Source organism: Microtus pennsylvanicus, chromosome 6, assembly GCF_037038515.1.
Source record: "Microtus pennsylvanicus isolate mMicPen1 chromosome 6, mMicPen1.hap1, whole genome shotgun sequence".
In the NCBI taxonomy this organism is placed as follows: domain Eukaryota; kingdom Metazoa; phylum Chordata; class Mammalia; order Rodentia; family Cricetidae; genus Microtus; species Microtus pennsylvanicus.
In genome coordinates this window covers 2,446,246-2,582,182 of record NC_134584.1, presented here as the reverse complement: position 1 = coordinate 2,582,182, position 135,937 = coordinate 2,446,246, and the positions used below count along the sequence as shown (strand labels likewise).

At 54.2% G+C, this 135,937-nt stretch overlaps 9 protein-coding genes and 1 long non-coding RNA gene across 27 annotated transcripts; 6 read left to right on the top strand and 4 right to left on the bottom strand.

Annotated features, from left to right (window-relative positions):
• Nucleotides 1–7,644: 7,644 nt before the first annotated feature.
• On the bottom strand, nt 7,645–28,730 carry Shc2 (SHC adaptor protein 2). Its single transcript, XM_075975626.1, has 13 exons — nt 28,252–28,730; nt 20,901–20,971; nt 19,347–19,407; nt 19,100–19,219; nt 16,556–16,609; nt 16,415–16,466; nt 16,205–16,331; nt 15,739–15,904; nt 15,568–15,631; nt 13,601–13,765; nt 11,576–11,886; nt 9,088–9,221; nt 7,645–8,234 (listed from the first exon to the last, which is right to left on the bottom strand). Exons 1-12 carry the CDS (start codon nt 28,654–28,656, stop codon nt 9,093–9,095), a joined length of 1,725 nt encoding a protein of 574 aa, XP_075831741.1. The 5' UTR covers nt 28,657–28,730; the 3' UTR covers nt 7,645–8,234; nt 9,088–9,092.
• A 1,767-nt stretch (nt 28,731–30,497) lies between these two features.
• Cimap1d (CIMAP1 family member D) lies at nt 30,498–36,162 on the bottom strand. Of its 4 annotated transcripts, none has more exons than XM_075975630.1 (4): nt 36,142–36,162; nt 34,924–35,031; nt 32,304–32,417; nt 30,498–31,337 (listed from the first exon to the last, which is right to left on the bottom strand). In XM_075975630.1, exons 3-4 carry the CDS (start codon nt 32,326–32,328, stop codon nt 30,853–30,855), a joined length of 510 nt encoding a protein of 169 aa, XP_075831745.1. In that variant the 5' UTR covers nt 32,329–32,417; nt 34,924–35,031; nt 36,142–36,162; the 3' UTR covers nt 30,498–30,852. The 4 variants fall into 4 exon arrangements, with proteins under 4 accessions (XP_075831745.1, XP_075831742.1, XP_075831744.1 ...); XM_075975627.1 differs by lacking the exon at nt 36,142–36,162 and adding an exon at nt 35,861–36,134; XM_075975629.1 differs by lacking the exon at nt 36,142–36,162 and adding an exon at nt 35,743–35,802.
• Nucleotides 36,163–55,406: 19,244 nt separating this feature from the next.
• Nucleotides 55,407–59,163, top strand: Madcam1 (mucosal vascular addressin cell adhesion molecule 1). Of its 4 annotated transcripts, none has more exons than XM_075977776.1 (5): nt 55,407–55,545; nt 55,796–56,062; nt 56,298–56,624; nt 57,386–57,774; nt 58,884–59,163. In XM_075977776.1, exons 1-5 carry the CDS (start codon nt 55,485–55,487, stop codon nt 59,049–59,051), a joined length of 1,212 nt encoding a protein of 403 aa, XP_075833891.1. In that variant the 5' UTR covers nt 55,407–55,484; the 3' UTR covers nt 59,052–59,163. The 4 variants fall into 4 exon arrangements, with proteins under 4 accessions (XP_075833891.1, XP_075833892.1, XP_075833890.1 ...); XM_075977777.1 differs by having other exon boundaries at nt 57,386–57,607; nt 58,884–59,156; XM_075977775.1 differs by having other exon boundaries at nt 57,386–57,817; nt 58,884–59,156.
• Nucleotides 59,164–60,747: 1,584 nt separating this feature from the next.
• Tpgs1 (tubulin polyglutamylase complex subunit 1) lies at nt 60,748–66,030 on the top strand. Its single transcript, XM_075975624.1, has 2 exons — nt 60,748–61,110; nt 65,314–66,030. Exons 1-2 carry the CDS (start codon nt 60,773–60,775, stop codon nt 65,849–65,851), a joined length of 876 nt encoding a protein of 291 aa, XP_075831739.1. The 5' UTR covers nt 60,748–60,772; the 3' UTR covers nt 65,852–66,030.
• A 4,395-nt stretch (nt 66,031–70,425) lies between these two features.
• Nucleotides 70,426–76,720, top strand: Cdc34 (cell division cycle 34, ubiquitin conjugating enzyme). Of its 3 annotated transcripts, none has more exons than XM_075975622.1 (5): nt 70,426–70,817; nt 73,405–73,491; nt 73,678–73,775; nt 73,902–74,036; nt 75,481–76,456. In XM_075975622.1, exons 1-5 carry the CDS (start codon nt 70,641–70,643, stop codon nt 75,599–75,601), a joined length of 618 nt encoding a protein of 205 aa, XP_075831737.1. In that variant the 5' UTR covers nt 70,426–70,640; the 3' UTR covers nt 75,602–76,456. The 3 variants fall into 3 exon arrangements, with proteins under 3 accessions (XP_075831737.1, XP_075831738.1, XP_075831736.1); XM_075975623.1 differs by lacking the exon at nt 75,481–76,456 and adding an exon at nt 76,474–76,720 and having other exon boundaries at nt 70,431–70,817; XM_075975621.1 differs by lacking the exon at nt 75,481–76,456 and adding an exon at nt 76,470–76,720 and having other exon boundaries at nt 70,438–70,817.
• A 297-nt stretch (nt 76,721–77,017) lies between these two features.
• LOC142851686 (uncharacterized) lies at nt 77,018–88,646 on the bottom strand. Of its 2 annotated transcripts, none has more exons than XR_012910859.1 (3): nt 88,562–88,646; nt 82,589–87,969; nt 77,018–77,513 (listed from the first exon to the last, which is right to left on the bottom strand). It is a non-coding gene; the product is annotated as an uncharacterized LOC142851686 (long non-coding RNA). The 2 variants fall into 2 exon arrangements; XR_012910860.1 differs by having other exon boundaries at nt 77,018–77,510.
• Gzmm (granzyme M) lies at nt 77,858–83,934 on the top strand. Of its 5 annotated transcripts, none has more exons than XM_075975620.1 (5): nt 77,858–78,483; nt 81,944–82,103; nt 82,860–82,998; nt 83,076–83,342; nt 83,437–83,688. In XM_075975620.1, exons 1-5 carry the CDS (start codon nt 78,429–78,431, stop codon nt 83,476–83,478), a joined length of 663 nt encoding a protein of 220 aa, XP_075831735.1. In that variant the 5' UTR covers nt 77,858–78,428; the 3' UTR covers nt 83,479–83,688. The 5 variants fall into 5 exon arrangements, with proteins under 5 accessions (XP_075831735.1, XP_075831731.1, XP_075831730.1 ...); XM_075975616.1 differs by lacking the exon at nt 83,437–83,688 and adding an exon at nt 83,702–83,934 and having other exon boundaries at nt 77,875–78,483; nt 81,947–82,103; XM_075975615.1 differs by lacking the exon at nt 83,437–83,688 and adding an exon at nt 83,702–83,934 and having other exon boundaries at nt 77,877–78,483.
• A 3,966-nt stretch (nt 88,647–92,612) lies between the features above and the next one.
• Nucleotides 92,613–99,070, top strand: Bsg (basigin (Ok blood group)). Its single transcript, XM_075975614.1, has 6 exons — nt 92,613–92,858; nt 97,367–97,523; nt 97,635–97,717; nt 97,800–97,939; nt 98,047–98,348; nt 98,569–99,070. Exons 1-6 carry the CDS (start codon nt 92,792–92,794, stop codon nt 98,630–98,632), a joined length of 813 nt encoding a protein of 270 aa, XP_075831729.1. The 5' UTR covers nt 92,613–92,791; the 3' UTR covers nt 98,633–99,070.
• A 5,711-nt stretch (nt 99,071–104,781) lies between these two features.
• Nucleotides 104,782–123,539, top strand: Hcn2 (hyperpolarization activated cyclic nucleotide gated potassium and sodium channel 2). The gene is made up of 8 exons (XM_075975605.1): nt 104,782–105,389; nt 113,250–113,673; nt 114,916–115,077; nt 117,138–117,356; nt 118,664–118,810; nt 121,090–121,330; nt 121,618–121,782; nt 122,286–123,539. Exons 1-8 carry the CDS (start codon nt 104,839–104,841, stop codon nt 122,966–122,968), a joined length of 2,592 nt encoding a protein of 863 aa, XP_075831720.1. The 5' UTR covers nt 104,782–104,838; the 3' UTR covers nt 122,969–123,539.
• Nucleotides 123,540–123,590: 51 nt separating this feature from the next.
• On the bottom strand, nt 123,591–134,075 carry Polrmt (RNA polymerase mitochondrial). 5 transcript variants are annotated; one of them, XM_075975600.1, is made up of 21 exons: nt 133,949–134,075; nt 133,292–133,390; nt 131,226–131,761; nt 129,680–129,810; nt 129,402–129,588; nt 128,320–128,469; nt 128,075–128,239; nt 127,824–127,994; nt 127,455–127,679; nt 126,426–127,214; nt 125,970–126,092; nt 125,625–125,771; nt 125,335–125,514; nt 125,072–125,158; nt 124,868–124,981; nt 124,735–124,787; nt 124,553–124,651; nt 124,118–124,190; nt 123,948–124,039; nt 123,800–123,870; nt 123,591–123,705 (listed from the first exon to the last, which is right to left on the bottom strand). In XM_075975600.1, the coding sequence occupies exons 1-21, from the start codon at nt 134,034–134,036 to the stop codon at nt 123,656–123,658; spliced, it is 3,630 nt and encodes a 1,209-aa protein (XP_075831715.1). In that variant the 5' UTR covers nt 134,037–134,075; the 3' UTR covers nt 123,591–123,655. The 5 variants fall into 5 exon arrangements, with proteins under 5 accessions (XP_075831715.1, XP_075831716.1, XP_075831717.1 ...); XM_075975601.1 differs by having other exon boundaries at nt 124,874–124,981; XM_075975602.1 differs by having other exon boundaries at nt 125,625–125,747.
• Between the last annotated feature and the right edge of the window lie 1,862 nt (nt 134,076–135,937).

The window sequence follows — 135,937 nt, the reverse complement described above, 5'->3', positions numbered from 1 at the left end:
GGGGCTCCTGGTTAAAATAAGGTGGAGCCTGAAGAAGGGGCGGGGCTGGCAGGAGAGGCAGGACTTTGTTGGTCGGGGCCTTGGGGGGGGGGGGCGGTAGTATTGGATCAGTTTGCCTGGCACAAGGAGGGGACGCTGAGAGGGTTAGGGGAACCCACTCGTACAGCCAGGGGCGGATCCAGCTGTGTGGGACGGGTCTTGGGCTCTGGGCTGAACCTCCTGATACCGCCTGTAGTCCTGAGCAGGACCCCACAGCACTGATCTGGGCCTCTGGTTCTAGACTGAGTGGAATACAGACTGGATGGGGAGCTGAGGGGCGGGGTTTGTGGCACCGAGCCCAGCTGAGGCAAGCTGTACCACTTCCGGTCTGGGCACGGGGGGGGGGGGGCTCACCTCTGAGGAGCGTAGTAGTTATGATTGGAGTTGGGAACTGAGTCCCAATCTGCTTCTAAATGACTTTCTCCATCTTGGGTTCTCATGGCCTCTCAGCAGGTGAATGGCAGTGTGGGTGTGTGGCTCTCCATGACACAACCGTAACAAGCCGATCGTGGTGGCGCACACCTTTAATCCCAGCACTCAGAAAGCAGCCGCAGGCGGATCTGTGAGTGAGGCCAGCCTGGTCTACAGAGTGAGTTACAGGGCTATACAGAGAAACCCTGTCTCAAACCAACAAAACAAAAACAAAAATAACAAAAACCTGTGGCAGGAAATCTACAGGGGAATGGAAGAAACTGCCATTGGCCATGGCAGATAAAGAGGCCTGGCAAGGTAAAGCCAGGGCTCAAACTACGCTCACCTACTGGGTCACAGTGCCTAGGAGCCAGGCTGCCTTGGTCTGCTCAGCTGGAGCTTGGATCTTGTGGCCATACGCACTTGCTGCCCTGTGTCTCTAAACTCCCTGTCCCTCTGCCACCCCAGTGATTCCACAGGCCACATTTGTCCACAGCTGAGAGTCCTGGAGAGTCTAAGAGATGTTGGCTGGAATTTTTTCTCAAGTTCTGCAGGTGATCAAGCATCTTAGCGAAGGGCACTGACAACCCTCGCAGCAAAGGACTCCAGCGGCTGTCCTCTGCACCCTGTATGTTTGGAAGCTTAGAAATGGAAGCCATGGGGAAAGTTATCTGGAAGTGGGTCTCCACCCCTACCCTATTGGCCTCCGTGAACCCCACCCTGCCGGGAGGGAGCCCAACCCTTCCAGCTGGCAGATGGCGACCAGGAGCCTCTTGGTCAACAAAGCCGTCTGCCTCTTTCTGAGCAGAACTACTGGCCAAGGCAGATGTGGCCAACCCCCTCCTATCTAGGACTCAGGCTCAGTTCATGCTGGAGAGAGCTCCTAGAGCAGGTGGTATTGATCCAGCTTCTTCCTACAGTCCTGAGTAGTGCCACCTCCTGCTGGGCACAATCTTAGCCCCCAGGGTCAGTGGGAGGGGTCTTTCTCAGAGGTCTGTGTGCTATTTTGCTCCTGTCTGGGGCTAAAGAGATGGCTCAGTGCTTAAAAAGAACATTCTCTCATCGAGGATCCAGGTTCCGTTCCTAGTACCCATGACTCACAGACATACACATGGGCAAAGCGCTCATGCACATAAAACACGGTGCAGTGCTATAGACAACACACACACATAAGACAGTGCAGTGCTATAGACAACACACATAAGACAGTGCAGTGCTACAGACAACACACACACATAAGACAGTGCAGTGCTATAGACAGCACACACACATAAGACAGTGCAGTGCTATAGACAACACACACACATAAGACAGTGCAGTGCTATAGACAACACACACACATAAGACAGTGCAGTGCTATAGACAACACACACACATAAGACAGTGCAGTGCTATAGACAACACACACACATAAGACAGTGCAGTGCTATAGACAACACACACACATAAGACAGTGCAGTGCTATAGACAACACACACACATAAGACAGTGCAGTGCTATAGACAACACACACACATAAGACAGTGCAGTGCTATAGACAACACACACACATAAGACAGTGCAGTGCTATAGACAGCACACACACATAAGACAGTGCAGTGCTATAGACAACACACACACATAAGACAGTGCAGTGCTATAGACAACACACACACATAAGACAGTGCAGTGCTATAGACAACACACACACATAAGACAGTGCAGTGCTATAGACAACACACACACATAAGACAGTGCAGTGCTATAGACAACACACACACATAAGACAGTGCAGTGCTATAGACAACACACACATAAGACAATGCAGTGCTATAGACAACACACACACATAAGACAGTGCAGTGCTATAGACAACACACACACATAAGACAGTGCAGTGCTATAGACAACACACACACATAAGACAGTGCAGTGCTATAGACAACACACACACATAAGACGGTGCAGTGCTATAGACAACACACACACATAAGACAGTGCAGTGCTATAGACAACACACATAAGACAGTGCAGTGCTATAGACAACACACACACATAAGACAGTGCAGTGCTATAGACAACACACACACATAGGACAGTGCAGTGCTATAGACAACACACACACATAAGACAGTGCAGTGCTATAGACAACACACACATAAGACAGTGCAGTGCTATAGACAACACACACACATAAGACAGTGCAGTGCTATAGACAACACACACACATAGGACAGTGCAGTGCTATAGACAACACACACACATAGGACAGTGCAGTGCTATAGACAACACACATAAGACAGTGCAGTGCTATAGACAACACACACACATAAGACAGTGCAGTGCTATAGACAACACACACACATAGGACAGTGCAGTGCTATAGACAACACACACACATAGGACAGTGCAGTGCTATAGACAACACACACACATAGGACAGTGCAGTGCTATAGACAACACACACACATAAGACAGTGCAGTGCTATAGACAACACACATAAGACAGTGCAGTGCTATAGACAACACACACACGTAAGACAGTGCAGTGCTATAGACAACACACACACATAGGACAGTGCAGTGCTATAGACAACACACACACATAGGACAGTGCAGTGCTATAGACAACACACACACATAAGACAGTGCAGTGCTATAGACAACACACACACATAAGACAGTGCAGTGCTATAGACAACACACACACATAAGACAGTGCAGTGCTATAGACAACACACACACATAAGACAGTGCAGTGCTATAGACAACACACACACATAAGACAGTGCAGTGCTATAGACAACACACACACATAAGACAGTGCAGTGCTATAGACAACACACATAAGACAGTGCAGTGCTATAGACAACACACACACATAAGACAATGCAGTGCTATAGACAACACACACACATAAGACAGTGCAGTGCTATAGACAACACACACACATAAGACAATGCAGTGCTATAGACAACACACACACATAGGACAGTGCAGTGCTATAGACAACACACACACATAAGACAGTGCAGTGCTATAGACAACACACACACATAAGACAGTGCAGTGCTATAGACAACACACACACATAAGACAATGCAGTGCTATAGACAACACACACACATAGGACAGTGCAGTGCTATAGACAGCACACACACATAAGACAGTGCAGTGCTATAGACAACACACACACATAAGACAGTGCAGTGCTATAGACAACACACACACATAAGACAGTGCAGTGCTATAGACAACACACACACATAGGACAGTGCAGTGCTATAGACAGCACACACACATAAGACAGTGCAGTGCTATAGACAACACACACACATAAGACAGTGCAGTGCTATAGACAACACACACACATAAGACAGTGCAGTGCTATAGACAGCACACACACATAAGACAGTGCAGTGCTATAGACAACACACACACATAAGACAGTGCAGTGCTATAGACAACACACACACATAAGACAGTGCAGTGCTATAGACAACACACACACATAGGACAGTGCAGTGCTATAGACAACACACACACATAAGACAGTGCAGTGCTATAGACAACACACACACATAAGACAGTGCAGTGCTATAGACAACACACACACATAAGACAGTGCAGTGCTATAGACAACACACACACATAGGACAGTGCAGTGCTATAGACAGCACACACACATAAGACAGTGCAGTGCTATAGACAACACACACACATAAGACAGTGCAGTGCTATAGACAACACACACACATAAGACAATGCAGTGCTATAGACAACACACACACATAAGACAGTGCAGTGCTATAGACAACACACACACATAAGACAGTGCAGTGCTATAGACAACACACACACATAAGACAGTGCAGTGCTATAGACAACACACACACATAAGACAATGCAGTGCTATAGACAACACACACACATAAGACAATGCAGTGCTATAGACAACACACATAAGACAATGCAGTGCTATAGACAACACACACACATAGGACAGTGCAGTGCTATAGACAACACACACACATAAGACAATGCAGTGCTATAGACAACACACATAAGACAGTGCAGTGCTATAGACAACACACACACATAAGACAGTGCAGTGCTATAGACAACACACACACATAAGACAGTGCAGTGCTATAGACAACACACACACATAAGACAGTGCAGTGCTATAGACAACACACACACATAAGACAATGCAGTGCTATAGACAACACACATAAGACAGTGCAGTGCTATAGACAACACACACACATAAGACAGTGCAGTGCTATAGACAACGAAGGTGTGGGGCTCAAGACCTGATGCCAATCTTTGTACCCACACAGCTCCAGGTCGCAGGGGCCTGACGGCTCCTAACCTACAGCCTGTTCACTTAGACATGAGCAGTGCGTGGCAGGCCCACAGGAAGCTGGGCCTCCTGTCTCAGAGTAAGGGACCTATGGGCACGCCAGAGGAAGAAACCCCCAGAATTCTCAGAACTGTGGCACACTCATCTGAGGTCCCTCAGGGCAAGCATTTGCTGAGTAGTTGGTGTGAAGGGTAGGATGTGGGTGGAATTCCTCAGAGCTAAGCACCTGAGCTTCCTGGAGAACTGAGCCTGAGTCCTAAACAGGAGGGTTGGCCACAGCTGCCTTCACCCACGGCTCAGCTCGGTGACAGGAAGATAATGGAGCCTGGCGGCTCGGCCATCGTTGTCACCCCTCACTGATGGAGGAAGGTCATTGGTTAATTATAATAAAGAAACTGCTTGGCTGGCCCTCATAGGTTAAAACATAGGTGGGAGGAGTAAACAGAACAGAATGCTGGGAGGAAGAGGAAGTGAGCTCGGACGGACAGCTCTGCTCTCTGGAGCAGAGACGCGATGCCCCGCTCCTGGGCAGACACGCGATGAAGCTCCGACCCAGGATGGACGTAGGCTAGAATCTTCCCGGTAAGACTGGTGCTCACAGATTATTAGAGATGGGTTGATCGGGATATCAGAATTAGCCAGTAAGGGCTAGAGCTAAAGGGCCAAGCAGTGTTTAAAAGAATACAGTGTCTGTGTAATTATTTCAGGTAAAGCTAGCTATGTGGGCTGCCAGGTGCCGGGGACGCAGCCCCGCCGCTCCTATCACTACACCTCACCACGCGTGGGTCTCTGGTGGGTCACTAGCATCCACCTCCTAGCCTGCACCATGAGACCTGAGGTCCCTGTACACGTCCTGAGACACGGGACTTGGGGGGGGGGCTGGACCTTGTAAAAACAGTGTATGAACGGATTCACCAATGACTGAATAAAGCTAGTTGAGACCTCTTTGACCCAGGTTCCAGAATCCAATCCTCAGACATTCCTGTCCCTGCCAGAGTGGCTCTTCTCACTGGAAATCAAGTTTAGGACCTCATGCCTCCTCAGTCCTGTGTCCTCCACCCTGGGCACTATTCTGTTCCCTGGGCATGCCAGCTCCACACACACAGGCCCTCTCTACATGTTCTCGCTCTGCCCAGAACTCTATGCCCTCCACGTTGGGATCTGCAGTGGTCTGCAACTAAGCCATTCAGATTTCCTGGACTCTAAAACAGTCCTTTCCCTAGGTATTATCTTTAAAGTACACTTAGTGAGACTTGCTGATCAATGTCTGAGATAGTTTTTCATCCCTGCTGAAGACTGTGGTGGGAAGAATGGATGAGCTGGTATGTGGGTAGATGAGTAAGTGGATAAAAGGGTTGGTGGGTGTGGGCAGGGCTGAAGGTTGGATGGGTAATGACATGGATGGATGGATGGATGGATGGATGGATGGATGGATGGATGGGTGGATGGGTGGGTGGGTGGATGGGTAGATGGATGGATGTGTGGGTGGGTGGGTGGATGGATGGGTGGGTGGGTGGATGGGTGGATGGATGGATGGATGGGTGGGTGGGTGGGTGGATGGATGGGTGGGTGGATGGATGGATGGATAGATGGGTGGGTGGGTGGGTGGATGGATGGGTGGGTGGGTGGGTGGATGGATGGGTGGGTGGATGGATGGATGGATAGATGGGTGGGTGGATGGATGGATGGATGGATGGGTGGGTGGGTGGGTGGATGGGTGGATGGATGGATGGATGGATGGGTGGGTGGGTGGGTGGATGGATGGGTGGGTGGATGGATGGATAGATGGGTGGGTGGGTGGATGGATGGGTGGATGGGTGGGTGGGTGGGTGGGTGGATGGGTGGGTGGATGGATAGATGGGTGGGTGGGTGGATGGATGGATGGATGGGTGGGTGGGTGGATGGATGGATGGATGGGTGGGTGGGTGGATGGATGGATGGGTGGGTGGATGGATAGATGGGTGGGTGGGTGGATGGATGGATGGATGGATGGATGGGTGGGTGGGTGGGTGGATGGGTGGATGGATGGGTGGGTGGATGGATGGGTGGGTGGGTGGATGGATGGGTGGGTGAGTGGATGGATGGATGGGTGGGTGGGTGGATGGGTGGATGGGTGGGTGGATGGATGGATGGGTGGGTGGGTGGATGGATGGATGGATGGGTGGATGGGCGGGTGGGTGGATGGGTGGATGGGTGGGTGGGTGGATGGATGGGTGGGTGGGTGGATGGATGGATGGGCGGATGGGTGGGTGGGTGGATGGGTGGGTGGGTGGATGGATAGATGGGTGGGTGGATGGATGGATGAGTGGATAGATCGATGGTGGTTGGATGGGTGGATAGATGGGTTGGTAGACGGACAAACTGATGGTTGGATAGGGAGGTAGGTGGTTGGATGAATGGATGGGCTGATGAGTGGTGGGTAGATATGTGGCTAGATGGGCATATGAATGGGTGGGTGGAAAGACGAGCGTGTGAATGGGTGTTAGGAGATGGGTGGGTGGGTGGGGATGGGACCTCTATTGTGTCTCGTGTTTGGGGCAGGTGGAGGTTTTTACTCCCACGCCCTCCCCAGCATGTACTCCAGAACACCACAGAGAAGCCCAATCCTTGCCTGTGTCCAGGGTCTGTTCCTTCAGGGGGGCCCTAGCAGGTAAGCCACAGTGACTCCAAGAAGGGGCTAAGAAACATTGAGAAAGAAGCTGGCTTTATCTTGGAATAAAAGCAGAGGCCTGTTGAGAGTTGGGGAATGGGGTGGGGTAGGGTGCTCCCGCCCCAGGACTCCGCACAGCTTCCTGCTCGGCCTCAGTTTCCCCCCGGGAGCCCTGGCAGGTGCACACAGACGCGGCGGCACATGTTCAACACTGTTTAATTACAGCTGAAGGTCCGGGGAGGTGACAGTTGGAAGAGCTGACTGGATACCACACCTCAGTGAGGCTCCTCGGCCTCTAACTCACCTGGATGCCCTACCATTCCAGGCGAGCCCCAAGGCTGCTCCCCCACCAGGGGTTTGAGACTCAAAAGCACCTTGATCCCCCCCAAAGGCAACAATGCATCCAGGTCCTCAGAGCCAGTCAGGGCACACACAGAGGTATGCATGTCACTCATAGACACAGCCTGATAACTCTGCCCCACTAGGGACCAAAGGCACAGGGCCTGCCATTGGGGTGTCTGTTAAAGGCGACTCGGTCAGTCTTTGGTTTATACAACCCCACCCACGTTCAGAGTGGGGGCTCAGGCAGGACCAGGGGTTTGAACCCTAACTATCTCATTGGCCCAGCCAGCCGAGCGCAGCTGGGGAAAGGCGGCTTCCTGAGGCTCATGCGGAAGAAGAAATGACAGCCATTCTGTTTCTGGTGGTTTCAGGGTCCGAGAAAAGGGCTGTGCCCTCAAAGCCACTGCAAGGGCCTCTGGGGGTAGAAGCTGTGTTGAGAACCATCACCTGTGGACAGAAAGAAGTGATGGCAGGGTGTCCATGACAACAGCCACTGCTGTGTTCGCTGAACAGAAAAGGCCTCAGTAGCCATGGGCACCCAGCTACCTGGGCCTTGGGGTTCCCCAAGCTGATGCTGTGTACCCCAGGGCAGTATCTTAAACTCTCTGTGTAGACAGAGCTGCCAGCATCACCGCCTGTCTCAGAACTGCGCTGAGAGAATGACAGCTCTGACTGTTGGCACCTCAGTTCACTGCTTTGAGGCTGGAACAGAACCTGTCTGGGTGACATCACGGGCCCCAGCATGGTAGATAGCCGAGAGGCCCACAGGGCCTCATCCTCCATCTCACAGAGCAGTTCTGCCTGCAGCCCTGACCCCCACGCAGGAGGCCTGAGGGGGACAGGAAGGAGACATTGCCATGGGGATGAAGAACAGCTTGATCTGACCAGCTGCTTCAGGGAAAATTCCACAGTGCCCCTCTTCTTCCCGCCACCCAGCCCCACATCCAGCTGCTACCTCCTGCCCTCCCCTACCACAGCCACCTCCCTCCTCCTGTTCTGCACAGAGATCCTGAGGGCATCACATCTTTCCCTCCTTCCCAGTCAGCCCTCCATCCCCTTTACACCAAAATCCAAAGCTAAACCAAACCCACCCTTCACCAGACAGGAAACCTGGGTAAGCAGCACACAGTAGGGCCACCTTGAAGGATGGGCAACTGCTTCTAGGGGCTGGGCTTGCTTTGGAATGATAAGATGTTCCACAGTGAGTTGCGGCAATGGCTGCACAACCCAGCGAGTGTACCAAAGCCATCGGTGGTGAACGGAACATTGAAGACAGCAGCTGTAGCTGGCTACTACACACCTGGCTCACGGCTCCCGGGAGACCACTCCCCGCAGGTGCAACTCACTCTCGGCAGCCACAATGGGCAACCCGTTCTTCAGGTGGTAGTCTATGAGGTGGCTGATGCTCTCAAACAGCACGTCCTTCGTCCGCACCTGTGGGCAGAAACCTCAGCATCCATCCCTGATGGCATCCCATAGGCCACGCTCCCACCAGCTTACCTGCTGGGTAAGCACTTGTGGAGCATAGGGCTCCACCTGAGAACCAGCCCCAAGACTCCAGAACCACAGGCCCAGTGTGATAAGGCACACCCATGAGCCTAGCGCTCAGAGAGACTGAGGCAGGAGGATTTTGAGTTTGAGGACAGCCTCGTAGACTCTGTCTCAAAACTAACAATAAAAAGTTGAAAAGCTGAGGAGTTTGGTCAGTAACGTGCCTGCTGCACAGCATGGAGACCTGAATCTGGAGCCCCAAGTCTGTATGAAAGCTGTGTGCACCTGCACCTGTGTGCACCTGCTACCCCAGTGCTAAAAGAAGATCCAGCCCAAGGTGGGCCCCTTGGAGCCCGCTCACCAGCCAACCTAAATCTCTGAGCTCCAGCTTCAGTGAGAGACCGTGCCTCAAGATAAAGGGGAAAACTTTATGCCCTTAATCCAGCATTCAAGAGGGCAAAGGCTAGCCTGGTCTACAAGCTCCAGGACAACCACTGCTGCACAGTGAGACCCTGCCTCAAGAAAGAGAGGAAGCCCCAAGAGGGAGATGCGTGCGCATGCACACAAGTAAGGAAGAAGAAGAGACAGAGCCGATGTGTCTGCAAGCCAAAGACGGCAGAGATTACCAACCACCCCCAGGCTCCGGCTAAGGGCTGGCACAGAGATCTCCTCAGGACAAGTCCCGCCCTTTTCTAGGCTGTATCATTGGTGGTCACGTGCTTCAGAACCCCAAGAAACCAAGACACCCCAAAATCACACAAGGGTCCAGCTAGACTAGCAGTTCTCGGGGTGCAACGACCCTTTCACAGGGGTCAGATGTCAGATGTCCCGCCTATCACAACACTGGACAATTGACAGTTATGAAGTCGCAATGAAACAGTTGTATGGCTGGGGTCACACAGCATGAGGAAGGTTGGGAATTACTAATCTAGACAGGAAAATCACTATGGCTTCCGTGGCTGAGAAGGCTCCAAGCCCAATCTTTCCTCAGCAGGATCCTAGAAAAGGCCTCTAAGTCCCCACGAAGTTAGAAGGACTCCCCAGCCTGGAGGGCTTCAGAAATGGCCGTTTATGGGTTCTCACGGCACCAGCAATATCCTTGCCGGAGGAACAGAGAGGAAGAAACCCAAGGTCAGTCATGCTGCCGTTCAAGAGGCAGCCTGTGGTTTAGAAAAATAAATAAATAGACGGACTGGAGAGGTGGCTCCGCATTTGAGAGCACCGGCTGCTCCAGCAGAGGACTGGGATTTGAGTCACAGCAGCCAAGTGGGCACTCATAACATTAATAACTCCAGTCCTCTGGGATACTCTTCTGGCCTTGGAGGATACTGCACACACACATACTGCACACCACACATGCACACACACACCACACACACACACACACCACCACCACCACCGAACACACCACATATACACACACACCACCACCACCACCAAACACACCACATATACACACACACCACATACACACATAACAGCACATACACACACACACTACACACATATAACACCACATACACACACCACATACACACACATAACACCACACACACCATATACACAGACACGCAGGCAAAACACCCATAGACATAAAATAATAACAAATATGAAAAAAAAAGAAAAAGGAACAAGAGCCAGGTGTGGTGGCACACACCTTAATCCCAGCACTCCGGGGCAGAGCTCTGAGTTCCAAAGTAGGCTGAAGTCTACAGAGGGAGCATCAGTCAGACTAAGCAGGAGCCAGAGCAGCTGATTCCAGCAAGGCTGACTTGGTAAACACGGCAGTGAGAAACCGTAACTGCCATCCTGCATGTGGAACAGCCACCCGGGCTGGGAGCTCGGAGAGGCTGGGGGTCAGAGGTGATTCTGTGAACCCCAAAGTGCTTTTCAAAGTAGAAACCCCTTTGTTGGGACAAGGTTCTCACTCTGAAGTTCCAGGCTGGCCTGAAACTTACAGCAATCCTCCTGCCTCTGCCCCCAGTGCTGGGATGTCAGGCATAAGTCACACATCTGGATTCAACATTCTTTTTGATCAATCCCAGCACTCAGAAGGCAAAGGCACGTGAATCTCTGTAAATTTGAGGCCAACCTGGTCTACAGAATGAGTTCCAGGTCAGCCAGGGCTACACAGAAAATCAGTCTCAGAAGAAAAAAAAATTAACTGAAAATGTTTTGTAGATCTCTAGAAGCTGATGCCAATGAGCTTCGCCACAGTAAGGGATCCATTATCTAAAGAACGGCACCAACCCTGAAGTCGGCCCCTGCCCTCCCTCCTGCCCCAAGTGCCAGCTTACCACACCCTCGGGGTCCACCAGCAGCAGATGTTTGGGCTGCCCTGCGTTCATGCCTGTGAGGACATACTGCCCCGGGTTGGTGATGCTGTCTCTCACAAGGAAGTCCCCATCGGCACGAAGCAGCTTCTCCGCAGCCCGACGGCTCATGCGTCCATGGTACCAGGGCTCCTGCCTCAATTGCTCCTCTGTGGGTGCAATAGGGGCCCTGCGGGTAGGGGGACTGGGCCACTGGTCCTCCAAAGGGAACGGGGCTGCAGTGATGCCTGTTGTGACTGTGCACTCATGCAACTTCAGGGCATCCTCAAAGGGTCCTGCGGGTCATTTTTTTCTATTGCTGGGACAGAACCCAAGCTCTCGGGCTTGCAAGGTAGGTGCAATCCAGGGTCACAACCCCAGCCCCTCCTCACTGGGGAATTCTAGGCGGGGTTCCACTCCCTGACCACGCCCCAGCTCCTCATTGGGGATTCTAGGCGGGGCTCCACCCTAACCACGCCCTCAGCCCCTCACTGGGGATTTTGGGCGGGGCTCCACCCTAACCACGTCCCCAGCCCCTCCCTGGGGATTCTAGGCAAGGACTTTACCCCTCAGTCAAATCCCCAGTCCTTGTTTTACTTCTTGACAGTCTCACCAAGTTGTCAAGGCTAGCCTCAAATTCTGTCTTTCCGTCTCATTCTCTTACTTAGCTGGAATGACAGGTGCTCAATTATAAGGCCAAACCTAGAACTTGACCCAACCTGGTGCTAGGTGCAGCCTCTACAACCCATCTGGGGTTTGTCAGCAAGGCTTACTGGTTCCACTCACTGCCAAAGCTGTTTTCATAAGAAGCTGAGGCACACAGCACTCCCTTCACTCCAGCCCTCTACCCCCATGGACGTCTCTCATTGCTGACCACATTATGGGTATGCCAATGATTGGTAACAGCAAGTGGCCACACATCCCTACTTCTATGGAGCTGTCACTGCTGAGCCAAGTGACCTCTCCCAGTCTCAGGACCCTCCCGAAAAAAGGGGGCAACAAAAGGTGACACAGATTGGCACCCACATGCCTGATACAGGAGCTTCAGTAGGCCCCACTGACCAACCTACCAAGGGCTAACTGGGAGCCCACCTTCCCATGGAAGTCAGGTAAGCGGCTATCACCTCTGCGGGGAGCTCACCCCAACCTGTTTTCCTGCTGAGGGGAGCCAAGAGACATGCTCTGAAACCAGTACCATGCACACAGCAGGCATCATGTGGGACCTCACGCCACAGTCACAACCGAGATGTCTTGGGAAATGGCTAAGTAAGTCCTTGCAGTGCCAACCAGAGGACCAAAGTTCGATTCCCAGCACCCATGTAAAAAGCTGGGAACAACAGTGTGTCCTGGTAACTCCAACACAGAGGAAATGGGGCCAGGAGGATCCCGGGGGCTCACTGGGCATCCAGTTTAGCCTAGTTAGTAAATCCCAGGCACTAGAGAACAAGGCGGTTAGTCAGCACTGAGCAATGCTAGCCAAGGTTGTCTTCTGGCATCTAAATGCTCACAGACACAAAGAAAAGATGGCAGTAATGAGAGATCACCTGCAAGGATCTGGGGGAGGCTCTGAGAGAGTCAGAACCCCATAGTGCCCAGGGAACATCAGAATATGGAGTGCTACAAACCCTTCTGGGAGGAAAGATTAGCAGGGCCATCAGGCTGAGTCATCTTCCTGGGGTTTCCGAGGAGAGAGCTGGACCAGCTCTCCCACCCCCACGTGAGACCCTGAGTTGAGACTGAGACAGAGAGAGAGATCTCCTAGCCAAGTAGGTGGAAACTGACAGTCCCCGCTGACAGGAGGTCGGGGCTCTCCCCTCAGACTATGAGTCTGTGGGCAGAGGCTGGGCTGCCCACAGAAGGGGCTTCAGCCTCACCCAGCAGACTAGCTTAGGCGTGGCATAGAAGTCTGTCCCTAGCTGACTGAGGCTCATAGTCTGGGACCTCTACCCTCTGGATTCCCAAGGACCGCCCCCATGCAATCCCAGATCAGATGGGAAACAGGCCACGCACGCATGTCAAACAGGTCCTTCTTGGGGCTGTCCTCAGGCAGCAAAGGGGCCTCGAACATGTCCTCGGACTCCATAGCGTCCAGGCCCTGGGTGTTGACGTACAGGTGCTCCTCGTAGTCATGTGGCCCTCGAGCATCTGCCTGCATGTAGCCATCCCCAGGTGGGGCTGGAAAGGAGGGAGAGTGGCAGATGAGAGAAAACCCTGAGGACTTAGAGAGGGAGGCAGGAGCGGGCAGGGGTGCCACCTGTGTCACCCCACAGAGGCTAAACGGAGGCTCCTCACACGAGTAAAGAGCCACACAGTGTTCCAGCTGGGGACAAAGGCTGGCCATACGCGCAAGATTGAGGCAGCGCCCAGTTATGCCACAGCCAGAGAACGGCTCTCTGGCCGAAGGGATGGTGGGGAGGGACTCCAAGCTCCAAAGAGCTAGATGTTCACACTGACCCTGTTTAGACAGTAATGACCGTGGCTCTCCTGATCCTGCCACTACGTGACCTGCCACATGGTGCAGCTGTTACCACTCGCTGCTCCTATTCTAAGGCTGGCAAATCCTTCCTCCTCTTTTGTGTGGAGGTTGAAGGTCAGTGTTGGCGTCTTTTCACCCACCACCCATCTTCTTGTTTGAGACAAGGTCTCTAAACTAAAATGGTGGAAGGCCAATGAGCCCCTGGGATCCTCTAGTCTCTGTCCCCAGTGTTGGGACTCCAGACAGCGACCACCTCGCTCAGCTTTTACCTGGGAGATAAGGATTAAATCTGAATTTTTGTGCTGTCTTTTGTCTTATCTTCTTTGTATTTACCTGTAAGATGGATCTCAGTCTCCTGAAGGCTGTTCAACTTGCCTGCACCCACGCAGGGGTAGCAGGACACCCTATCAGCCTCACCCCTCAGGGTCCCTGGGGGTCGTGCCAACCTCATGAACAGCCTGACATTCATTTCTCCCATCTGAGCTCAGCTGAGCAAATTTCTCAGAGTCCAAGGGTGGTTCCAGGCACTTCTCAGAACCCCGCGTAGGAAGTGGGATGGTGTCAGCTGTGGCCAAGCCCTCCTCGAGGAGTGTGAACTCTGCCTGCATCAGCATGAGACAAGCTCTGCCCTCCAAGAACCCAGATACGGCTGTCACTTAGGCTCTAACACAGGAAGAGTAAGAACTTAATCATGAAATCAGAAGCTGGCAGGATGTATGTTCAAGGCCAGCTGAGGTGCAGAACGAGACCCTGTCTCACATGGTTCTCTTTTGTCTTCGTTTCTGTCTCAAGGAAAAGCCTCGTTTTCGTGAGCAGGAGCTCAGGGTCATCCTCAGCTATAGAGTAAATTCAAGGCCAGCCTGGGCTACGTGAGATCCTGCCTCCAAAAATCATCATCATGATAATATGGCAGAGAGTGAGAGGGGCTGGCGAGACCTGGGAGTTGTCTGAACACTACTGACGGCTCAGGTGGGTGCTGAGGGAGAGCGAGCCAAAGCCACAGCCCAGGTGGGAAGATTAACAAGACACCAGAGAGAAGTCACACTGCCTTGTACAGTTGTGAAAACGATCAAGAGGTCTGTGGTGTGCAGGGGTGGAAAGACCCCACAAGGATAAACACTTGGACAAGAGCCCAGTGTATCACCTATGAGTGAGCCCCCACTGGAGACACAGGAAGCACTTGAGTGTACACAGATGATTCTGGAAACCTCCATAGTCATAGCCACCCATCATACGATACGATGATGTCATATGCCTGCCTTGTCAGGGTACAGGCAGCAGACACAGGCTCACAGGAGAGTAGCGCCCCTGAAGCTCAGAAGTGTACGAAGCTGAGTGTACCCCCAAATGTGTGTGCCTCATTGTGTGAGGCAATAAAGATGGCAGATGGGGTAGATCAGGGAGCACACAACTGGGGGCACATTTACACAATAACAGACAGGTTTGTTGGGGATGGGACATTTCAGGGGACACCAGACACAGTAAGGTTAGCACCACCTACCTGTTCCGGAAGGACCCATGTCCCATGGCAAGCCCCGGGCATCTCTCCGTGCAGGTGACATTCCCTGCAAGAGAAGCATGGTGACCCTGGCATGTGCCAGGCCCTCTTCGCGCTCACCCACCCCAAGGATAGCTCCGGGCCCCTCTGCCCCATAGGGGAGTGGAGACTCACCTGTCCAAGGCCTCCAAGTGTCGCCAGGGCACACGGCTGTGTGACAGCCAGTCTGGAGTCCACCAGCCCACCCAGGGGTGGTTCCTTCCCTGGAATGCTGTTATAGTAATTGTGGTCCATGGCCTCGTCATCGTCACCCCAGGCCGACTCCTCCAGCCCTGTCAGCCTGGGGACCCAGAGCAAGGCTAGGACACTTGGTCCTCCCTTCCCAACCCCCACTGCCACCTAACACCCACACCTTCCCCACGTAGCACTGGTGAGACGGGAGGACTGCCACATGAGCCAGCAGCTGTCGTACTACAGCCTGTGCGGGAACACAGATGTACAACGTCCCCACCCCCATCTGCTATCGGATGAGGCTCCTCCCTCACGAGGACAAGGAGGCTGGTGCTGAAGATGGAGCAGCCACACAAGGGACTCCAGGCAAAGAGAAGGCAAAGGCAGCCAGCCCCTGGGCTCTTTTTACCTTTCGGGGGGCACTATGGCCTTGGGGGGACTGTGCAGGTATTGCTTGAAGCGCAGCTCGAAGGCTTGGCCTACAGTGCTGATGATGCTCTGAGCTAGACCCTCACAGCACTCCAAGATGTGGCAGGCTGTGGAGGTCACTTGTCAGTGCACCTGTGACCCCAGCACATCCCTGCCCCCGGCCCAGGCTCCCAAGCTCCGCTCAGCTCACCTCTCTGATTGATGGGGTCCTTGGCCACATAGGCCACGTAATCAGTCATGTCCTGGAGAGACAGTGGGAGAGATTGGCAGGTTCAGCTCCCTGGAGGTAGGGTCCAGGAAAGGACACAGAGGTCCGCCTGTCCCTTCTTACCGTGTCTCCACCCGAAGCGAAGGAAATGGATTGCATATGATGGTTGGCAATGATCTGTGAGGACAGGAAAGCAGACATGGGCACACAGCCAGCTGGCAGGGGACAGGGGACATGGGATGGATGGAGGGATGTCCCTCTGACTGATGTCTACCATTGCTGAGGCCAAAGAGTCCCACCTGGACACCAGCCCCCATGAGGACTAGAGCAGGGCCTAAAGAGGGTACAGGAAGACCAGGCCTTGGAGACACACGATTGTGTGCCCCCCTGAGTGTAGAAATGGCAGCACCCTCACACACACACACGCACACACGCACACACACGCACACATGCCCCAAGCAGCCCATCCCAGGCTCTGGTCTCTGAAGATGAACCAGTTACATGTTCATTCCCGTTCATTTACACAACCCCACCCCATCTGTTCCCTGTCATTCGGGTTCCTAAAGTTGTATAGAGATTTGCTTTCCTCAGAATTAAAGCACTCCCTCCTGGAGGGAGGAGGGAGAGAGGAAGGAGTGGGGAGGAAGGAGGAAGGGAGGAGTGGGGAAGAGAGAGGAGTGGAGATGAGGGAGGGAGGAAGGGGAAGAGGAAGGAGGAGTGAAGAAGGGGGAGGAGTAGGGAGAAGAGAGGCTCCTAAGACTCGAAAGCCAAAACTGGGGTCTCAGTAGCCACATCTTCCCCAGGAACCAGGGCTCAGGATGAGATGGAACACGCCATGTCCCTCCCACCAGCTGACTGAGGCTTCTGCTCCAGGCTCTGGTCCCCTGCCCGCTGCCTTCATCGCTCCATCCCTAGGCCTGTGTCAGGAGTGGTCTCCCTTCTCCACCATATCAGCAGCATCTGTGGGAGCCTCCGTGCTGCGGGCTCCCAGTCTTTGTGTGGGACAGAGAAGCCCCCACTCACTATAACCAGTGGACTCTGGAGCTGGGGAACCTCGGAAGACACCACACCCACCACGCTCCCAACTGGGCCCTAGCCCACAGGCATGTCTCTTTGGTACCACCTGCGTCTGATGGAAGGCCAGCCTTGTCCCGTATCTGATGTGAGACACCCTCCTGCATGCAGCATGTGCCCGCACCAGCACCAGCCAGGAGGGGTAGAGATGGAAGGAATGCTCACTGAGGGACTACAGCGGGAACCAGTGTTGATAAGACTCAACCTGTGCCTGGCTAGCAGATAAAATTCCAGCTCAAGACTTCCTTGAATCTCAGCTCTACCAGGGCAAAATGAGAATTTGTGCCCACAGCTAAGAGGGCTGGGTCTGCCACAGACCTGATGACCTGGTTAGGGTTAGAGTTAAGGTTAGGGGTTGGGGTAGCTTGCAATTGGGGCTAGTGTTAGAAGTACGGTTGAAACCAATCATGGTGACCCATGCCTTTATCCCAACACAGGCAAGTGGATCTCTGAGTTTGAGGCCAGGCAAGGCTATATGGTGAGATTTTGCCTCAAAACAAAGAAATGGGGTTGGGGTAGAGGTTGAAGCTAGAGTTAAGGTAATCAGAATTAAGAGTTGGGCTTGGGGTTCAGATGGTTACAGTTGGGGTCAAGGTCTTCCCACAGCCTGTCTGTTCACCACCATGAGTCCCTCGGCAGGGCCTGCCCATTCTGCCTCTCAGAGTCTCCTAATTTCAGCACCCCCCCCATGAGATCTAACTATGGCCCCTCTTGCCAGGACAACTGCTCAGCTGGCCCTACACTCCCCCCTCAGTTCCTGACAGAGTCTGCAATGCCATTGTCACCACTCTCAGGACAGACCTCAGACTCCTCCCCCAGGTTCATGCTGCCTATACCATAGGAGAAGCCTCTCCTCAGGGGCCAGCCTAGAATCCCTCTCCTCCCACATCCCTCCGGGCACTCCAGCCCAGGCACCCTTCTAGACACCTGTGGACATAGCTGCCCTGCACCAAGGGTCCTGGCTACTGGGGACTTCGTGCACACAGCAACCCCCACTTCCTGACTCCACCTCAGTGGACAGCAGATATTTCTGGACATCTTAAAGGTCTTGCAGATTATAGGAGAGGCCTGCTGGGTAGGTGTGGTTGAGGGCTTTGAAGTTGGGTGGAGGGTTTGTGGATGGGTGAAGCAGAGGGCAAGGCCCAGGGGTTGGTTCACCAGTGGTGGGGCAAGGGGCACTGTGGACTGGGTTGAAAGTGGGCGTGGCACCGTGGGAGTGGTGGGCAGGCAGGATGCACTCAGGGGCAGGGCTAAGGGTGGAGATTTGGACAGAGCTAGATGCGGGACTTAATTATAGGACTGAACTGAAAGGTGGTGGTGCACACCTTTGATCCCAGCACTCGGGAGGCAGAGGCAGGCAGAATTCTTGAGCTCAAGACCAGCCTGGTCTACAAAGGGAGTTTCAGGACAGCCAGGGCTACACAGAGAAACCTGTCTGAAAGTATAGGACTGAGAAGAAGGGTGCTGGGCTGTGGGGTGAAGGATGTGGAGGTGTTGTTAGGGGGGCAGATATCAGGACATGGACGGGGTAGAGATGGCAGGGTTGTAGGCTGGGCAAAGGCGGGGTTGTGGGCAGAGGGCAGTGGCTCCCACCTGGCGGGTAGCAGGAACAGACAGGTTGAGGCCATCCACAGAGATGTTGATGGAGATGCTCATGCCAGCGAAACGCAGGTTGCTCTTCCCCAGGATGGAAGCCAGCGCCTTGTTTGGGGCCTGGGAGGAGGGTACAGTGAGCCACCTGAGTCGGATGCCTGGGACCAGAGGGGCTCTGGGTGGCCACAGTGTTCCTTCAGTCTCCCAAGACACACACCAGCTCTGCGGGGCCACAGGCCACACCCACCTTCTTCTTCCAGGAGCCACGAACACCAGGCACGGCCTCATGGAGCCGGTTGATGGCTTCCCTGTAGGATGAGACCAAACTTAGAAACAGCAGGGATGAGGGCCAGGAGAGCAGCCAAGGAAAGCCAGGCGAGATGATCCCTTTGCTCAGGAGGCAGAGCCAGGAAGACAATGAGTTCAAGGCCCGCCTGAGAGGTGTTGCAAGTTAGAGGCTAGGCTGGCCTTCATGAGAATGGGTGGTACAAAAGACCAGGGGCAGAAATAGGACGCCAGGCTGATGGGAAGTGAAGGGTCCTAGGTACCCGGTCTCCAGAATGGGTGAAGGCACACACAGCATGGTCCACCCACCCACGGAGAGAAGTGAGGGTAGGACATACACCACAGCGTTGAAGGGATCAGTGAGACAGGTGGTCTATCCCCTAGGGGTAAGCCTCAGCGAATGCCTCTAGAGGACTATCTCGATTGTGTGGAGGTGGGGAGAATGTCCACTGTGGGTGGCACCATCCGCTAGCCAGGGGATCCTGGACCGCGTACAAGTGGACAAAGCAAGGTGCACATAAACATGAGTTTATTAATTCATCTCTCTCTGTTCCTTATATGAGTATGATCCCTCAAGAAGATTTAGCTTTTTATTTATTGTCTTATTACATATTTATTATGATGAGCAGACGATGCACTGGAGGGCCTGAGTAGACCCTGTCTCCCCGCTGCACTGGAGGGGCTGAGTAGACCCTGTCTCCCCGCTGCACTGGAGGGGCTGAGTAGACCCTGTCTCCCCGCTGCACTGGAGGGCCTGAGTAGACCCTGTCTCCCTGCTGCACTGGAGAGGCTGAGTAGACCCTGTCTCCCTTGAACGAGCTGAATAGACCCTGTTCTTGTCAGGACTTTGTCACAGTGACACCAAGGGAGACAGAGACATGAGGCCACAGTGGGCTCCATGCTCAGAAATGCCCAGAGACAGGAAGGGGATTTGTAGGTGCTGGGTGGGTTAGAGGATGGGATAAATGCTCAGGAGAACAGGGCTTCTTCTTAGGGTGTTGGAATGTTCTGGAACTGGCTATAAAACACTATGCAGAGATATTTTAAAGCAATGAACTGCAGTTGACAGGGCAGGTTGCTGGGGCAATAAATCCTATCTATTGTTCTTGTTTGTTTCTTGAGACAGTCCCACTCTATAGCCAAGGCTAGGCCGGTGATGGCCAACCTCCTGACTCTGTCTTCCGACTGCTGGAACTCCAGGTGTGAGCTCCCACACCTAGCTTTGTGTCTTGGTGTTTAAGTTCACAGCAAATGGAATAAGCAAAGGCCTTCCTGTCACCCTCCTGAAGTCACACCCCAGGGTACGGCAGGCTGAGGGAAAATGGAAGCAGGGGAGTGTCCATGACAGCCATGCACAACAACCAGGGATGGAGCTGAGACACAAAGCTGAAGCAGGGCTGGTGCTGGGCCCAGTCTACCTGCTGTCAGGGGTGCCCAGCGGGTCACCCCCAACCCACCATGCCACCCTCGAGAGGCCAACTGTGACCCGAGCCCCCAGCCCACTCCAAGGCCTCACCTCGTCACCTGCGTTCGGGTGTTGAAATCCAGAGAGCGCATGGACCGGAGCACCTCAATACAGCCCATGTACTGGGGAGAGAGAGTGGTCAGTCAGCAGGTGAGCCAGCCCAGGAACTGGATCGCTGCGGAGAACTTAATTTTCTCTCCAGCTTCCCAGAGCTCTCCTCCCTCCCTGACATCTACAGCCACCGTCCCAGGACTCTGTGCCTGATGTCCTGGATCCACCCTCCCTCACCTACCATTGAGTCCCACCCAGCTCTGAACCCAATCTCAGGCGGGATGGTGGCACATGCGTTTATGGAGTCCAATTACCACCCACAGACAAGATCCAGACAGGAACCATCTGGTGGGCACAGATGCGAACATCAGCCAACCACCGTTCACAGTTGGTAGAGCCCTCACCCAGCATGAATTAGGCCCTGGGCGCTGGCCCAAGCACCCCATGAACGCGGTGTGGTGGTGCACACCCGACCACAATGCACGAGGCAGTGGTCAGGAGTTAAAAGCCATCTTCAGCTAGATAGGGAGTTCGTTCTTTGTTTTGTTTTTCAAGACAGGGTTTCTCTGCATGGCCCTGGCTGTCACAGAACTAAACTCTGTAGACCAGGCTGGCCTCAAACTCAGAGATCCGCCTATCCCTGCCTCCTAAGTGTTGGGATTAAAGACATGCACCACCACAGCCCAGCTACACAGGAAGCCTGAGGCCAACTTGGGATATAAAGACCAGTTCTCAAAAGAAGAAACTTTGTAGGCCTCTATTTGACAAACGTCTCTGTGGAAAGGGACACCTTCCGTGCATCCACCACCTGGCTTCCCCTCTGGAAGTGACCAGAAGTGACTGCCACTCCCTTCCAATCCCATCTTGGCAGCACAGCCCCATCCACAGGCTGTGTGTGTGGGTTTGTGCATGTAACGTTTCAGGGTACCAGATGCTCTGGAGCTGAAGCTGGGGCTCCTGGGAGCCACCCAGCTGTGGGAACTAGGAAGAAGGGCTCTTAACTCAACCAGGCAGGTCCCCAGCCTGTCGTGATTTAGGCTTCGTTAGTTAATTCTGGAGTCGTGCTTGGTGCAGAGGCTAGCCCCGAACCTCTGGGTCTGAGATGTTCTGCAGCTTCCCCAGCCCCCAAGTGCTGGACCGATGTCCATGCACCACCACACCCACCCAACTTATTTTGTAATTTTGCTGTTTGAGGGGCAGGGGCTCTTGTAGCCCAGGCTAGCCTCAAATTCACTATATAAAGTATGACCTTATACCTCCAGCCTCCACCTTCCAATTGCTGGGATTGCAGCCACGTGCCATCATAACCAGCCTCTCGATTAAAATAAAATAAAATAAAATAAAATAAAATAAAATAGATCAATGTATACACGCTTTCACCTCATGACTCCAATTCTAGAATTTTACCCCACAGCCCATCAGCACTGTGCCATGTGGCAGATTTCCCATGGGTGGGAAGAGACAGCTGAGGCACCCACCATCCCATCCCTCCCATTCGTAACTACTGCCTCAGTTTCTTCTACGGGGTCCCAGCCCTGAAGGTACTCCCAGCAGAGGGAGAAGACTGTCCCGCAGACATAGGGGGCAGGGTGATCCGTGCTGGCTGAATTCACTCTCAGCAAATAAACAGCTTTGCCAGGCCAAAAGTGGGTTAGAGACCAAGTGGAAGAGACAAGAGGATGAAGGCCGGGAAGCCAAGGCCACAGGACCCTGCTGTGATGATGTTACAGGGTTCATGCACTCTGAGGTGAAGAGGTACAGGGGAGCTACAAACAGGAATGAGCTGAGGACCTCACCTATGAGATGAATGGATGGTCAGAAGGGGGATGAGAGGGAAGATGGGTGGAGTGGATGGGTGGATGGATGGATGGATGGGTGGGTGGGTGGGTGGATGGATGGATGGATGGGTGGGTGGGTGGGTGGATGGATGGATGGGTGGGTGGGTGGGTGGATGGATGGATGGATGGGTGGATAGATGGATGGGTGGGTGGGTGGATGGGTGGGTGGATGGATGGATGGATGGTCGGTGGGTGGATGGGTAGGTGGGTGGGTGGATGGATGGGTGGATGGTGGGTGGATGGGTGGGTGGATGGGTAGATGGATGGATCTATAGGTAAATGTTGTGAGGTACGCTCTTGTACACTCTAAAAATTTGTCACTTGTTTTGGTTTAATAAAATGCTGATTGGCCAGTAGTCAGGCAGGAAGTATAGGCAGGGAAACCAGACTAGGAAAATTCTGGGAAAGAAAGAGATGCATTCATTATTCAGAAGCAGAGAAAGCAAGATGAGAAAGGGTACCAAGCCACATGGCTAAACATAGAAAAGAATTATGGGTGAATCTAAGTCAAAGAGCTAGTTAGTAACAAGCCTGAGCAATAGGTCAAACAGTTTATAATCAATATAAGCCTCTGTGTTTAACTGGGACTCAATGGTCGTGGGACTGAATGGGACAAAAACTTCCATCTACAGGTAGGTGGGGGGGGCAGAGGAGTGGGAGGTTAGATAAGTCATGAATGGATGACTGTTGGGTGGGTAAGTGGGTGGGTGAGCAGATGGCCGATGGTGAGTTTGTCAGTTCCTGGATAGAGAAGAGTAACAGATAAACAGACAATGTGGACTCCCTATCAGGCGTATCTCACTACGAGTGTATCAGAGAGCATCACCCAGGCCCCCTGCTTTGGAAGGACCCAGTTGCTCCCACATCCCTCATTCCTAACCCATCTCTGCCAGTGTCACTGCCCCAGGGGGGCCAGGGGTGCTGATGGCTCATAAGTAAAGTACTTGCCACACAAGCATGAGGACCTGAGTTCACAACCCCAGCACCCACATAAAAAATGGGGCATCAGGATACACACTGATAATTCCACTGTATACACTGATACACTGATAACCCCACTGTATACACTGTATACACTGACACACTGATAACCCCACTGTATACACTGACACACTGATAACCCCACTGTATACACTGACACACTGATAACCCCACTGTATACACTGACACACTGATAACCCCACTGTATACACTGTATACACTAATAACCCCACCGTATACAGTGACGCACTGATAACCCCACTATACACTGATACACTGATAACCCCACTGTATACACTGTATACACTGATACACTGATAACCCCACTGTATACACTGTATACACTGACACACTGATAACCCCACTGTATACACTGACACACTGATAACCCCACTGTATACACTGTATACACTAATAACCCCACCGTATACACTGACGCACTGATAACCCCACTGTATACACTGTATACACTGATAACCCCACTGTATACACTGTATACACTGACGCACTGATAACCCCACTGTATACACTGACGCACTGATAACCCCACTGTATACACTGTATACACTGACACACTGATAACTACACTGTAGGAGACAGAGAGAGATGCAGAATTTCTGGGACTTGCTTGCTGGCCAACCTCGTCCAATTGGTGAGCTATGGGCCAGTGAGAGTACATACGCATATGTGCATAACACACACACACACACACACACGTGCACAAACACACTAAGGGGAGGAGGGCTGTGCTACACAGGATGGAGTAAGCAACCATCAGCCGCCATGCCTCAGGACACAAATGTACAAGGGTCCCAGTTAGTGTGGTTCTGAAGTCATGTGGCCCTGTTCTGGTGGGTCAGTCGGGAAAAGCACCACAAACGTGGCCCACAGACACCAGGAGAGGAGCTAGCCAAGGACAGTCAAGACCCTGAGGATGAATAGGTCCCCAGAAACAGACTGACGATTCCCACAAGGATAGTGCTTACAATACTTCTATCCACGTTCTAGAGGCCAAAGACCAGGACTCAGGGCTGCTAGGGCCTACTTGGGGCCAAGCTGCCTACAGTGGGCCCTTCCTGCCTCTCCCAGGCTTCTGCGTGACCACGGTCCTCTGAAGCCTTTGATTGGCAGATACAGTGCTCACTCTGCCTGACCTGTCACAGCCTCCTTCCCCATGTCTTCCCGTGGTTTTCTGAGGACAGCAGTGACCAGATGTAGGACCTGGCCTTCCTAGTCCAAGCCCATCCCCACTGCATCTCCCATCTGCAGAGATGCTGTACCCCAAAACAGCTGCATTCTGGGGTACCTGGTGGGCATGAATCTGGAGGGGCACCTTTACCCAGCTGCTCACAACCTGGGTGCATGACGAAGCTGCTGGGCTATCCAATGCAAGCTGTTCACCCAGAGTCTCTCTCTTCTGACAGGTTTGAGCCGCTGAACCAGGCTGGCAGTGGCCAGGACACTGGCATCTCCACTCCTGGGAAAGACTCAAATGGCTTTCTGCTTCACTGGGTTCTGCAGCTCAGAAAACATCACAGTGTGGTGACACTGGTCCCCAGATGAATCTAGATAGCCAGGGTTTGAACTGAACTCATCTGCAGGTCCCTTCAGTCATAGGTTATAGTCACAGGGTCCCAATGTGGGGAGGGGGGGCGCACGCCTTTCTGTCCTGTCCATTTCTAACATGGACACCATTCTGCATAACCCGCAGTCACCTAGATCCACATCACTGTCAGCTCACCCCACACCTTCCAGGTCCCCCTTCAATCCCTGTACCCCTCTGTGCCCCATGACACTGTTCTGACAATACCCTGAAATGATCCTTTGGAAACCCCAGGCTCCATCTTACCAAGGTCTTCCACTGCAATCGGAGACTGCTCTTTTGTTCCAGCCACCCACACCCAAACAATCACACAAAAACATATTACAACACTCTCTGACCTATTAGCTCAGGCTTCTTATTTACTAACTCTTACATCTTAAATTAACCCATTTCTGTTCATCTGTGTATCGCCACAAGACTGTGGCTTACAGGGTAAAGTTCTGTCCTGCCGTCTCCTCTGACTCCATCTCCTCTCTCTTCCAGCCTGGCTCTATTCTGCTAAGCCACTGGCCGAAACAGCTTTATTTATCAACCAATAAAGGCAACACACACACACATCATTCCATTGTTCCTAGAAAATTCCAGATCTGCCCCCTGCACAGAGCCTTTGCGCTGGCTGTCTCCTGTGTTGTTTTCTGCCGGAGGTTTCCACAAGTTCAAGTCTCAGCACTTGAGACATGTGTTCCAAAGCACTGCGACCAGAGAAGCTACAACTCCCATGGACATCACACAGTTTTACCACCCCTGCCCCATCAGGACCTTCAGTCTTCCCATGGGCAGTCTTTTTGTGTATTTATTATCTACTTCTCCTATGCAATCAAAGACCTGGCAGATGGAGATCAGAGATTTCCCTTGTCCTTTGCAATGTCACTACTCCATAAGGGCTGATCTAAATACCACACTGCTTTCACCCCAACATTTGGAGCCCCAACAATGACAGTATGTGAACTCTCAACATGTATCCACCAGACAGGACAGGCTGGAGGAACTGGGTGAGAGGCAGCTGAAGGCAGCATTGATGGGACGCTTTCTCACATTGACACCAGAATAGTTGAACATCAAACCATGTGGACACAGGAGAGAGGAGACTGCGGGGAGGGACCCAGTGCCACAGCCGGCAGCAGGCACACACCCAGAGGACTCGGTGTCAAGGCCAAAGGGCAGGAGGGTTATCACTTAGTACGGCTGGAGAGGGACAGAACACAAGGGGAGGGCATTAGCATTCCATTCTGAAGGCTGGTCTGTGCAGACGGCATCTGGGGGTCCAGGAATCTCCACTGGCCCTTAGGTTGAGACTTAGCTCTTGTTCTAGCCTCAAACTCCTCTCTAAGCTGTTCAGTTGTCTTATAACAGGGTCTCGAACAGCCTAGGCTAGCCTCAAACTCACCATCCAGGCAAGGATAACCTTGAATTCCTGCTCCCATTGCCCCCACTTTCCAAGTACTAGAATGACAGGTGTGAGCCACTTTGTGTCTTGGCTTGACTTTGTGTCTCAGTCAGTGCCTGAGGACCCACCCTGCTCCGGGGAAACCGCCCCAGGATCCACAACACCTACAACAAACATACTTCCTTCTTTGAGTCTTTCCTTTCTGTGTGCTTAAGCATTTTGAGACAGAACTGGAACTCACTACGTAGACCAGGCTGGCCTTGGACTCACAGCTTCCCCAGTGCAGGGATTAAAGGTATACACCACCATGCCCACCTTCTTTTTCTTTGGCTGTGTAGGCTGGCCTACAACCATCAGCAATCCTCCTGCTGCAGCTTCCTGAATGCTGGGATTACAGGTGTGCCCCACCAGTCACAGCTGAAGTCACCTCTAAAACAGGTCCTAGTTGCAGATCCCCAAGGCATAAATATTGGAGGACTCAACCCAGTTCACACAGAAGGAAGTGACACTGTGGACCACGGTGGGGAAAACAGGACACCCGCTCAGCATCCTGGTCCAGGACAGCCAACAAACGGCATTCTGGGATCATTTGTCATCTCATAAACTGTGGTGGGCATGACACCGGACTAGGGTGCCTATAGTGAGCGTCACACACCAGCTTACTTTCAAGTGGTTGATAAAACTGCACACACAGGAGTTGAGGCTTAGAGTGAAGATAAAAATGTCCGTGGTGACAGGTGGGCACGTGGGAGACCATCCCCCACACCGCATCCCTTGCAAAGGTCACAATAAAAACCTGGTGGAGGGGCGACCTCGCCTGGCATAAAGAAGACTCTGAGTTCCATCCCCAGCACCATACAGATGGGGCGTGGGGGTGCGTGACTGTCACCACAACATTTGCCAAGTAGAAGCAAGGGGCTACATAGTGACTTCCGGGTCAGCCCGAGCTACAAGAGACCCTGTTTCAAAAACAAAACAAAGACTAAAGCTCCGGGAGTGGTGACACACATGCAACATCCCAATATTAAGGAAGCTGATGAGGCCGGCTGGTAGCTGGCAGTCGGAGCTCGAAATCCCCTCCTCAAATCCCTATTTCCTCCCACCCCTGCCAAAATAAAAGGAATAAACAGCCAGGTCCATTAGCTTCATTAGTAGAACCCCGAGCACCGAGCTTAGGTTCCACGCTCCATCCAAAGTCTTTGCATGTCCCCACTACATCGCTGCAAAGTCGCTTTCCCTGAGACTCTGAGAGCGAGAGGGTACTGCTCTCACCTAAGGACTCTCTCACCCAACAGCAAAGGGGGGATAGCCTGCGCATGCGTGTGTTTCCTCCCCACCTGCGCCCTCTCCCCGCCCCTCCCCACGTGATGCCGTGGGAACCCGGACCCCAGAGCCTGCGGGTGGGGGCGGCCAAGAAGCGCGCGCCGGAGACGGGGTTCCATGGTAGTGGGGAAGAGCTCACTTGGCTCTCTTTGAGATAGAAGACCAAACTGGAGGGGTCCCCGAACCCGACGTGCCGGGAAGGAGGCTGGGCGCACTCACCCGCACGATGTAAGAGACCCCGGGCCCCAGGACCCTGGCGTCGGGGTGCAGCCAGCCGTGAGCCGGCTTGTGGATGAAGCCGCCCTTGCGCGCCCACTCATCGGCGACGTCTGGGGTCCCCCGTGTGCACCGCGTTCCCGAACCGCGGCAGCGGCCGAGCGCGGGCAGCGGGCAGGGCGCGGCGCAGCGCGGTTCGCAGGCGCCCAGCACGGCGGTCAGCGTGGGGACCCCTGGCTCAGGCTGCGCCTCGGGCGCTCCCGCCGCGCGCGCCGCCGCCGCCGGACCGCGACCCAGGAAGCCGCCGGGTGCCGCGAACTTCCACTGCGGCATGCGCGGCAACAGCGCGCAGAAGGTGGTGGGCGCCTCGGGCTCGGGGGCCGCGCGGCCACCCGGACCCTGCGTCATGGCCGCGGCCGCCGAGGAGCCCCGGCTGAGCCTGGCACGGAGCCGCGCGCTCCTCCCCGCCTGGTGATGTCACCGCTTCGCGCAGCGCGCAGCCGCGGGGGGCTGCGCTCCTAGGACCCCAGCCCTTCGCTGGCGGCACCCATTCGACCTGCCTGCCGGGGCTCCCGGAGGGGCTGTCCAGTCACGCTCTGGCCGGTGGGGAAACTGAGACTAGTGTCTGCAGATGGGAGGTGGGGCGCGATCCTCCAACCTCGAAGTGCCCCTTCGCCCCCGCTCCAGCACCACTCTACCCTTCGTCTGAAAGGAGAAACTGAGGCCTGGGGTCGCGGGTGCAGGGCGTCATCCATCCTCCAACCCCGAGGTGCCCGTCACCACCGTTCCAACAACATTATGCTTTTCTTCTAAGTTGGGAAACTGAGGCCTGGCTTTGTAGAGGCATCCTCCTCCCTTCCCTAAGTGACCCCTAAGCCACTGTTCCAGCCGGACCGTGCTTTCTTTCCTGAGTAGGGAAACTGAAGCCAGAGCAGTGGGAAAACTAAGGGCTAGGGTAGGGAGAAGGTAGCAGAGGCAGGATGTGAGGGTCTCAGCCGCCGACACTTCCAGCCATATCCTGACTACTTCAAAATAGGGCCTGGGCCAGAGCAGAGGCTGGGGTCCAGAACGCGAGAACCTCCAACTCAGAGGTGTCCCCTTTCCCTGCTTTGCTATTTAGTGGATAAATTGAAGCCTGGGGCGGAGACAAGGTTTAAAGGGAAACTGACGGCTGGAAGAGAATCAAGTGCCCCCGACAGCGCAGCCGCAGGCGGGGCTACGGCTGGAAGGGTCTGAGAGTAAACACAGGCCGCCTCTGCGTACTCCTGGCCTGTTGCCACGGCTGTAAGCCAAGGACTCCCGTTGGTTCTTGGGGTTATTAGAACCCGAATATCAGAACTCTCAGGCCCGCCACCAGTCTCACCCCAGGCTCAAGGGACCTCTGAGATGCCTCCCTCAGACCCCAAGAGGATTCCTTCTGTGAGGGAAAGGGGTTGGCATCACCACCCTACCTCTGTCTCCCCCACCCCACCCACACACCCAGAACAGTCCTGCCGGGAAACAAAGGGAAGAGGGCTGGGCGGGGCAGGGTGTGGAGGAGGGGCAAGGCCAGCCAGATCGATGAGGAGAGAAACTAGATCACTGCGTGAGCTTGCGAAGGGGGCTGGCGTGCGCACGCTCGCGCCCGCCCAGACGCTTAGCAACATCAACAAAGACACACCACTGAGCCCTTGGTGCTCTCGGCTGGAGGAAGACTGGCTGGGCTGAGGTCTGCGAAAGGAGGCTGTGGGATCTGGCTGTGTCGAGTGTAGATCTCGGCATTCCGGGTCTGGGTGCCATCTATCCTGTGTCCTCTCCATTGTAAAGAGGGTTGGTTCTACTCTTTAACCTGCTGTACGACAGTAAATCATACTGCAATAGTTTAAACTCCTACACACCCTTCAAAGCCCAGCTTCACAGAACCCCTCCCCAAGAACCTAGTAGGTCCCACAATCCAAATCCAGGCTCTAACTCTGGCCTCCTGGTGCCAAGGTCTCCCATTTGCCCCATCTGGACCGGAAGAGGTTTGTAGAGTTGTGGATCTGGAGGGCAATGTTTGTGTTCGTTTGTGGTCAAAAGTAAACCAAAGTGCAAGCCGGGTGGAGCATGCCTTTAATCCCAGCACTCGGGAAGCAGAGACAGACTGAGTTTGAGCCCAGTCTAGTCCAGAAGAGCTAGGTCCAGGACAGGCTCCAAAGCTACAGAGAAGCCCTGTCTCAAATAAATAAATAAATAAACAAACAAACAAACCAATGTGCACAATGCTGACAACCGTTGGAGGAACAATTTATTGGCAAGCAACTCTAGAGGGTGGGATAGGTAGGGCAGAGATATCAGAGTCACCTCCAGGAGAATTCTCCTGCCTCATCTGCAGAAACCCAAGTGGCCTAGATGCTGAATTCTAGGACACACAGCCCCTTGTTCTGCCAAGGGAAGGGATACTTCTCCCTGGCCTGGCTTGACCTAGGAAAAGAAACTGGGCCCCTGGAAGAAGACTCACCCTGACCCCGGATTGGGCCTTGGGTCACTGGCCCCAGGGACAGAAAGATCAAGTGGCCCCTAAGGACCTCAGCCTGCCAGAAGGGTGGCATCTCCTCTGCCCAGGGAAACTGTACCCAGCAGCCATCAGCATCTGGTGTCCCCTGCCACTGTGGATACCTGCTTTGAGTGACGGATTCCCATGGAGTATGCTGGGGCCCGGGCCCGGTTCACGGTGACCTGCTCTGGGTTGTGAGTACCAGGACCAGGTGTCTCCTCCAGGGGCCGAGGGGCTCGGGGTCTCCCCAGTATGCTGAAGGCCGGCCTACGCTGTCGGTAGGTGTTGGGGTCAGGAGTCTCATACTGCCCAGGGCCTGGAATCTCTGAGGGATCCTGAGCAGGGCGTGCTGGGGGCCTGCGGCCCACAACTGTGAAGCTGGGGCTACTAGGTTTAATAAAGATCTGCGATCCCCAGAGGGATGGCATGCTGTACGCATTGGGGGCAGGAAAAGAGGCGTCTGGGAGCTTCTGTCGGAGGCGGGAGCCCAGAGTGAAAGCTGGGGGGTTCCGCTGGCGAACCGGGGGAGCCTTCTCTGGGCTGTAGGCCCCAGGGCCTGGTGTCACCTCCAGACCTGGGGAGTGAAGGAGCATTCGCACAAGATGGAGGCCTCACCGGACCTGCATCAGACATCACGAAGACCCAGGGTCTAGCCCAAGCAAATTCTTCACACATGCATTCTGTGCCTGATACTCCTGGTCAGAGCCAGCAGAGGCTCCAACTTCCACCCCAGAGCCCAGACATCTGCCTCCTGCTTCCCACGCCCACCAGCTGGTACCTTCGACCCCTCCAAGGCCCCATGATCACCCGGATTGTCCTCCTTGAAGATCTGGGCATCCTGAGATGGAGCTCTAGGTGGTCTGAGTCTACCAGGAAGTTCACTAAAGATGTCTCAGCATTAGTGTGACTAAAGAGCTGGGGCGGGGCCGTGAGTGAAGGCTGAGCAGAGCAATGGAGCACAGGGAGATGGATGAGTGGGTAGGCAGGAAGATGGGATGGGCAGAAGAGTGGGTGGGTGGATGGATGGGTGGAGGGGTGGATGGGTGGGTGGGTGGGTGGGTGGATGCATGGATGGATGCATGGATGGATGCATGGATGTAGAATGGATAGATGGGTGGGTATATGAATTGCTGGGTAGATAGATGGTGAATGGGTAGATAGGTGGATGTGTGGATGGATGGATGGGTGGATAGGTGGGTGGGTAGGTGGGTGGGTGGGTGGATGGGTGTGTTGGTGCAGGGTGGTTGGATGGATGCATAGGTGGGTATATGAATGACTGGGTAGATGCATGGATGGACTGATAACATGCAGAGAATAAAATCAAGTGTTTGAGCATTCCTCTGGGACCATGAAGGGGCTTTAAAAAAAGGGTCCCTAGGCAGCAGGGTCACTATGTGTTGTCACCCCAGCTCAAGGCTGCAGGACTGGAGTAGTTAGCCTTCCTGAAACTCAGATTGTATCACTGCGAACACTGAAGTGCAGGCAGAGGACAGCCTCCCAGATGTAAAAGGTCACTTCCCACCACACACTTTGTACTCACCTCGAATCTTGCCCCGGCCCTGCATGGAGTAGGCAGGGGGACAGCTACGGCCAAAGCGAGTAACTCTGGGGTCCAAGAAATACACGGGTCCTGGGCTGGAACCCTGAAGAGGTGCTGAGGAAAGGCCCCGAAAGCGTAAAGGTGCCGTGAGCTCAGGGCTCCCCACACCTGGCCCAGAGCAGCCCAAGAGCCGACCTGGGAAGGACTGACTCTCCTGAAAGGGGTCTAACAGAGGGACTGTGTGGGGCATGCCAATCCCAGCAGGGCCTTGGCTCACGCCGAGTCACCTGGAGTCACCCTTGAGATGGCTCGGCTTGCCTGACCCACATTTTCACATCAGTGTAGAAGGAAGAGATCACAAAGGCTACAGTTGGTTAGCATTTTCACAGTTGTATATGTGGGAATGGAACCTAGGCCGTCATAAATGGTAGTCTTGAACTTCCCACTCAGCCACACCATTGGATTCTAGGCCGGGCTCCACCCTGGCCACGCCCCCAGTCCCTCACTGGGGGATTCTAGGCCAGGCTCCACCCTGACCACGCCCCCAGTCCCTCACTGGGGATTCTAGGTGTGGCTTCACCCTGGCCACGCCCCCAACCCCTCACTGGGGGAATTCTAGGCGGGGCTCCACCCTGACCACGCCCCCAGCTCCTCACTGGGAGATTCTAGGCAGGGGCTCCATCCTTTTTCCCTTAAACTCTTTTTTTTAAAAATATTTATTTATTATGTATACAATATTCTGTTTGCGTGTATGTCTCCAGGCCAGAAGAGGGCACCAGACCTCATTACAGATGGTTGTGAGCCACCATGTGGTTGCTGGGAATTGAACTCAGAACCTTTGGAAGAGCAGGCGATGCTCTTAACCACTGAGCCATCTCTCCAGCCCCCTCCCTTAAACTCTTGATCCTCCTGCCTCAGTTTTTGAGTTGTCAAAAACGACAGTTCTGTAGCATCATGCTTGGCCTGGTCACTGGTTGCTGGACTTTAGACACTCCATGCCGGGCCCGCAGGTGAGGGCTAAGCTTCACCAAGTCTTTCTCAAAGCCTCAGTGAGTCCCAGGATGTGCGTAGGTACCACGCAGGTGTGGGCTTCTGTGCACGCCCACACCGGCAGTGTTTGCACACACACAGTCTCCCTACTAACCCTATGGTGGTCACTAATGTTAAGGAATGGGCTCAGAAACAACCTACGCCTGTGCGCCTAACAGCTCTTCCCTAGCTCAGAGCTAATCTAAATGACTCCCAGGATAGGAGGAATGGGGTTGCAGCCACCGATATGTGCTGGGCCACACACAGGAAGATGCCTGTCCCTCGTCACCTCAGCCAGCCTGTGGCAAGCAGAACTGTTGGTGCTCAGCCCCTGCTCAGCACGGGCAAACCTGCTTTCCATCTCCTATCCAGTTTGTGTAATGAGAGAACCCAACTCGCCGGCCAGGACACGTCCCTCCCGACCTGCAGGCTGCAGCGGGTGGGCTCTTCTCCTGGGTCCCCCTTCACCAAGCTTTCTCTTTTTTCGGGGGGGGGGGTGTCCTAGAACTCGCTCTGTAGACTAGGTGGCCTCAGGCTCACAGAGATACGCCTGCGTGTGCCACCACACCCAATTAAGAGTTCATTTTTCAGGGCTGGAGAGATGGCTCAGAGGTTAAGAGCACTGACTGCTCTTCCAGAGGTCCTGAGTTCAATTCCCAGCAACCACATGGTGGTGCACAGCCATTTATAATGGGATCTGGTGCCCTCTTCTGGCCCGCAGGCAGACATGGAAGGAATATTGTATACATAATAAATAAATTTAAAAAAAAAGAGTTCATTTTTCAGTTAAACGCTGTGTACTTGTCGGGGAAGATTTGTGCTCTGTGGGTGCAGGGCCCACAGAGGCTGGCAGACAGCATTGGATTCGGCTGGAGATGGAGTTACAGGAAGTTGTGAGCCACCGTCACCGTCTCCAGCCCCATCCCAGCACAACCGCACTGCCCACGCAGGACCCTCGCCTGTCCCAGCTGGAGAGAGGCTCACTGGATCCTCCGTCCTTCTGTCTTGTGGTCTCTAAGTATTCACAGCAGCTCCCAACCCAGGTGGCCCCTGTCCAGCCCCCTGGGGCCTCAGAGCAGCTGCAGGACCAAGGGCTGGGTCTAAGGGCTGGTACATTCAGTCAACATCACTGAGAACTCCAAGCTTGCCGTGGGGTTTAGATGCCACACGCTACAGAATGTCAGAGACAGGGAAGCTCCATGCCTGGTAACTGCATCTATGCCAGCCACTAACAACCAACCTACACTTGGGTCAGAAAATCTACTCGCAACACACAGAGTGCTTTTTGGACACCAAGCAGAACTGTGGCTTTTTTTTTAACCAAGCCTGAGGTCTTAGGCGTGGTAGGCTAGGACTCTACCCACTGAACCACACCCTGAACCCTGGCCACCCAATCCTTGCTGACCCATCAAAACCTTGGTGTCTTGCCAGATATGATGATATACATCTGTGATCCCAGAATTCAGGTGATAGAGGCAACAACCTACCCGACATGGCACAGCCACTGGGAGGGAGACCAGACCTGCCTACCCGGCCTTGCTCACCCTGAGGTCTCCTTCAGCAGAACTTTGGGGCCCTCAGCTGGCCTTACCTTCACTGGGCCGCTGAGCAAGTGAGTAGGCGGGACTGGCTGTCTTGGTGCAGTCGTGGTTGACGTAACCAACGGTGGACGGGAGAATGTACAAGCCAGGTCCGGAGCCTGAGACCCAAAGACCAGATCAGAGCTGGTGTCTGCAACCCTGAGAGGCTGGGCAAAGCATCCCACCCTGGTCCCCCAGTCACCTCCATGGCAGAGTAAGGAAAGGGGTCCTGGAGGACTGGATGACACCCACATTGTGAGCTGGTCATGAGTCACAGGACTGTGGAGATTCAGGAAACAGGCTGGGAGCAAAGACCCTCACTGGTGGGGAAACTGAGGCTAGGAACAGGACAGTTGTGTTACAGGGGGTTACAAAGCTGAAAGGTCACAGGTGAGGAAACAGACGCTAAGGGCAAAGATACTTCTCATGAGCAGGAAAACAGGCCAACAGGCCAAAGCAAAGAGATTCACAAGAGAGAAAACCGAGGCCAGGATATAGAGACCACTACGACTAGGAAAACTGAGGCTGGGGACATAGAAATCATTGAGGGAGGGAAACTGAGCTCAAGACAAAGAGATCATTCTGGAGGGGAAGGTGAAGCCAGCACAGAGAAACACCACCTCAGAGGGGGGGAGATGGAACCTGGTGTAGATCTGACCCCACTGTCCACCCTAAGATGGGAAACTGAGGCACAGGCTACAGCCTGAATCCTCCACAAATGCCCCCCCCCCCACTGAACCCAGCCTCAGCCCCTTCACACACTCTGCAGTTCCCACAGGGACCCTCCCTCTGACTCCTTCCCTCCAGTCCTGCCCTACTGTGCTCCCAACCTGTGTCCCTGCTGGGCAAGCGTGCAGGACCAGCAGATCCCACAGGGGACGTATGGACATACAGTCCTGCCTTAGATGCTGCCTCTGCTGAGCCCTCTCCCACAAGGCCAGCACAAACCATTCTCCAGGGTGACCATTCCACAGGACTTCCTCAGCCCGGTCTCTGGAATGTGGCCCTCAGCCACCCGCCGGGCCAGGGGTACTGTGGCCAACCTGGCCGCTGGGTCGCAGCTGAGGGTCCCCATGGTGAGCAGGGCCTGGTGTGGGCTCCTGTGCCCTGCTGTTCTGGAGCCACAAACCAGGCACTGTCCCCGATCCTCACAGCTCAGCCAGTGTGTTGGCAGAGGCCTGGCCTCACCACACCCTCCCACCACCACACAGACAGCCCCTTGTCCCTACGCAAGGATCTTGGGGCCTGGCCCGAGCCAGGCTGGTCGCCGGACGCTGGCCTGGAAGAGGAGCTGAGATCAAGTGTCAGCCAGGTGGCTGGATGGCCCAGGAAAGACTCCAGTGTCAGCCGAACAGGTCCCCAAGGAGCTGACTGAGCTGGGCCACCAGGCCAGAGCAGGCCCCAGGGAGCCGGAACTGCAAACAGGACACCCCCAGCCACATGGATAAAGAGTGCAGCGCCCCATTTCCACAGAGCCCAGGGTTGTGTACAGCACATCCCCAACTCGGCCAAGTGCTCATCAGCAGGCATGCACCGAGTACCTGGTATTGTATACCTGACTCCTTTTAGGGTGGCGTGAACAAAACAGGAATAAACTGGTAAAGGGCAGGTATGTTCTTACCGTGGGGAGAGAAGCTAGGCAATAAATGAAGTGGATTGTTCTGGTGTGGAGTGCGCTGAGAAGGAAGGCGTCAGGAGGAGAGGTCCCGAGGCAGGGCTGAGGACAGCGGTCTAGGGCGGTGCTGTGTTCTCACCCTTGCTTAGGGCTGCTATAGCAGCTTCAGGTAGGGAGTTCTGGGAACACTGGCCTAATGAACGAGGACACACTTTTGCCCGAACGTTTGTCTCTAAGCTGCTGGGCATTTTTTTAAATGTAGTGACTTGGAGTTTTGGTGGAGACAAGGACTCACAACGTAGCCCAGGCTGACCTTGAACTCCTCTGCTTCCCTGCTGCTAGGATCACAGTCAAGAGGTCAAGAGCACCATCTGTGGTCTCAGATGGAGGAAACAGAGGAGGATGTGCCTATATTATTTCTATATTTCTCTCCGTTTCACCACCATCCAGCACACCTATATTTCTGTGTATATAGATGGGCTACAGAGGGGATACGAATTATGGCCGGTGGTGGTGCACACCTTTCATCTCAGCACTCAGGAGGCAGAAGCAGGCAGATCTCTGAGTTAGAGGCCAGCCTGGTCTACAGAGTGAGTTCTGGGACAGCCAGGACTACACAGAGAAAGCCTGTCTCAAAAACAAATAGTTACGTGGCTGTACAGAGTTCATGAAGTTTAAGGAGCTGAGACAGAGTCGATACTGGATCATAACAAAGCAGACCAAGCACGGGAGGGGGCTGCTGGGATCAGGGCTAGAAGGTGAGCTGCCATGTTCTGTTACAAGGTAAAGGGCCAAACTGATCAGGGAATAGCAGGTTTGCATCCTGACCCAGATGGACAAACAGGTGGCTGGCAGGCAATCCAACAGACGGTGTCAACCAGGGGACAAAACTGGATATGCACCCAGGAAAAGTTAGGGAGTCCTTGACATACACACACATCAGTAGCAGACAATGGATGAATTGGTGTGGGGCCACCAGTGTCTTTCACTTCACGGGATCCAGGTGTGGGGCCACCAGTGTCTTTCACTTCACGGGATCCAGGTGTGGGGTCACCTGTGTCCTTCATGGGATCCAGGTGTGGGAGCACCAGTGTCCTTCACGGGATCCAGGTGTGGGGCCACCTGTGTCCTTCACTTCACAGGATTCAGGTGAAGGATTTGGCACCTTCCCTTGCTTGGATGAGTCTGATAAATCGTTGGTCCTGGTTTACCTGATGTTTCTTTAATATGTCCGTGTGTCCTCCACAACCTTGATTAACCTCCATGAACACAGAGCAGTCCTGTCTGACCACCAGGAATACATGATGTGTCGACCTTGTGTTAGCCACACAGGCTACAGTTATGGGTCCACCCGGGGAGGGCTGTAGTCATTCTTCTCCTCAGGACAAAGCCAGAGGCTGCTTGTAAAATGAATGATGGTGGAGTTGCCTAGAGCAATGTACAGTGGGGGGAGGACATGACTGTTTTATCCAATATGGAGTAACTTAGGGTAGGCACAGCCTGCTGGACAGAACCTCATTCTGCCTCTCTACAACCAGAGCTGCCCAGTCAGAAAGACAAGATCCTTCCCCTGGCATTGGCCATAGACCCAGAGCCAAGCAGAGACAGGACCAGGCAGAGAATTCTCTGATCCCCACCTGAGGCTATTTCCTGGGCCCAGCCTGCCAGAAAGCCCCGGAATGCAAGAATCTAGGGCTCAACCTGCTTGTCTGTTTCTCCATAGGGACCAGGGAAAGAAGTTTAGGTAGGAAAGTCTTGGAAGCAGAGGAATGGAGGGAGAAAGGGGACAGAGAGACAGGGTGGAGAAGGAAGCAGAGAGACAGGGGCACAGGCATGAAAGGCCTGGTCTGGGCAGGATGGAATCTTCGCCTGGCACATGGCAGGGGAAGGCTTGAGGGCTGGTGGATTCTGGAGCCCACAGCACAGGGAACTCATGGGTACCCTCTGGTGGATTGCTGGTGAATAGGCCCTAGCATGTCTGTAGGTCTGCGGAGATTAATACAAGGAAAGAAAGATGGGGACATGAGGAAAAGACAAGTAAAAGCGTTAGAAGGGATGGGAAAGTGGAGGATGGTAGAGGAGGGTGGAGGAAGGTAGGGTGGTGGAGGGTGGTGGGGGATGATGGGGGATGATGGGGGATGATGGGGGATGGTGGGGGATGATGGGGATGATGGGGGATGATGGAGGGTGGTGGAGGGTGGTGGGAGTTGATGGGGGATGATGGGGATGATGGGGATGATGGGGGATGATGGAGGGTGGTGGAGGGTGGTGGGGGATGATGGGGGATGATGGGGATGATGGGGGATGATGGAGGGTGGTGGAGGGTGGTGGGGGATGATGGGGGATGATGGGGATGATGGGGATGATGGGGGATGATGGAGGGTGGTGGGGGATGGTGGGGGATGGTGGAGGGTGGTGGGGGATGATGGGGGATGATGGGGATGATGGGGGATGGTGGAGGGTGGTGGGGGATGGTAGAGGGTGGTGGAGAGTGGTGGAAGGTGGGGGATTGTGGGGGTGGTGGGGGATGGTGGGGGATGGTGGGGGATGGTGGGGGATGATGGGGGATGATGGGGGATGGTGGAGGGTGGTGGGGGATGGTGGGGGATGGTGGAGGGTGGTGGGGGATGGTGGGGGATGATGGGGGATGGTGGGGGATGATGGGGGATGATGGGGGATGATGGAGGGTGGTGGGGGATGGTGGGGGATGGTGGAGGGTGGTGGGGGATGGTGGGGGATGATGGGGGATGGTGGGGGATGATGGGGGATGATGGGGATGATGGGGGATGGTGGAGGGTGGTGGGGGATGGTAGAGGGTGGTGGAGAGTGGTGGAAGGTGGGGGATGGTGGGGGTGGTGGGGGATGTGGGGGATGGTGGGGGATGGTGGGGGATGGTGGGGGATGGTGGAGGGTGGTGGGGGATGGTGGGGGATGGTGGAGGATGGTGGGGGATGGTGGAGGATGGTGGGGGATGGTGGAGGGTGGTGGAGGGTGGTGGGGGATGATGGGGGATGGTGGGGGATGGTGGAGGATGGTGGGGGATGGTAGAGGGTGGTGGAGAGTGGTGGAAGGTGGGGGATGGTGGGGGATGATGGGGGATGGTGGGGGATGGTAGAGGGTGGTGGAGAGTGGTGGAAGGTGGGGGATGGTGGGGGATGGTGGGGGATGGTGGGGGATGGTGGAGGGTGGTGGGGGATGGTGGGGGATGGTAGAGGGTGGTGGAGAGTGGTGGAAGGTGGGGGGTATGAGGGGGTATGGGGGAGGTTGATGGAGGATGGTAGAGGATGGGGAGGGTGGGGGAAAGTGGGGGAGGGTGGAGGATGGTTGGATATGGTGAACAGTAATGGTTGATTACAGAATATAGTGAAGCATGCTGGGAGGATGGTTGAGTTGGTGGGTGAAGGTGTGAAGGAGTGGGAAGATGGTGACAACTGACCACACTATTTTATTTTATTTTTTATATTTTCAAGACAGGGTTTCTCTGTGTAACTGTCCTTGCTCTCCTGAAACTCACTTTGTAAACCAAGCAGGCCTGGAACTCATGGAGATCCGCCTGCCTCTGCCTCTTGAATGCTGGGATTAAAGGCGTGTGCCACCACCAGGCAGAAATGAGAGGTCTAAAGGAAGACTAACTGGAATGAAGAGTGTGGTACCCTCAGGATGAGACCTCACTCAGCTAACCCTGCAGCCTGTGAAAGGAAAAAGTTATGCAAATGTAATTTAAGGAGGGAGGAGCAGGTTCTAGACCCAACAGACAGGAGAACTTGGCAGCTTCAGCTGTGTGATTCTGGCTTTGTCACAAAGTGTACAGGACAGGTGGAGAGATGGCTCATCAGTTAAAAGCACCAGGTACAGAGGACCTGGATTCAGTCTTAAATGGCAGCTGACAACTGTCTGTAACCCTGTTCCAAGGGATCCAACTCCCTCATGCAGACAAAACATCATTGTACATAAAATCAAAATTTAAAATCCGGGGGGAGGGGCTGGAGAGATGGCTCAGAGGTTAAGAGCACTGGCTACTCTTCCAGAGGTCCTGAGTTCAATTCCCAGCACCCACATGGTGGCTCACGGCCATCTATAATGAGATCTGGTGCCCTCTTCTGGCATGCAGGCATACATAGAAGGAATGTTATATACATAATAAATAAATAAATCTTAAAAAATAAAATAAAACAAATAAAAACCGGGGGGGGGGGGACTGGAGAAATGGCTCAAGCAAAATCAAAGGAATAGAATTTGAGGTTTATCCTGCTCGGTTCTGAGTCTTGCATTGGTCCTACAATTTTTTGTTTGTTTGTGTTTGCTATGTCCCCTTTCTTCCCTTTTGAAATGATAATGTATGTTCTATGCCATTGTATGTTGGAAGTATGTAATTTTACAGAGGTCACAATAAAGACTGACTTGAGTCTCAGAAGATTTATCTCTGAGACAGTGTTGAGGCTAAAAGATTATGGGGACTTTTTTTATTTTATGTACATTGGTGGTCTGCCTGAATCTGTGCCAGTGTGAGGGTATCAGACCCCCCGGAAAGTGTGGGCTGGTCCTGTGGGAGAGTACGCAGTTATCTCTTCAGCCCCCAGTGGTGGGGACCAAGGGTATAATGTCATGGTTTGAGTGAGAATGAACCCCATAAGCTTATATGTTTGAATGCTTGGTCCCCAGCTGGTGGGGCTATTTAGGAAGGATTAGGAGGTGTGGCCATGTTAGAGGAGGTGTGGCCTTAGAGGTTTCAAATGCCCTCACCAGGCCCAGGCTCCCTCTCTTTCTGCCTCTGATTTGTAGGTGAGGTGTAAGCTCTTAGCTACTGCTCCAGAGCCTGCCTGCCTGCCTTGCTGCCGTGTCCCCATCATGGTGGTCATGGGCTCACCCTCTGACGCCGTAACCAAGCCTCCATTAAATGCTTTCTTTTATAAGTTGCCTTGGTCATGGTGTCTCTTCAGAGCAATAGAAAAGCAACCAGCAAGCCTTTAATCCCAGCACTTGGGAGGCAGAGGCAGGCGGATCTCTGTGAGTTCAAGGCCAGCCTGGTCTACAAGAGCTAGTTCCAGGACGGGCTCCAAAGCTACAAAAAAAACCTTGTCTCGAAAAAAACCAAAATCAAAACAGAAAGATAAAAAAAGAAAGGAAGGAAGGGAAGAAAGAAAGAGAAAGAAAGAAAGAAAGAAAGAGGAAAAGAAAAGCGACCAAGACAAGAAGAAAAGGGTTTATTTCCGATTATGTGTCCTGATCACGGTCCTTCATTAAGAGACATCCCTGGAGACAGGAACTGAAGCAGAGGCCATGAAGCAGGGCTCTCATATGGGTCGTAGTGCCTTCAGGGTCAAATGCCCCTTTCACGGGAGTTGCATATCAAATATCCTGTATAACAGATATTTACATTGTGATTCATAAAAGTAGCAAAATTACAGTTATGAAGAAGTGGCAAAAATATTTTTATGGTCAGTGGTGACCACAGCATGAGGAATTGTATCAAAGGCTCCCAGCATCGGGAAGGTTGAGAGCCGCCGACATGGAGGAGCGCTGCTTACAGGCCTACTCCCCATGGCTTGCTCGGCGTATAGGAGTGCTGCTTACAGGCCTACTCCCCATGGCTTGCTCAGCGTATAGGAGCGCTGCTTACAGGCCTACTCCCCATGGCTTGCTCAGCCTGCTTTCTCGTGTAACTCTGGACCACCTGCACGGGGATGGTATCACCCACAGTGAGCTAGACCCTCCTGCATTAATCATCAGTCAAGAAAATACCCTACATGTTGGGAGGTGGTGACACACGACAGTTAGGGCTACACAGAGAAGCCCTGTCTCAGAAAGGAAGGAAGGAAGGAAGGAAGGAAGGAAGGAAGGAGGGAGGGAGGGAGGGAGGGAGGGAGGGAGGGAGGGAGGGAGGGAGGAAGAAAGGAAGGAAGGAAGGAAGGAAGGAAGGAAGGAAGGAAGGAAGGAAGGAAGGAAGGAAGGAAGGAAGGAAGGAAGGACAACAACAACTAGCAGGACACAGAGCATCCAAACGGGGACCGAGCAGTGGCAAAGGGACCACATTCTGTGGACAGGAAAGGTCTGGGTTTCCTGTGAGTCACAGTGAGTCCACAGGAGTGCTGACAGGAACAAGGGTACATTGAGAACTTAACAGAACCCTCCCTGAGTGGACCGCAGAGGAGGCTCAGTGGTTAAGAGCATTTACTGCTCTTGTAGATGACCTGGGTTCACTTCTAACACCCATATGGTATCTCACAACCTTCTGCTAACTCTAATTTTAGGGGTATGACGCCATCTTCTGGCGTGTATTGGCACTGCACACAGATGGTGCATGCAGGTACATACACACAGGCACATAAAATCAAAACAAATATTTTGTTTGGTTTGGGTTTTGTTTTTTGTTTTTGTTTTTTGAGACAGGGTTTCTCCGTGTAACAGTCCTGGCTGTCCTAGAACTCACTTTGTAGACCAGGCTGGCCTCTAACTCACAGAGATCCACCTGTCTCTGCCTCCAGGGTGCTGAGATTAAAGGTGTGTGCCATCACTGCCTGGCTAAAAAAAAAAAAAAAAACTTAAAAAATAAATAAATAAGAGTAGGTTGTGGTGACTGACACCTTTAATCCCAACACTGTAGAGGCAGAGGCAGGCAAATCTCTAAACTCCAGGGCAGTCGGGGTTACACAGAGAAGCCCTCTCTTGAAAAAGAAAGGAAGGAGGGAAAGACTCCTGGGGCTTAGGGGACGGCTCAGTGGATAAAGCACACTAAACAATGGTGAGGACATGTACTCAAATCCCCAGAACCTACATAGATCTCTGTGGTGGAGGTCCAGTGTTCTGAGGGCAGGATGGGAAGTGGAGTTGGAGAGCTCCCTGGAAACTCTCAGGGCAGCCACCTTGATATATGAAGGAAAAAATGAGACCCTGTCAAAAAAAAAGCAAGGACTGTCACCAGCCTGTCTTCCAATGCCCAAATTTTGCTGCCACTTGTCCAACCCACCCCCATGATGATGATGGAAGTCATAAAATAATCCCACACCAGTTTATAAATATGAATAATAAAAGGGTTATTTATTTAAGGGAAAACTTACAGATCGCTGTCCTAGATAATAGTCCTCTGCACAAACAGGAACAGAGTCTAGCAGCCGGAAGCTGAGCCAGAAGGTGCACACTTTACAACTGCTTTTAGAGGATCAGAGACCACGCCCAAGTGAGCTGTGGGCTGGTATCTCAAAGACTATTGGCTGAAGGAGTGGAACGTGCTCCCACAGCACCTCCCACTCCACCTCGTACACACGCAACAATGGCGGAGGTTGTCCTTTGACTTAAGTGCATAGACATATGCACCCACACATGAACTTGTACCCAAAGAAGATGTAGGAGATTGAAAAACAAAGCAGACCCCTTCTCATTGTCTGACAGATGTCCTGAGTTCAGGAAGATATAGAAGGACACACCTGCATTGCCAGAGATGGGCTCCAAGGACTCAGCTGGTGCGTGGCTGTTGAGGGGGGGTCGCTTGTTCATCCCGGCTGCCTGACTAGCTTAGACCCAAAATAATCACACAGAAACTATTAAGTAAATCACTACTTGGCCCATTAACTCTAGCTTCTTATTGGCTAACTTATATTCATTTAACCCATTTCTATTAAGCTGTGTATTGCCACGAGGCTATGGCTTACCAAGTAGAGTTCCAGTGTCTGTCTCCAGTGGGCTTCATGGCTTCTCCCTGACTCCACCCTTCTTTCTTCCAGCATTCAGCCTAGCTTTCCCTGCCTGGTCTGTTCTTCCCTGCCATAGACTCAAAACAGTTCTTTATTCACTAACCAATAAAAGCAACACACAGACAGTCGGACCTCCCACACCATTTCCCCTTCTCTGTTTAAACAAAAAGGAAAGCCTTAACATAGTAAAATTACATATAACAAAACAGGCATCAAGCAAGAATTACAGTTACAATATTTATATCTACTTTATCTTTTATCATAACTAAGAAAAACTTTATCTATTCTTCAACTCCATCAAAGACTCCAGAAGGATATAATATTACCTAAGTTAACATGAAGTGCACTGTAAGCAAGTTCCAAAACTCTAGAATTGACAGAGATGTCTCACTGCCTGGACAGTCACTCAAAGTTCTTCTATGGGGGCTGGAGAGATGGCTCAGAGGTTAAGAGCATTGCCGGCTCTTCCAAAGGTCCTGAGTTCAATTCCCAGCAACCACATGGTGGCTCACAACCATCTGTAATGGGGTCTGGTGCCCTCTTCTGGCCTGCAGGCATACACACAGACAGAATATTGTATACATAATAAATAAATATTTTTAAAAAGTTCTTCTATAACATTGGAGCATCCATCTTTTGCCTACTGGCCCATATATCCAGCAAACTTTTCCATGAATCAGGAAATTTCAAAGACAGTTCCATCTATATTAGCAGCAGCAGACTATTTCATCAAGCAGGAACCCCGAAAGATCGTCTCCCCTTTAGGCAAGTTCAGCAGTCATTTCTCTGTGGGTCCTGTATGTCCGGTTCATCAAACAGTCCAGGCAAGAGCAGTTTCTTGCCCAAATGGCTAACCAACTTCATAAAGAGTCTCTTTGATGCCCATCTTTTTTTGTTTTGTTTTGTTTTGTTTTTTGTTGTTTTTTTCGAGACAGGGTTTCTCTGTGGTTTTTGGAGCCTGTCCTGGAACTAGCTCTGTAGACCAGGCTGGTCTCGAACTCACAGAGATCCGCCTGCCTCTGCCTCCCGAGTGCTGGGATTAAAGGCGTGAGCCACCACCACCTGGCAATGCCCATCTTTCTCTTGAAGTAGCTTGGTACTGACTGCCAGCAGAAGATGTGACTCATTGTCATGATAAATCCTAAATTCTTTTTTTTTTATTTATTTATTATGTATACAATGTTCTGTCTGTGTGTATTCCTGAAGACCAGAAGAGGGCACCAGACCTCACTACAGATGGTTGTGAGCCACCATGTGGTTGCTGGGAATTGAACTCAGGACCTTTGGAAGAGCAGGCAATGCTCTTAACCACTGAGCCATCTCTCCAGCCCAAATCCTAAATTCTTAAAACACTTTAAATGCCATATTCTGTAGTTTTGGGTTTTTTTTTTTTTTTGGTTTTTCGAGGCAGGGTTTCTCTGTGGTTTTGGAGCCTGTCCCCTAGTTCTTGTAGACCAGGCTGGTCTCGAACTCACAGAGATCCGCCTGCCTCTGCCTCCCAAGTGCTGGGATTAAAGGCATGCGCCACCACCGCCCAGCTATTCTGTAGTTTTTGAAAGGTTTGAAGAATACCTATCTGAAATACATCTCTGTACATCTAGAAAAATCTAACTTAACATGGCTACGCTTGACTATTATAGATGATTCTCTATTAACCTATATTTCTTAATTATACATTACATTTTAAATGAGCTGAAAAACATAATACTTTAATCAAGAGCAGAAAAATATATATAACAAAGTTGACCTTAAATTTGTATCACTAAACCAAGATCCATACCAACGCAAATCTCTATGGCATATCCCCTTTAAATGTAAACAAACATTTATAGACAATATTTGGAAACATGGGAGTAGTTCTCCTCCAAACTTCTTCCTGCTGTTTATTAGGTAAAGTATTTTTAGGGGTGTTCAAGATAACCTTTCAGGGGGTCTTGGTCCATCAAATCACATTAGTCTGGAAGGAATCCACAGGTTCTCATCCTTTGTGGAAACAAAAGCAGAACCTCTTTTCCAAAGCAACATATCCTTAGATTCATATTTTGAAATCAAGATACCTTTAAGATATTTATGTTGGTTTAGCTTAGCAGCCCATACAATGAAATTCTCTCTGTATTTAGCTCCTTCATAGTCAAAAAATTCAAAGATAACACAATAATATACATAATCCAGACTCTGTGAATTTTTCATTTTTTGTGACTTATTTTTATTTACTCCTTTTAATCTATGACTGTCTGTACTCTGCCTCTTTAAAGACTTTCCTTTTTATAAAAAAAAACCATTCACTTCTTTTTATAACTCTCTGTTATAAAAAGAACTCTGAACTCTTTTTCCTCTCTCTCCCAAGCCTACCGTACATTTATCCAACACTGTGACCCATTTAGAGGTCTTTTATGTCTGAATCTGTCCTATTGTGTGAGGTCAGACTCCGCAGCTCTCCTCTCCAGAGCAGACGCAGGAGAGACGCCATGCCCAGCTCCCAGGCAGACGCACGTGATGAAGCTCCGACCCAGGATGGACTTAGGCTAGAATCTTCCCGGTAAGCGCACCTAGGGGCGCTACACAGATGATTAGAAATGGGCTAAATTAATATGTGAGAATTAGCCTAGAAGAGGCTAGATAGGAAGGGGCCAAAGCAGTGTTTAAAAGAATACAGTGTCTGTGTAATTATTTCGGGGCATAAGCTAGCCGAGCCGGCGGCTGGGGTGTTGGGGGACACAACCCCGCCGCCGCCCCTATTACCACAATTGTGTATCTGTAATTCTTTACTGTCTTGAAGAGCTTTTAAAATGGTAAACAGCTTGTTTGCAGTGGCTCTGGATGCTTGGTCCACCTCTCTCCACTTTCAAAGTGGTGGGGATACCATTAATGTCAGTGAGCTGCGGGCAAGGTCTCAGCTACTTTCCCAAGCGGGCATACAAGCACCTGAGCTCCTCACAAATCCTATTCAAGAGCTCCATAGCTGGGCCAGCAAACAGCAAGAAGCTGTGTTAAACTCTGCATTTTTGTGTCTAGAATTCCTTTCTAAGACCTCTCAGGTTTTATGTTGAATTAGATAGCCACATTGTCACCAATTTGTTGAAGGGAGAGGGCTGCTTGTTGGTTCCTGGCTGCTTAGCCCTGAAATAATCACATAGAAACTGTATTAATTAAATCACTGCTTAGCCCATTAGCTCTAGCTTCTTATTGGCTAACTCTTAGATTCATTTAATCCATTTCTATTAATCTGTGTGCCACCATGAGTCTGTTGCTTACTGGGAAATGTTCCAGCGTCTATCTCTGGTGGGTTACATGGCTTCTTCTCTCAGCTTAGTTTTTCCCACCCAGTTCTGTTCTTTCCTGCTGTCGGCTCAAAGCAGTTCTTTATTCGTTAACCAATAAAAGCAGCACATAGAAGGACCTCCCACACCAGATGACTGTGGGTGCTCAGACAAGACAGAGTCTAGATCCACTCCTATCCCAAGGCAGTGGGCAGGAGATGGAGAATGGTGGCCAGGGTGGTACATGGCCATCACCCAAGCACTGGGGAGACTAAGGCAGGGGATTGTGCAGCCTGACAGGCACTCCCGAGGGGGCTGAGTGTCTTGCGTTCCTGTCGTTTGTGCCCCTGACCTGTGCTGGACTTTCCCAGGTGGCAGCTCACAAACTGCCCTCCCAGACACCTTGATCTGTCCCCTACCTTCCTAGTCCTGCACACCTTGTCCATGTCCCAAAGCCAGGCCCGCTGACTTGGACTCACAGAGCTCTGAAGTTGCCTGTTGGCCTTGTTCCATGGGACTCTTAACAAAGAAAACCTGTCCTGTTCCGGCTGGGCTCCTGTCCTGTCTCTCCCATGCAGGTCAGAACCAATTCCAGCCTCAGGTTCAGATCAGGGGGACATGAGCCTCTCCAGGAACGAAAGACCAGGGGGTCTGCAGAGGGGACCTGGTAGACTCATTTGTCCCCACAAAATCCTTCCCTCTCTAGCAGCCCCTCCTGTTTCCTACTCTTCCAGAGCACCCTGAAACCCAGCCAGCACACTTGTCTGCTGTCTGCCTGGTGCGCCCTCTCCTCCCCTCCTCCAAGCCTTTGTCTGTCCCCATAGGAATGACCTATGACCTTACTGACCCCAATCTACCCCACAGTTCACCCCATGCCCATTCAGCCAAGCTCAAGACACTAACCAAGCACTTGCCACTTCACAGAGCCTGTTTTCCAAGCTAGAAACAAACTGTGGCTTAAGCCTGAGGTACCCCCAAAAGATCCTGAGTTCCAGCATGGGGAGATGAGGGTCACTTAAAGAACAGGGCCTAGGTGGAGGCCCTCTAAGGTCACTGACGTAGTGCCCTCAGAAGGGTTTATGGGACTCCAGTCTCTCCCTCACTCTCTGACCCTGGTTTTGTCTAGTTTTGTTTTTGAGACAGGGTCTTGTGAGGAAGTCCGGGCTAGGCTCAACTTCATGGCAATTCTCCTGCCTCAACCCACTGAGTGCTGGGATGGCAGGTATGTGCTGCTGGTCCCAGCTCTCGCTCTCTCTTTTGTTTCTTGGCTGTAGGTTGAATAGAATGCATCTCTGCACTCACCCTAATTCATCAAACTCCCAAAACTCTGAGTCAAAACAAACCACTTCCCAGGTGTTAAAGTAATAGAAAATAGACTACACAGGACTCAGACTCCTCCTCCCCCTAGAACCAAAGCTCCAGGAAGTGTGACTCATGGATGGAGCCCCGCCTAGAATCCCCAGTGAGGGGCTGGGGTGTAGTCAGGGTAGAGCCCAGCCTAGAATCCCCAGTGAGGGGCTGGGGGCATGGTCAGGTTGAAGCCCACCTATAATCCCCAGTGAGGGGCTGGGGGCATGGTCAGGTTGAAGCCCACCTATAATCCCCAGTGAGGGGCTGGGGGCGTGGTCAGGATGGACCCCACCTAGAATCCCCAGTGAGGGGCTGGGGTGTGGTCAGGGTGGAGCCCCACCTAGAATCACCAGTGAGGAGCTAGGGGCGTGGCCAGGAGTGAAGCCCCTGATTCAAATCGGGTGTGTAATGATGGTAACATGCTTCCCTACCACGTACGATGCCCTCAGCCTATCCCAGCACCATCTGTGAAGTAAGGCACAGAGCATAAGATCCTTGAGCCAGGAGTCTCTGTGGTACTTAGAACAACACTTACTATAGAGCATCGTTCAATAAATCCATCCTGAGTTATCTGACCATGTCTTGTCCTAGCAGCTACTCTCACACTCCAGGACCTCAGGGCTCTGCCAAAGGCTAGTGTATCAAACAGGACCCTGGTGTCCAGTAATATCCTGTCTGATGTATGCAAGGCGTCAGGAAGCTGAGACAGGAGAATTGAGTTTGAGAACAGCCTGAACTACAGAGTGAGTTCCTGCCCAGCCTGGTTATTAAAATTAAATAAATAAAGCATCAGATTTCCCCAGCATCTTCACCCCAGGTAAGGAAGTGAGGCACTTGACTCCATCCTGACAACAAGACCTGCTGCTTAGCAATCTTGTCACTTGCCAGCATAATCTCAGCCCCTAGTAATAGCACGGTTACTTTGGTAACAGAACCCAGACACAAGAAAATTGAACCCATCTCCCTAGAAACAGGACCTGAGACCTATCAACATTCAACCAGCCCCTAGCAACAGGATCTCAAGCTTAGCAGCAGGTCTCCACCTTAGCAACATGATCCCAGCCTAGCAACATGATCCCAGCCTAGCAACATGATCCCAGCCTATCACCATGGTCCCAGCCTAGCAACATGATCCCAGCCTATCACCATGGTCCCAGCCAGCAGTGCCAACTCCTGAGGTGGTAACACACATTCCTGGCACAGGGAGGCGGTGAGCACATCCTTGGCGCTGACCAAAGCCCCTCAAGTGAGATCTGTGACTGACAAACTGAGTGAGACTCGAAGTCCCCTCAGCTCCAAATCCCCCTTGGTTGAGAGTGCTGAAGATTGAGAGCTCAGGTGCCGGCTTCCACAGTTTTGTTGGCCACATACTTGGCCCACAGCATGATGGGAATTGGAGTTCAGTCACAGTGGTGGTAAAGGACTCCAGAGAACCATGGACTTGACTGAGATCACAGGGAAGGGTGGAGCCAACAACGGAGAGATGAATGAAGGGGCTGCTGAGCCCATAGGCGTGTCCTCAGTGAGTAGGGGGCTAGAGACAGCTCCTGTCCCATGGGCAGGATGTAGTGGCCTTGGGTAGGTAGGTAGGTCAAAAGCTGAGGGACCGGCCCAGTGTTTGTGGGTAGGATGTGGAAGTGAGGGGTCAGGAACTGGTAGAGATGCAGCCAGAGTGCGGAGTAGAAGGTTAGGGACAGCATCAGGGCTAAATGCTTCATGGCTCCCAGATCCTGGAAAACCTTCTCATTTCTGTGTCCAACCATCAGCCGGATGAATTCTGAGAGGTCAGTCAGGGCTACTGTTGAGCGTGTCCTCAAGTGAGGGGTCAGCGTGGCATCCCCTGGCATGCAACAATCAATAACAGACCTGAGGTCAAGGCTTCAGGTTGTTCAATCAAATGGAGGGCAGTTCTGGAAGCCAAGCCCTGTCAGGTCCACTTGGGACCCCCTACCCACGCCTGCCTGGGCTCACTCCTGGGCAAAGCCAGCACCCACCATACAATTATCACTGCAACATGGCACTCTGATCCTCTAGCAGGTGTGAGGGCCACCAGAGAGGGCCCCGAGCTCCCAGCCTCTCCACCCAGGTTTGCCCACAGAGGCCACTGGCTGGGCGGCATGTCTTACAGGGAGGTCTTTTGTCTTGGACATCAAGCTGTCTGTCGTGGGGCTTCCCAGCCCAGTACTGCCTGAGACACCCCTTCATGCACTCCCAGAACAGACCCCTGATGAGGGATCGCCAGTGTGGGGTGAAGAGTGGGTCGTTTGGGATCTGTGAAGACACTGCAGAAAGCCCACCCACCCCAAGCCAGCAGGTGTCGCTATCAGCCTGACCAGGTACCTCAGCGGCCCAGATCCACCCCGGCAGGCATCCAGCTTCCCGGGTCTCTGCGATGCCTGGCGTCTGCAGAGCCCCTCCAGAGAAAAGGCAGCATGAAGCCCCTCTGGCTGACAAAGCAAACCTCATCGCTTGTGATTTGTCGGCTCCCCGTCCAGGCCCAGCACAGTGTACACAGGTGATTCCAGGGCAGTAGGTAGCCAGGGCCAGCCCTCCCTCCGCGGTGGTCTGCACAGGACAGTGTATGCTGTGTCTCGGCAGTGCACTAGAATGTGCTCGTTGTTGTTAAAGATTCTTTTTAATTATTTTATTCTTTTTTTATGCTTTCTCTTTAACTTTAATGTGCATTGGTGTTTTGCTTGCATGTATGTCTGCATAAGGGTGTCAAATCCCCTGGAGTTGGAGTTACAGAACCAGGGGCCTCTGGAAGAGTAAAATCAGTGTTCTTAACCTCTGAGCCATCTCTCCAAACAGCAATGTCCCCTGCCCTCCCCCCCTTTTTTTTTTTGAAACAGGGTTTCTCTGTGAAGACTTGGCTGTCCTGGAACTTGCTCTGTAGACCAGGTTGACCTTGAACTCACAGAGATCCACCTACCCAGACCCTTATTTTATTCTTTCATGTGTGAGTATTTCACCGGGATTTAAGTTTGTGTGCCACACTCGTGCAGGGCCATGGAGGCCAGAAGAGGGTGTCAGAGATTGTTGTGAACCACCATGTTGGTGCTGGGAATTGAACCCCAGTCCTCTGGAAGAAGTTAACTACTTAGTCCCTATCTCTCCGGCTCCTATTTTAGGTTTGTTTTCTTTTTCGTTTGTTTGTCTATTTACTTAATTTTTTAATATTTATTTATTAATTTATTATGTATACAATGTTCTGTCTGTGTATATGCCTGCAGGCCAGAAGAGGGTACCAGACCCCATTACAGCTGGTTGTGAGCCACCATGTGGTTGCTGGGAAATGAACTCGGGACCTTTGGAAGAGCAGGCAATGCTCTTAACCTCTAAGCCATCTCTCTAGCCCCTACTTAATATTTATTTAACTTTGTTTTTTTAGTTAGGGCCTCCCTCCCTACATAGTCTGCAGAAACTTACTATTTACACCAGGCTGGCCTCGAACTCAAAGATCCACCTGCCTCTGCCTCCTGAGTGCTGGGATTAAAGGCATGCACCACCACCGCCCTGCCAGCCCTGTGTCTGTGTGTATGGGGTAGGAATGCCTGTGAATGTGAGTGACCTCAGAAGCCAGACTTGGATCTCCCTGGGACTAGATTTACAGAGCTACCTGGCCTGCATGTTTAGGACTCGGGTCCTCTGAAGAGCAGTCAATGCTCTTAACCCCTGAACCATCTCCCCAGCCCCCCACATTGTCCCCTCAAAGTCCAATCTCCAGCTGGCCCCCACCTCCTCAAGCTCCAGAGGGCCAGGGATACCAGCCAGTCTCTTACCACCCTGGTCTCTGGCAGCCATACTCTGAAAAAGCCAGGAATGTTGAGCATGCAAAATTGACAAGGTAGTGGGAGTGAGCAGGAGGACCATTGTTGGAGCAAGACTACCTTCTGGAACTTTCCTGATGCTGTCAGTGAGGGAGCCAGGATGTCAGGTCTCCTGAGAAGGTTGAACCTCTGTGGAGAGGAGGGCTTCCTGTGGCACTAGAAGGACTTCCTCCTCATAGGACAATGGCGGGAAGGGGGGTCGGGCCCTGGACTTGCAGGGAAAGGGTGAGGACAGGAGATGCCTGCCCCAAGTGCCACAGAGCACAACAGAGTCCTGCTGGCCCTTGGCCCTGCTGGGGATGGACAGCCCCCCGGGCCACCAGCACTCCAGGCTCCCGTGCCCTCACTGTCTCTACTGTTTGTCCCTATGTGTCTGGGCGTCTGCCTCTGCACCTATCTCTGTCTCTCTGTCTCTGTTTCTTAGTCTGATCTATGTCTGTCTTTCTCTGTCCTTGGTCATTCTCTGTCTGTCTGGTGTCATGTCATGTCTCTGACCCTGTCATCTGTGTCTTTCTGTCTTCTGTCTCTGTGTGTGTGTGTGATGTCTCAGTCCCTTTCTGTCTCTCTGTCTCTGTCCCCCTCTCTGTCTCTCTCTGTGTATGATGTCTCTGTCCCTTTCTGTCTCTGTCTCTGTCCCCCTCTCTGTCTCTCTCTGTGTATGATGTCTCTGTCCCTTTCTGTCTCTCTGTCTCTGTCCCCCTCTCTGTCTCTCTCTGTGTATGATGTCTCTGTCCCTTTCTGTCTCTCTGTCTCTGTCCCCCCTCTCTGTCTCTCTCTGTGTGTCATGGCTCTCTCCCTCTCTGTCTCTCTGTCTCTCTCTCTCTCTCTGGGCCCTCTGTTTCTCCAAGTCTCACCATTCCTCCTTCCCCTCTGGTCCTCCCAAAGCTTGTCCCCTCTACCCTGTGGCTCCGGCCCCTACCCTCTTCCCCACCAGGAACAGGGATGCTCCACTGCCCTGCAGGTGGGGTCAGAGCTGAGAAGAGGGTCCCCTGAGATCTTCAAGGAAACAGGGACCACGCCTGCAGCCCACTGCACCTCAGCCTGCCAGGCGCCTGCTGACCCCTTCCCACCTGGCCTTGGTATAGCAGGAAGCCAGGTCAGGGTCTGGGAAGCAGCCCATTCACCAGGCCCACTGCCCCCCACCCGGGTTAAGGGCCCAGCTTCCCGGGAAGGGCCCATGTCTTAGAGTCACCTTCCTGCACAGCTTCCGGACACTGGCGCACGCTGGGCAAGGAAGGAGGAGGGGAGGGACCCAGGCAGCCACAGTCCTGAGTCAACACACCTGAGCCTGTGCGTTACTCTGTGTGTGCTTCAGTTTCTCTGTTGTGATACCAGCCTCCACCTGTCATGCACCCTGCCACTGGTGCCTCAGTTTCTACTTCTGAGAAGATCCCGACAGTCTGCACGCTGGGTAGGGGTCAGGGGTTATGGCAGGAGCAAAGTCTCACCCTGTCTAGTTAGGGTCTCTGTCGCTGTGGCAAATACCATGACCAAAAGCAGCCTAGGAAGGAAAGGGTTTCCTTCAGCTCATATTCAGGCACTGCCCACCATGAAGGGAAGCCAAGGCAGGCCCTCACAGGCCGGAGTTGATGCATCGGCCATGGAGGGGTGCCGCCTACTGGACTGCTCCCCATGGCTTGCTCAGTTTGCTTCCTGATAGTATCCAGGACCACCTGCCCACTCATGACTCCACTAACAATCATTAATCAAAAATACACCCCCACAACCCAACTGGAATGTGACGGTCACCTTTAATCCCAGCACTCTGGAAGCAGAGGCAGGAGGATCTCTGTGAGCTTAAGGCCAGCCTGGTCTACAGAGCGAGTTCCAGGACAGCCAGGGCTACACAGAGAAACCCTGTTTCAAAAAACAAAACAAACAAAAAATACCCACAAAGGGTTGCCTACAGACCAATCTGGTGGGACATTTTTTTTTCCAAGTGAAATTCTCTCTTTCCAAATAATGCTACTTATGTCAAGTTACGAAAGCCTTAGGTAAACACATTCCCCATATGTCTGAAGAGTTGGCCTCCACAGGGGCCAAGGAAGGCAGAGGATGGGGGGGGGGTGCCTTGGAGACGGGAGAGTACAGAGCAGAGGTGCAAAGGTCAGGTAGGACACAGGACTCTAGCTTTCTTCCTCTGCCTGCAGCACAGCCCTGGGGGTGTTGATACGCAGAGGGGTGTCCTCAATAAAGGCCTAGGCCAGGAGGGGATGATGGGAGGGACAGTGTGCCAGTCTTGGATGAAGGCGGCAGAGAACTCTCAGAACTCCAACTCCACCTCCAGGCCCCCAAACACATCCAAAGCAAGCCAGGCCCAGACCCCAGGCTCTGTTGGGAAGGACACAGCCTGGGGGTGACTGATGGTAGAATTCGGTCCCAGGAGAAACCCCCCACCCTGCTGCACGTGGCTGCAGGAGACCCCCATCATTCAGAACAGGCTCAGAGCCTCCGCCACCCTCGTGTGGCCACCTGTGGAAATGAAGGCAGAGCTCGAGTCGGCTGGGGCGGAGCAGTCTAGGATTGGCTAATTTCCATGCAATGCACTTGACCCCCCGTGGTGACCCCAGCCTCTAACCTCAGCCTTCCCGTCCATAAAACCGGGGTCTGGAAACTTCCCAGGCCTTCCCTACCCGTCTGTTCTGATTGTGTTCCCGGGTCCCTGCCTCCTGCGGTGTGGGGGTCGGGCTGGGAAAGCCCCCTGGGAAACTCCCACAGAATAGGGAGAAGGGGGGAGGAGAGGCAGGGTCTCAAGACAGCGGGAAGCCGCCAGCGCGCTGCTATTTAAACCGCTTCCCCTGGCGGTCACAAGGCAGAGGGGACAGCATGGAGTCCAGCCTGGCCCTCCTGCTAGCCCTGGCCACGGTGCCCTTCCAGCCTGGCGGTGGTGAGTGGGGACATGGGGAGGGGACTTTGAGAAATGAGTGGGTAGAAGTACAGGGGAAGGAGCTTTAGAGGTGCGAGGAAAGCCCAGGGCTTTGAGAGGTTGGTCTGGGGAAGTGGGGCTCTAGTTGCTCTCTATCCGGAGACCTGGGGCAGAGGGCTAGATTCCTGGGGTCTCAACCCAAGGTCAAGGGTCAGGACTGGAATCTGAGCCCAAGCTGTCCCAACATGGTTTTAACACTGTTTTCCCTCAGGCCAGTCCCTCCATGTGGATCCCCCTGAGCTCGAGGTAGCGGTGGCCAGGGGCACATCCCTCCAGCTCACCTGCAGCCTCTCCTGTGACGAGGACATAGCCCGGGTGCAGTGGCGTGGACTGGACACCGACCTGGGCAATGTGCAGTCCCTCCCTGGCAGCAGCATCCTCTCTGTACACGGCATGCTGACAGACACGGGCACCCGTACGTGTGTGGGCTCCTGTGGGACCCGCACCCTCCAGCACCGCACGATGATCCTTGTGTATGGTGAGGCCCACTCTGACCTTCCGGGTGCCACCTACCCAGGGGTATCAGGACCTTGCACCACACCAATGCCATCAGCCCCGGGTTCCCGCACCGGAGTCCTGCAGGCTGAAGTATCCACCCTTCCTGTCCCGGATACCTAAGGCACATAGTTGCACCATCACCCCAAACCTACCTACGCTGCCTGGCCCAGCCCTGACCTCTAAGCTCAACCCTGGGTCCCACCTGCCATTCACAGCCTTCCCAGACCAGCTGGTGGTGTCCCCAGAGACCCTTGCACCTGGACAGGACCGAGAAGTGGAAGTGACCTGCACGGCCCACAACATCTCAGGCCCAGACAGACTCTCCTTCGCCCTGCTACTGGGAAACCAGACCCTGGAGGGTGTCCGGGCCCAGGAACCAGAGCAAGAAGAGGAGACACAGGAGGCCGAGGGCATGCCGCTGTTCCGAATGACGCAGCGCTGGCTGTTACCCTCCCTGGAGACCCCTCCCCCTCCTGCCCTTTACTGCCAGGTCACCATGCAGCTGTTTAACCTAACGCTGACCCACAAGATGGAGCTTCCAGGTAAGCCCTCTGGGTTCCACCTGTCCCTAGGCTCAGCTGCTCTGGCCCTTGGACCAGGATTGCTTGTCCCCACCAGGAGATTCCCTGGTCCAAGCGCCAGAGCACAGTGTCTGCCCTGTGAGGCAACCAGAGAAAAGACTAATTCAAAAGATGAGGGCCTGCTCTGTGCCAGCTCCAAAATGATATCCGCACCCTTTTCTGTTCCCAAGTGCTTGGCTTTGCCATGCTCAGACTGTCCTGAAAGACTAGGCTGGGGCCAGCGCTCAGTAGGTGCTTTATAAACACTGCTCAGTAGACTCAAGATAGGTTCCAGAACTCAGTAGGTCTTCTACAAATGCTGGCTGACAGGATTCGGCAGAGCTGGCACGCTATAGATGTTTATAAATACTGACCAGGTAGTCTCATAGAAACCTGCACCCAGTAGGTGCTTTATAAACAGTGGCCTAGCTTCAATCCCAGCACTAGGGAGGCAGAAACAGGTGGATCTCTGAGTTCGAGGTCAGCCTGGTCTACAGATCAAGTTCCAGGACAGCCAGGGCTACATGGGGAAACCCTGTCTCAAAAAAACCAAAATAAGTAAACTATGCAGTGGCTTAGCAGACATACACAAGACCCGGTGCCCAGAAAGTTCTTTGTATCATCATCTCCTGGCCCCTGTGTCACTTGAGTGACAGGGGTGGGGAGTGGGGAATGGGGCTCTGTCCCAATCCTGGGCTGCAGATGAAGGGCCCAGGGCTACAGGAAGAACATTCTGTTTACAGTCCTACAGAGCTGGACCTCACCAGAGCCCCCCACTACCACCTCTACCAAGCCCTACTTTGTGACCTCATCTCGCACTACTGAGACCAGCTCCACTGGGCTCCCCAGCACAACCCTGCCGTCTACCCTTCCTCACTCCACACTTAGCCCCAGGACTCTGAACTCCGTTGGAACCTGCCATCCCGAGATCCACCAGGACCAGGAGGCCGGCTGGCAGCTCCTCTGTGAGGCGCGCTGTGGGCCTGGAGTGACCGTGCACTGGACCCTGGCTCCTGGTGACCTGGCAGCCTACCACAAGAGGGAGGCCGGGGCCCAGGCATGGCTAAGCATGCCCCCCCCAGGTCCCATTCCTGAGGGCTGGTTCCAGTGTCGCGTGGACCCAGGGGGGCAGGTAGCCAGTCTGTATGTCTCCGGCCAGGTGGTCCCAAAAGCCTGTGAGTGCTGGGGCCCTGGGAGGGACAGACAAATGGGATTAAAATGCTACTTGAGGCCAGGCAGTGGTGAGGCATGCACGACTTTAATCCCAGCACTCAGCAGTTCTAGGCCAGCCTGTTCTACAAAGCAAGCTCCAGGACAGCCCAGGTTACACAGAGAAACCCTGTCTCAAATAAAAAACAAAACAAACAAAAGAGCCGCCAGTTGGGGTAATTCTGTGCCATGCGTGCCTCAGTTTCCCCCTAAATTCTGTATGCTTTCCTGGCTGTGAGAGCACTTAGACTACAAAGCACCTTGCAGACTAAGTTTTAGAGATGTAGAAATCCCATGAAACAAATGGTAAAGAGAGACATCCAGGGGCTGAGATGTAATGAGATCTAGTGCCAACTTCTGGCCTACGGGGACACATGCAGGCACAACATTGTATACATAATAAATAAATAAATCTTAAAAAGAAAAGGCACCCAGAGAGGAATTTTTGTTTTGTTTTGTTTTTAGGGCTGGAGTGATTGGGAGCACTGGCTGCTCTTCCAAAGTTCAGATCCCAGCACCCACAGGGCTCACGGCCATCTGTAATGAGATCTGGTGCCCTCTTCCGCTGTGCAGACAGAAGGGTGCATACATAATAAATCTTTTTATTTTTTTTAAATATTTATTTATTTATTATGTATACAATATTCTGTGTGTATGCCTGCAGGCCAGAAGAGGGCACCAGACCCCATTACAGATGGTTGTGAGCCACCATGTGGTTGCTGGGAATTGAACTCAGGACCTTTGGAAGAGCAGGCAATGCTCTTAACTGCTGAGCCATCTCTCCAGCCCTAATAAATCTTTTTAAAAACTTTTTTTTAGTGTTGATTTCACATAGCAGAGGCTGGCCTCAAACTTGCTGTGTAGCTGAAGGCAACTCTGATCCTCCTGCCCCCACACGCATCAGTACACCTGTTTTAATGGCTGAATTTTACAACACAGGAATTTAATTACATGGGAAGTCCACTTTTAAACCGTAGGAGCCTGTGCACAACGGCGCCAGGCCTGATCACGGTCTTTTTTCTTCTCTTTCAGCCTCCGTCATCACCCTATGGATTGGCAGCTTCGTGTTGGGACTGCTCGCGCTGGCCTTCCTTGCCTACCGCCTGTGGAAACGCTACCCACCAAGTCCTCACCCGGACACCAGCTCGTGCACCCTCCTATGATGCTCGACTGTGCCAGACTAAGGGGACCGGAGGATGACCAGCTGCTAGGTTTGGAGTAGTCAGGATGACAGAGTGTGCCTTTCCTTGGTGGTCAGCACATCTACAAGCTCCTTCCAGTTTTCTGGTCCAGAACAGAATAAAGGCTCCATGTCTGGCCACTGGTGTGTCCTGTTGTACTGTGAAAATATAGAAGCTTTGCACGTGTCTCAGCCCTACACCCGGGTCCATTGAGACAGGCCCACATCCCAGTCCATCATCTCTGGTAGGCCCAAGCAGGACGTGAGAGAATGCCAGGGTCCCTGGAGACAGGCCCACATCCCAGTCCGTCATCTCTGGTAGGCCCAAGCAGGACGTGAGAGGATGCAAGGCTAGGTAATGCCCGCGCTTCATAAGAGTAACTAAGGAGGTACCCAATGGCCTGAAAAAAGTCCTGGGGGTGGGGGTTAGCCTGGGCAAACACCACGATGGAGTGTGGCTAATGTCGCAGGGTAGGTGTGTGGGCTCACGCAGATTCATGAAATGAAGACCCAGAGACACTTGAGAATGAACTTGGTCCAGGGGTCCCCAGCCTTGGTGGAATGAAGCACCTTCCCTTTGCCCAGGGCATTTTTATTTTTTCCCATATTTACACTTTAATCAGTTGATTTCCATATGCTCAAAACAACCTGAATGAAGCTTCCAAAAATACAATGCCCAGTGCAAATACCTGATTCAGGAGGTACCACAGTTTTTCGGGATGCCCCCTAAGTTTTTGTTTTGTTTTGTTTTTCCAGACAGGGTTTCTCTAACAGTCCTAGCTGTCCTGGAACTAGCTCTCACGGACCAGGCTGGCCTTGAACTCACAGAGATCTGCCTGTCTCTGCCTCCCAAGTGACCCCCTAAGGTTTGCATAAGCTTTGTACCCATGGGAAACTCTCAGACAAGATTCACACGCGGCGACAAAGGGTATTTGTAACACAAAGGATGGATTAGTGCTGGGTGCTGACTCCAGAGCTAGGCCAGGCCAGCAGAATTCTGCAACAATGGGGTTGGGGGGGTGGAGATAACACACCATGCAAGGGTACTAGAAACCCACAGCAGTTCAGTTACAAGAGCAACCCCCTCTGGTGGTCAGAAAGGGGAACTAACAGTCTGGGGTAGGAAAGGGAATCCCGTGAAGTTTGCTAAAAGTGCAGGCCTGGTGGCAGTGGCGCACGCCTTTAATCCCAGCACACGTGAGGCAGAGGCAGGCGGATCTCTGTAGACCGAGGCCAGCCTGGTCTACAAGAGCTAGTTCTTCCAGCACAGCTTCCAAAGCTACAGGGAAACCCTGTCTCGAAAAAAATAAAGTAACAAGGTCTGAATCCCGCTCGCAATTTTAGATTCCCGGTGGAAGAAGCGCATGCATGCTTGGTGGGGTTTCTCTGGTACCCAGGGAGACTGGTTGCTAGGAGACCATACTTATGAAGACTTGCCCACTACCAAGATGGCAAGCAATCGCACTTCAAGCCGGAAACCAAGCCCTTCCTAGGGGACCATATTGAAGTCTGGCAAGCTAGAAGCCAAGAGCTGCAGTCACGGAGTACCAGGAAAGACGTAAACGGAGAATACCAGTTAGGGCACAGGGTAAACGGTAGCCTGTGCCTGTCGCTGCCGAGACTCAGAGAGAACCCCCAACCCGCGCTGCCTCTGCCCTTAACAAAAATGGCCGCCCAAGAAGGGTGCTTTGTCATGCCGTGAATTATGGCAGCGCTTCCGGTCCCACTGCCCTCAGCAAAGATGGCGGCAGTAGAGAAGCGGCGGCCGGCAGTAGCACCAGCGGCCAATTTCGCGGACAGCGGCCGAACGTCGGTGTCTCAGGCGGCGGCCGCAGCCGAGAGCGAAGAGGACTTCCTCCGGCAGCTCGGCGTGACGGAGATGCTGCGCGCGGCCCTACTGAAGGTGCTGGAGACGCGGCCCGAGGAGCCCATCGCCTTCTTGGCGCACTACTTCGAGAACATGGGCCTGCGCTCGCCAACCAACGGCGGCGCCGGGGAGCCCCCGGGTCAGCTCCTCCTGCAGCAGCAGCGCCTGGGCCGCGCGCTGTGGCACCTTCGCCTGGCTCACCACTCGCAGAGGTGCGGACCGATGGCGGGCGGGGTGCCTGGACCACAGCTCCCAACAGGCCCCGCGTGGGCTCAACCCACCGCCGGCGCGGGGCATATCCGGGAGTAGTAGTCTGTCCTCTTTTCCCGGACCAGGTCCATTTAGGGTGGTGTGGCGTCAGGATTACAGTTCCCGGCAGGCTTCGCTTAGATTTAGGCCGCTGTGAGCGCGGGGTATACTGGGACTTGTGGTTCTGGTAAGGAAGTGTTGGGTGTTGTACTCCATCTATAGCTGGCGCGTTCAGATGAGTATGATCTAGGGGATTTTTACTTTTGAGCCTCGCAGGCCAGGGTTTTGGAGGTCAAGAAGCCCAGCGAGGACCTGGCTCAAAAAGCCATCCCTGCAGTTATAGCATAAATAGCTGCGGTGCTTGTCCAGGAAATTGTCAACTTGTGTACTGAGGCCCCACCCCGCAGTACAGACCTGAGTTGCACCCGCAGAGCACAGGCTGGTCTAGAGCCAGATGGGAACCCTGCAGGAAGGCCTGCCTGGAGCTCGGCAGCTGAAAGCGCTTCTGTACCCCAGTGGGAATAGTTCCTAGTGGAGAAGATGAATGAGGGACACTTTTCCACTGCGTAGTGGATGAGGAAGTTGATCAGTAGGTCTCATCAACCAGGGGTGGCAGCATGGAACCGGCTTTACAAAGGGTGCATACAGGACTCAAGATGTTGGGCAGCAGTGACCCCCGCTTTCCCGAAGAGTGAAAATCCAGGGATCATACATTCCTGCTGGTTTCCTCTCAGAGTCCCAAAGACGCCGGAATAAGTAGGGCACGATAGGAGTGAATCCGAGCAAAGCAGACTCCTCCGCGCCAGGGAAAAGGGTTTAATGTCCCCAGATGATGGCCAGGAAGGGAAGGGTGGCGCAGGGTGGGCCGGTGTTGCAGGGAGAGGCGGGGAGGGGGCAGGGATGGTTGGATGGATACGGGCAGAAAAGCTGGGAGACCAGTGTTTCTGCAAGGTTGCTGGCCACTTGGTGAGGAGCCCAAGCAAAAAGGTGGACAGAGTCTACAGCTGAGATGGCAGTGAGGGGTGTGGCGGGCTTTCTTCTGGGCCACCAGCCAGCTCCCAAATCATCACACCTAGACTTAACATTAGTTGTGAGCACTCGACCTACGCTTAGGCTCATTTCTTGCTCGCTCTTACAACCTCACCTGTTTTCCATCTGTGTTTTACCTTTCTCATTCTGTTTACCTTCCTTCCCAGCTTCCTCCACGTCTGGCTGGCTTCTGCCTCCAGTCCCCCCCCCCCCCTTGCTCTCTTGTCTCTCGTTCCTGAATTCCTCCCCCTATTCTCTCTGCCCGGCAACCTAGCTATTGGCCTCAGCTTTTTATTAGACCAGTCAGGTGTCTTAGGCAGGCAGAGCAACACATCTTTACTACACCATTTAATGCAGCAGAAGAAATGTAACATGTGCCTAGTTCAGTTAATGTCCCACAACAGAAACAAATGTAGCACATCTTCACAGAGATAAAATAATATCCTGCAACACTTCAGCAGAAGAGCAGGCACACAGGTCTGCACCCTGAGGTGCCCGAGGGAAGGAGGGACCAAGAACAGACTGTCTAGAAGAGACTCTCCCAGGGGTAAAAAGCAGTCAACTTAGTAATTTAAAATAGGAACATTGTGAGTTTAGGTCAGTCCCACCTGAGGATCTGGGCCGGGTTTGTGACACATGGGCCTCTGTGTCCTCCAGCCACTGAGAGCTTGCTTTCCGTCCTCTGGCGTGGCCTCCCCTTAACCTGAAACCATGAAAGCTGTGGGTTTACCACATTCTGAGGTTTGTGGACATGAACTTGGGGTCACTGCTCACCCCAGGACCTAGTGTTATACCACTGACTGTCAGCAGCTCAGGACAGCAGGGGACATGGAATGGAGCCAAGCCACAGCTGTGTCCCTGGCTGGTGTCACAAAGCTAGGCCTCACTTCCTCCCCAGAAGCCGCCATCACTGCTCCCCACTTCAGACCCCCTGACTGATGTCTACCTGACCCACCACCCATGTAGCCCCTGCTACGACCCTGGAGCTGAGAGGCTGTCCCCATCAGGTGCCTCCCCACCAGCCTGTGAGACCACTTAAGGTCACCCTGGAAGACAGTTGAAGCCTTGGCCACCAGGGGCCAAGCCAGGAGTCAGACCCATGAGACGAAACCCCTACCTTCCTGGCTACTGTGCTGTTAATAATGGTGGCTGGGGGAGGGACACTGACCATACTGTCCCTAGGCTATTAGGGAGTCATTTTTAGGGCTTTCTTGGGGCTCTCTTGATCAAGTACAACTTCGAAATGAAGGATGACCCCATGTAAGCATCCCCTCAACTATAGCCATTCTCCACGAGGCTCCCCAGATCCTGCAGGACACTGAAGAGCCGGGATCTCTTGAGTGTAGAGAGCTGGAACAGGGGCATACACATCATCCAACCCCGACCCTGGGAAAGCCACTGGCAGGAGGGAGGAGCTTCCGCTGCCTGCGCAAAGTGCTAAGCACTCAGCAGACAGAACTGCACAGTGGAGCATCAGCCGTGCTTTCCCAGTGCCGGAGCTGGCACCTTGTCTCTGCCCCCATCACCTGTCAGTGACTCAGTGTGGCTCCCTCTCCCGTGCCAGCACAAGATCACATCCATCCTCCCAAAACTCTGGAGCTGCAGAATTGGGGTTTGCATTCCTCGGGTAAGCAGAGCTAGGCTCACAGAGGCAGCAGCATCAGAAACTCAATGACCCTGGGAGGCAGTACTGGACCTGGGCCAGGAACCAAGGAAGGATCCAGGCCCTGTACCTTTGGAGGTCACTGCCAGAGAAGGCAGAGTCAGGGCAAGAGAGCTAGTGGCTGTGTGTCAACCGGTGTATCAGTCAGGAAGAGCTATTTGTGTTGCTATAACAAACAGCCCCAGCATCTCCGTGGCTCTTAACACAGATGGCACTCTGCTGAATGACCTTTACAAAAGACACACAGTCTATTTGAGCATCTGCAGCTGGCTAGGATTTATGAACCTTATGCTACATGAAGGTCTCTAGAAGGTGAAGCATCCAAGAAGTCAGGATGGAGCAGACCACCCTCATGTGAAGCTGAGCCACGCAAGGACCAGAGTAAGGTTCACTGTAAGGCAGCTACTCTCTGGGTCCTGTGGTCAGACTACCAGCCTGCTCAGAGCCTCAGTTTGTGATCCACAAGGAGGGACCCCACCCTGAGGTCAGGGAAGGAACCACCTGACCCAGCACACCCTCTGCCCACTAGCTCTTAGTTGAGAATGTGACCTAGCCACATGTCCGTGTCAGAACTCATGGAGACTGAGGCAGGGAGATCATGGGCACAAGGTTCATGTTTCAGCTGAGATCCTGCTTCAAAATAAACGACTGGCTTGCCACAGACAGCATGGCTGCTTGAAGACATCACAGCAAGGCTTAGGTGTGTACGCGATGGCACCCCCTCCATGTCCCAGGGATACAGTGAATGACCCCTTCACAGATACCCCGGCACGTCTGCAGGCTGGTTGAATGGGCACTTACTACGTGCATACTGTGTGCTGGGATGGGGTCCAGCTGGCAGAACGCTCACTTAGCATGCATGAGCCACTGGCACCACATAAACTGGACGTGGTGCACTTAGGAGGTGGAGGCAGGAGGATCGAGAATTCAAGGTCCGTCTGGGCTACATGAGACTCTACAGGGTGCCCTCTGACCACTCACACATCACAGATACATCTGCATGCTTATGACTAATAATAAATTGGCTTTACAACAAGGTCTCACTCTGTAGACCAGGCTGACCTCGAACTCACAAAGGTTCTCCTGCCCCTGCCTCCCGAGTGCTGGGCTTAGAAGATGGCCCACTTATATCTATGGCTGTTTTGCCTGCATGTATGTCTGCACCATGTGTATGCCTGGTGCCTTAGAGGCCAGAAAGGGCATCAGACTCCTGGAATTTGAGTTCCAGATGGTTGTGAGCCGCCATGTGCTGCTAGAAATCAACCCAGATCCTCTGCAAGTGCAGGCCCACGGACCGAACCTCTCTGTAGCCCCTTAAATTTTAAGAAAGCAAACACTTGGGGGCTCCTCGACGCCTGGTACTCTGTGGGGAGGTGCAGACAATGAGTGGGATTGCTGGGGTGCGGGGAGGTCTGGAAAGACTCCAGGTGGCCGGCCATACCGGGGGCTTCCTGATACCCCATTATCCCCGCAGGACGGCCTTCAACAACAACGTGAGTGTGGCCTACGAGTGTTTGAGCGCCAGTGGTCGCAAGAAGAAGCCAGGACTGGACGGGCGCACCTACAGTGAGCTGCTAAAGCGTGTGTGCAGGGACGGCGGGGCACCCGAGGAGGTAGTGGCGCCGCTTCTGCGCAAGATCCAGTGCCGGGACCACGAGGCTGTGCCACTGGGCATCTTCCGGGCCGGCATGCTGTCGTGCTTCGTGCTGCTGGAGTTCGTGGCGCGAGCCAGCGCCCTCTTTCAGCTTCTGGAGGACCCAGGCCTGGCAGTGGCCGATAGGCGAGTGGGCCAGGCTGTACTGGACACGCTCGAGGGCGCGCTGGGCACAGGAGACCTGGCGGCAACGCCCACACACTACCTAGAGGCCGGTTCCCGCCTGGGCCCCGACAGTCTGGCACGTGCCCTGGACAGGGCAGCAACAGGACGGCGGCCGAGCGTGCCCATGGCCCGAGAGGAGTTCCTGGAGAAGGCTGCAGCCCTCTTCATTGCCAAGGTCAAGCCTGTGGGTTGAGCCCAGAATGTATACATGCCCTGCCACCGCGCAGGGAAGGCGAGGACTGGGGACCTGCAAACTGGTGTCCCGGCATCCTGTACAGGGCCCTCGCCCAGGGAGGGGACCAGCATCTACAGTTCAGTCCCCTCTGTTTTGGCCTGTCTTCCATACTCACAGAAATAAAATCTGAAAAGACCCGGCCTTGCTAGTCACCTGTGTGCAGCTCCTCAACCAAGCACTGCCATCCCCCAAGGTCCCTCCAGACTACCAAAGATGAAGGGATCATTGGGAGGATTTCTGAGGGTCCTCCCATCTCTGCCGATGTCAGGACTTTTGGCAGGCTTTCTTAGACTGACAGCCCCCCACTCACGACACAGACTTACTGTTAATTATGAACGCTCATCCTTAGCTTGGGCTTGTTTCTAGTTAGCTCTTCCTTTAACTTAGATTAGCCCATTCCTATTCATCTATGAGCCGCCCGAAGCTTGTTTTCCTTATCTGCTACCGTCTGACTGGCTCCCCTTTTCTCTCTGCCTGCCAGCCACACCTAACCCTCCTCTGCCTAAGCTATTGGCCATTCAGCTTTTTATTAGAACAATCAGGTGCCTTAGGCAGACAAGGTAAAACATCAACACATCTTTAAGCAGCTGAACAATTATTCTGCAACACAAAGATGTGAAGTATCTTTCCATAGTTAAACAAATATTCTAGCAGCAAGGACTCTCCACCCTTATGGTCCTCACGGGACCCCAGACCGTGACTGGTGCGGTGCCAGGAGATGGAAAAGGGGGCGGGCCCTTGCTCAGGAAGTTATGGGTTGAGATGCATGGACCTCTGCTCATTGCCAGTCACCCCCAACCTCCACCGTCCCAAGCACCCATGCTCTCTTCAGTGCACGCTGCCCCAACCCCAGGGGCTTCATCATAGTAGAGGAACCGAATCCTGGAGGATAGCCTTCCTGACCTAGCAGAGGACATGTGGTTCTCATGCCTGTCACTCCTGTGTCCTGTCTCCTACCTGCCTAGTGAGCTCCCAGGGGAATGGAGTGAGGGCACTGAGGAAGTTTCTGGATCTCTCATTTAGTCAGTGTTGATTGACTTGCGTACCAGAAATGCTGAGAGATGGAGCAGGTCCAGCCTGTCTTCTGTCAGTCATGGGATTCAGAGAGCATCAATGCGGCTGGGCAAGGTGAGGCAGGAGTCCACAAGTTCAAGCCTGCCTAGGCAACTTAGTGAGACCTCTTAAAATACAAAGGGCGGGTAAAGTGGCACTTGCCACCAAAACTGACCTGAGTTCAATTGGTGGAAGAACAGCTCTGATTCCTGCAAGCTGTCCTCTGACTGCCACACACACACACACACATCCAAAAAAAAAAACCAAAAACTCCAAGAGAGCTGAGGGCCTGGCTAAGGAATAGAGCCCCTGCCTAGAATCTCCAATGAGGTACTGACTGCATAGTCAGGGTGGAGCCCCTGTTCAGAACTCCTTAGCTACAGAGCAAGTTCAAGGCCAGCCTGGGCTACCTAAAGCCAGGAAACACAAAGGAGCTGACGTCAGACCGCGTCAGGCTGAGTTCAGCAATGTGGAACCCACTCACACTGTAATGGTGTGCCGGCCTGATCTTGCATGCATGAAGAAGCCAGAGGCCAGCACCCGCATTCCTCAATGGCTCCTCCTCCTATTCCTGACATAGGGGTTCTCATTTCCACTAGGCTGGCTGGCCAGTGAGTCATAGGGATCCTCCTGCCTCTGCTGGGGTTACAGACCTGTGCCACCACACCTCTTACCAGATGCCAAGGATCCGAACTCAGATTCTCATGCTGAGCCTTCGCCTTGGCTCCATGACTCATTTTTTCTTTTTTTTTGTTTCTTGTTTTGTTTCTCTGTGTAGACCTGGATGTCCTGGAACTCACTCTGTAGTCCAGTCTGGTTTCAAACTCACAGAGATCCGCCTGCCTCTGCCTCCCAAGTGCTGGGGATTCAAATGTGCACCACCACTGCCCAGCTTTCATCCTGAAAGACCCCTGGGTGTGGGGAGACTCTCACTCAAGTCTCGGGATAACATGACCCCCCCCCCCAGTAACTCACGAGAGACCGTCCTTGCTGCAAGCACGCGAGGTTTATTCGACAAGGACAAGACAGGAACCAGTGCACTGGGGAGTGCATAACCCATGCAGGGAAGGAGTTCTACCCCAGTAACTGGGAGAAGGGGTTTTTAAGGGAAGAAACCACAGACCAGTAATCCAAAGGGGTAGGGAGGGCGTCATAGAAAATTCCGAAAATACCAATGATAATCACAAGGGGGCAACTCCCTGTTTCTCGAGATTACAATCTAACTTCAAGATTACAATCTAACTTTATCTTCAGCTAGTTTGTGAAACTGAACCTGCTAATTCTAGATTTCTGATTCTTCTCTCCCAGCTTAGATTTTTGGCTCTATTTTTTCCTGCTGGGGGGGGGTCTGGATTTATCCAGGTCTTTCAATCCCATGCTTCTTACAGATAAAGAAAAACCCTGGTTTTGACAGGACATATCATCCAAGGTAACCATGAATGTAACTTGGTAGTTGACAAAAGGCCCAACTCAAGTGGCTCAACACAAAAACAAAAGAAAAAAGACCCAGAAGTTCCCATGCACGAAGTCAGGATGGCTGGACCCAGGAGCCTGGTGGACACACTTGGCAACCCAGAATTTTAAGAGGCTGGAACAAAAGAATCACACATTCCAAAGCTACAGAGTTAGTTAAAAGTCAGTCTCTGTACTGTTGAGAAACCCTGTCTCAAAAGTCCACAAATGCCCTGGGTGGCAGTGGCAGTGCACGCCTTTAATCCCAGCACTTGGGAGGAAAAGGCAGGCAGATCTCTGTGAGTTCAAGGCCAGCCTGGTCTACAGAGGGAATTCCACTGGGGCTACACAAAGAAACCCTGTCTCCACCAAATAATAAACACAAAAGTCCCAGAAGCACACTATCCTCAGCTTCTCCCTCCTGGGAGGTCTTAGCTTTCCACAACAGGGCAAGAGTGGTCCTGTTACCTGCCAAGCCCACTCTGAGGAAATGCCCAGGGCCAAGGCTTCTCATGAGCCACCCCTGCAGCTTGGGGTAGGGATCTGATTGTTCCTGGCTTTGAGGCCTGGACTGTCCTGATCAGACAGTCTCTGAGACTAGGGACTTGGGGTCATGATATCCATGTGTGAACACGTAGGATAGAAGTGAGGAGACCCCAGTCGCCAGAGGCCAACACCCAGCATTCAGGATGAAGGCTCACTTAGAGCCGTGGAGGGAGGGAGGGAGGGGAACCCTGTCCCTCTGACCTTGAGGGCTTCCCAGTGTAGGCTGTGGGAGTGGCAATCCCAGGCACACTGAGAGGAAAGCCTGGGCTATTTACTATGAGCTGACAACTAGTGACACTAAGTCTGAGACCAGCAAGAGGAGCGGAGAACACCAGGAGCCCTCGCGAGAGCATAGCCAGAGAACCCAGAGTCTCCAGGGGGAGGACAGCCAAGGCCTGGCTCTGCTGCGCGTGAAGTGTGGCCACATCAACCAGCCCCACCTTTGACACTGTTTCCCTGTCCCAAAACAGGTCTACCTGCTATCCCCAACCGGGACGGGTTGACGGAGCACCAGTAGGTGTTGGCGCAGGAATGCCCACAGGCAAGGTGAGTCACCTGACAACCCTGAGCCAGAACCACCCACCCCTAGAGGTTCACAAGTACACCAAGCACACCCTCCAGCAAGGTTTAACTATGTTGCCACCGCGAACTCTCGCGTGGAGTGTAGGTGTGGGCACGGGACAACCTCAGGGACTTTGCACGTCTGTTCCCGCTACTATAATCTCCCACTGCGTTTCCACTGATTTCCGGTCTGTTTAAGCAGGACTAAGGTGTGGTCAAAGGTCAGCCTGGCATGAGAGTCCAGCGCCGGGATTCAGATTCCAACTCTTGAAAGCCAGGCCTGCAAGCCCCAAGTCGTCAATTCTTCGGCCCTCGTAAGCGAGCCCGCAGAGACCACAGCTTCATGTGTGTATTAAGGGGGGGTGAGGGGTAACAAAGTGGATCCTACTCCGCCCCCATTCAAGCCACGCCCAATTACCCTCCCATAGCCACACCCCCAGGACGTCACAAAAAAAGGCCCCCCAAAGCTGCAGCTACAGGGCTGCACCGTGCAGCCCTGCCCTGCCCGCCACCCCGCACACAGGCATCCGCGGAGCTCTTCCGCCGGAGGCGACGGCGGCCTCCGGGTATTCGGAAACGCAAGGCGCCTGCGCGGCAGGGCGGGGAAAGAAGACTACAGTTCCCGGCGTGCCCCGCGGGCGGGCGCGCGGACACATTCCGAACCCGGTGGAGGCGTCGCACAGGCGCATTCTAGACCCGGCAGTGGCGCGCAGGCGCATTTCCGACTCGGTGGCAGCGGTGCGCAGGCGCATTCGAGGACCGGGTGTGGCACGCAGGCGCATTCCAGGACCGAAGAAGGCACGCAGGCGCATTCGGGGCCCGGAGTCGGTGCGCAGGCGCATTTGGGGGACCGGAATCGGTGCGCAGGCGCATCCGAGGCCCGGTGGCTGCGGCGCGCAGGCGCATTCGACGCTTTCGGCGCGGGCCGGGCCGGGCCGAAGCAAGCGCCGGGCGGGCAGCGGCGCCAGAGCGAGTGGAGCCTTCGGGGTCCCCGGGTGGCGGGGGCGGCGGTGCAGAGGAGGAAGGCGGCGGCTCTCCCCCTGCCGGCGCGCGACCCGGTCCGTCCCGCGAGCTTGCGCCGGTCCCGCGGCCCGGCCCGGCCCCGGGCCCCTCCGCCGCCGCCGCCGCCACCGTCATGGCCAGGCAGCTGGTGCCCAGCTCGCAGAAGGCGCTGCTGCTGGAGCTGAAGGGGCTGCAGGAGGAGCCGGTGGAGGGCTTCCGGGTGACGCTGGTGGACGAGGGCGACCTGTACAACTGGGAGGTAGCCATCTTCGGGCCCCCCAACACCTACTACGAGGGCGGCTACTTCAAGGTGAGACGGGCCTCAGTTTCCCCTTTGTACCCTCTCCCCCTCGGGTTGTCTCAGACCCTGAGTGCAAGGCGGGCCCTCCTTTCTTGTTGAGCACTTGCTGACCTAGCCCCCGGGTCTGGTCTCCCTGGACTGCCCTCCAACAGAGGACCGGGGGCAACTAATGACTGGCCTGTCCCCAGGCTGTCCTGCACTCGACCAAGCATGTCCCCAAATTGTCCCGACCCCTCCCAGCATGCTCTAGTGAAGGGGCTCCCCAAGGACAACTGCGACTTTTTTGTCCCCAGGCAGGCCCCTTACAGGACACAGGAGATTTCGGAACCCCCTGCCGGCAAGCATGTTTTCCTCTAGGCTGTCCTCATCCTAGGACATAAAGAACCAGGGGCACTCCAGAGGCAGAGGCAGGCGGATCTCTGTGAGTTCGAGGCCAGGCTGGTCTTACAGAGCTAGTTCCAGGACAGACTCCAAAACTATGGAGAAACCCTGTCTCGGGGGGGAAAAAAAAAGAGCCAGGGGCAGCTGCTGCCTGGCATCCCCAGGCAGTCCACCACCCTGGAACACAAACTCTCAGAGACAGCTGCTTGCTGGCATGTGTTCAGGCTGTTCCCCGCTCCAGGACACAGGACCAGGGGTAGCTGCTGGCCGGTGTGTCCCCAGGGAAGGGACGTAGAGCCTAGACGCCACCTGCTCCAGTTCCAGCAGAGGCCCTGACAGGGCTTTGGCAGCCATGCCTACTTGGACAGCAACCATCTTTAGCCATAGCCAGGCTTTCTGTAATACATTCCAAGAGGACAGTGCAGGCAGGGGCCGACCTACCCACCTCAATCCTCAGAGTCGAACTCTGGATTCTTGCCCAGGCCTCTGCCTCCCAGAGCTCTCTGCTGGCCCCGGGGCTGCCTTTCTCAGATTCCACAGAGCAGGTAGCTTCTTGAAGGCCTAGTTTTGCCTTGCAGGCAGTGTCATCTGCCCTCTGGTGGCTTAAGGCTCAATGCACCCGATGTTGCCAAGTGTAGGGATCCACATCAGTGCAGTTGGACCATCCTGCCTGCTGTGGACTGGAACTCTTGCAAACTCGATCTTGTTCAAGGGCCAAGAGGAGCACGGTGAGGACTAGGTGGATGCACAGATCCTAGCCAGCCCAGGTCCCAGGTGTAGGTCCTGTGTCCTCACACTTCCTGGGCAGTAACTGGGACTGTGGTAGTCTACTCCGCCAGGGTAACTTGAGAGTCAGGGTTCTCCGGTGCAGCATATGGAGAATGGGAGATGTGTGGGTGCCCTTGTCTCCCACCCTGGACTGCGGTCAGGACTGGGAAGCCTCTGAGCTGTCCAGATGCTATTAATACCTCCTGGAGTCTCCACTGCATGGACACCTGAGCTGCTCCCCACCTGTAAAGGATGGTGGGGGTAGGGCCTCCTAGGCTCTCGTTATTCTTTCTTTCTTTCTTTCTTTCTTTCTTTCTTTTTTTTTTTTTTTTTTTTTTTTTTGGTTTTTCGAGACAGGGTTTCTCTGTGGTTTTGGAGCCTGTCCTGGAACTAGCTCTTGTAGACCAGGCTGGTCTCGAACTCACAGAGATCCACCTGCCTCTGCCTCCCAAGTGCTGGGATTAAAGGCGTGCGCCACCACCGCCCAGCCTAGGCTCACATTATTCTAAGGACAGCTTGGGAAGAGGCTCTGCAGGATGTCAATCAGATCTGCCAGCGTAGGTGCCTCCTATGTGGTGTGGGTGGTTGAGACATAGAGCCCCTCTGAGGGGAGCTGTTAGGAGCTTCCTCTGGATGGCCAGTCTGTCTTCGTGTTGAATGGGACTGTCCAGGAATGGGTGGGAGCCTTTCTGATGCTGAGCCTCCCTTTGCTCAGTTTTTTGTTTTTGGCTTTTTGAGACAGGGTTTCTCTGTAGCTTTGGTGCCTGTCCTGGAACTAACTCTGTAGACCAGGCTGCCCTCGAACTCACAGAGATCCGCCTGCCTCTGCCCCCCTGAGTGCTGGGATTAAAGGCGTGCGCCACCACTGCCCGGCCAGTTTGCTCATTTTTAAAAAGCATCTGGAGTCATAGAAGTGACAGGTTCTGTTCCCCTCTCGGCTGTCCTGAGGGGATCAGGGCTAGAAACTGTGCACTAGGTTTGTGTATGTCTGGTCCAGTTGAAAGGAGCGGTGGGGCAGAGCCTCCAGCTTGAAATACTGGCTAGCTCTGAGGTCACAGATCACTGCTCTTTAAGTGTTTGTTCTCTTTGTCCAGGGGACACTCCAGAGACTGCCCTAGGGGAGCCCCAAAACTAGGGTAAATGTCAGGCCTTTCTCCTCTACCAGACTAGAGTCTGCAGGGCAGTGGGGAGGGTGAGCCTGAGCCATAAACAGCTGCTCTGGGCAGGCGGGAAGCTCCCCTGAGCCTGGGCTGTGCTGGTGGGAGACCTACTGATGCATTCCCTGGCTGACCCACAGCGGTAGCTGTCACTCTGTCTTTCCTCACCTGGATGCCAGGGCACAGAGACAGGCGACCTGTCACAGACACTATTCATCCTCTGGGCATAGCGCCTAATGCAGGTGGACTGCCATTGAACCAGTGACCCCCCCACTTTCTGACACCTGCAGGCTCGCCTCAAGTTCCCCATCGATTACCCATATTCCCCACCAGCCTTCCGGTTCCTCACCAAGATGTGGCACCCCAACATTTATGAGGTAAGTCACTCCCAGCACTACGGATGTGTGCCTCAGGTACACCCCCACACACACACCCCAACATTTATGAGGTAAGTAAGTCACTCCCAGCACTACGGATGCGTGCCTCAGGTGCACCCCACCACACACACCTTTTGCCACCTTTGCGCTCACCCCACAGCTCATCTGATCCTGTTACCTTTGCAGACGGGGGACGTGTGCATCTCCATCCTCCATCCCCCAGTTGACGACCCTCAGAGTGGGGAGCTGCCCTCAGAGCGGTGGAACCCCACACAGAATGTCAGGTGAGAACTGCATGTGTCCTTGCACCTTGGGTACCCCGAGACACCCTGCACCCTGTCCTTCGTTGCTCCACCAGTCAAGGGTTCCCAGGGTCTCCGGGGAACTGAGCTTGTCCCACGGCCCCATAGGACCATCCTCCTGAGTGTGATCTCCCTGCTGAATGAGCCCAACACCTTCTCGCCCGCCAATGTGGATGCCTCGGTGATGTACAGAAAGTGGAAGGAGAGCAAGGGAAAGGACCGGGAGTACACGGACATCATTCGGTGAGTGCCAGTACCAGCCAGGACAGCTGCTGGGTCTCCTCACAGAGATGCTACTTGCTGTAGTCTGTGTGCCCCGCCCAGAGCACTGACTTGTCCCTCGGCTTACCTCCATGGGTGACGAGAGCACTCTAGGCCACAGTCCTCACTGTTGGTATGAGCCCTTCTGTGAGGGGGAGGTCACACCCACCATGAGCCACGTCCATATCCGTCATCAGTTTTTAGCTTGTTCCTGGCTTGTTCGGGGGTCAGGTGGTCTCCATTGCACCCCTAAAACTGGGTGTGGGGCCGGGCGGTGGTGGCGCACGCCTTTAATCCCAGCACTCGGGAGGCAGAGGCAGGCGGATCTCTGTGAGTTCGAGGCCAGCCTGGTCTACAAGAGCTAGTTCCAGGACAGGAACCAAAAGCTACGGAGAAACCCTGTCTCGAAAAACCAAAAAAAAAAAAACTGGGTGTGGAATTGAATTTGCAGGATTCTAGGCTAATGTCAAGCCCTGCAGCTTCTCAGCCCTGCTGAGTGTCCACACAGGTACCCACATTTCCGGTCACTTGACTTCTCTGTTTTCTGAGATAGGCTTTCCTAGAACTCCATGTTCTCCTCCTCAAGTTCCCTCCTGATGCCAGGATGACAAAACACCTCACAGGCAGCAGTCTCCGCCTTAGCACTCACCCAGGAGGACGGGTGCTTGTCCACATACCCCAGCACGCAGGCCTATGTTGTGCCCAGGCCTATCAGCAGGTGTGCTGAGGAAGCCGTACATGTCGGCCTGGAGCCATGGACAGGGTGAGCACCGCCCAGCGGGACCCCTGTGCCTTGTCCTGCAGAAGGCAGGCCTAGCTTCTCAGAATTGACATGGACTATAGCTTGGTGGTCAGTGCTGGTCCAGCAAGACCCTGGATCGGGGTCTTTAATAGATCAGAACAGAACGTACCTTTGCTTCTCCTCCTGTGTGGAGGAATTAGTTACATGGGCAAGTCTGAGTGCTGAGGATGGTCTGGAAGTCCCTGCAGCCCTGTCCCCTTCTGCTCAGGCTGCTGCAGCTCACTACCCTCTTGCCATCCCCAGCTGGGAAGAAGGCAAGCAGCCCTGTGGGGTTTCTTTTCTCAGTTTTTTGAGACAAAGTTTTCCTATGTAGCCCTGGCTGTCCTGGAACTAGCTGATCTTGAACTCAGATCTCGACTCTGCCTCCTGAGTGGTGGGATTAAAGGCATGTGCCACCACCAGCAGCTTAGGTACAGCCTGGTTTTGTGGGCTGTTCTGTCATTTGTAACTGTTTTAAGCTTGAGGTCACCTTGGGCACACTAAGCCCTTCCTGTCACCCACTTCCAGTCAGCCTGGCAGTTGGGACTTGGTGTGTCTGATGGGCTGCATTGGACTCTGTCCTGCACGGAGCACCCCTGGGCACAGGCGCCAATGGAGGCTTTGGATCTGGTCTGTTCACTGCAGGTCTCCTGCCTCCTGGCAGCCTTTGGCCCAGTTCTCCTGGCTGCTTCCGTGCTGCCCCTGTCCCAGAGCAGAAGCCCCAGGCTGTTTTTACCAGTCTGACTCCAGGAGCCACTTCCTATGACCACGAGGAGGCTGTGATACTCCTGGGTTCCAACTTGAGAGCCAGTGTGAGACAGGTCTAGGCTGTTACGCTGTGCTGTCGTGGCTGTCCTCCCACAGTGTCTTCTCAGTCCAGTGTCTGCCCTATTCTTCCTCTCCCATTGGGACCTGCATCCTGAGGGTGGCCTCACCCTGGGGGAACCTGAGGCTCTGGTCCAGGCTGATTTCTTTTTCTTTTTCTTTTTAAGGTGTATTTATTATGTACATAGTGTTCTGCATGCTGAAGAGGGCGCCAGATCTCATTACAGATGGTTGTAGATGGCTGTGAGCCACCATGTGGTTGCTGGGAATTGAACTCAGGACCTTTGGAAGTACAGCCAGTGCTCTTAACTTCTGAACCATCTCTCCAGCCCCCCTACCCCGGCTTGATTTCTTTAATCACTGCCCCTGTGCCAGGACACTGGCTCTGCTGCTTCAGAGTACAGCCAAGGCATGCTGCTGTCCCTGTCTCTTCCCCCAGGCTCAACCGCAGGCCTCCAGGCCCGCCCTTCCTCAGTGCCTCTGCTGTTTGGTGTCAGTGTGGTGTGTGGGTGGGTGCACGCACAGAAGCCAGGGACAGAGTGCTTTGTCACCTTCCCTGCAGGGCCTGTGCCTGCACAGTAGGTGCTCCTACTGCCTTGTCTCTGGCCCGCTAGCCCAGGCAGGCCCTAGACTTGCAGCACTTCCTGTCTGTGTCCTGCACCTGGCTGTGGTTACTTCCTGTTTAGGGGCTGCTGTGAGCCACCTGTTGTGTCCTGGTCCCCTCCTCTCACCTGCTCCTCACCTTCCATCCATTGTCTTTGGAATCCCAGGATTCCTGGGCCGCGGCCTCACCTCCCCTGTCTCCCCAGGAAGCAGGTCTTGGGGACCAAGGTGGACGCAGAGCGTGATGGCGTGAAGGTGCCTACCACACTGGCTGAGTACTGCGTGAAGACCAAGGCGCCGGCGCCCGACGAGGGCTCGGACCTCTTCTACGATGACTACTATGAGGACGGGGACGTGGAGGAGGCCGACAGCTGCTTTGGGGATGAAGAGGACGACTCTGGCACCGAGGAGTCCTGACCCGCGTCCCCGAAATAAACTTACAAATTTTACCTCAGCAGGACCCGTGTGGGCCTCAGGCGATAGACTACCTCACCGAGGTTCCATGTGGGCTCCCGTCCCGTGACCCTTAGGTCCTCTTACCCCGTGGTGCCTGGCAGATACCCCACTCAACTCACAGATGGTGACAAGCCTGGGAGGCTGGGAACCGCCTCGTGGGGAGGCAGAGACTCCATCCCAGCCCAAGCAGGGCCAGCCCCACAGTCACCTCCTCTCTGCTTTGGTGTGTGTGAAACCCAAATAAAATGGCTTTCTGAGAAGCTGGAGAAACAGCCAGGACGCCAGGGCAGTGGGCTGGGCAGGAAGAAGCACTTTTACTGGTCTGTTCATCGGGCTCAGTGGTCTGCGTGGGCTCCAGGCCGGGACGCAGCTCCCTGCTGCCTGCAGGTCATATGCCCTCTACTGCTGGCGCTGCGGCTGCACTACCGGCCTGAGTCCACTTGAAGCCTTCAGTCAGGAGGCCTAGGCCTGAGGTTTGTGCTCTGGAAAGCCATGGATCCAGGGGCATGTGGAGGGTCCATATTCCCAGCAGTCCTTGTGGTCCTGTGGCTGGGGGACTGAGCTGCAGCCTGGTGACTCCCCAAGAAAAGGGTAGGGTGAGTCTTACTCTAACATGCCAAAGTATCCCCGTGCCGCGGTGACAGACCTGTCCTTTGTCTCCAGTGTGCTGGGGGTGGAACTTGAGGTCTCTCATGGCTTGTGGGTGCCATGCAGATAAAGAAAGGCCAGGTGGCGGTGGGGCACCCCTTAATCCAGCACTTGGGGGACAGAGTGAGTCACACAAAGGAACCCTGCTGAAAAAAAAGAAAAGCAGCATTCAGTGCCCCTTCTCCATCGTAGGCCTCTTATGTCCAGAGTTCCTGTCTCTTGAGCAGTAGTCTACTGAACTGTGCTTAAAGGGACCTGCCAGTCACAGGTGGTCACAGAAGGACAAAGAAGTTTGTAACGGGAGGAGACTGGGGAGGAGTTGGGGAAAATTCACTTCTAGTTAACATGGTAAGAAAGCGGGAACTGGGGAGATGGCTCAAAAGTCCTGATTCGATTTCTCACAACCATCTGTAATGAGATCTGCCGTTTCTAGGCTGTAGGCAGAAATAACAGGCACGACACCAACCATAATAAATCTTTAGGAGAAAAAAATGTTAAGTAGGGGTGGGGGTGTGCACACTTTTAGTCTCAGCACTCTGGGACAGAGGCAGACTAATCTTGGTGGTTTCAAGCCAGCCCCAGTGAGTTTAAAGACAACCAGAGAGCTACATAGTGAGACTTTCCTCAAAAGAAAAAAAAATTTAGGCCATCATCTGCTACACACAATTTGAAGCTAGCCTGGTCTCCGTAGAGATCAGGCCAGCCAACAACAGTGCTCAGTAGGTGAAGGCTTGCCACCAAGCCCGAGGACAGGAGTTTCAGTAAGGACCCATGTGGAAGGAGAGACTTGGCCCTGCAAGTTGCCTCTATGGGAGTTAGGTGTCAGTCCGGCCAGAACAGTGCTAAAGGAAGCAAAAGACTTGTAAAAGCAACAGGGGAAGGAGCACTGGGGATTTGATGGCGGCAACCGTTGCTGTCCCCAGAGACACTTTCTAAAACCACCCAGAGCAGGGTGTGAGGGAGGAGCTGTCACTTGTACTAACTAGGTGGGCGGAACTTGGAAGGCCACCTGTCCTCAAAGAAAGTGGGAGACACACCCCAGACCACACATCTGCGCCAGCATGGAGGTCCACCGGTCCCTGCTGCTCCTGCTAGCTCTGGAGACGCTGTGGGCAGGTGAGCATGAAGAGGAAGCCAGTCTTCAGGGGCCTGGGGATGGGAGAGGTGGGGTTGCCTACTGAGAAATCCCTGAGGAATAGCCTCTACAAAAAGCACTTGCTGAGTGAGGCAGGAGGATTGCCATGGGTTTAGGATATAGCTTAAGTTAGTGGGCCATGTGCCTGGCATATGCAAAGGCTGGGTTCCATCCTGAGATGGCGCATGCCTGTCATCCCAGCACTGCAGGAGGAGATGGCTGGCTCTCCTGAGACCCTACTTTGAAAAAACAGCGGGGAAGGGGAGCCCAACGTAGCAGCATCACACGATCATACGCCTTTCATCTCTGAACTCAGTTTGGCCAGGGCTACTTAGACCTTGATAAGAAGAGCCCCCCCACCGGGCAGTGGTGGCCATGCCTTTAATCCCAGTACTGGGGAGACAGAAGCAGGTGGGTCTCTGTGAGATGGAGGACAGCCAGTTCCAGACCAGCCAAGGCTACATAGTGAAAGCATCGTTAGGGGAGGACAACAGGTGATGCCTTCCGCCTACAATCCCAGCTCTAGAGCAGGAAGCAGGATCCCTGGGACTCAAGCAAGCTCAGGGAAAGACCTGGCCACAAACATTTAAGGTATAGCGTGTGGAAGACACCAAACTTGATCTGACCTCCATACACATGTGCACGTCCGCACATGTTCATGCACACACACACACTTTTGAGATGAGGTCTTAATATTGTAGTCCTGGCTGACCTGTTTGCCTCTGCCTCCTGAGGTGGGATTAGAGGTGTGGGTATGTGCCACCACCCTCCCAATTTTTTACACTCATAATTGTTTTGAACCTTCTAGAACCTTCTTCAAAGCAAAAAGTGGAGGAGGAAGTTGACTCTTTGCAAGTATAAGGACTCTTCCTTAAATTGCTGATTAGTCATTGGTCTCTGTGTGGTTACAACACAGTAACTTTGGAGAGTTGATGGAGATACAGTGTAGCTCAGGCTACACCACCGAACCTGCCTTAGTCCCCGACATGATTTTAAATTATGTAGTGGGGCTGGGCCTGTGCCTCAAAGGGCAGAGCCCTCACCCAGCCTGTCCTCACAGCACTGCGGAGGTGGAAGCAGGAGGACTGGGAGGTCAGGGTCACTCTCAGCTGTAGTCCCTGGCCAGCCTGGGGCTACATGAGACACAGTCTCAGAATAAAGTTAGTTTGTTTTTTCAAGGGGAAGAAAAGCCGGGCGATGGTGGCGCACGCCTTTAATCCCAGCACTCGGGAGGCAGAGGCAGGCGGATCTCTGTGAGTTCGAGACCAGCCTGGTCTACAGAGCTAGTTCCAGGACAGGCTCCAAAGCCACAGAGAAACCCTGTCTCAAAAAACCAAAAAAAAAAAAAAAAAAAAAAAAGGGGAAGAAAAAGAAGAAAGCACACACAGGTGGGAGGCTTCCTTGGATGGTAGAAAAGCTACTCAGTTATGGCTGCTGACTGCAAGGCTCTGCGGATACAGGTCAGCCTTCAAGTGTGCACGCTGGCCCCATGAAATCACAAAGGTCTCTCATTTACGCTTAGTTTAGGTTTCTTGTTTTCTTTCCCCCCTTTTTTTTTAGCTTCCAGAATTGAGCTTGGGGGAGGTGGTGCACACTCAGGTGGATCTCTGTGAGTTCTAGGCCAGCCTGGTCTATGAGTGAGTTCCAGGGCTACACAGGGAAAACCCTGACTCTATAAAATAAAGCTCAGGATTCATACATAACAGAGAACTCGGCTCTCTTCTGGGATGGGAACCAGCCCCAAGGAAGTAGTGGTGGGGCCGGAAAGGCTGTTTGGAGTAGGTGTGGACTGGCCATGTGGCTCAGGGCGCTGCAGGATCCTTAGGACATGATGGGAAATTTTGAGTTGGTTCACATTAATTTCTTTTAATATTTATTTATTATGTATACAATATTCTGTCTGCATGTATGTCTGCAGGCCAGAGGAGGGCACCAGACCTCATTACAGATGGTTGTGAGCCACCGTGTGGTTGCCAGGAATTGAACTCAGGACCTTTGGAAGAGTAGGCAATGCTCTTAACCACTGAGCCATCTCTCCAGCCCCCCACATTAAATTTTTATCAATATTTATTTTAAATTTTGTTTTGTTTTCAGACAGAGTTTCTCTGTGTAGCCCTGGCTGTCCTGAAACTAACTCCATAGACCAAGTTGGCCTTGAACTCAGAGACCACCTGCTTCTGCTTCCCGAGCGCTGGGATTAGAGGCATGCACCACCACCTCCTGGCTTAAATTGCTTTTTTTTTTTTTTGGTTTTTCGAGACAGGGTTTCTCTGTGGTTTTGGAGCCTGTCCTGGAACTAGCTCTTGTAGACCAGGCTAGTCTCGAACTCACAGAGATCCGCCTGCCTCTGCCTCCCAAGTGCTGGGATTAAAGGCATGTGCCACCACCGCCTGGCTTTTTTTTTTGGTTTTTGAGACAAGGTTTCTCTGTGGCTTTGGAGCCTGTCCTGTCTGGAGCTCTTGTAGACCAGGCTGGCTTCGAACTCACAGAGATCCGCCTGTCTCTGCCCTATTTTACATTTTTAACCCTGCTCCTGTTCCCACCTTTCCAGGCCTGGGATGACAGGCCTGCAGCACTAGACCTTGTCTCTGTGGTGTGGGGGGACTAGAACGCCAGGGCTTTGTGTGCAATGGGTAAGCTCTCCATGCTGAGCCCAGCCTGGCATCCTCGATCAACACATCTATGAAGTTCATAGAGGAATAATCCACACGCTGCTCAGCTCACTGACGTCCAGAGCCACACAAGACTGTAGGCACCAGTTGGGCGGTCGTGGTACACGCCTTTAATTCCAGCACTTGAGAGGCAGAGACAGACATCTCTGAGTTTGAGGCCAGCCTCATCTAGAGAGTTCCAGTACAACACAGAGATACCCTGTCTCAAAAAAGGAAAACAAAAAAAGCAAACAAACAAAAAGAGTGTAGGCACCTCCACAACCCTAAGAACACCCACCCCCACACTCTGGCACCCACAAATCCACTTCCTGTTATGAAGTTTCACACCGTGTGGCCTTTTGTGTTGGATTTTCCCCAGCACCGTGTCCTGAAGGTTGTTCCATTGATATGGCAAATATCAGAACCCACTCCTGTCCACTGGGAACAGAGGGGTCAGTCCCTCATCCATACTGTCCCCCCCACCCCCGTGGCTACCAGTAACCTTTCCTCTCATTTTGTGCTCTATTTTGTAATATGGGGTGGTGGTGAGTGCAGTGCTCTCAGAGCACAGAAGGGGGCGTCAGATCCCCTGAAGCTATGAGTCACCCGGAGTGGGTGCTGGAAACTGAGCCCAGGTTCTGTCTCCAGCCTGAACCTACAGCTGAGGAGCGTCTGGGACAGGGGACAATGGGGATTTCAGACCACAGATCTGCCAGATTCAGGGCTTCCAGGCTCAGTGGAGGGTAGAGATGCAGCTTCCCTAACCTGCCCTCTCTGTCTCACTTCTCAGCAGGTAACACATTTGAGACCCACATCATTGGGGGTCAAGAGGCAGCTCCACACTCTCGCCCGTACATGGCCTCTCTACAGAAATCGGGGTCCCATGTGTGCGGAGGAGTCCTCGTGCATCTAAAGTGGGTGTTGACGGCTGCCCACTGCCTGTCTGAACCCTGAGTATCCCACCCCCTCCCCCAAACCTCCAAAGACTCCGGCCAACCCTCTGAGGGCTAAAGCTGTTGATTCTGGTCAGGTGGAAAGGATGGCTCCTTCCTGTGACCCCTAACAACCTGCCAAGGAGACCAAGTCTGCGTAGCAAGAACTGCCATGGAGACATCACTAAATACATCCATCCTGGGAGGGATGCACCCTGGGAGTGCCAGCCTAATGCCAACTCTCATCCTCAACACTAAAGGAAAAAACCCTGAGCCCTGAGCAAAAGGAAGGGGCCCTTATGTGTGCTTTAATCCCAGCCTTCGAGGAAGCAGAGGCAGAGGCAGGGGATCTCTAAGTGATCTACATAGTTCCAGAAAAGCCAGGACCAATATTAAGATCTTATCTTAAAAACAAAACAAAAAACCCGAAGTTAGCTCTTGTATTCCAGAAATCTAGGCCTCGGGCGTGGCTTCATCCAGGTATTCCCTTGAGGGTCTCTCACCTGGCTGTAAGCGAGGACCCCTGATTCTTGTGGAAAGAGGTTATTTCTCTGTTGTTTGGATAGATACAGGAAGTCTTCAGAGTCTCCCGATCTGGCGCTGGGCAGGAGCCGGAGCAGGAAGTCTGGGGTAGGGGGTGGGGGTAGGGGGTCCGTGAAGATGGAAGATGATCTGCCAGGAGTGGGCTGGGGAGGATGCTGTGGGTGTGGGGAAGGAGGAACGACAGCTCTCAGGCTGCAGGCGGTTGTGTGCAAGCCGAGTTCTGCATTGCAGGGTACAGCAGCTGAAGCTGGTGCTAGGCCTGCACCACCTCCATGACTTGCGAGATCCGGGCCTCACCTTCCACATCAAGGCAGCCATCAAGCATCCTGGCTACAACGACAACTATGAAAACGACCTGGCGCTGTTAAAGGTGCAGGATGGAGGGCCTGAGGGCCTGCCATGGCCCGACTTCCCTCAGACACTCACCTGCCCCTCTTGTCCCCACAGCTGGATGGACGGTTGCGGCCCAGCAGGAATGTCCAGCCGCTGGCTCTGCCCAGAAAGAACCAAGCCAGGCCGGCAGAAGGTGCTCAGTGCAGCACCGCTGGCTGGGGAAGGACCCACCAAGGTGGGCCTCTAGCCCGCGCCCTGCAGGAGTTGGAGCTGCGTGTCCTGGACACCCGCATGTGTAACAACAGCCGCTTCTGGAACGGTGCCCTCGAGGAGGGCATGCTGTGCTTGGCGGCGGCAGCCAGGAACCAGGCACCCTGCAAGGTGAAGGGGACTTGCAGGCTTGGGCAGCAACTCAAGCTGGCTTCTGACACCTTCAGTGGGGCGAGGTGGGGGTAACACTCATCTCATTTCTCAGATGCAGAAACCGAGGCTCTGGGAGAGTAAACATACTGTCTAGGTTAGAAGTCAGGAGGAAGCCAGAGAATTGTGGTTTGAAATCCAGCCCACAGACTAGTCACCTAGGCCCAGAGCAAAGGCCCTGGGGTAGAAAGGAGAAGAGAGAAAAGGGGAAGGAAGATAGGAAGGCAAGTATGCATCGTGGCTTGTAAACCCAGGGCATCCCAGGCCCCTGGTCCACTCCACAGGCACAAAAACTTATCCATATCAATCACCTTCAACAGGGCGACTCCGGAGGACCCCTGGTGTGTGGCAGAGGCCAGGTGGATGGGATCCTGTCTTTCAGCTCCAAAAGCTGCACAGACATCTTCAAGCCCCCTGTGGCCACCGCTGTAGCCCCCTACATCCCCTGGATCAGGAAGGTCATCCGTCGTTGGCCTGATGACCAGGACACACTCGCTGACTAGGGTGGGGAGGGACTAGGTGTACCTCTGAGGACCAATAAATGACGATGTATCTGTTAAATCCAGCCCTGTCTGCCTCTGACCTCCGTAAGCCTCCGTTTTCTGGTGGCTAACACCCGTCTGCCTGCTGGGTGCCAAGGCAAGAACAATGGCAACAGGTCTGCCAGCAGGGGGCACCAGCTGCACTCTGCAGCTCTCCCATGAGCTGGAGAGATGGGGAGGCTCCACACAGAATCCCCAACACAGCAGCTAAAGGGTCGTTCCAGTGGGTGTCAGCACATCCAGCATCAGTTCCAGAACATTCCACCCTAAAACAAAGCCCCATCTTCTTGAGAGGTCTCTCCAATCCCCTCCTAGGCCCAGGGCATCGTCCCTCTCTGGGTTCTCCTGGACATCTCCTGTCGTGCGGTTTTACACTGTGTAGTCTTTGTATCTTCAGGGTCCATCCAGACTGTGGCCGGTATGGGATCCTCCCTCTTCTGACTACCTGGTTTCTTATGACAGAAAGCGGATCAGCCAGAGAGAAATCATCACCACGGGTGTGTAAAATACGTTCACAACAAGGGTGCCTGGGAAATCTGTCACTCAGCCCTTACCTGTCCTCTCTGAAGTTGAGGGCTGAGGCAGGAGGATTGCCTCCATTTCAAAGTCAACCTGTGCCATATGACACCCTGTCTCAAAAGTGGGGGTAAGCTATCTCTACAGCCTGCTCCCAAAATATTCTTTTTTCCCCTTGAAATAGAGTGCCGCGCAGCCCAGGCTGGCCTAAAACTCCCGCATCTAATGTAACTGAGAATGACCTCCTGACAACCTCTTCCAGGCCTGGGTGCTGGGGTGGCAGCCATGTTGTCGCCGCTGCCGCTCACACCCACCTGACCTCTGTGCTGGGGGAGCGTGCTCTGCTTAGCTGTTCCCCTCGTTTCTGTCACAAAACGGTTTTGCAAGAACAGGAAGTCTGAGAAAGGCCAGCCAGAAGTCAGAGGGTGGAATTACAGCCATGAAGCTCAAACGCCTTTGGGTGACTTATTTTCCACTCTGCACTTTGTCCCAAAATGCTGGATTGACTCAGCCTTGTTCTCTGCCTTGCCCCAGGGACATCCCTCCTGCCTCACCTGGCTTCTGGACTCTGGGTGGCCCTGGCTCCGTAAAATAGGTTTCAAAGGTATCAGCAGATTAACTTGGTTTTATAGGTGAATGGTAGGGAAAACAAAGCTGGGGTGGTGCCGGCGCCGGCACACCTAGGATCCCAGCCCTCAGAGGCTGAGGTGGCCAGGGCAAGGATTCCACCTCAGGCCGGGCTGTGCAGCCAGAGCGCAGCAGCGGGGTGGGGTGGGAGTGGGGGGGACTGGAAAGATGGCTCAGAGATTAAGAGCACTGGCTGCTCTTGCAAAGGACCTGGGTTTGAAACCGAGCGCCCACATGATGGCTCACTGACCACTCAGTTTCCAGGGGCTCAGACACCTCCTGTCCTCTGAAGCCCCCTCCCCAAAATAAAAGTAAATCTTAGAAGAAGAGGAGGTTGGGAGGGTTGTGGAGGGAATGGGAGGAGGGGAGGGAGTGGGAATTTGGATTGGTGTTTTAAAAAAATCTAATAAAAAAAAAAGAAGAGGGAGGTAGAGGCCTGAGGCTTAGGGATTTGAGGCCTCCCTGGGCTATATGCGGAGACCCTGTTATCCCGCCTCCACCTCCCCAGCAACAGGCATGGCCTGTTCTGAACTTTGGGTGACTGGGGTAGGCCGGCACTGTAGGCCGGCACTCAGATAATCAGCTTCCACTAGCTTTCTCTTTCTGTTTATTTTTCTTTTTATTTATATGTTTGTTTTGATTTTTCTGTGACAGGGTCTCTGTAGCTCTGGCTATCCTGTAATTCCCTATGGAGACCCACCTGGCCTCAAACTCATAGAAACAGCTCCTGCCTCTGCCTCCCTAGCACCTGGATTAAAGGAGCGCACACCACACCCGACTCTTGGTCACTTCTGCACCTTACTCTGTCCCAGGGTGACCTTGAAAATCCTTGGTAATCCTGGACTCATCTTCCAGGGACGTTTGTGCTACCTCTGGCCGTTCACAAACATTCGGTATCAACAAAAGTTGTTTTAGTTTTGTTGGGGGTTTTTGTTTGTTTATTTGTTTTTTGGGGTTTTTTTGTTGTTGTTTTTTTAAAGATTTATTTATTTATTATGTATACAGTATTCTCAGTACTTTGCCTGCAGGCCAGAAGAGGGCACCAGATCTCATTACAGATGGTTGTGAGCCACCATGTGGTTGCTGGGAATTGAACTCAGGACCTTTGGAAGAGCAGGCAGTGCTCTTAACCACTGAGCCATCTCTCCAGCCCTGTTTATTTGTTTTTTGAAACGCGTCTCTCAGTAGCTATGGAGCCTGTCCAGAACTCACTCTGTGGACTAGGCTGGGCTTGAGCTCCCAGAGATCCCCCTGCCTCTGCCTCCAGAGTGGAGTGCTGCGATTAAAGGTGTGCCTGACTGTTGTTTTGTTTTTTTGAAACAGTTTCTCTGTGTAGTCCTGGGTGTGTGGCAACTCTCTCCACAGGACAGACTGACCTTGAACTCACAGAGATCCTCCTCCAGAGGCCTCTACTGAGACCTGGGACTCTCTGAAATGGCTAGCCTGGCTGTCCAGTCATTCCCAGAGATCTGCCTTTCCCTCCCTTCCAGCGCTGGGATTTCCAGCCCTCGATGCCACTTCAATTCCTCTGCAGAGCTGAACCCAGACCCTCGTGTTTGTACAACAGGGATTTTAGCAGTTTCCCAGCCGGCCCAGCTCATTCTAGGTCTTCTCCCGCTGATTAACTCATTCTAGGTCTTCTCCCGCTGATTAACTCATTCTAGGTCTTCTCCCGCTGATTAACTCATTCTAGGTCTTCTCCCGCTGATTAGCACCCTTGAGGCTGAACTGTGTGGGGGCACAAGCAGAGCCAGGCAGAGCTCTGTGAGTGTGAGGCCAGCCCTGGTCTACAGAGAGGTTCCAGGACAGCCAGGGCTACACAGAGAAATGTTGGAGGAGGCCGTTAGTTGGTTCCCAGCCACTTAGCCCCAAAATAATCACACAGAAACTGTATTAATAGAATCACTGCTCGGCCCATTAGCTCTAGCTTCTTATTGGCTAACTCTTACATCTGAGTTTAACGTATCTCCATTCATCTGTGCATCACCACGAGGTCGTGGCCTGCCAGCAATGTTTCAGCACATCACATCTGTCTCCAGTGGAGGCTCCATGGCTTCTCTCTGACTCTGCCTCCTTTCTCCCAGTTTAGTTTTCCCTGCCTACCTAAGTTCTGCCCTATCAACAGGCCAAGGCAGTTTCTTTATTCCCCAATGATACTCACAACACACAGAGGGGAATCCCATATCAGAGAAACCCTGTCTTGAAAAACTTAAAAAAAAAATATTGAAACTTTTACCCATAAACCCTCATGGCCCTTCCCAAGGATGTGGTGGCCTTTGTCCCTGACTATACCTCTAGCAAGATTGGTAAGGCGTAAGAAGGAAGTGGCCAGCTGGATCTCAGCCACCAGCCTGCATGCTCACAGCCTGCTGCACTTCCTCTCTGCCCTCAGTCCCTTAGCAGGGTTCTGGGGCGGCTCCAACTGGACACAGATCAGAGGGGCCTGGCCTGTATGTGACAGGCAAGATGTTTACTAGTGTTATCCAAGCCTTCTCAGCTGTCCCACCCAACCCCAAGAAGAGCAGGAGGCCAGGGGCTTATGAAGAGCCAGGCCCCCTCTGCAAACAAGAAAGAATATGGAGACCGGAGTGCTTGCCCTGCCTGAGTAGTGCAGACCCATGTGGCTTTTCTCTCCTTCCTTTCCCTCCCTCCCCCCACTGGAGGAAGAATGAGCTCTGTTGCCTCCTCTGCCCTGGCTCGAGTTCGCAGTGATCCTCCTGCTTCAGCTTCTAGTGCTGGGGTGGCAGACATGAACCAGCACAGCCTGGTTCCCCCAGGACAGCACTGGACATCAAACCGACCCCTCAGATCCCGACTTGCAGCGGAGTGGAAACAGCCAGGCTGAGTGTCTGAGGTGGCTGGGACAAGGCTGTGAGGCATGACAGGATTCCAGAGATGACACACTATGGAAGACAGAAGAAGAGCCAAGGAGAAGATCACCCTGCCACCGCTAGCAGCTGTCCCAGGCTGTGAGCAACGATCAATCACAGAACACGGAAGGCCTGGCCCTCAGGATCAGAGCCTGTGTGCAGCCAGCATGGTGTACATGCCTGCTGTGGGGACTGCATGTCTGTCGCCCTGATAAAACAAGACCAAGGCAACTTAGGGAAGACAGTTGATTTGGGCTAACAGTTCCAGGCGGTTAGAGTCCGCTGTGGTGGGGCAGCATGGCCCTAGGTGGCAAGCGTGGTGGAAGGAACAGAAGCTGAGAGCTCACACAGTGAACCACAAACAGAAAGCGCCAACTGAAAATGGGGTGATATAATTCCTCCAGCAAGGCTGCACCTCCTAAACCTTCCCAAACTGTAGTAATAAGAGCGGCAGGGCTGCGTCCCCAACACCCCATCCGCCTGCTCGGCTAGCTTATGCCCCGAAATAGTTACACGGACACTGTATTCTTTTAATCACTGCTTGGCCCTTTAGCTCTAGCCCTTAATGGCTAATTCTGATATCCCGATCAACCCATCTCTAATAATCTGTGAGCACCGGTCTTACCGGGAAGATTCTAGCCTAAGTCCATCCTGGGTCAGAGGTGGGGCATGGCGTCTCTCTGAGGCCTCTGCTCTGGAGAGGAGAGCTGTGGAATCTGAGCTCACTTCCTCTTCCTCCCAGCGTTCTGTTCTGTTTACTCCACCTACCTATGTCCTAACCAATAAAATGGGCCAAGGCAGTTCCTTTATTAGCCAATGACCTTCCTCCATCACCAAACCAGACCCGAGGGTATGGGGACATGTCAGTCAAACCACCACATGTCATCGCTGCATTTGAGAGAAGGGGTTCTATTCCCAGAACCCACAAAGTGGCTCACAAATCTCTGTAACTTCAGTTCTAGACGATTCACTGCCCTCTTCTGGCTGCACTGGTAACTGCATCCATATGGGGCACACACATATATGCAGACACACACAAAATAAAACCAAATAAACCTCATTTATACATGAATATATAATAATAAAAATAGGCCGGGCGGTGGTGGCGCACGCCTTTAATTCCAGCACTTGAGAGGCAGAGGCAGGCGGATCTCTGTGACTTCGAGACCAGCCTGGTCTACAAGAGCTAGTTCCAGGACAGGCTCCAAAACCACAGAGAAACCCTGTCTCGAAAAACCAAAAAAAAAAAAAAAATAATAATAAAAATAATTTAAGCCAGATGGTAGTGATGCATGCCTTTAATCCCAGCACTTGGGTGAAAGAAGCAGAAAGATCTCTGTGAGTTCAAGGCCAGCCTGGTCTACAGAGTGAGTTCTAGGACAGCCACGGCTACAGAGAGAAACCCTGTCTCGAAACTGCCCCCATCCAAAAAAAATTAAAAAATTTAAACATTCTTATAAAAGTTAAAAAAATAAACCAGGTGTGGTGGTACATACCTTTATTTTATTTATTTGTTTGTTTTTTACAGGCAGGGTTTCTCTGTAGCTTTGGAGCCTGTCCTGGAACTAGCTCTTGTAGACCAGGTTGGCTTCGAACTCACAGAGATTCACTGTCTCTGCCTCCCGAGTGCTGGGATTAAAGGCTTGCACCACCACCACCCGGCCTTTAAACCCAGTACTCAGGAGGCAGAGGCAGGTGGATTTCAGTAAGTTCAAAGCCAGCCTGGTCTACAAAGTCAGAACTGCTTACAGAGAAACCCTGCTTTGAAAAAAAAAAAGTTAAAAACAAAAACTGCCAAACATAACAACAAATGTATATATTACAATTTTATCTGAGTAGATCAAGGGGGTGGGAGAGTCAGAGAGCTGCCCCACCCACCCACCCAGAGCTCCTGGTGTTCCCACTTCCCCTCCGCTCCGCAAGAGTCCTCCGCAGGTGGGCAAGTCAGAAAGAATTGCTGTGGTCTCTCATCTGCAGCCAGAGTTCCAGACCCTGGTCTGTGTAGTTAGTGCCTGGGAGGGTCCTTCCTTCCTCTCCCAGACTCAGGGACAGGCTCTATGTGGGGCTTGACCCTCTTCCTCTGGCTCTACCTGGATTCCCCTGGGCGTCTGTAGTCAAATAGTCAGAGGCTGTGGGAGTGAGTGGCTGGTGTGTGTGTGTGTGTGTGATCTCTAGTACAGTAAAATAAATAAATAAACGAAATGAAAAATATCCTGAGTTTTAGCCAAGTGGTGGTAGCACACACTTTTTTTTTGGGGAGGGGGGTTCGAGACAGGGTTTCTCTGTAGCTTTGGAGCCTCTCCTGGAACTCGCTCTTGTAGACCAGGCTGGCCTACGAACTCACAAAGATTCGCCTGCCTCTGCCTCCAGAGTGCTGGGATTAAAGGCATGGGCCACCACCGCCCGGCGGTAGCACACACTTTTTATCCCAGCTCTCGGCAGAGAAGCATGGGATCTCTGAGTTCCAGGCCAGCCAGAGCTACACAGACAAACTCTGTCTCGAAAAACAAAACAAAGCAACAATAACAAATCCCGAGTTTTGGGATCTCTGTGAGTTTGAGACCAGCCTGGTCTACAAGAGCTAGTTCCAGGACAGGCTCCAAAACCACAGAGAAACCCTGTCTCAAAAAACCACAAATAAAATAAAATAAAATAAAATAAAATAAAATAAAGTCCTTATAAAAAACAAAAACAAAAACAAATTCCGAGTTTTAAATACACAACAGATAATTCTCAATATGTGTAAGTTCCAAACACTGGATGAAAAAGACCCTAAAAAAAGTTTTAAAATTATGACATTCAAATTTCATTGATTAGTTTGTGTTTAGTTGTTTTCTTCTTTTTTTATTTCATTCTTTTTTTTTTTTTTAACTTTTCAAGACAGGGTTTCTCCGTAGCTTTTGGTTCCTGTCCTGGAACTAGCTCTTGTAGACCAGGCTGGTCTCGAACTCACAGAGATCCGCCTGCCTCTGCCTCCCGAGTGCTGGGATTAAAGGCGTGCGCCACCACCGCCCGGCTATTTCATTCATTTTATGTGCACAGTGTTTTGCCTGTATGCATGTTTGTGCACCCTTGTGTGCCTTGTTTCTGAGGTGGCCAGAAGCAGGTATCAGATTAGATGGCTGCAGGCTGCTTGTGTGGGGAGATAAAGCTGTCAGTACTTTTCAGGAGCTGTGCCATCTCTCCATCCCTCCTTCCCTTTGCTCAGGGGTGCTTTTTTGTTTTTGTTTGGTTTGATTTTTGTTTTTCTTTTTTTTATTTTAATTAATTAATTAATTTATTTATTTATTATTTATACAGTGTTCTGTCTCCAGGCCAGAAGAGGCAACCAGATCAAATTACAGATGGTTGTGAGCCACCATATGGTTGCTGGGAATTGAACTCAGGACCTCTGGAAGAGCAACCAGTGCTCTTAACCTCTGAGCCATCTCTCCAGCCCCTGATTTTTGTTTTTGACACATCTCATGCAGCCCAGGGTGGCCTCAAACCCATGAACTCCTGATTCTCTGGCTTCCCGGGTGCTGGATGGAATGTCAGGAATGCAGCAGCTTTATCTGCTAATCCAGGCTGCTCTAGAAGGTGGACTTGGGAGGTCAGATGGCTAGGACAGAGTCAGGCAAAAGGACTTCAGGAGGCTGCAGGCCATGTAGGGTCAGAGAGGACACAGAAAAGCCTGGGAGGGGGCTGGGCTCCTCTGTGTAAACACAGGCCCAGGCTTCCTGGCCAACCTTAAGTTTCCCAGAGGCCTGGACAAGTAGGGGGTTAGGAATTCCACACTTGGCCTGACCTTGTTTGTTTTGACCCTAAGGCCCTTTGATGCCAGCTGGCAGCTCCCCTGCCCTGGCCCTCGTTCTGCACGTAACTTGGAAGGCTTTCTCCATGAAGGCTTTGGGGATTCTGAGCAGTCCTGAGGCCCCCAAACCTCCGAGAGGTCGCTGAGGCTGAGTGTAAGTGGGTCCCAAGGCCCAAAGTAACACAAGGCTCCTGTAATCGCCATCGCCTCTGTCCGTGGCTGTGTCCTTCCCGGACATTTCCGAAGCTCCTGGCAGAGTGTGCGTACACTCAAAGGAGCTGCAGAGCCTGGTAGGTGTTGCCTAGCTGATCTTGAACTCCAGTGTAAGCGATCCTCTGGCCTCAGACTTCAGACTCTGGAGCAAATTAGACCCACAGTTGGTTTTTGCTTTGTTCTGAGATAAGGTGTTTCTGTGGAACCACCCTGGCTCTTTGAACTCACTCTAGATCAGGCTGGCCTCAAACTCGGAGATCCCTCTACCTCTGCCTCCCAATTGCTACGATTAAAGGCGTGCACCACCACAACCCAGATCAACTACAATTTTTTTTTAAATGAAAAGGAGAGTGGGCGTGGTGGTGCACGCCTTTAATCCCAGCACTCGCGAGGAAGAGGCAGGTGGATCTCTGTCAGTTCGAGGCCAGCCTGGTCTACACGAGCTAGTTCCCAGGACAGGTACCAAAATCTACAGAGAAACTCTGTCTTGAAAATCAACAAACAAAACAAAACAAAAACAAAACAGCCAAAGGCATATGGAGAGGCCCTGTCTCAAAAGACAAAACAGAAAAAAGAAAAACAAGGAGAAAACAGAGAGAGAAAAACTTGAATCCACCAGAGGCCGCCCAGGACCCGGCACCACCCCGTCGTGGGTGTGGCCTGTGTGGTTAGAGCCAGCGCTCCCCACCCCCACCGAGCGGCCGCTGCTGAGTACGTGCTGAGCGCCGGACGCCCTACCTGCGACGCCGCGTGCGTGCGTGCGTGTTTGCGTGCTTTCGCGCGTGCGCGCGTCCCGCCCTCCCGTCCTTCTTATAGAGCCGCAGCGGGGTCGCGCTTCTAGGAGTCGACATGGCGGCGGCGCTGCTGCTGGCGCTAGGCTTTGCGCTCCTGGGCGGCCAAGGTGCCTCTGCGGCGGGTAAGACCTGGGACTCGGGTCAGGGACCTAGAATGAGTCCCAGATTTGGGGGAACCCGGTGGTGTAGGGAGCCACAGCTTTGGTTCCCTGCTCGAGGAATAACTGGTTGTGGGTGACCCTCGAGTTGACCCCCAACCTGGGCTGGGCGACAGGGTGGAGGGAGGTGATCATGGGGATGCGGCCCTGGAGAGACAAATCTAAGGTTAGGGGTCTGGAGCTCTGGGGAGACATTCTAAGGTTGGGGGACCCGTAGAGGGAACCGCCACCTTGCGGTAGTCCCCACCTGGGCATGGGCTGGGAGGTAATCCCGAGGTTTTGGAGTACAGGAGTGGAAATGACCCCAGATTTGGGACAACTGGGGGTGGAGAGAACTGCCGTACTGTCCCCACTCCCGGAACAGGGCTGGGAGGTGACCCTGGGGATTTGGGAAAGAGGCGACCCTGAGGACAACACCTCTGAAGTAGAGTGGTCATGGGCAGAGCTATCTCTGTTAACACCTGGGTAGCAGGACTGAGCTGGGAGATGACCCCGGAGATTGACGACCTCCTGGTTTAGGGACCCAGGGATAAAAGGAATCACCACGCTGATAGTACCCCCACTTGAAAGACAGGGCTGGGAAGTTATCCTGGGGACTGAGGAAGCTGCCACCGTGGTCCCCACCTAGAGAACACGTCGGGAAATGATCCCAAGTTTGGGGGACCTGGGAGTGGAAGGAATTGCAGTCTTGGTGTCCCTGCTCAAGGAACAGGGCAGGAATGACAGTCCCTAATTTAGAAGTTAGATCTGCCACTCTGGAGGATCAGGGTAGATGAGAGGAAGCCTTTCCGGAAAGGTTTGGGGGACCTCCAAGGAGCTAGGGGACTAGGGTGAAAGGAGCTACCATTTCAGTGTATCTAAACTTGGGGGGCCGGGAGCGATGTCTCCACGTTTGGGCCTGTGGTTGGCAGTGAATCGTGTGGGAATTGGGGAGGCAGTGTCTCTGAGGTTGTGGTGATGTGAGGATAATGGAAACCAAACACTTGGTATCTTCACCCAGGGGGAAAGGTAGGGAGACAACCTGAGGGGAGGTCTTGGGAACAGTGTAGGGGGATGGAGCTGAGGCAGGTGCCACATTGATGTATCTACTTATTGAGTTCAGGGCTACGACACTTTTGGGGAATCTGGAAGAATGAGAGTAAGTTGGCCATGGGGTAGGGGACAGCTTTGCCTGTGCCCCTGGTGTTATCTGGGTGGGGAGTTCCTGAGAGTGAAAGTCTCACAGGTCTCTTCAGGTGTTCCCAGCTGTCCCCGTTTTCGCTGGAGTGAGCTCCCAGGCTTGCTGTAGTCCAGGGCTGTAGTCACTCTCCCTGGTCCTTGCTGGGACGCCCCTGGAGTGAAGCTTCACAGGTCTGGGGACTGTTGAATCATCCTTCTGCACGAGATTCCCGGTGGCTGAGGCCCCGCACACTCAGTTGGCTCCTGCCCTGGAATCTGGCCTGTTCTAGCCTTGGGTTTTTGCCTGGTTGGGGCTCAAAAGGGAAACTGAGGCCCTAAGGTAGGGAAGGCTGGTGCTCAAGGTCACGGCAAGGTTGATCTTGGAAGGCAGTGTGGCAGGCCTGGAGCACGTGAGCTGCTCTCCTCCTGCCTATTCCAGACAGCAGGCAAAGGGCAGAACCCAAACTCTGCTGGAGAATTGGGGCACATGGCTGCCATCCCTAACAGCAGTGGATTTGGGAGGGGGCTGTGCCTGGCAGCAGTGCCCTGCGTTAATCCTGACCTGCTTTTCCCAGTCTCTCTTCCTCGTCATCAAAACATCTTGAGGTGCCCCATGAGGCTGGCTCTCAAGTGCAGATAGCTGCCCCCAGCAAGGTGGACACAGCTGATAAACTACCCTGTCCCGGATGGGGAGCCTGGCTGGAGTTCACCACCCTCCCTGGGCACAGGTCCAGTGGCTTCCTGCCTGGGGTTAAGCAGACCTTTGCAATTTTGCAAAGCCCAAAGTGTAGCTTGCAGGCAGGTCCCAGCCCTTCCTGGGAACAGCCCCACAGTCAAACAGCTTGGGCAGGGCTCAGGTCAGGCAATGCGCCATTTTCACTGTCTGCTGCACATGGGGCGGGGCTTTACCTCCAGGGCCTGTGTGGCATGGGCATTCCTGTTTTGTTTTCCTGATTGTCTGAGGCTGGGTTGGACACTAGGGCCTCTTACAGTTCCACACAGCCTGGAGTACACCTGTTTTCCCAGTGACCACCTCAGGTGACGAGCCTCCAGCCTGGGTCAGCCCTTGGTAGCAGGACACTGGGTATGGGCTGCTCTTCAGAGTAGTGCCCTCTTCCTGCACCCTGGAGTGCTGGCTTGTTTACCCATGGCCCAGTCTGGCCCTGCTCCCACCCTGCTGAGAGTGGGCAGGGAGGATGGCGCTGTTTTTAGACCGAGGTGACGGCTGGAAGCTGCGGGCTGCAGATCACGTGGCCAGATTTCCAGCTTGACTTCTCAGAGGCCCTTGTGGAGGCTCCTAAGGTTGGGATCAGAGTTATTGGTCACGCCTAAGTAGAGTAGATGGTACCTTTCAAGAGGTCTACACCCCACCTGTGTCTAGACACTGGGGAGGTCGGTGACAGATGCCAGGAATACCACAGGCCTTCCTGCATCCCTGAGACTAGATTGAGGACTACCTAGTGGGTCCTAATGGCCTGCCTTGTGGCCATTCAGCTGGTCCCTGGAACATGGCAGCCATGTTCCTGATGGACGATTCTCAGTGCCTCTTCAGAAATCCTGCTGGAGCTGTGGTCCTGGGGGCACCTGTCTTTCCTGACTAGCAGCCCCAGGTAAGCTGATATTGATAGAGACATCCTGGAGTAGTGGGCAGGGAAGGGAACCAAGGGAAATGGCCAGGCTGTGGCCTCTCCTACCCTCATTTTTGCCACACCCACTTGCCCAGAGGTCTAGGAGATCTCAGCTCTGGAATGTAGGTTATTAGGAAACCGGCTCACCGTCAGAGCTACTAACTGTGTGTGCCTTGGGGCCACCTAGGTGACAGGTACCTACTTTGGTCCCCACCTCCCAATACAGGGCCTCAGGGTCCAAACCCGTATGCTTGTACCTTCAGACACATCCACATCCATGCCTTGTGTAGGCATGCAAGGACCTGAGTGTCCTGGGTCCCTTTGTCCTGTCTTACTTTTTCATTTTGGAGACAACTTTAACCACTGTCCCTTCTGGTCTCAAAATTCCTTGCAGCCCTCCTGCCTTCACCTCCCACGTGGGGGAATTACAGGTGAACCACAACACCTGGCTCCTGTTTTCTGTTTTTCCTTTTAAAATTACATTTGTGTGTCTGTGGATTGTGCACAAGTCCTTCTACCACATGGGTCTTGAGGGTTGAGCTCAGGACTTTAGACTTGGTGGCAGCCACCTTTGCCCAGCCCCAGCCATTTGTGTTTTGTTTTCCACCTAACTTCTTACTTCTCCCCACAAGCTGAAAGGAGATGGTGTTTGCTGAGTTTGCCGCAGACCAGGCCATGTGGTAGGCCCTGGTGGTTGTCCTTCCTCCCTGTCTTCCCTCCCTTGTAGTGATAGGTACTAACCCTCTCCCATAGCTGGCTTCCTCAAGGCGCCGCTGTCTCAGGAGCAGTGGGCGGGAGGCAGTGTGGTCCTGCACTGTGAGGCCGTGGGCAGCCCCATCCCTGAGATCCAGTGGTGGTTTGAAGGGAATGATGCAAACGACAGCTACTCCCAGCTCTGGGATGGCGCCTGGCTGGACCGCGTTCACATCCATGCCACCTACCGCCAGCATGCAGCCAGCACACTGTTTGTGGATGGGCTCACCGCAGAGGATACAGGCACCTACGAGTGCCGGGCCAGCAGTGACCCTGACCGCAACCACCTGACCCAGCCACCCAGGGTCAAATGGGTCCGTGCCCAAGCAAGCGTGGTGGTCCTTGAACGTGAGTGGCCAGGGCACCTGTTCCCTGTGTTTACCTCGTGTGCCGCTCAACCCTGGCTCCCTCTGTAGAACCAGGTGCTGCTCTGCCCTACCTGGGGACATCCCTGTCACCTTGCTGGGTGCAAACTGGTCCTGTCCCCCATAGGAGGACCCTGGGCTCCCATCCTGTTGTCTGTGCACTGCCCTCCTGGTGTTTGTCTAGTTGGGGTGGGGTCTGCTGCCCAAGTGTTCACTCTGATTGCTGCAGACTTGAGGGGTTGCGTCAGGTGGCAGGCTCCCCAGAACCTTCTGGGGACTGGTTTCTAGTTCTAAGTGAAGGAAACATGAGGCACCCACACGGTTTTGTTATGTGGGGAGCTGGGCCTGGTGCTACCCCTGAAGCCATAGCTTTGGGAGCAGCAGGCAGGGTCTTGGGCAGCGAGTGCCGTGCCTTGCCTTGGAAATGGATTTCTAGTGGGACGCGCGCCCTAGGAGTCGGGGCTGCAGGGTGCATCCACTGGGATTCCAAAAGCAGCCCTCGTGGGTATGGGACAGTGTAGGCTGAGCCCCTTAGCTCCTGAGCTGACTTTGTTCTGTGGTCTCTCAGCGGGCACCATCGTAACCTCGGTCCGTGATGCTGACTCCAAGACATACCTTACCTGCGTTTTGAACAGCAGTAGCGTCGACGTGGTTGGCCACCGCTGGATGAGAGATGGCAAGGTGCTGCAGGAGGACACGCTGCCTGACCTGAAGATGCAGTACATGTGAGTCCGTGCTTCTCGGGGACCAGGGCCCTGTGAACTGCACAGAGCCTGTGTCGGGAGGGGGCCACCATACTTGTGGGCTCCTTACCTCAACCACTCTGCCTCCTACAGCGTGGACACAGATGACCGCTCTGGGGACTATTCCTGCATCTTCCTTCCCGAGCCCGTGGGCAGGGGTGACATCCATGTGGAGGGTAAGCTGGGAGCCAAGAGGGCTGTGCGTGGGCAGGGGCAGTCTGCAAGCTTGGGCACCAGGCTCTCGCCTTGTCCTCACAGGGCCACCTCGGATCAAGGTGGGAAAGAAGTCAGAGCACTCCAGTGAGGGGGAGAACGTGAGGCTGGTCTGCAAGTCTGAGTCTTCCCACCCTCCTATCACCGAGTGGACCTGGTTTAAGACCTCTGACTCTGGGGACCAGGTGAGGGCTGTGTGGGACATGAGGCTTCAGAGATGACAGGGACAGAGGGCCGTGGAGGACCATGCGGGAAAGGCTGCAGCAGACCTTGACGAGCCCCTCTTCCCCAGCTCATCACCAATGGCTCCGAGAGCAAGTACGTCGTGATATCCACAGCGGAGAAGACAGAGCTGACCATCACCAACCTCGACATCGACAGCGACCCTGGCACCTACATGTGTAACGCCACCAACGACCAGGGCAGCGTCCAAGAGAGGATAACACTGCGCGTGCGGAGCCGCCTGGCCGCCCTCTGGCCCTTCCTGGGCATCGTGGCCGAGGTCCTGGTGTTGGTCACCATCATCTTCATTTATGAGAAGCGACGGAAGCCAGACCAGACCCTGGACGAGGATGACCCTGGTGCTGCTCCACTGTAAGTCCAGCTTACTGTGTGCTCCGGGGAGCCGCTGCTGTCCTGTAAAAATGGGGGAGGGGGCAGCATTCAGTGTTGCACCCATCTTTTCATGGGCCTCGGTGGTTCCGGGAAGGTGGGTCCCCATTCTTGGAACAATGGCCAGATTCCCCTCCCAGTGGGGCTGAGGCCAGCCGGCCCTGTGCCTCTCAGTGCTGAGCTCTTTTTTTTGTTTCCTCAGGAAGGGCAGCGGGCATCACATGAACGACAAGGACAAGAGTGTACGCCAGAGGAATGCCACCTGAGTGGCAGAGCAGGCGGGGGTGGGGCACCTGGACACCTGACCCCAGCCAGTGTCTACCTCCACTCTTGTGTCCCATCTTGTCCCAACCCGAGCCTACCCACCCCAACCTGGGTGAAGACAGCCTCACCTTGTAGAAAGCCCACCTGGAAGAAGCAAGCTGCCCACAGCACCCCTGTTTCTAGTTTAAACTAAACAAGGTTTCTATATAGAGAATCTGTTCCTTAGGGGGTTTTGTTTTTGACTTTTTAAGCGTGTTGCGATAGCCCCATGGAGTGGGGGAATGGGGCCTTGCCCTTGGCCATGAGGGAGAGACAAGGGTAAGCTCCGACTTCTTGGTGGAGGGAGCTACCACCTGGTCCCTGTATCGGACAGCCCATCCCCACCATGGACAACATGGCTGGGCCTGCTGGGACCCCACAAATAAAGACCTACCCCGCCATGTGTGTGTTCACTATGTGGGGTTCCAAGAGCTCATCTTAATAGGAGAGAGTGTTGCCATCGGGGACTGGAGAGGGGTGTAGTTGATCAGGGCTTAGGATGTAGACAGTGAAGGGTGTCATTCCTAGGACAGTTCCTCGTTGTGACCTCAACCATAAAATTTTCATTGCTTTTTTTTTTTAAGATTTATTTATTTGTTTATACAGTATCCTGCCTGCAGGCCAGAAGAGGGCACCAGCTCTCATTATAGGTGGTTGTAAGCCACCATGTGGTTATTGGGTATTGAACTCAGGACTTCTGGGAGAGCAGTCAGTGCTCTTTGACCGCTGAACCATCTCTCCAGCCCCTCGTTGCTTCTTCTCTCTCTCTCTTTTTTTTTTTTTTTTTTTGTTTTTTCGAGACAGGGTTTCTCTGTGGCTTTGGAGCCTGTCCTGGAACTAGGTCTGGAACCAGGCTGGTCTCGAACTCACAGAGATCCGCCTGCCTCTGCCTCCCAAGTGCTGGGATTAAAGGCGTGTGCACCGCCCAGACTCATTGCTTCTTCTTAAGTGATTTTGCTACTGTTTTGAATCAGAGTGTGGCTATCTGATACGCCGCCCCTGTGAAAGGGCCCTTTGACTTGCACAGGGGTTGAGGGCCACACTGCCCTAGGGTATCCGAGAAAAGCTGGCCTCTTGAGGGTACTGTTGACCACACTGACATCCTGTGCTGCCCTCTGGCCTAGTACTGATCCAGCTGTTGGACACCCACTTTCTAGGAAGTGCTGGGTTGTGGGAGATGGGCGGGGCCTGGGTACTTGCTGGATCCACAGGATGGACAGGTAGCTTCAAGCCAAGCTGGCTTTCACACCTAAGTTTTGGGCAGGGGTCAGGACAGGTGTGTATGTAGGGTGTTATTGCATAGTTTGGCTCCAGAGAGATGGGACCCTGCAGCCAGCTTTGGTCCCAGCGGAGTGTGACCCAGAGTAGTGGCATTCAGGGAAAGCTGGGTTCCTTGGGGACTGGTAGTCCTTTCAGGGAACCACAGGTAAAAATTGGAACTGGAGTCCTGCCTTCCAGCCACCAGAGGGCGCTGCGCAATGTCCCGCTGATAAGACCTGTGTTCCCAGAACCATGCAACTAAAAATGGCCAGGATATCTGCAGTGCGCACCTGCAACTGGATATACCTGGGCACTTTGCTCTCGTGTGTCCCTGATACTACCTCCCCAGGGAGAGTCCGTTCTGCCTGCGCAAGTGTCCACATGGACATTAGAGAGAAGCCCAGGATATCCACTCAGCACTGCCTGCCTATGGTGTGCCTGGGGTTCTGTCTGTGAAGCAAGCCCCCAGCTGCAGGTGCAGCCCCACTCCCTGTGCTCTCTTCCTCCGGGGCCCTAAGCCTGTGGGACTTAGATCCAGAAAAAACGGCACAGTGAGGGTTTAAAAAGTGAGGCTTTCTGAGGGTTCCCCTTCAAAGCAGTGTTCCAGGGGACATACCCCACATCATCCAGGTTCTTGTCCATACAACTAAAGCTGAACATCCCTCGGCCCAGGATAGTGCAGGCTCCGTTTCAGAGATGGGCACAGGACGATGTGTCAAACATTTAGAATGATCTGAAACTGGCCTCTGGGGTCCTCCCTGGGAGCCACAGGGTCATAGGGGTCCCAGCCCCCAACTGGCAGGAGGAGACGGTGCCCAGGGCCTTGGTAAAACAAAGGCCTATTGACAGCTGGAGCCCACAGGGGCCCAGCAGCTGGCTGCTCACTTCTGCTCCAGGCAGACAGGGCTGCCTGTGCCTCTGCAGCTCCTGGTTCACCTCTTCTGCCCAATCGTAGCCCGTAAGGATGCTATGCTGGTGGGCAGGAGGGCCAGGCTGTCCTGCCTGGACTCCATCGTGCAGCTGTGGAACCCAAGGCCCAGGGAAGGAACAGCAAAGGAGGTCAAGCAGAGTAGCAGAACTGAGGTAAAGGTTACTCCATGAAGTCCATCAGAGACGAGGCCTCCTTATGAACCGACTGTTCCACATCCGGGGTGTCTGCAGGAGGAGCATCTTGGCAAGGCTGGCATGGCATTGCATGCATGTCACCTCAGCCCTCCGGAAGCAGACAGGAGGATCAGGAGGAGACCAAAGAAAAACACAGAGCCCCTCCTCCGCTTAATAGGCAGATGCTGGGCTGTGTGGATCAGAAAGAACCTGGGGAGCCTTACCCTTCAGGCCTGGAAGCCCACTGTCCAGATCTTGCCAGCCAAGGAGTTCAACTTTGGTTGCTGATTGCTGCTGGGACCAGCTTCCCTACTATCCCACCCCTTCCCTGGCCTAGTTCTGTATCCATTCAAAACACCCAGGAATCCTAAATAGGAAATGACTGGTTACTGCTGGGAGGGTGGGCAGAGGGGTTGGGGATGAGACGATGAGAGAAGGCTGACAGAAACCCTTGGAACAAATGATCACATTCCTAGGGTCATCAATTTGTTTTCCAAAAGGTGATGAGATAGTGTGTGTGTGTAGGGGGGTTATAGGGCTGAGATGAAGTGTGTATGGGGGGGGTTGTAGGGCTGAGATGAAGTGTGGGGGGGGTTATAGGGCTGAGATGAAGTGTGGGGGGGTTGTAGGGCTGAGATGAAGTGTGTGGGGGGTTATAGGGCTGAGATGAAGTGTGTGGGGGGGGTTATAGGGCTGAGATGAAGTGTGGGGGGGGTTGTAGGGCTGAGATGAAGTGTGGGGGGGGGTTATAGGGCTGAGATGAAGTGTGGGGGGGGTTGTAGGGCTGAGATGAAGTGTGGGGGGGGGTTGTAGGGCTGAGATGAAGTGTGTGTGTGTGTGTGGGGTTATAGGGCTGAGATGAAGTGTGGGGGGGTTGTAGGGCTGAGATGAAGTGTGTGTGTGGGGGGGGTTATAGGGCTGAGATGAAGTGGGGGGGTTATAGGGCTGAGATGAAGTGTGTGTGGGTGGGGTTATAGGGCTGAGATGAAGTGTGTGTGTGGGGGGGGTTATAGGGCTGAGATGAAGTGGGGGGGGGAGGTTATAGGGCTGAGATGAAGTGTGTGGGGAGGGTTATAGGGCTGAGATGAAGTGTGTGTGTGGGAGGGGTTATAGGGCTGAGATGAAGTGTGTGTGTGGGGGGGATTATAGGGCTGAGATGAAGTGTGTGTGGGGGGGGTTATAGGGCTGAGATGAAGTGTGTGTGTGTGGGGGTTATAGGGCTGAGATGAAGTGTGTGTGTGGGGGTTATAGGGCTGAGATGAAGTGTGTGTGGGGGGGGTTATAGGGCTGAGATGAAGTGTGGGGGGGGTTATAGGGCTGAGATGAAGTGGGGGGGTTATAGGGCTGAGATGAAGGGGGGGGGTTATAGGGCTGAGATGAAATTAAGGGTGTGCGGGCTGGAGAGATGGCTCAGCGGTTAAGAGCATTGCCTGCTCTTCCAAAGGTCCTGAGTTCAATTCCCGGCAACCACATGGTGGCTCACAACCATCTGTAATGGGGTCTGATGCCCTCTTCTGGCCTGTAGGGATACACGCAGACAGAATATTGTATACATAATAAATAAATAAATATTTTAAAAAAAGAAATTAAGGGTGTGCACAACTACACTCAGACATTGACTGGCGGGGTCTCACCAAGTAGTGCTAGCTGGTTTGCAATTCACCATGTAGATCAGGTTGGTCTCAAATTCAGAGATCTACTTGCCTATCAAGGACTGGTGTTACAGACAAAGGCCAATATACCTGGCATAAAACAATTTGCAGAGAAACTGGAGTGAAGAAGCCTGGGTGCTTTAAGAGCACTTATTGTTCTTGCGGGGACCCTGGATTTGGTTCCCAGTATCCATATGGTGGCAAACAGTCCATAGTTCCAAGTATCATCAGTTCCAGGGGAGCCAGCACCATCTTCTGGCTCATTAAGGCCCATGCTCGCATGTGGTACACACACACATATGCACATAAAATAAGATAAATATATCCAAAAACAAAAAACAAAGTAGCTCGATAGTTTAAAAAGGTGGACAGCTCCTGAGGAATGAAGATTGGCCTCTGGCTTGTACACACACATTTGTACACACAAGTGAGATGGTGGCCCTGAGCCAGGTACCCCTGGGGCAGGTGTGAGAACGGGTGTGGGCAGGACCAGCAGCCAGGTCATTGCAGACTCACAGCAGATCAACAAGACCCCCAAGTGCAGACACAGGCCGAGATCCCTGAGTGTTAGCACTCTCTCTGTGACCTCTGGACTGGTAGAGCGGTCTTCTAGTATGGCAGGGTCTCTGACAGCCTGCTGCTGAGCTGCCTCCTCCCCTGCATTCAGCCACAAGCCCTGGGGCTCTGGCGACCTGCCCAGCTGACATCTTCCCAGGGTGAATATAAAAGATCCCCCTCCATCTGGAACAGGCATGTGCCCTGGGGCGGGACACAGCCTGGCACTGTTAACTCTAATATTCTAAAGTGGAGGCCAGAGGGGTTTCAGGAGCATCTCTGGAGTCCTCAGGGTCAGGGCAGCCCATCTGTGTCAGATGAGGACATGAAGCTGGCAGGGCACACCCCTGACACCATGAATACCTACTGTAAGCAGGCACAAGTCATATCTCCATCCTGTGACATTCAGGCAAGAAATGGTAAAGGCTGGAGGGACTTTGAGGACCCATAAAGGACCCTCTGGTTCAGGAGAACCTAGGAAGAACTAAGAAGATCTAAAGAAGTCTGAAGGGGACCCAGAAGCATCAGAAGAGTCTAAGAGTGGTCAGGGGATTTATAGATGAACTTAGGCAGGTCAAGGGAAACGGGATGGGGGAAGGACAGGAGAATCTAAGGAGCCCAGAGGGTACACAAGAAGGCCCAAGAGTCCACTGCGTGAAAATTGTCTTCCCACCAACTCTCAGCTATCCTTCCCCTGTATTGCCCCCCCCCCCATTATACAATCCTCCCCATTCTGTGAAGCTGCTGGGCATCTAGAGCCAGATCTGGTGTCGCCTGGCTCGGGTCACAGCTTAGGACCCTCCAGGAGCCAATGTCTCCCCAGAGCAGGAGGGTAGAATGTAGCTGAGGCCTGAGTGAAGTGGATAGCCAGGGGCGGGGCGGGGGGGGGGGGGGGAAGCGCAGAGGCAGGAGCTGAGCCTGGATCCCCTGGAGAGAGCATTTACTACGCTGACAGCAGCTTTGGGGATGAGGTCGCAAGCAGCCTCAGGAGCTTCTAGTTATCATGCTTTCGAGGCTTTACTGTGCCTCGGTTTCCCCACTAGCAGAGCTTGGAGAGGGACTGAACTTAGATCCTAGATTCCCACACATATTCATAGGTTTCTTGTAGCGAAGATGGGGAAAACAGCAGAGCCGGGTGGCCTCCGGGAGCACTTTTATTATGGAATCTGGCCCCTTCAGCCGAGAAAAGGGTTAGCGTCCAGCGGTTGCCCCGCCCGTGGTGTCCTAGAGACCGCGGAGGGAGCCCCAGAGTGGACCAGGGCCTGGTCTGCAGCGCGCACGCAGAGGCAGGGGCCAACGGGCTGTGCTTGGTGACCTTGGGTGCGTCCTTGGCCTCAGTTTCCCCTCGGAAACCAAGTCCGAGCGCATTTCCGAGGTCTCGGGGGTGCCTGACTGACCTTGAGTCTGCCTGCTGACCCTAGCCTCAGTTTCCCCTATCCATCCCCGTGAGGGGGTGAGGGTAGCGCAGGTGGAGGCGGGGCTCCCGCCCCCGCCCCTCCCCCGCGCGCAGAGGCTCCGCCCCCGACTCCGCCCTCCCTCGGGCTCGGCCGGCGGTGGCGGCGGCCGCTGCGCTCCTCACTGCCCGGCGCCGCCTCGCCATGGATGCGCGCGGGGGCGGCGGGCGGCCCGGTGACAGTCCGGGCACGACCCCCGCGCCGGGGCCGCCGCCACCGCCGCCGCCACCCGTGCCCCCTCAGCCTCAGCCACCGCCCGCGCCACCCCCGAACCCCTCGACCCCCTCACACCCGGAGCCGGTGGACGAGCCCGGCCCGCGCGCCCGGCTCTGCAGCCGCGACAGCTCCTGCACCCCCAGCGCGGCCAAGGGCGGCGCGAATGGCGAGTGCGGGCGCGGGGATCCGCAGTGCAGCCCCGAGGGCCCCGCGCGCGGCCCCAAGGTGTCGTTCTCATGCCGCGGGGCGGCCTCGGGGCCCACGGAGGCCGAGGAGGCGGGCAGCGAGGAGGCGGGCCCGGTGGGTGAGCCGCGCGGCAGCCAGGCCAGCTTCTTGCAGCGCCAATTCGGGGCGCTCCTGCAGCCCGGCGTCAACAAGTTCTCCCTGCGGATGTTCGGCAGCCAGAAGGCCGTGGAACGCGAGCAGGAGCGCGTGAAGTCGGCGGGGGCCTGGATCATCCACCCCTACAGCGACTTCAGGTGCCGCCTCCGGGAGGGGCCCGTCCTTGGCGCGCCCGCGAGAGGGCGGGGCGCCGCGTCCCGGATGGTGACCTCGGGGTGGTGGCAGTTCGGGGCATAGGGCTGGGGTGTGGGGAGTACCCTCTCGGTGACCTCGGGCGCGCCCCGGACCCGCCCCCGAGGGACTCTGCTGTGCAGAGGCTCCGCCCTTTTAGAGGCCTGGAGTGAGGGGGTCCCCGGCGCGCCCCCTCCCTCGCGCCCTCGTTGCAGTGGGCGCGCGCCGTGGCTGCAGGGCCAGGGGGGTGAAGAGGACGAATAGAGGGGAATGTAGGCACTCGGAGGCCGCGGAGCAGGAGCAGGGATGGAAGGATGGATAGGAGAAAGGAAGAAAAAGAGGAGGAAGGAAAAGAATAGGAAAAGGAAGGAAGGGAGGGAGGGCACATGGGAAGGACGCGCCCTGGAGGCCGCGGGGAGGGGATTATCAAGCGGACGCCGCGGGTTCCCACGGTCTCCGCTTGAGCCTGGGGCGGGTGAGTCCTGGGTGTGTGGATATGGACGTGGCCTGACTTGGCTGCTGCGTGCAGCGGCAGGCGCTGGCGCAGAGCCACGACCCGAGTGTTTGCGTGTTTCTCCTTTCCGCGCGAGCTTGCGAAATGATGCCCACAGGGGTCCTGGGAGGCGCGTGCCAACCAGTCAAGAGGAGGCGTGTCCCTAGGGGTGTGGCTGGTGGGTCTCTAGAAGTACCTGTTGGGATACTGGCTGTGCACGCGCGCGCATGTGTGTCCCGGGTGGGTGTACACCCGCGAGCCGTAGGGAGAGCTGCGTGCAGGGAATGCAGGAGAATGTCCCTGTCTTCGGTGGCAGTCGGGATGCAGATTTGTGGACAGGGTGCTCTGCTATCTTGGAAAACTGAAGCCTGGAGTTTCAGGACCACGGACAGCTCTGGGACCTGCAGCGGCTCCTGCTAGTCTGGTATCCAGGTCCCTTCTCCCCCAGGCCTGAGTCTCTGAAGACATTGACTTTTGAATAAGGATAGTTCAGTGGTGACGCCCCCTTTCTGTCATTCCCCTTTTTATCTCTAGTGCTTGATAATAGAGCACACAGAGGCCCAGGAACTACCTCCCTGAGACTACCAGGAACCTGAGTTTGGGGAAGAGTCCCACCGGTGGGGAGGCACATTCTGGCCAACAGGAGTTGTTCCTGCATGCCCTAGCGTGAGTGCCAGACCCAGCATTGCTCCACAGACTTCCAGGCTTCAGAACTGGACTCTGGGCGTTTGCTGTGTTCCCACCTGTGAAATGGCACAGGAGAGGGTGGGCTTGCCAAGACTTCCTGGTTGGCCAATATGAATGGAGTCTAGTGCCAGCTAGCCAGACAGAGAAAGGCAGTCTGGGGCGGGGCAGGCTGTGAGGTGTATCACTCCACTCTCACTCCAGCGTCACCTTCATGTCCAGGTTTTAGCTGAGGGACGTAAGGCCAGCCCTTAGGCTTGGGTTCTCGGCTGTAGTGATGACAGGTGGTTGACTTTGGGGTGCATGGTGAGGGGAGGCTGAGAGAAGAATCTGAGCTCCTGTCCTTGAGTCCCTGTAGGTATAGATGCCTGGGGGACCCTGTACTGTCACCGATCTAAGCCTTGACAGGTTCACAGGCCACACATCTTGCCTGGACAGCCAGCTTGTAAAGTAGGGGTGAGCAAACAGGGGCAGAGACCGTGGCTGAGGCTAAAGGAGTTGGTGTGACCATCAGATTTCAAAACTGGCTCATGGGGCCACCTGCCTTTCATGCCTGAGGACTCGTGCCCCTTCTAGAACCTTATGTTCAGTGTTGACCAGGACAGGTCCCCAGAGCCTCTAGGGGCTGTTGGAAGCACCATGTGAGTGTTGACCAGGACAGGTCTCCAGAGCCTCTAGGGGCTGTTGGAAGCACCATGTGGGTGTTGACCAGGACAGGTCTCCGGAGCCTCTAGGGGCTGTTGGAAGCACCATGTGGGTGTTGACCGATGGTGGCAGGCGATAGATTGGTAGACCCCAGGCTAGCTGTCTCCTGACGACGCATGCGTGCCCTCGACTCACTTTTTCCTTTTCGTCCTGAGACAGGATTTCCTTCGTTGTTCTGTAGACTTGAATTTAGTCCTCTTGCCTATTTTCTGAGATGACAGGTGTGCACCACTAGGCCCAGCTGTATTGATTTAACAAGCACAAAAAAGGAAGATCATATCCCAAGCCTGGAAGAGGAAAAGTCATTCAGTCATGGAGTTGTTGTGCTCCGGTGCCGGTGGATGGTGGGATGTGTGTGTGTGTGTGTGTGTGTGTGTGTGTGTGTGTGTGTGTGAAGTCTTTATACAGAGTGGTGGGTGGGGACCTCCTGTCTCTCTCCAGGGGCTGAGCAGCTAAGCATCTCCCTCTGTTGGCTCTGACTTGGCTCCCCAGTGATTCTGTCCTGTGACTTGGCTGGCAGGCCTGACATCCAGTTGGGACTTTATTGGTTAGTTCTCCCTCCCCAGGCAGGAGGGGAAGGCATGGGAGAGGCAGGGCTGTGGGGTGTGAGTCCCTTTGGGCCCCAGTTACCTGCACCATGCAGTCCACAGGGACCTAGAGGAGCCAAGTTCTGAGCAGAATTCTGTCCCAGAATCAGGACTGCACAGTGTCTACCTCAATTTCCCAAGATGTGAGAAGGTTGTGGTGTGGGGGAAGGGAGCAGGTGTCTAGAAGGATCTTTTACCTTTTTTTTTTTATGGAACTTTGTTCAGTCATGCCCAGACAGCTAAAAAATATTATTTCAATTCTTATTACATTTATTCATTGTGTGTGGGCACCACAGTGCCCATGTGTTCTTCGGAGGACAACCTGTGGGAGTCAGTTCTCTCCTTCCACCATGTGAACCCCAGGGACTGAACTCAGTCTGTCAGATTTTGGTGGCTATGGCTTTTATCCAGTGAGCTATCTCACTGCCCCCACGATGACCTTGAACTTCTAATCTCTGTGAGTGCTGGGATGGCAGGAACGCGCCACACAGCCCGGCTTCTGTGTTCTGTGCTGCTGGAATTGTGAGCCTGAGCACTGTAGACGCTACTGCAACCCACTAACCTCCCAACTTGAGGTCTCATTCTGTAGGCCGGCCAGCCTCTCACTTCCGGCAATCCTCCTGCTTCATCCTCCCAGGTGCTAGGATCACAGGCAGTTGGCACCTCACTCAGTCCCATCTGGTTCTTCTGAGCATCCACCCTGGCCATGAGAAGCTTCTGTGGAGAAGCAAGTTTGAGGGTTGGGAAGTGTTCCAGGTCTGGACGTACACGCTGAGACTGGGTGGTACTCGAGGAAGAAAGAGGCAAGAACGCAATCCAGACCTGTAGACACTGCTTCTGAGACTGCCATGTCCCCCCACTAGGTGGCCAGGGCTCAGAGTGAGGGCAGGATGTTGCTCCCTGCATGTAAATCCCTAGAAATGGGTTCTGTATCAAGGCCCTAGAATAAATCGCATTATCATCGATTTATCATCGAGGATGTGGGGTTTGGGCATGCACCTGCCTCCCAGATGGGAGTATTGGGATCCCCAAACTCTCAGTGTTGTGAAAGAAGTCTTTGGGAGGAGGGATTGAGGTCAGGAGAGCCAAAGCCCCCTCTTTTTCTACCCCAAAGCTATTACTTCAGTATTTGGAGAGACCCTTTTCCTTGGCCTGCCCTTAAGACGCCCTCCAACCCACACTGGAGCACAACATCCGATGACCCCCACCCCCATCATTCTGGAGTTGAGCCTTGCCCAGGACGAGATCTCTCAGCCCTCTACAGACTCCAGTTTCCCAGGTCCCTCTGCCTCCAACTGGGAAGCCCCATGGTGGTCTCGGAGCCTTTACACTAGCTACTCTGCCTAGGTACCGCCTCTCCCCCATACCACCAGCCCTTGAATGTCTCCCACTCCGAGCAACCTTCTTGAACACTGATACCAGGTCCACCCCTCACACCCTGGCATTCAGCACGATCCTTCCCCAATAGGAGCAGGGTTAGGGGCACAGCCTGTGTCCCTGGTCACTGTGTATCCCTGGTGCTTGGCATACAATGGGCCTTTACAAATGTCTGCACCCGGGATTCCAGCTGTCTTCCCACCATGGTTTCCAACCCTAATCCTGTCACCTGCTCTGGGGACTCAGTGGGCTCAGGCCCTGATCCTCTGTCCGAGCCTGGCCCGTAATCCCTGACCTCCAGCCTCTAATCCCTCTAGCTTTGCTTGGATCTGTGATCCCAGACAGACGACTTCTGGCTGTATCTCAGATCTGCCTGTAGAGATGTGGCTGTTCTGGTTGGTCAATGGAGGTCTGACCTTGGCTTTGAGGGCTCCATGATCCTGACTGTGCCAGTGGGGGCTGTGACCCACCCAGCAGTGCCCAGGTGTGAATGGAAGGGGCTTCTCTCTGTTACCCCATGATCTATGGGCCTCAGTTTCCTTGCTGGAGCTGAGAATGACTGGGCAGCTGAGGGAGAAGAGAGTTCATTTGGTGTCAACCATCCAGAATCTACCTATGGGCTGGAGAGGGCTTGGGCTAAGATCAGCAAAAGAGATTCTTTGCCCTTGTCTCCACTGGATCTGCCCTCTGACCCCTGAGCCGGGGGTGGGGTGGGGTGGTGGTAACAGCATGGTCCTGAGTGTGCCCCCAGAATTAGACAGCCAATCAGGACTCCTTGTTGTTTATTAGGGAATTTGTTTTGTTTTGTTTTGTTTTGTTTTGTTTGAGATGGTCTCATGTAGTCCACGCTCATCCCAAGCTTCAGTAAGGAAGTCTTTGATCCTCCTGCTTCAACTTCCCAAGGATCAGAGGCCTGTCCTGTGCCCAGAGGTCCCCGAGGTCCTTGCTGTGGATGGGGTAGAGAAGGTGGGAATGCTAGGCAAGGAAGCACAGCCTGGGAGAGAAGTTAGAGCTGTGTCTGGATGGCCCGCCATCCCAGGTCCTGTCTCTTCAAACAGGCGAGGGACTGGTGGGTGAGGGTGGGGGAGGGGACCTCCAGAGTCCTGTTCCCCTTGGTGTGGGACTTCCGACCCATTCTGACTTTGGGGACCAGGTTTACTGTGGAAGATGAAGACTGGGGACACTTGGGTTAGAGCAAGTGGGCCCCACCCTACCAGGACCACAAGGACAGCCACCTCCTGTTCCCTGTCCTCAGGCACTGGGGGAAAACAGGCCCGCACCTTGTGACCTGGAGATGCAGTGGCTGAGGGAGGCTCCAGGACAGAGTGGCTGGGTACAGAGGACAGTCTCAGGCCTGGGCCTCCGTAGGAAGTATGCCTGGCCCTGACTACCTCAGGAAGGGAAGAGAAGTGTTGCGTGGCTGCAGCCTAGAAAGAGACACCTGCTGTGGTCTGCTGTGTCTTCAGACTGGTTCAGGTCCCTTTAATAGTTTCTAAGCCTCCTTCCCATCACGGTTGAAAGTGCCCCGCAGTGGTTTCTAGGTCCCCCTGGTGGTTTCGTGGCCCACCCTGAGCTGTTGTATCCACCAATGGTGGTCCTGGTTCCTGTTGACTGTTGCCTGCTCATTCTCAATTGTTTTACTCAATGGCTCCTCCAAAGAGAAGGCATCCTCAATCCAGAAGGGGAGAGGCTGGGGCCAAGCTATGTGACAGATTCTGGGGGTCTGAGACAGCACTACTGTCCAGAGCCGGGCCCCACTCTAAAGCTGCTGGCTATGACTGAGCGATGGGCCACAAGGCTCTTGAAGAGAAGTGGGCTTTGATTCTTCCCACTCAGTGGGTTGGCTCCTGGGGACTTAGACACCCTCTTCTGCACCATGTGCAAGACCACCCTACCCCAGACATACAAACATACACATAATTTAAAAGAAAGAATTCTTCAAATACGTTATTTCATGCTCGCGAGGTCTGGTAGACCCCTCCCCCGCAGCTGATGTTACCCCTTAGCTCCAGAGGACTTGTGAGGGGCATCGCACATGAATACGGTCCCCAAATCCTCCCACACAGGGCTGAGGAGAGAAGGGGCTACAGTCCCCAAGGGACAGAGAAGCCTGCCCAAGGTCACTCATGCATGGCAGGAGCTAGCACAAGGCTGTGCTCAAAGACACTGGGTGTTGTCCCATCGTTGGCTCTCACAACTTGAGCTGCCCAGAATGCCCCAGTACAAATCACTCTTGATTTTTTTTCTCTCGTTTTTGGACTGTTTCCTTGAGCTCAGTTCTCTGAAGTGGAGTCTGGTCACCTGCTGGGCACTGTGTTTATAACTGGCAGAAGGAGCCAGCTCACAGGCAAGCTCTGAGCCAGCGGCTCCAGACACTGCACCCCTGACGCACGCCTCTCCTCTGAGCTGACTTGGGCGAATTGATCCAGCCTGTGTGCTCTAGAAACAGTGGGCACTGTGCCTAAGGGAAGCCCAAATTCCAAGAGGTAGTGACAGACCTCTAGGGATCCAAGGGGGCTGACACAATGTAGGTGTGAGGAGACCCTGAGACTGCAGCCCTGGCTGGCCTGGAACTCCCAGAGATCCTCCTGCATCTGCCTCCTGGTGTTGCGATTATAGGTGTGCACCACCATACCCAGCCTATTCTAGAGCTCTTCATCCTCCCGTCTCCTCTCAAGTGCTGAGACCACAGCTGTGCCCACGTGCCTAGCTCTCCAAGGTGACCAGCTGTCCCCACAGGAGCTGTGACCCCACCATGGTGTAAGCCCTGCAGCTCTAGGCGGGGAAGAGGGTGGCTGGTCACTACCCTGTCCCCTTACCCAGCTCTCAGCCTCCCGCCCATGCCCAGCACTGTGCCACCTACCGGCTCCCATCCCTTTTGAAGACCAGATTTGTGCCAGGCACATTGTCCCTCTTTGGTCATGTGAAGTGTTTAGTCTATTTTGAGCCTCTCTGCAGACTGGAGGTGCCTTCAAGGCAAGGTCAGAGTGGGCAGAGAGAGGGACCCTGCTGCCTGGCGTCAGGAGGCTTCTTTGAGGAAGCCCAGTTCTTGCCACACAGCAAGACCTGGAGTCCTGGAGGGCTGTGTTATAATCTGGGGTCCTGGAGACCACCTTAGGATTGCGGTCTTGGAGACTCACCTTAGAGTTGGGGGTCCCAGGAGAGAGACCTCCTTAGATTGGGATCCCAGAGACTATCTTAGTTTTGGTGGAGACCCACTTCAGCGTTGGAGTACCAGAGACTACCTCAGGGTTGGGGTCCCAGAGACCACATTAGGACTGGGGTCCCAGAGTCCACCTCAGGGCTGGGGTCCCAGAGTCCACCTCGGGGTTGGGGTCCCAGAGACCACATTGGGGCTGGGGTCCCAGAGACGACCTCGGGGTTGGGGTCCCAGAGTCCACCTCAGGGCCGGGTCTCAGAGACCACATTGGGGCTGGGGTCCCAGAGACGACCTCGGGGTTGGGGTCCCAGAGTCCACCTCGGGGTTGGGGTCCCAGAGTCCACCTCAGGGCCGGGTCTCAGAGACCACATTGGGGCTGGGGTCCCAGAGACGACCTCGGGGTTGGGGTCCCAGAGTCCACCTCGGGGTTGGGGTCTCAGAGTCCACCTCAGGGCCGGGTCTCAGAGACCACATTGGGGCTGGGGTCCCAGAGACGACCTCGGGGTTGGGGTCCCAGAGTCCACCTCGGGGTTGGGGTCTCAGAGTCTACCTCAGGGCCGGGTCTCAGAGACCACATTGGGGCTGGGGTCCCAGAGACGACCTCGGGGTTGGGGTCCCAGAGTCCACCTCGGGGTTGGGGTCTCAGAGTCCACCTCAGGGCCGGGTCTCAGAGACCACATTGGGGCTGGGGTCCCAGAGACGACCTCGGGGCTGGGGTCCCAGAGACGACGTCAGGGTTGGGGTCCCGGAAAGCACCTGGGCTGGGGAAGAGAGCACGCCTGCCGAGGCCGGGCGTTGCGAGCATCCTGCCTGTCCTCAGGTTCTACTGGGACTTCACCATGCTGTTGTTCATGGTGGGAAATCTCATCATCATCCCAGTGGGCATCACTTTCTTCAAGGATGAGACCACTGCGCCGTGGATCGTCTTCAACGTGGTCTCGGACACTTTCTTCCTCATGGACTTGGTGCTGAACTTCCGTACTGGCATTGTGATTGAGGACAACACGGAGATCATCCTGGACCCCGAGAAGATAAAGAAAAAGTACCTGCGCACGTGGTTCGTGGTAGACTTCGTGTCGTCCATCCCGGTGGACTACATCTTCCTCATCGTGGAGAAAGGCATCGACTCCGAGGTCTATAAGACCGCTCGCGCTCTGCGCATTGTCCGCTTCACCAAGATCCTCAGCCTGCTCCGGCTGCTGCGGCTATCCAGACTCATTCGCTACATCCACCAGTGGGAGGAGGTGAGGGGCAGGGAGGGGACCAGGGATGGGTGGGACCCCAGAGACGTGGTCTTGGGCAGGACTGGAGCTACAACTGAAGTCAGAGCCATCAGAGATGTGGAATACAGGGATGCTGGGCTTGTGTGTGTGTGTGTGTCAGCTGTGGACCCGGCAAAGGATGCAGGGGCATGGTCACGAGGGACCTTGGAAACTAAGTCTAGCAGTTAGAGATGGTCCTTAGGTGTGGGGTCTTGGGAGTGGGGGTGGGACCTCGGGCTTGGGTGGGTCTATTCTGTGGGTCGAGCCAATCATCTGAGGTTGGGACCTTGGTGTGGGTGTGGTCATGATTTTAGGACCAGAGCTTTGACTTGGGGTGCACAAGAGACAGGGACACCAGTACTGTGGGTGCAGGGCCTTGGCAGGCGGAGTTGGGGGCTCACAAGAAACAGACCAGGGCTGCAGGGCTGGGACTTTGGGGCATAGCTGGGTCAAAGCTGCAGGGAGAGAACCCATGCCTGGGCGGGGCCAGAGCTGTGAATGTGTGGCCCACATGGATGCCAACCCTGGGAGTGCAGGGTCTTGGGCTGTGGGTGTGGCCAAGGCTGAGGACCACTAGAAGAAGCAGGGCTACGGCCTCTGTAGGGAATGAAGATGGGCATCTCATGGAAAAGCTGTAGCATTGGGCCCTGAGTCTCACCAGGAGCAGGACCAAAGTTGCTCAAGCTGCCAAGAGCCTTAAGGGAAGCGAGGTTTGCCTGTGATGGAAGGCCCAGGGTTGGGTCCTGGGAAGATGAGCAAGGTTTGTAGAGGGGTGGGGTCCGGGTACGCATTGTTAGACGGAGGATGGGGGACATGCAGCATCTCACATCGTGGCTATAGGCTCAGGAGCAAGACTGGAGGACAGACAATCTTGGGGACCACCCTGGAACTCCTCATGGAGTTGCAAGGCCACGACCTTCAGGACACGTTGTTACCATGCCCCTTCCTGTGCCCTGTAAGATGTGGGGGGAAGAGGCTCAGACTTCTTCAGTTACCCAACCCCCAAATTCAAGATCCCTGACTCTGACCCATTCCTGCCCCTGCGACCACTGGGAGAAACTTAGTGGGGCTGGCAGGTGGGGACAGAATTTGGGCAGGATGGGGGAGGATGTTCCAGAGAGGTCATGGGTAAGGTAGGCTGGGTGGAATTCAGAAAAGAAAGTGGTCAGGGAAGGGTACAGAAAGAAAAGGATGCAGGATTCTCACGGCCATGCGCCCTCTCAGATTTTCCACATGACCTACGACCTGGCAAGCGCGGTGATGCGCATATGTAACCTGATCAGCATGATGCTCTTGCTCTGCCACTGGGATGGCTGCCTGCAGTTCCTGGTGCCCATGCTGCAAGACTTCCCCAGCGACTGCTGGGTGTCCATCAACAAGATGGTGGTGAGTGCTTCCTGGTGGAGCTCCAGCTTTCCCTTGTGCCCACCAGCACCATCTAGAGTCCTCCATGGGCAAAGCAGCTCCCACCCGATGACCACTAGTGCCTCTTGATGTAGAGGGCCTTATGCACACTGGCCCCTGTGCCTAATACCTGCCAGTGCCCCCCAGGACTCCTCAGCCCACCCGCCCTGGCATCCGATGCCATCCTTCATTGCCACACGGACACACTACTCAGTGCTCTTACTTTAAAAATGTTTCACTTAGTTGGCAATGGCGGCACATGCCTTTAATCCCAGCACTTGGGAGGCAGAAGCAGGCGGATCTCTGTGAGTCCGAGGCCAGCCTGGTCTACAGAGACAGTCCAGGCAACACAGAGAAACCCTGTCTCGAAATTCCCTCACCCCCAAAAAAAGTTTTTTTAAGTTTTTATTTTAGACTTATTTTATGGGTGTGTTTGCCTGCATGCATGTATGTGCTCCTCTGGGGGTCAGAAGAGGGTGTCAGATCCTGGGAATTGGAGCTATGGATGTGGGTGCTGAGACATGAACTGGGGTCCTCTTGAAGAGCACCCAGTGTTCTGAACAGTCTTCTCTCCAGCCTCTCCTACTTGTTTGTTAAAAGGATTCCCATTAAGTTTATTGGTTATTTTTTTAAATCATGTGTCTGTGTGTGGGTATATGCACCTAAGTGCAGTGCCCTCAGAGGCCAGAAGAGGGCATTGGATCTCCTGGAGCTGGAGTTACAAGTGCTTGTGGCTGCTCTGTGAGTTCTGAGGACTGCACTCAGGTCCTCTGAAGAGCAGCCAGTGCTCTTAACTGCAGAGCCACCTCTCCAGCCTGACCTCTTACATTCTGTAACCAGCACCACATTAGCCCAGGGTGGACAGGTAGCTGCGGATCACCTTGCCTCCGCCTCCAGCGCTCTGGGATGGCAGTGTGCCGCCAGTCACTTCTCCTTATGTCTTTATCTAAATATATTTAAAACGAAACCAAGGGGAAAGTTGTCACCATCAGCCCTAAGAAGTAACAACTCCAGATACCCATTATCTCCATGTCTGCATCACATTTAAAAAGAGACTGTACAGCCCAGGGAGGAGTCTCTGCCAGTTCCTAAGAGAGGCAGATTAGGATGATAGCAAGTTCAAGGTTAGCAAGACTTTCTCAAAATAAAAGTAAAAAGAGGGCTGGGGGTGGTTTAGCAGTAGAGCCCCCACTAGAATCCTCCAATGAGGGGCTGGGGCGTGGTCAGGATGGAGTCTGCACAGAATCCCCAGTGAGGTTAGAGGACTTGGTTCAGTGATGAACACTTGCATCACAAACCTGCGGCCTTGCCGGGCGGTGGTGGCGCACGCCTTTAATCCCAGCACTCGGGAGGCAGAGGCAGGCGGATCTCTGTGAGTTCAAGACCAGCCTGGTCTACAGAGCTAGTTCCAGGACAGGCTCCAAAGCCACAGAGAAACCCTGTCTCGAAAAACCAAAAAAAAAAAAAAAAAAAAAAAAACCTGCGGCCTTAAGTTGCATCCCTGTAATTGAAAGTCTACAGCGAGGGTCGCACAACTGAAGGTTGGTGTGTGTCAGTCAGGACACAGCAGGCAGGCATCAATGGAGTCAGAAGCCGGGTAGGGAGAACCCACAAGCGCCCCTCCTAAGAGCCTGGCACAGCTGCCCTGGCTGAGGAACCCTTTGTCCAACTGCTGCTTGCACAAGCGGTTCCATTTCCTGGACGGGCCCAGTGCCCCCCTTCTCTGGCCGGGTCAACTGAGGACATCTAGGGGTGGACTTCTCCCCTCCTTGCCCCTCGGGTGTTATTCCAGTGTCCCAGGACTCTGAAACGGGCACTTGAAGCTGCCTTGGCCGGACTGTGAAGTGGGAGGTGCTGTCAGGCCTGCCCCTGAGAGTGCCTCACTGAGACCCCAGACATGTCGCTGCCCGTGTCCTTTGCCTTGGTTATGTTTGATCAGGGGCGCTCACCCCCTTCAAGTGCCCACAGAAGGGTGGGCAGATGGGTTCAGGGCTCCCCCCGGGGTACAGCCCCCCCCCCCACCGTCCGCACTGTCTTTGCAGAACCACTCCTGGAGCGAGCTCTACTCCTTCGCGCTCTTCAAGGCCATGAGCCACATGCTGTGCATCGGGTACGGGCGGCAGGCCCCTGAGAGTATGACAGACATCTGGCTCACCATGCTCAGCATGATCGTGGGGGCCACCTGCTATGCCATGTTCATCGGGCACGCCACCGCCCTCATCCAGTCTCTGGACTCATCCCGGCGCCAGTACCAGGAGAAGGTCAGAGCGGGGAGGCCATGCCTTGGGTCTGCCTTGGGTAGAGTCTGGGCGGGGAGGGGGAAGGGTAGGATTCTAAGAGCTCAGGACAGAGTCAAAGGTGCCAGGCTGGGGTAGATGAGCTGAAGGGACAGGAGCCCACAGGTTTCAGAACCAGTACGACCAGTCCCCGGGGCCCATTTCTGAGTGTTCTGGAGTGAACCTTTGGAGAGGGTAGAGTGAACAAAGAATGTATCCTCCAGGCTGGTCCTAGGGGCGGCTGCTTTGGAGCAATTGCAGCCCAAAGGGCAGGAGCCCTGCCTTCAACCACCTGCAGCTCCAGGCTCTACAGTGGGCCTTAGTTCCCCACCCCCTACAATGACAGCCGGGTCACCCGGGCTCTGTGCCAGGTGCTGGTGTCCGGAAGCCTCCGTCTCGCACCCAAACATGAGCTGGTGCTGCCACCCACCCGCCGTCACGGGGTCTGCTGAGATAAGGACAGCTGTGGCTTAGAAGTGGGGCTGGAGCAGCCCTGGGGTACTGTGCTGGGGACAGCCTGGCACCCACACCCCAGCCCTACTAGGGAGGAGTTGACTCTGTTGTCCCCCAGGTCCTGGTGGCAGGACTCGGGATGGAAGTCAACATGCATACTGATGTTGACACTGTAGATAACCGCGTCTCAGAAATATGAGCCACGCACCCTAAGGTGCCCACACTGTGGTATCACATAGCCCAGGGTGGCCTCAAACTCACTCTAAAACAGAGGATGACCTTGAACTCCTGACCCTCCTGCTAGTGATGGGGTTAAAGGTTAAATACCAGCCTAGACTGAGGCAGATGCAGGAAGACAGCAAGAGCAAAAGAGCGAGACTGGCTCAGTAGAAAGTAGGAAGAGCTGGGGGGGTCAGCAGTACAGCTCCGCCTTGAAGCCCCGGTGGAAGCCCCACCTAGAATCATAAACATAAATTTATCTGCCAACTGGGCTTGGTGTCTCAGGTTGTCATCTCACCAGTGAGGAGGCTGAGTTCAAATTCCAGGCCAGCCTGGACTACATAGTGAGACCCTGAGCAGGGGCTCTGTGACCACAACACTGCACTAGCGTCTGTGAAGACTTGAGTTCCACCCCAGCATCATAAACCTGTGGTGGTGGTGACATCTGTCACCCTGGCACTTGAGGCTAGCCTGGGCTACATGAAACCCTGTCTCCAAACAAAACACACCATTTGTCTTTGGTATTGCTGGACTTGTCATTTCCCTGGGTCCCCGAGCTGGGTGGCACCAGGCTGGGCTTCTCTCTGGGACAAACACTGATCCTGCTCTCCTCCCTTCAGTACAAGCAAGTAGAACAATACATGTCCTTCCACAAGCTGCCTGCTGATTTCCGCCAAAAAATCCACGATTACTATGAACACCGGTACCAGGGGAAGATGTTTGATGAGGAGAGCATCCTTGGGGAGCTCAACGGGCCGCTGCGTGAGGTAAGGTGGCTGCAACCACACCCCAGAATCCCATGGACACTGACAGGGCACGTGGGATCAGGTCTGACATATGCTGTGGGTGCCCCTGGCCAACACCTGCAGTCCTGCCTGCTTCAAACACCAAGCTACAGTCTCTAGGTGCAGAACATAAAACACACATCTGTGCAACCATGTTCCATCCCAGACCCTGGAGAGGGTCCTTCTTGCCTCTCCTGTCATCTGGACCCTTACTTATTTCATGCATGTGGATGTTTTGCTTGCATGTGGTACCTGCGGAGATCAGAAGAGAACATTGAATCCCCTGGGACTAGAGTTACAAACAGCTGTGAGCTACCATGTGGTTGCCGGGAATTGAACCAGGTTCCCTGGAAGAACAGCCAATGCTCTAACCACTGATTCATCCCTCCTGCCCCCACCTTTTAAGATTTTTTTTTACATGTGTGTGCATGTGTATATGTGCCCACAAGTGTGTTCAGGTGCCCATGGAGGCCAGAAGAGGGTGCCTGATCCATTAGAGCTGCCAGATGTGGCTGCTGGGATCAAACTCTGGGCCCTCATGATTGAACAACAGTTTCTTTTATTTCCCCCTTCCTTTTTTTTTAAAAAAGATTTATTTATTTATTAAGTATACAGTGTTCTGCCTGCATATGTCCCTGCAGGCCAGAAGAGGGCAGCATATTTCATTACAGATGGTTGTGAGCCATCATGTGGTTGCTGGGAATTGAACTCAGGACCTTCGGAAGTGAAGCCAGTTCTCTTAACCTCTGAGCCATCTCTTCAGTCCCTCTTCCTTTCTTTTTATATGTATTGGTGTTTTGTCTGCACATATGTCTGTGTGAGTTACAGACAGTTGTGAGCTACCATGTGGTTGCTGGGAATTGAATCCAGGTCCTCTGGAAGAGCAGCCGGTGTTCTTGACCACTGAGCCATCTCTGCAGCCCCCCCCCAAGCAGCAAATGCTCCTAACCACTAAGAAACCTCTTGAGCCCCATCTCCTTTTTAAATGCATATATGCATACGTCCATGTGTACACGGTGCACACGTATGTACATGGAAGCCGGAAGACAACTTGAATGTTGCCCTTGGGACCATCAGACAGGGTCTCTCACTGGCCTGGAGTTGAGCGACTCAGCTAGGCAGGCTGGCCCCTGTCTCTGTCTCCGCAAGCCTGGGATGCCAGGTGCACAGCAGCCTCAGCAGGACCAGGGCAGAGGCCCCAGGAGGGACTTAGAGGAGAAGAGCCTTGGGGGCCGCAGGGCCTGGGGCACACGTCAGGAGGCAGCCTGTCCTTTGTGGAGAGCCTAGCTCACAGGCCACGAAGTGCACGAAGCACATGGCTTTGTAGGGCACCCACATCCACTCCCAGCCCTAGAACTTTACCAGCCGCCCACAGGAAACGCCTCCTCCAAGCCAGGGTTTCTCTGCGTAACTCTGGCTGTGCCAGAACTCACTCTGTAGACCAGGCTGGCCTCAAACTCAGAGATCCGCCTGCCGTTGCCTCCCAAATTCTGGGATTAAAGGCGTGCGCCACCACAGTAGACAAGGTTTCACTCTACAACACAAGGTGACCTCAAATTCATGGCAATCCTCCTGCTTCAGCCTCCCGTGTGCTGTGGGCCACCTTGTCTGGCTCAGTGGTCACTTTTTCATGTGTCCCTCTGACTCACAGTCGCGGCCCTGTAGTGAGTCATGGAGGCTGGTCTCCATGAGTTGCTTGCTGGGTTCTTAGCAATGCCCTTGACTGAAGCGTCCTGGCTGGAATGACATTTCATATATAACCAAGAGAATGGGTGGCCCAAGGGCACGAGGACGCGGTCGGCCTCCTTTTTCTTCAGAAGTCTTTTACTGTTTCACAGGGTCTCACGTGGCCGAGGCCGTCCTAGAGCTTCTTATGTAGGTGATGCTAACCTTGAACTCCTGACCGTCCTGGTCCTGCCTCCACTCCAGCGCTGTGATAGGCCTGCATGATAGGTTCATGCCATGCTGGGGCTTAGGGATGGAACCCAGGGACTCATGCGTGCCCGGAAGAGCTCTGCCTACTGAACTCTGTCCCTCCTTTGATCCTTTTGGGTATTTTTGTGGTCCTGTTATCTACAAAGAGACCTACAAAGTTTGACTTTCCCAGTCCAGTGTCTGTCACCCATCCCATGGTGGTGTGGGACTTGGGACTTTGCCTAGGAGGTTGGATAGGAGCTGAGGGGCCACTGTTTAGCACAGAGACTGAGGGTCTGAGTTACCAAGCCAGTCCGTCACTTGGCTGTCCTCCCTCCTGCCCACAGGAGATTGTGAACTTCAACTGCCGGAAGCTGGTGGCTTCCATGCCACTGTTTGCCAACGCAGACCCCAACTTTGTCACGGCCATGCTGACAAAGCTCAAGTTCGAGGTCTTCCAGCCCGGCGATTACATCATCCGAGAGGGGACCATCGGCAAGAAGATGTACTTCATTCAGCACGGGGTGGTGAGCGTCCTCACCAAGGGCAACAAGGAAATGAAGTTGTCAGACGGCTCCTATTTTGGGGGTGAGTACTCCAAGGCAAGGCAGAGATCTGGATGGAACCAGACAGTGGACAGCTCCAGCCCAGGGAGGTCCAGGAGGGTTTGAGTCAGCAGCGGGTGGGTCTGAGTGTGTCCTGGACGGGTCTGAGTGTGTCCTGGACGGGTTTGAGTGTGTCCTGGGCGGGTCTGAGTGTGTCCTGGGCGGGTCTGAGTGTGTCCTGGGTGGGTCTGAGTGTGTCCTGGGCAGGTCTGAGTGTGTCCTGGGCGGGCAGTTGTGCACAGGGCATGAGGTTCACTCTTGTCTTTGCAGAAATCTGCCTGCTCACAAGGGGCCGGCGCACAGCTAGTGTGCGGGCTGACACCTACTGCCGCCTCTACTCACTAAGTGTAGATAATTTCAACGAGGTGCTGGAGGAGTACCCCATGATGCGGCGTGCCTTTGAGACCGTGGCCATTGACCGCCTGGACCGCATCGGTGAGCTACCAGACTGCCTGAGAGGGGTCCCAGGATACAGAAAGGACAGGGTGCTGAGGAGTGCCTGGGTGACACAGTGTCTTCCTGGAGAGAACATAGCAGGCAAAGGCCCTGGGGTGAAAAGGCCTGGTGGAAACAGCTCTGGCTCTATAAACCAGGCACATTAGCAAAGTTCTATGTCAGGCATGGAAGGCAGGGAGAGGTAGGAGCTCCTGGTGACAGGACATAGGAACCAGGTGTTAAGATAGTGGCCCGAATCAGAGGGCACACAGCAAGCGCTCAGACACACATGCACACGACAGGGACTCTCTACAGAGTGTGCATGCTGGATACACTTGCTGTATGCGGCAGGCAATTAGCATGCACTTGCCACACGAGAGGCACTCAGTACTTGGAATCTACACAGGAAATACAGTGGGTGCTGAGAACATGCCTGTTGCTGGACTCAGACCGGCTGCAGAGACAGGTGGCCAAGCTAGCGCTGACCTCTGCTTTGCCCGCAGGCAAGAAGAACTCCATCTTGCTGCACAAGGTTCAGCACGACCTCAGCTCGGGCGTGTTCAACAACCAGGAGAATGCTATCATCCAGGAGATTGTCAAGTATGACCGTGAAATGGTGCAGCAGGCAGAGCTGGGTCAGCATGTGGGGCTCTTCCCACCACCACCACCACCGCAGGTCACCTCAGCCATTGCCACGCTGCAGCAGGCCGTGGCCATGAGCTTCTGCCCGCAGGTGGCGCGCCCGCTCGTGGGGCCCCTGGCACTCGGCTCCCCACGCCTCATGCGCCGCGCACCCCCAGGGCCTCCGCCTCCTGCAGCCTCACCAGGGCCGTCTACAGCCAGTCCCCCGGCCGCGCCCTCCAGTCCCCGGGCACCGCGGACCTCGCCCTACGGTGCACCCGGCTCCCCAGCCACCCGCGTGGGACCCGCACTGCCCGCGCGCCGTCTGAGCCGAGCCTCGCGCCCGCTGTCCGCCTCGCAGCCCTCGCTGCCCCACGGCGCACCCACGCCCAGCCCCACGGCCTCCACGCGCCCGGCCAGCAGCTCCACGCCACGCCTGGGACCCGCGCCCACCGCCCGGACCGCTGCACCCAGCCCGGACCGCAGGGACTCAGCCTCCCCCGGCGCTGCGGGTGGTCTGGACCCCCTGGACACTGCGCGCTCGCGCCTCTCTTCCAACTTGTGACCCTTGCGCGCCGCCCCGCGGGCTGGGCGGGGCCATCATCCACACCAAAGCCATGCCTCGCGCCTTCCCGTGCCCGCGCAGAAGCCATAGAGGGACTTAGGTAGCTTAGGCGGCGGGCGGCCTTGCGCCCGGCTGCCCACCCGCCCCCATCGCCCTGCGCCCACCCCATTGCCCCTGCCCCAGCTGCGGCCGCGCACGGGAGAGGGAGGGGCGCGATCACCTCGGTGCCTCAGCCCCAATCTGGGACGGGGACGGGGCGGCCCCGGCCAAGAACCTGGCTATGCCCTGCCAAGGAAGGATATGGATCAAGTGCAATACTCGGCCCGCCGGCTTTCCGCTGCCCCAGCCCGGCAAGCTCATGCAATAACCAGCCTGGCCCCTGTCCACGCGTCCGAGTGACCTCCCTCAGGCACCCAGGGGCGGGCTTCACGGCCAAGCCGGTGTGGGGGCAAGGCTGAGTCCCCGCCGTCGCCATGAATGTACTGACGAGCTGAGGCAGCAGCGGCCCCCACGCCCCATTAACCCACACCTCATTCCGCGCAATAAACGACAGCATTGGCGCCCAGCGCCGAGTCTGCTTGCTTTGGTGGGTTTGTGCGCCGCCAGAAAGTGGCGGCTGGCATAAGCGGACACAGACTCAAATATTTATTTACACTATGCACAAGTCTAGGGACAGTACGGGGTGGGTCAGCTGAAGAAGTAGGTGGACCTCATCACCTGCCCCAGATCGAAGTTACCTGCGGAGCCAAAAGAGCATGGAGCTGAGGCTAGGTCAACTGGACATGCCTCGAAGGGCCAGTGCCCTTTTAAAACCCCTTTTTAAACCCTTACCTGTCTCTGGCAGGGACCGTAGTGTCTCCTGCAGTTTGGTGACCAGGGCAAGTTCCGATGGCTTCAGGGACCTGGTGGTTTAAACAGGACATGAGTAGGGGAACAGGCAGCAGGCAGGGACCAGGCCTCAGGAAGAGGGGCCACTTACCTGTAGGCAGAGCAGAACCGCTTCTCCAGGAACTTAGCCAGGTCCTCCAGGATTGGCTGGCTATGTAGGCGTACAAACTGCTCGCGACACACCTGAGGGGTGACAGCTCTGAGTCACCCATGGTACAGGTACAGACTCGTGGGGTCCCTGAGAGTAGGGGCTGGAAATACCTCGTTCATCACCGGGATGTCGGCGGCATGCGTCCAGAAGCAGTCGTGCACAGAGACGAAGGTCAGGCCCCTCCTGGCCAGGGAGAGGCCGAGTGAGGCAGCTGCTGCCTGCTCACTGCCCCCAACCTCATTCTGAGTCCCCAGCACACTCAGGTTCCCAGTGCTCTAAGCAGTAGATGTTCAGGAAGACACTAACCTCACACACCCTCAAACCACTCGCCCGTTCAAATCCCAGCTCAGTCCAGTGGCAGGCGCCGGGCACAAGGACCCTGCCCTGCCCTTCACTGGCAGTGTCTACCCACTACACGCAACCCCATCATCACTGTCCTGCCGCGTCACCGCAGCCCCAGAGATACAGCTACATCACAGATGGACTGCCCACGCATGTACCGTGGGTCCACCTGTAGCAAGTGTGTGCCTGCCCCTGGGACACACCTGTAGCAGTGCAGGGCGGTCAGCATCATGTGGGAGGAGTCCAGGGAGTGGATGAAGTTGGGTGGGAAGCCATTCTTCTGCTTCAGAGTGTTGGGCTTCCTGTGGACCCAGAAGCGCTAGGCCTGGCACCCTCCTGGCCCGTCTATCTCCCAGCCCCTCCCCTCCCCGCATCCGGGACTCACTGACTGATGTTCATGGAGCTGGTAAAGGTGATGCTCTGGATGCCGCCTTTCACCTGCAGGCCGGGGTTGGGGGTTGGTGAGTGCAATCCTGGGCGGGAGGAGGGGAGGGGAGGGGAGGGGCCTTCCCGGGTACCTGGACCTTGGCCTCACGGTGATAGGGCTGTATGATGGGGATACCCAGGGGTGTGACCCACTCCACAGGCCAGCCCGCGTGAGAGATGAGGTTGGCGCTCTCTGTCAGCCAATGCTGAGGGTGTGACGGTACACCTGGTCAGATGGGCAGGCCACAGGGGGGAGGCCCGCCCCGCCCCCCAGGGAGAGTTGGGCAGCGACTCACCTGTATGGCCCGGGTGCTGGAGAACATCTCCTGTAGGCTTTTGAAGACCAAGCGCACGAGGTAGTGTGAAGCTTCCCAAACAAACTCCTGCGGGGGCAGAGGGTGACGTGAATGGCAGGCGGGTGGGTGGGGCTAGCAGGTTGCCTCTCCCCTTGGCCCAGAGCCAGAATCCAGGGCTACAGGACTACCACTGTTGGGAAGACCGAGGCTCAGGTCCCAGTGCTGAAGGGAGCACGCAGGTGGGGACCTGGCAGGCTGCACACCTGGGGGAAGTCGCTGAGTTCGCGCAGACGCTTCTCTATCTGCAGGCGCCCACCGTAGCGCGTAACCCCATACACCACGGTCATCACGGTCTGCTTCACCACCTTGCGGGTGATGAAGCCCTTCAGCACCTGGGCCACCTGCAGGCCCTCCTTGGCATCCTGCTGGCGGAACTCCTCCACCTGGATGGGGTCAGGAAGCAAGGAAGCCCTGTCACGCCACCTCCCCACCAGGGATTCTATGGGATTCTATTCAGACATCAGCAAGAAAGGACAGGGGCCCTGGCACCCACCTGTGTTGCCACCTCCCTGTACACATCTTGGGGCAGGTCCGAGGGCGTTAGGTTGACAGAGGCTGCACCAGCGCTGTCCCGGCCCAGTGCAGCGTAATGCTGCAAACCATTGCAGGAGCCATCCTGGCCACAAGGGGTGCTCATGAGCTGAGCCCAAGTAAAACAGGCATCATCCAGCATCCCAGTGCAAATAAAAAAAGAGGTCTTCGGGAGACTGGGGACCCGCCTCCCTTACAAAGCAAAGCCACTGTATCAGGAGGCCAGTTCCACAGGGCAATCCCAGTTAAAGATGAGACCCCACTGCAAGTACCAGGTCCCAGGGGGGCAGTCAACTCACGGGCTCACCTGGTGAACCGGCAGGTGGGAGATATAGGCAGCGGGGTCTGGGGACCTGACTGCTTGTGCTATCTCCATGCAGCAGGCCAGGGTCTGCCAGGGCTCATCAGCTTCCATCCACCATTTCCGGCCCTGTGGAGCATAAGACCCACAGGACTCAGGGGTCAGCAAAAGCCAGCCAGGGCAGCTCAGGTGACACCAGGCAAGCGCGCGCGCGCGCGTGCGTGCGTGCGTGTGTGTGTGTGTGTGTGTGTGTGTGTGTGTGTGTGTGTTGGGGGCGATGAGGAGGGCCACTCACGGGACAGCTGTCAGCTGCTACTGGGCACGTTAAGAGGGACATAGTAGGCAGCAGGGAAGGAGACAGCTGGAGTCGGGGTTGAGAGATCTGAGTGCACAACGGGCTGGGAGTAACAAAGCAAGAGGCAGGAATGGGAGCAGCTAGGGAAAAGAGCACGCGATTCCCACCGTCATGGGGTTGTCTGCAGAATCCAAGATCTCCTCCATAATCTGGTCCGCGAAAGCCAGGCGCATGCTCAGAGAGTCACGCTTCTTGAGGCCAGTCAGGTTGACCAGGTGGATTTTGAGCCAGTCAAGGCCACGCAGCCCCAGCGGCCGGCCTTCGGCAAACTCCAACAGCGCACGTGCCAAATCGCTGCCCAGGTGGTTGAAGTGCGGTGGGCAGGGGTAGGTGCGGCCGCGGAAGTCCATGTTGTGTGGCAGCCAGAAGACACGGTCGCGCAGGTGCTGTGCCAGCGACAGCCGATACAGGGCTTCGCTGCGCAGGCTGTGCATCTCCCGAGCAGCTTTGAGGCAGCGCGCCAGCTCCTTCCGCAGCTCCGCCTTGTGCACAGGCGAGGAGCCGGGTGGCAGGTGCTGCCGGGCTGGCTGTGGTGCCTCTGAGCGTGGAGGAGGAACACCCAGGCGCACACAGCCCTTGTCCCTGAAGACCTGCAGCACCAAGTCTAGCAGGCGCCCGTTGACACGCCAGGCGCAGTTCCCCAGCTGCGTGAGCGCGTCCAGGGCACCATGCAGTTGGGCGGGAGCACAGCGCTCTAGGAGATGCTGGTGCTGCGTGGTGCCCTCCATGGCACGCATCAGTTTGGTAGAGCTCAGAAGGTAGGCCCCGGCGTGCGGTGACGTCCAGGGCAACGGTGGGCACAGCATAGGCACTTCTGTGGTCTCGAAGGTTAGTGTGGGTTCTGCTGCCGTCTCTAGCAGCTGCGTGAAGGCAGGGTGAGGCTTGAGGATACCGACCTGGGGAAGACAGCAGACACAAGGGGCTGAGCACGGGCACTCTCTGCCACCACACAGGGAAGAGGGAACAACCCCTCACCCCCACCCAGCTCTCCACACACATCCCAAAACAGATAGGAATGAGAGAGCAGCGCTGCCCAGAGTTGTCAGAGCCCCACGGAATGGATGGCACAGCCATGTTGCCCTGCATCTTTAGGCCTCTCACAAGCCCTCATTCAGGCCCTGCGGCGGCCCGCTCACCTGGCGGTAGCTTCGGAAGGAGTACACGTGGTAGAGCACTGGGATGAGGCGGCAAGAGCCCTGCGGGGCAGCCAGGCTGCGTGGCATCTGCACAGCCTGCACCAGCAACTCAGCCAGCTGCTTTCCCAGCTGCAGCAGCACCGGCACGGACCAGGGCTGCTGTGGCGGGGTCTCTGGTGGGCCCAGCAACTCCCAGTACTCCCGAGGAAGGAAGGGCGCCTCCACCTGCAGGAAGAGCTGATCAGGAGAGCCCAGGGCTGCCCATGTTCTCTAAACAGGGAGCGAGACTCGGACAGACTGATGTAGTTGGGGAGGGTGTTGAGGAGAGTGGTGAAGGAGTGTGATGAGCAGGAAGTCTACCCCCTTCACCTGCGTGTTAGAAGCCAGCAGCCGGAGGTACTGCGAGTACCGCTGTCCCAGCTTCTCCACGTGGTTGGTAACCTGCTTCTGCTTCACCAAATGCCGATTTAAGACCCGAAGGCCCAGGTCATGAGCCAGGTGGAGGAGGGGCTCGCCCTGTGATGGCAGAACCCGCAGAACCTAGGTGCAACAAGAGTTGAAGCTGTGGTTGCCTGAATACAGCTGCCTGTCCTCCACCCGGGCACCCAGCCCTGGCCCACCTGCAGCAGCATGCTGACAAACTCTCCTTCACTGAGCAGGCACAAGAACGGGTAGAGGGTGGGCTGGCCTTCCTGTGCCTGGCAGGCCATGGTGGCCTTGGTCTGCCGCAGGACTCGCAGCAGCTCCACTTCCCACTGCCCTTGCAGCGTCTTCAGTGTCTTCCGCTATGGGAGAGCAGCATCACAACCTGAGCTAGAATCTCCTGCCAAGATCTCCCAGGACCTGGACTGGGGGAAGCCCTTACCGCCTCAATGACCTCCTTGGTCATTTCTGGGGCCTTCTCCACCGACTGGACACTGACGTTGGCACTCAGCTCCACACGGAGCTGCTGGGAAAAAAGGTCCTGCAGGGTCTCCAGGGGCAGGTGCAGTTTCGGGTAGGACTTGGGACCATTCTGCTGGGCAGAGAGGCAAGTGAGGCAGGGGCACAGGAGACAGACCACCCTGTGCAGGCAAGAAGCCCATCACTGCCTCTGCCAAAGTGTGCCCACTCAAATAATCTGGAGGACTAGGAACTGAACACACGTGTACTCAACAGCTGGACACCTGACACAGGCACCTGACACATGCACTCAACAGCTGGACACCCGACACGTGTACTCAACAGCTGGACACCCGACACGTGTACTCAATATCTGGACACCCGACACGTGTACTCAACATCTGGACACCCGACACGTATACTCAACATCTGGACACCCGGCACGTGTATTCAACATCTGGACACCTGACACGTATACTCAACATCTGGACACCTGACACGTATACTCAACATCTGGACACCCGGCACGTGTATTCAACATCTGGACACCTGACACGTATACTCAACATCTGGACACCTGACACGTATACTCAACATCTGGACACCCGGCACGTGTATTCAACATCTGGACACCTGACACGTATACTCAACATCTGGACACCCGGCACGTGTATTCAACATCTGGACACCCGACACGTGTACTCAATATCTGGACACCTGACACGTGTACTCAACATCTGGACACCCAACACATGTACTCAACAGCTGGAACACAGGCACCTGACACGTGTACTCAGAACAGTCCAGCATCCATGGACAAATGAACACTAGAATACTACTAAGCCATGAATAGGAACAAGGCTCCAATACACACCACAGTATAGAGGGACCTTGAGGACACTGTCATCAGTGAGCCAGGCACAAAAGGCCACACAGTATCAGGCTCCATGACAGAAAATGTCCAGGACAGGAGAATCCAGAGAAAGCTCACCTGTGAAGGTGAGTCTTCCCGATGCAGAGGAAAGGAAATGAGGCTGCCATGGTGGCTTCGTGCCTGGGGCTCACCTTGGCATAGATCTCCCTGAGCAGTGTGGACGTGTTGACTGGACTTGGCGCCTGTGGTGGTGGACTGAAGGCAGGCTCAGCCTTGACCACTGCTCTCAGCAGTGCGGCCTGCTCCTCTCCTGCCAGGGCCAGGTCAGTGAAGAGCTGCTGAGGCTGAAAGCCATTTTCCTTCATCTGCTTCAGACACCTGAGGCAAAAGGGGTGGGACGGCGTAAGCTGAGCACTCAAGGGGCTACCTTGCCCCCAGGACAGGGCCGCCCAGCACATTCCTGACTCACTTCTGGATAGTGTGGACATCCTGGTCCCTGCGTCCCATGCACTGGAGTGCGGCTGCATAGGACCACAGGTCGGGGGAAAGGCCAGCATCCTTCAGCATGATGAACACGTATACCATCTCCTTGAAGGAGCCCTGGGGGAAGGGGTGGGGCAGTGAGGACCAATGGCACCTGGACCTCCTTCTCTGAGATCCCTAGAAACCTACTCTCTACATCAGTGATTTGGGAGGGGACCTAGGAACAGGTGGACCACAGGGTGTCCTTCTGAGGAACACTGCATTACTGGAGATTTGAACCTGGGGCCTCTTGCAGGCCAGGTATGTGGTCTACCATTGAGCTCCAAAACCTACCTGTCTGTGTTTTATTGCTGGCTTTAATGATTTATTTATTCATGATTTATGTGCATGGGTGTTGTGCTTGCACGTACATCTGTGTGAGGGTGTCAGATCCCCTGGAACTGTCATGTGGGTGCTGGGAACTGAGCCTAGCTTCTCTGCAACAGCAGCCAGTGCTCTTAACCACTGAGCCACCTCTCCAGCCCGATGTTGGCTTATTTTTTGTTGTTGTTTGTTTGTTTGCTGGCCTGGAACCATGCAGATCAGGCTAGCCTCAAATTCAGAGATTCTGTCTCCCATCTGTCTTATATTCCTTTTCTCATTTTCTCTTTGAAATAAGCTCTTTAAGAGCGGGAGAGACGGCTCAGCAGTTAAGAGCAGATGATCTTCCGGGGACCTGAGCTCAATCCCAGCACCCACATGGCCTCACACCTGTAACTCCAGTTGCAGGGCTTCTGACACCCTCACAGACATACATGCAGGCCAAACACCAATGAACATAAAATAAAAATAAATCACACACACACAAAAAAAAAAGGGTCAGGTGTACTGGTGCACGCCTTTAATCCCAGCACTAGGGAGGGAGAGGCAGGTGGATCTGTGAGTTCAAGGTCAGCGTGGTCCAGACAGGGAGTTCCAGGACAGTCAGAACTACACAGAAAAACCCTGTCTTGGAAAGAAAGAAAGAAAGAAAGAAAGAAAGAAAGAAAGAAAGGAAGGAAGGAAGGAAGGAAGGAAGGAAGGAAGGAAGGAAGGAAGGAAGGAAGGAAGGAAGGAAAAGGTCTTGTTGTGTTTCTCAGGCTCATTTTGAACTCCTAGACTGACATTCTCCTGCCCTGCCAAGGTGCTGGGGAAGAAACAACTCAGAGCACAGGTTTCCAGCTCGGGAATTTATGAAAAAGAGCAAGTTCCCGACCCTGGAGCACCAAAAGTCCCCAAGCTTCAGGGCCACTAGGACAGGAGGCTCAGAAGCCCCACACAGAACTACACTTCAGGTATTCTCAGTTTCTTATTTTCAGTGGGGAAGGAGAACCGGTTTTTACTTTGCAGACCAGGCTGGCCTTGAACTCAGAGACCCGCCTGCCTCTGAGGGCCAGGATTAAAGGTGTGCACCACCACGAGCAGGCTCCTCTGTTTGTTTTTGTTGTTGGTGGTGGTTTTTAAGGGAAGAGTTTTCTACCTGAGAAGCCTGAAGGAAGTTGAAGCAGGCTCACCTTTCGGGCCCAGCCGAGCATCACGGTGTTATACATGTCCAGCGTAAGCAGCTGCTGCCTGTCACACTTGCTATGCTGAGTGACCAGCACGTGGTGGGCAAGGGGCATGTTGTCAGTGCAGGCGCAGCACTCAAAGAAAGCCAGAAATTTCTGCTGGAGCAGCAACAAGTTTGCCTCCACCACCTTGGCCTGCATCCTGCCTGGGGTGCAGGAACTCAGCTTCAGCATGGCAGCCTGCAGGGCCCAGGTCAGCTGCTGCTCCTCCTCCTCTGAGCTCTTAGGTGCCCCCTTCTTGCTCTGCTGCAGGCAGCTGGCCAGCTTCTTGCTCCAGATCCGGGGCTCCGTGAGCAGTGTGTGGCTTTGCTTCTGCTGGTCAAGAAATCTCTCCTGGCGCTTCTGCTTCATCTGTTTCTCGGCCTCCAGCTTCTGGGCCCAGCGGCCGCTGCGGCCCTTCAGGGGCCAGTCCACTGGCCCCTTCTTCACCATCACCTGGGACATGCTCTCCGCCTGCAGCTGCCGCACCCGAGCCTCCAGCACTGCAAAGAGCAGAGGAAGTTTGGGGACCGTCTTCTGCACCTCAGGATGCTCTGAGCCTAGCCCCAGGGTCATCCCAAACATCCTCCTGGTGATCATCGTGCCTTGCTCTGCCTGCCAAACCTGCTCCCCACAGCCTGCTGCTCTCCCTCCTTCACTCCACCTCAGGGCCTTCGCACATGCTGGAACCTGTCTTTTCTGATTCAGGCACATACTTGATACACCTAGGGAGCGACACAACAAATATCCCTAGCTCTGTGGCCCAAGTCAGTTGACCAAATGTTCACATTCTCTCCAATCATGCAGGTGTCCCTGCCACACAGCTTTCAGAGGTGACTAAGCTAGTGCTCCAAAAGGTCAAAGCCTGGCCAGGAACACAGCATACAGGGGCAGCCACGGTTAGTAGTGAGTGCAGAAACAGCAGGCTCATCCCCAGGCCCTCAATACAAGTGTTCTTAGGACTAGCTGACTGCCATTTCCAGAACTCCAGTCCCCGGTTCACGGCCCAAGGTCAGCATGAGTCAGGGGCCTGGCTCTGATTTGTACAAAAAAAGTTGGGAGTGGAAGGGGTGCATAGGAGAGGCCCGAAGTTCTGGGTGAGCTCCCGTCTCAATGCACAATTGACAAGGCAGAGGGTGCACCTATGTGGGGCCTCCTGACAACTGAGAACGGGTGTGGAATGCACCCGCAGAGACCCCAGAGAGAGGAGAGACGTCAGCGGGACTGACCCCAGTGAGTGCTCGTGTTCATAACAGAAAGAGACCTCATGGGAAAAGACGCACAGTATGCACTAAGTCTCTGCTACCCTCCTCTGGTCAGATGACAGATCCCATCGTGTTGAGACGGGAACCAATAGTTGCTGACGATGGAACAGGACCATAGCTGTGCACCATCTCAACGTGTGTGTCTGTCCCTCTACCTCTACCTTCTGCGGCTACCATGCAGACATGACATTGGATCAGGAGGGAAGCCTGGCCTGGCCTGGCCTGGGGCAGCCTGTCCACTAGACTTGTTTGCCTAACCCTTAAAATTGGGTTCCAAAGCTGAGTGGTGTTGCTCACCTTTAATCCCAGCACTTGGGAGACAGAGGCAAGAGGATCTCTGAGTTCAGGACCAGCCTGGTACCGAGCAAGTTCGAGCAACCTTGTCTTAAAAAACAAACAAATTGGATTCCAACTTCACCTTGACTGTACGGGACACAAACTGGAGACTCTACCTTAGCAGAAGACATTCCAACAAATGGACCGCGGGCATTTGTTCAGGTTTAATTTGGGCTCTCAACTGTCTTCCAAGTCCCAGGTAGAAATCTGGGGCCCAGGGAATAAAATAACAGCTCCAAGAAATAGCCCAGCACACAAGAGGACCCAACAGGCCACGTATAGGACATCTGGCCCACACCACCTGCTGGGTGTACTCTACTGTCTTGGTGTGCTCAGGTACAGTGAGGAGCCATTCCTCAAGGCCTCCACTGTAAGGAGTGTGAACCCTGCACAGGGGTACAGGGGTTTGGAAGGGCTTGGGGTGCGGCTCACCCTCCAGCAGCTCAGCATGGCCCCACTCCTTCTGGGCATCTTGCTCACGGGGACTGGCGGCAGAGCTCCGTCTGGAGCTGCAGAGGCCACTGAGAGTCCCTGAAACACAGAGGGTGAGACTGCACGTTAACCACCCCAGCGCTCCGGAGGCTGAGGTAGGAGGGTCTCCAGCTGGAGTCCAGCCTAAGCCACAGGAAGAAATGTTATCAAAAGACGACAATCAGGCATGAAGGTGCAACTTTGCGATCTCAACACTCAGGAGACTGAAGCAGTAGGGCAGGAATCCGAATCCAACATCCAGCATGAGCCACGTGGAAGAACCACGTCTCAAAAAGTAACCGCACCCCACTCCAAATAAATCCAGACCCAGGAAAATGTAAGCTCAAGGGCAGAGCAGGCGGAAGCTACGAGAGCCGAGGTGCAGGATCCGGGAAGGATCCATAACTAAAAGTAGCGATAAAGGTCAAAGTCACAACCCTAAGTCCCCAACGATGGGTTAGAGGGCTACAAAAGCGCGCAAGAGTCAAAAGGCAAAGTATCCTGCGGTTCCTCTTCAAGCGTGTTCCCAGAGACTCCATACGTCAAAGGGCAAAGGCTGGAGGTGACCGGACCTCAAGGAGGCGAAAAATCATAGCCTTGGGTCCGACACTGCTTTACCTTCCTCCGAGGTCGGGCGGCGGCGCCCAGAGGAGCTCAACGCCCTGCCGAGCCCCGCGGCGCCCCGGGTCCAGCGTAGCGCAGACATGCCGCCCGCTGTCCGCAATGCGCACGCGCGCGCAAAGCCAGCCGGGAGTTGTAGTTCCGCGGCTGTCGAAAGCGTCTCAGGGTGGGCCCATCCTGAGGCGCCTAAATAGAGCTACAACTTCCAGGAGGAAGTGCGCCGCGTAGCGGCAAGAGAGCACGCGCAGAAATACTCTTCTGATTGGATCTTTCCTTAGGTTTTTTTTTTTCCACAATCCAAGTTTCCTCTTTGATTTGATTTTTTCTTCCCTTTTTTTTTTTTAAAGAAACTATTTATTTATTTATATTTTTAATTTTGGTTTTTCGAAATAGGGTTTCTCTGTGTAGACCTGGCTGTTCGGGAACTCACTCCGTAGACCTGGCTGACCTCAAAATCGGAGATCCACCTACCTCTACCTCCACAGTGCTGGGATTAAAGGCGTGCGCCACCACGCCTTTATCTTTTTACTTCCTTATTCTTTGATTGTTTGGTTTCTGCTTTGTTTTATCTGTTCTTGTTTCTGTTTTATATATGTGTGTATCTACATATTACTGAATATATATATATATATATAATGTGTATGTATGTGTGTATATATATATTACACAGCCTCGCTATGTAATCATGACCTCCTGGAATGCGTTACATTTAGTGCAGGCTGGCCTTGAACTCAAAGAGACCTGCCTGTTCTGCCTCCCCAATGATGGAATTTTACCACGCACAACCATGCACAATCTCCTACGTTTTTGTTTCCGTGTATGTGTGTGTATGCAAATGAAATCCACAGCCTTAAAGATAAAAAAGAAGCGTAAATAGTCCCACATCCCTGTTCACTCACAGCCCCGTGGAGCTCCTGACCCGGAGCTGGGGTGGCGCAGCTAGATAGCAGGCCTGATTCATCTGATGTTGGTGCTGTGCTGTGCACACTAGGCAAGCGCTCCCCCTCTGAGCCACAGCTGACCCCAATTCCACGGACCCCCAACCCTGTCTATTTTTTCTCATGCACCACAGGTTTGCTTCTAATTTCCTATGTAATCAAAGATGACCTTGAATATCTGAACCTCCTGCCTCTAATTTAAGATTTAGGAGTGTTGAGATGACAGTTATACACCATCAAGCCCCAGCATTTTAGAGACAGAGTCTTGCTAAATTTTCCAGGCTGGTCTGGAAGTGATTCTAAAGCACAATAAACTCCTGAGATGACAGGAGGTCATTTCCCCCTCCCCACTCTCTACTGCTTTTCAGAGCTCATCAGGGAGAGGAAGACGTAGTGCAGTGGTTTTAACCCCAGCCTCTGGAGGTGGAGGCAGGAGGATTAAAATTAAAAGCAATAGCCTGGGGCACAATAAAACTCTGTCTCAAAGAGACAGACAGACAGACAGACAGACAGACAGACAGACGCACCAAAAGAGAGGAAAAGGAAGAGAAGGGGGTTGCACACGCCTTTAATCCCAGCATTTGGGGGACGGAGGCAGGCGGATCTCTTGAGTTTGAGTCATCCTAGACTACAGAGCAAGTTCCAGGGCAGCCAGGGCTACACAGAGAAATCTTGTCTTGAAAAGCCAAAAGAAAGAAAGAAAGAAGTCTCTTTGGTGCTAGAGAGGTGGATCGGTGGTTGGAACACTGGCTGCTCTTCCAGGGGACTCCGCTTCATTTCCCAGCATCCCCATGGCAGCTCACAACTGACTGTAACTCCAGTTTCAGGGAACCTGACATCCTCACAGAGATAAATACAGGTAAAAACCAATGTGCATAAAAAATAAATTAATTATTCAGAGGAAGGGAGAGGAACAGAGATTTAATCTTCTTCTCAGCCTTTATGCCTCAGTTGTGAAGGTTCAGAGACATCCATCAAGGGGCCCGAATGAGCAAAGAATTGATCTCAGACCTATGTGAGAAAACCCAGGTCTCATATTCCCCCTATC

Excerpts from the sequence above, each read along its gene's own strand:
- Shc2 (XM_075975626.1), bottom strand. The coding sequence starts at position 28,656 with ATGACGCAGGGTCCGGGTGGCCGCGCGGCCCCCGAGCCCGAGGCGCCC. Across the intron at positions 19,220-19,346 it reads GTGGCTCCTGGAAGAAGAAG|GCCCCAAACAAGGCGCTGGC; the intron begins GTGGGTGTGGCC and ends CCCTCCTCCCAG. Across the intron at positions 13,766-15,567 it reads CATGGGTCCTTCCGGAACAG|CCCCACCTGGGGATGGCTAC; the intron begins GTAGGTGGTGCT and ends CCTCCTTTCCAG.
- Cimap1d (XM_075975627.1), bottom strand. The coding sequence starts at position 35,987 with ATGGGGACCCTCAGCTGCGACCCAGCGGCCAGGTTGGCCACAGTACCC. Across the intron at positions 35,032-35,860 it reads AATGGTCACCCTGGAGAATG|GCTCCGGACCTGGCTTGTAC; the intron begins GTTTGTGCTGGC and ends TTTGGGTCTCAG. Across the intron at positions 31,338-32,303 it reads GGGCCGGGGCAAGATTCGAG|GTCTGGAGGTGACACCAGGC; the intron begins GTGAGTACAAAG and ends TTCACTCCCCAG.
- Madcam1 (XM_075977775.1), top strand. The coding sequence starts at position 55,485 with ATGGAGTCCAGCCTGGCCCTCCTGCTAGCCCTGGCCACGGTGCCCTTC. Across the intron at positions 55,546-55,795 it reads GCCCTTCCAGCCTGGCGGTG|GCCAGTCCCTCCATGTGGAT; the intron begins GTGAGTGGGGAC and ends GTTTTCCCTCAG. Across the intron at positions 56,063-56,297 it reads CACGATGATCCTTGTGTATG|CCTTCCCAGACCAGCTGGTG; the intron begins GTGAGGCCCACT and ends TGCCATTCACAG.
- Tpgs1 (XM_075975624.1), top strand. The coding sequence starts at position 60,773 with ATGGCGGCAGTAGAGAAGCGGCGGCCGGCAGTAGCACCAGCGGCCAAT. Across the intron at positions 61,111-65,313 it reads CTGGCTCACCACTCGCAGAG|GACGGCCTTCAACAACAACG; the intron begins GTGCGGACCGAT and ends TTATCCCCGCAG.
- Cdc34 (XM_075975621.1), top strand. The coding sequence starts at position 70,641 with ATGGCCAGGCAGCTGGTGCCCAGCTCGCAGAAGGCGCTGCTGCTGGAG. Across the intron at positions 70,818-73,404 it reads ACGAGGGCGGCTACTTCAAG|GCTCGCCTCAAGTTCCCCAT; the intron begins GTGAGACGGGCC and ends TGACACCTGCAG. Across the intron at positions 73,492-73,677 it reads GGCACCCCAACATTTATGAG|ACGGGGGACGTGTGCATCTC; the intron begins GTAAGTCACTCC and ends TTACCTTTGCAG.
- Gzmm (XM_075975615.1), top strand. The coding sequence starts at position 78,429 with ATGGAGGTCCACCGGTCCCTGCTGCTCCTGCTAGCTCTGGAGACGCTG. Across the intron at positions 82,104-82,859 it reads GCCCACTGCCTGTCTGAACC|GGTACAGCAGCTGAAGCTGG; the intron begins CTGAGTATCCCA and ends TCTGCATTGCAG. Across the intron at positions 83,343-83,701 it reads GGAACCAGGCACCCTGCAAG|GGCGACTCCGGAGGACCCCT; the intron begins GTGAAGGGGACT and ends CACCTTCAACAG.
- Bsg (XM_075975614.1), top strand. The coding sequence starts at position 92,792 with ATGGCGGCGGCGCTGCTGCTGGCGCTAGGCTTTGCGCTCCTGGGCGGC. Across the intron at positions 97,524-97,634 it reads GACCTGAAGATGCAGTACAT|CGTGGACACAGATGACCGCT; the intron begins GTGAGTCCGTGC and ends TGCCTCCTACAG. Across the intron at positions 97,718-97,799 it reads GGGTGACATCCATGTGGAGG|GGCCACCTCGGATCAAGGTG; the intron begins GTAAGCTGGGAG and ends TTGTCCTCACAG.
- Hcn2 (XM_075975605.1), top strand. The coding sequence starts at position 104,839 with ATGGATGCGCGCGGGGGCGGCGGGCGGCCCGGTGACAGTCCGGGCACG. Across the intron at positions 113,674-114,915 it reads ACATCCACCAGTGGGAGGAG|ATTTTCCACATGACCTACGA; the intron begins GTGAGGGGCAGG and ends GCGCCCTCTCAG. Across the intron at positions 121,331-121,617 it reads AGACGGCTCCTATTTTGGGG|AAATCTGCCTGCTCACAAGG; the intron begins GTGAGTACTCCA and ends TTGTCTTTGCAG.
- Polrmt (XM_075975600.1), bottom strand. The coding sequence starts at position 134,036 with ATGTCTGCGCTACGCTGGACCCGGGGCGCCGCGGGGCTCGGCAGGGCG. Across the intron at positions 129,589-129,679 it reads GATGTCCACACTATCCAGAA|GTGTCTGAAGCAGATGAAGG; the intron begins GTGAGTCAGGAA and ends CTTTTGCCTCAG. Across the intron at positions 125,515-125,624 it reads ACAGGGAGGTGGCAACACAG|GTGGAGGAGTTCCGCCAGCA; the intron begins GTGGGTGCCAGG and ends GACCCCATCCAG.